The sequence below is a fragment of the Eutrigla gurnardus genome (assembly GCF_963514095.1).
Source record: "Eutrigla gurnardus genome assembly, chromosome: 21".
In the NCBI taxonomy this organism is placed as follows: domain Eukaryota; kingdom Metazoa; phylum Chordata; class Actinopteri; order Perciformes; family Triglidae; genus Eutrigla; species Eutrigla gurnardus.
The window spans coordinates 1,698,401-1,842,579 of NC_139932.1; the positions used below are offsets into that span (position 1 = coordinate 1,698,401).

The window sequence follows — 144,179 nt, forward strand, 5'->3', positions numbered from 1 at the left end:
AAGGCTTTTTATCATTTACCTTCCTGAGTGCCTCAGATATTTTTTTTCTTCAAAGTTTTACTTGGATCCCCAAACTGAAGCGCACCAGGGGGACACCTTTTTCCACACCCAAGTAGCACTCCATGCATTCTGTTTTTTTGATTGAGCATCTGATTTGGTTAAGTAAAATAATCAGTTTGTAGACAAACATAGCCAAACACTTTTGCTACACCTTAAATGTTCTTAAATTACTCCAATGTGTTTCAAGTAATGCACTGACAATTTAGATTAAGTGTAATGAACATCTTGAGTAACAATATCTAGGAGAAGCGGAGCTGAGACATTGTCAATCCAAGTCAAATCCACCTCTGAGGTGGGATCCAAATGATCCTGAAATTTTGGTATCAAGCTGATCCAGATCTCTGCCTTACGTTTTGAAATACCCAAATCCAGCCCTTTATCTGGATTCAAGGGAGGATTGGATTACCAAAGCTGAATCCTGATCTTCAGGATCGGGATTCTCTGGATCTGTGTTGAAATACCCAGTTTTCAGATCAGATCACGATTTAATCCAATCCGACCAGGATAATCCAGTTGGATCACTTTTGAAATACTGGGCCCAGATCATCAGCTGTCAATCATCAGCAGCATTATAATGACGTAGCTTAGTGAAAGTCCGGTCGGATTCTCTGAGCACCGCGGTCGACTTTTCCTAAATCCTTTTGAGTTCTCCTATCGCCTTTCCTTAACCCTGTGATGTTTTCTCCAAAGGTCGAGGAAAAGGAGTTAGGAATAGGAGTTAGGACCTCATTTTTCGACTATTCGACTGCACCCCCGGATTGAAACCAAAAGCGCCAAAAAGTGATTCAGAAACTCCCATGTCATGTGACTGTGGTTCAGTGATTGCAGGAACGCCTCAGTGTTCCCAAACAGCTGTAGTTGAGTTTCAACAGGTGCCATGTGTGCAGTGCATGCCTGGTAAATCGGTTTAAGAAACAAGCTCAAAATGCTTAAAAACCATGCAGACGCAGGTGGCAAGTGGTTAGAGCGCATGCCATGTACGCACGCAGCCGACCCTGGTTCGAATCCCGGCCGGAGGTCCTTTACTGCATGTCACACCCACCTCTCTCTCCTATGTTTCCTATCTGTCCACTGCTAATAAAGGCGTCTATGCCTGAAAAATTCTTTGAGGGTTTTCGTGGGAGGAGAGATAGTTTGAGAGATCGTACTGTTTTTATTTCAGTGTATTGGATGATGTAGCATAATGTGAAGAGTAATATGTAAGATATGTATATACTGTATAAGTAATTGCTGTTTTGCATTCAAAATAGACCCTCAAGCTTCATCCTCAGGCCTACAAGCATCACCTACACCATCGGCAGCAGCAGCATCAAGATCCCCATCAGCTGTTGTCCATAGTGTCCATAGTGCAACTTCAGATGCAACTGTGGAAGTGAAAATTATTTAAGAGATCCACTTATTCCAAGACGGGCAGATCCTTTGAAATACTGGCAAGAGCGACGTGCCGTCTTTTCATTTGTACCAATGTACTAAAACGTTTTTAAGTGTCCCAGCAACAAGTGTAGTGATTTTTCTAAAACAGGGCAAGTGTTATCAAAAATTAAAAAAAACAACTGAACTCAAAAAGAGCTGAACAAATATTATTGTTGAATAAAAATCTTTGATTATTGTATTGCATATGAAAATGTTTTTTGTTAACAATGTTTCTTTAATTCAACCTGTGTTCTCCTTAAATTAAGTAAAACCTAAGACCGGCTCATTTCATAGTGGCACATAATTAGGAGTTTTCTTTGGCCAGAGCATGTAGTTGACGAAAGCGGCCACTAGATGCCACCGTAGAGTCAAGTTTCGTATTACACTCAACAAAAATATAAACGCAACACTTTTGTTTTTGCTCCCATTTTTCATGAGATGGACTTAAAGATCTAAAATTAATTCCAGATACACAATATTACCATTTCTCTCAAACATTGTTCACAAATCAGTCTAAATGTGTGATAGTGAGCACTTCTGCTTTGCTGAGATAATCCATCCCACCTCACAGGTGCGCCACATCAAGATGCTGATCTGACATCATGATTAGTGCACAGGTGTGCCTTAGACTGTCCACAATAAAAGGCCACCCTGAAATGCGCATTTTTTTGCTTTATTGGGGGTCTGGGGACTCAGAACCAGTCAGTATCTGGTGTGACCACCATTTGCCTCATGCAGTGCAACTAGTGATGGGCAAGTGAAGCCTTATGAAGCACTGAGGCTTTCCTAGCAATTGTGTTGAAAAAGATTCAAAGCTTCAACGCTTCAGTGATGGTGACATCTGGTGGACAACTGAAGCCATAGCAACCTCTCAAGAGCGCGACTGAAGCTCTGACACCGTTTCAATCCCATGTCAACAATAAAAGTTTAGAAAAGACTGTGTGGTCATTAACGTGTTTTGTTCATTCATACTCGCCCATACTGTAACACATCACATGCCAACGGATTAATCCAAATGATATGAAGGGTTAATGGTTGGTTAAGGGTTTATTTATTTGATCATGGTATGTGAACTCAGACAGATCGTGTTAGTATAATAAGTGTTTTACACCAGAGTCTCCTCTCACTCTCACTCTCACAATCTCCAAATGTTCTCTCACTCTCACTCTCCAAATATCCAAATCTCCTCTCACTCTCCAAATCTCCAAATCTACAAATATCCAAATATCCAACTCTCCTCTCACTCTCCAAATCTCCTCACAACCACATTTTGAGGAGTAATGATGCATGTTTTATAGCTTGTGTGGCATCAAACCACTCAAATCTTTCAAACCTGTCAAGCTGTCATAGGCTCACAAAGCATGAACACTACGAGCCAATGAAACACACTGACACACACTATGAGCCAATGAAACGCTTCGAAACTTTTCGAAGCAACGAAGCACTTAGTGCTTCGGTCACGTGACGCTGGTGTTTTGATACAAGCTCCGACACAGTGGTTCGAACCGCTCCGCTTCAGGAAGAGCGACACAAGCTCCAAAGCCTCGGTATCATTTACCCATCACTAAGTGCAACACATCTTCTTCGCATAGAGTTTATCAGATTGTCAATTTTGGCCTGTGGAATGTTGGTCCACTCCTCTTCAATGGCTGTGCGAAGTTGCTGGATATTAGTGGGAACTGGTACACGCTGTCGTATACGCCGGTCAAGCACATCCCAAACATTCTCAATGGGTGACATGTCCGGTGAGTATGCTGGCCATGCAAGAACTGGGACATTTTCAGCTTCCAAGAATTGTGTACAGATCCTTGCAACATGGGGCCGTGCATTATCTTGCTGAAACATGAGGTGATGTTCATGGGTGTATGGCACAACAATGGGCCTCAGGATCTCATCACGGTATCTCTGTGCATTCAAAATGCCATCAATAAAATGCACCTGTGTTCTTCGTCCATAACAGATGCCTGCCCATACCATAACCCCACCACCACCATGGGCCACTTGATCCACAACATTGACATCAGCAAAGCGCTCACCCACACGACGCCACACACGCTGTCTGCCATCTGCCCTGAACAATGTAAACCGAGATTCATCCGTGAAGAGAACACCTCTCCAACGTGCCAGAGGCCATCGAATGTGTGCATTTGCCCACTCAAGTCTGTTACGGCGACGAGCTGGAGTCAGGTCAAGACCCCGATGAGGACGACGAGCATGCAGTTGAGCTTCCCTGAGACGGTTTCTGACAGTTTGTGCAGAAATTGTTTGGTTATGCAAACCAATTGTTTCAGCAGCTGTCTGAGTGGCTGGTCTCAGACGATCTTGGAGGTGAACCTGCTGGATGTGGAGGTCCTGGGCTGGTGTGGTTACACGTGGTCTGCGGTTGTGAGGCCGGTTGGATGTACTGCCATATTCTCTGAAACGCCTTTGGAGACGGCTTATGGTGGAGAAATGAACATTCAATGCACGAGCAACAGATCTGGTTGACATTCCTGCTGTCAGCATGCCAATTGCACGCTCCCTCAATGCTTGTGGCATCTGTGGCATTTTGCTGTGAGACAAAACTGCACATTTCAGAGTGGCCTTTTATTGTGGGCAGTATAAGGTACACCTGTGCACTAATCATGATGTCAGATCAGCATCTTGATGTGGCGCACCTGTAAGGTGGGATGGATTATCTCAGCAAAGCAGAAGTGCTCACTATCACACATTTAGACAGATTTGTGAACAATGTTTGAGAGAAATGGTAATATTGTGTATCTGGAATGAATTTTAGATCTTTAAGTCCATCTCATGAAAAATGGGAGCAAAAACAAAAGTGTTGCGTTCATATTTTTGTTGAGTGTAGTTTCAAAGCTTCAACACATACTGAAACATCGCTTTGAACTGTGTCGAAGCTGAGTTTGACGGTAAGTGGGCGGCATTTCGGTACCAGTCCCAAGTGCTAAGTGACAAAAGGAGGAGCGAGACCAGAGTGAACGTTGGTTCAGCGTTTAATCGTCGGAGTCAGCTGAAGGAGTTTCAAGGACTGAAAATTAAGCCACACCGAGGTGGCCACTTTCCTTCTTGAGCAGTAGATATGGTTAAAGCTAGCTAACGCGAACACTGGCAACACGTTGAGGGCGCATTCGCTTCGAGCAACAGCTGTGTTGTGACGTGAATGCAATGGAAGACAAACTGTCAAATAACAAGTTCTTTATTATGAACAACATTCATAATCAACATGAACATATTAAATCTCCAAAAAGATATAGTGATATAGATCCAACCCCTTCTCCATAAATCAAACAATCAATAACTTAATATATCATATAAACTCTTGTGACTAGAAGCCTGGATTACTTTTTTAATGTCAGTTCCAACCTTGAAAGTTAAGTCATACTAATGAGCTGACTGTCCATATTTCAGATGAGGGAATCCGTTTTTTGTCCCATTTACATGTTCCAGCACTAAATAGGAGAGTTAGTTCAATAACAAGAAGCATCAGTTAACCCCTATGCCCTGTTAAAAAAAAGTTATGTTGGTGCTGTCAACTACAGGATTTGTATTTTGAACTTTAAACTGCAATAGAATTATGAAAGATCAATCTTTTTCCAAATGTTTTTTTCATTGTTTTCATGAAGGGGTTCTTGTTTAATTTGTATCATGATTTAATTAATCACAATTAAAAATTAACCCTTTAGATGCCAGTTTTGATCATTGACCACTAACTGCTTTTTGAAAAATACACCATAATTCAATATTCTAAAAACAAATTTGACTTTGATTATTATTAATATTACCAATGAGTGTTCACTCAAAACGTGGGTATAATGGAAGTCTATGTAACAAATGTTTGCCTGAACAGTACCAAAGTAACCTTTTTGTTCAATCTGACATTATACAAAAAGTAACAATGCACCAAAGTCAATCTTTTCAGTTATTATTCAGATGGGTCAGCCGGTGATATTAATAATAAGAAAAAGTCAAATTTGTTTTTAGAATATTGAATTATAGTGTATTTTTCAAAAAGTGGTTAGTATATGATCAAAACTGGCGTCTATAGGGTTCATTCTTAATTGTGATCAATTAAATTAGATCTCTAATGACAAAGCAAAACCATTTTAGTTCATTTTAAAATGTTTTACTGGTTTGCAGCCAAGAATTACATAACGACACCAATGTGTTGTAAAGAGTCGACATAGAGGTCATGGGGGAGGGGCTAAAATGGGGAAATTTTGTGATTTACTTCATTTTTTACAAAACTTCGAGAAGTTTGCTGCAGAGAAATCAGTCAAATTCAGGCAAAAATAATAATATAATAATAATTTTTCACTTCCGTTTAAGGGGGTCAAAAAACTTTTTTATGGAAGCCTATGGTACACATTTTGGCCTTAACAGTACCAGTGTAACAAAAACATCTCACACAGTCAAAATTCAGTGGATATCAAAATGAAATCAAAAACACACGTCCGGATGTAATTTTTATAATTTTTAATAAATGCACCCCCAACAACACAAATTTCCCTTAACAATACCTGTGGGTTAAACAAGCAATACAGGCATTTAGTCAATCCCCCCGCGACTCTGAATACAGGATAAGCGGTAGACGATGGATGGATGGACAAAGTAAAACATAACTGAATAGTAGGGATGTGACGCTCGAAGCTGATGTTTCGAAACAGTGTCGAGCTTCCGGAACGCAAGTGTTTCGGACAGTGTTTCGAAATGTGGTTCAAAACGCCCCTGTCACGTGACCACAGGCTTCGTAGCGGTTCATTCAGGTTTCAATCGGTTTTCCAGAGGTGGCGCTTGCGGCGTGACGCAATTGCCTCATTAAACAGCTGGTTTACCTAAAACTCAAAGCCCCAGAATGCTTAAAAGCCACTCAAACACATCTCATCTTTGTGGGTTTTTGTGAGGAGAGAAATTTTGAGAGATATTGAGAGTTAGTAGAGCGATTTTGAGAGATATTGAGAGTTAGTAGAGCTATTTTGAGAGATATTGAGAGTTAGTAGAGCTATTTTGAGAGATATTGAGAGTTAGTAGAGCGATTTTGAGAGATATAGTGACATAGCGACAGCAATTTAGTGTATTCTTGCAATTGATAGTAAAGTTAGTGATATAGATTAATTGACAGGCTAGAGACAGACAGTGAGCGATAGTTTAGATAGATAAAGTGACGTTAATATTTAGGGAATAGCAGATTAGTGAAAGGTATAGGCTTAGTTGTAGTGTTTAGTCAGGCTAGTATAGATAAGCTAAAGATGGAACTTCCACATAAGAGAACACGTTCTATCGTGTGGGAGCATTTCCATTTAGAAAGCCCTAATAAGGTGAGGTGTATCATTTGCGATAGGTTCCTTTCCTATTGCAATAACACCTCTTCCATGATGCGCCACCTGAGGACCAGTCACCCTGTAGTGTTGGAAGGTGCTGCTGCTCCTGCTAGGCCTGCTGCTGCTGCTGCTGCTGCTGCTGCTGCTGGGTCAATGAACAGAGGTACGTTCGAAAATATACATGAAATCCCACGGTGTTGTGACTAGCAGGGAATGCCCAAAATGTGTTAAGTTAAAGTAAACATATAAAATGTAAGATATATTAGAACTACTAATGATTAGTATGATTCCCACGAGATTCGAACCCCGGTCGCCCGATTCTTAACTCTAAGCGTTACCATTGCGCCACCGTGCTTGTGATGGCAAACATGGGTAAACATATATTAAAGTCACAAAAGCAAAAACTTGTACATCTAAAATGTTGGATTAAATGTTTCATAAACCGTTGTAGGCTACTGCTGCTGTAAGTCCAATTTACTAACCTGATACAAGATTTGTTTAAAACAGTATTAACATAGGCTAAACTACGTGAAGATGTCCTGTATTTTCTCAAGGTAGGCCTAAGTGTAGACTATGTGTAAAAGTGAATGTTATGCTCTTTTATAGGCAGGCAGAGGGAGTTGGACGAGGCTTTGGTTGATATGGTGGTGAAAGATCTGCAACCATTCACCATTGTGGAGGACAAAGGCTTCAGGGCCTTTGTGACTAAGCTGGATCCCAGCTACATACTCCCATCCAGGAAGGCGCTGACTAAGATGGTGGACGACAAGTACAACCGCACCAAGGAGCAAGTCATGGATGATCTACAGAAGGCTGATTTTGTAAGCCTTACAGCTGACATGTGGTCATCCATGAATATGGATGGCTTCTTTGGTGTGACATGCCATTATGTCACATCTGAGGCAAAAATGAAAACGGTGCTACTTGGTGTCACCCGATTTGTAGGAACTCACACAGCCCAGCACATTATGGAGGCCAACACTGTGCTCATGGCTGAGTGGGGGATTACATCAAAGGTACAGTGCATGGTGACCGACAATGCGGCAAACATGGTCTCGAGTGTCACGCTGCAAAACCTCCGCCATCTGCCATGCTTTGCCCACTCACTGAACCTGATTGTCAAAAAGGCCCTGGAACAAACACCTGAACTACTGGACATCCGCAACAGAGCCAGAAAAGTAGTGGGACTATTCAGATCCAGCTGCAAAGCAAAGGACAAGCTTGTTCAGATTCAGACCATGATGGGCAGGCCTAACCTCAAACTGATTCAGGAGGTAGAGACCAGGTGGAACAGCACATTTGACATGCTGGAGAGACTATATGATCAGCGTGAAGCCGTAGCTGCCGCCCTTGCCAACCTGAGTAGTGATGTTAGTCCTTTGCAAAGCTTTGAATATGACCTCATAAAGGAATCCATGTCTCTTCTCCAGCCCTTTAAACAGGCAACTGTGGAGATGTCAGAGGAACAAAGAGTATCTGCATCAAAACTGATACCACTATACAGGATGCTACAGTTCAAAATGAGTGACAAATTGTCAACTGCCACACAGGAGCCAATTGTGCAGTTAGGTAAGTTGCAATAACAGTAGCCTACTATAATTGACCATACATGTCATAGCATGTTGATTGATAATTCATGTTTTGTCTTGGTTTCTGTTTTGTACATTAGGCACATGCCTTCAGAAGGAGCTACGCTCCAGATGTGGGACTTATGAGGGGTTTAGAGTGTTAGCCCTGGCAACATTGCTTGACCCACGATTCAAACACCTGGCATTTGGAAATCCTACAAAGGCCACGGCCGCTGAGCAGAAGCTGACTTCAGAGTGTGCTTCACTGATGCGCTCAGCTACAACAACACCTGATGGTGAGCAGTGTCCGTTCATTTTAGCCTAACATGGCGTAATATATGTATGCATATGCTGTATGCAACTAACTGCTCTTTTTATCAAAGTAGAGCCACAAGCAACAACGTCCTCAGAGCCATCAGCATCATCATCATCATCATCACCAACATCCACATCAGACAATTTGTGGGAGTTGTTTGATCATCGTGTTGGTGAAACGCAAAACATTCAGAGTGCCACTGCAGATGCCACAGTGGAAGTGCAGAAATATCTGACTGATGCCTTCATCCCAAGAACCGCTGACCCGTTGAAGTACTGGCAAGAGAGGAGAGTTGTTTATCCACATTTAAGTGTAATGGCAAACTAATATTTATGTATTCCAGCAACAAGTGTGCCTTGTGAAAGGATTTTTTCCAAGGCTGGGGAGGTTTTGTCCAAAACCAGAAACCGACTAAATGCCAAGACTGCAGAACAACTACTATTCTTAAATAAAAATGTATCTTGACATACAAAAAATGTGTTTTGATTTGTCCATGTTGAACCTGATTAGCATAGCCTAACTTTCCCAATTCGTTTATCCTTTCCCTACACCATGTTCTCAAGAAAAAGCCTGGGCCATCAGCCTACATTTTAAAACAGAATCATGTAGGCTACTATGAACCTGAAATAACAAAACATCTGGCAAATTTCGATGTAAAAAAATTCTATTTAAAAACACTGTTGGTGGCACTTCTTGGGAATTGAACACCGGACTTTCGGGTGTACGACGCCATTGTTCACCATTAGGCCACGTTACTTCTCGCGGTTGGGCTGACTACCTGACAGCTATTTATATTCTCTGTCTGAACCAGTTGAGTTTCACAGTCAAATTGTCATGTTAGCAAAACTGGCCACTAGATGTCACCATGGAGAACCAGGTTTCGGATTGTTTCGAAACCTCGACACAATTCCGGCACAATTGCTTCGAACGCTTCGCTGTTTCACAAAGCCTCGTTCTGCCCATCCCTACTGAATAGTTACATTCACATTATTACACAGTGTTGGTTGGTTTACAGGGCAGAGTTGATTTTAACAGTAACCGGAAGGAGGAGCTCCTGGACCTGAAACAGCTGCTGGACCTGAAACAGCTGCTGGACCCGAACCAGCTGCTGGACCCGAACCGGCTGCTGGACGCTGTTTATAGAACCAACAACATGGAGAGAAGTGGGCGATGCGCTTTTTGTAGTCCATCATTGTAGTTTCTCCACCGCAGACCCACGTCAATCATCAGCGGTCGCATTATAATGACGTATGGAGTATCCTGCTGTATCTACGGTCACGCTCACATTCCCTCCCTCGTGTCGGTTAGTTCATCGGTCTACCGACTCGGTGCGTGTAGGAAAAATATCACTCACTGCGCCCCTGCAGTCTCCGTCGAGCTGCATTGATTCCTGCAGCTGATGTTTCTGTCGGTCAGGAGAAGCAACATCCTCTTGCGCATGCGTCCGTAGGCGGGTTCTCCGTGCTGATGTCGCGTTCTTGTACACCAGTGAAGCTCGTATTCGGTAGGCTATTCCTGGCTGCGACAAGCATTCGTCCCTCCCTTCATTTAATTATTCCCAGATAAACTCCAAGGGCTTAGTAAATAAATCGACTTTCCCCAGTTATATTTTATACCAGTGTATTAAGTTTGTGCCAATCATAAGTAGGCGTTTCAGAAGCGTAATCTGTCAAGTGTCTTCATACAAACAGCATAGAATAATCAGAGCTATCCAGGCTTACTTTCTTTCTACAGAAGAATATTTTTTGTAGCAATTTGTTCCTCCTATATGAGAAGTAATTTATTTGACAATAAAGTTGTTTTCATGTCAATGTCAGTGCCATTACAAAATACTTTACTTCCCATATATCTGTGAGGATCCCCAGTCATCCAGGTCATGGTAATCTTTGAAAGTCTTAAGGAAGGCAAATGTACTTGCTTTAGTTTTTGACGACCTTTGCATCTCATCCAAGAGGCTTCTTCAGAAAGAAAAACCTATGTGGGCTCACTAATTAATTAATTAATTTTGTATTTGTTTATTGTACTTTGCACTGCTCTGTTATTTGCACTATCCTCTTTGCTGCTGTAACCCTGCAATTTTCCCCACTGTGGGACTAATAAAGAAGTATCTTATGCACATATAATTTTGTATTTAAAGACTCAAAAAGAATAGGCTAAATTATAAATAATAATAATAATTTTAAATAATAGATAATAGAATAGATACGTCAATAGATAAACAACTGATGTTGAAATACAATAAATACAGTAAACAATACGAATATCCAATTTTATTTGCATAGAAAGGAAAAATACGACAGTAGAGCAAAAGACACTTTTTTCTCTCGAAGCCGTGAGTCCGACGTTTACCGACTTCACTTGAAGGTAGCACAACACAGCGACACAGCAACACAGTCTCCGTACTCCGAAGCTCAAACGACCACTACCTGCCCGGCGGAATGGACGTATTCTCCGGCGCTCCCAGTTTCCGCCTCAGCGCAGCGGAGCCGCGGGAGAAGCCAGGCCCGAAATGACAGCGACGGGACGGGAGAAGAAAGCCCGCCCGCAGCCGCGGTTTTCCGTCCGGCCCGAGGCGGTGTGGGCTGTGGGTCACTACGCGGTGCTTGCCGCCCTGTGCGCCCTTTGCTACAGCAACTCTCTCCACGGGGAGCTGGTGCACGACGATGTGTGGGCTATCATCAACAACCCGGACGTCCGACCGGGCTCCAGCCTCAGAAACCTTTTCAGCAACGACTTCTGGGGCAAGAGGATGGCGGACAATACGAGCCACAAGTCCTACAGACCGTTATGCATCCTCACCTTCAAGTAAGTTCTCGACGGTTCCCATCTCGTTTTTGTTGACCTCGAGCTCTTAAAACGAACACTTCTTTTGCTGGTCCAACCGCTGTGTTGTTGATATTAATCTGAGGGGAGAATCCCGTTTCTAGCGCGTGAAGGCAAAACACGATATTAAAGCTGACGTCATACAACTGTCCCCTTCTGGAAAGAAGCTGCTGCAGCCTCACAGTTCACTTTACAATAATACAAGCGAAGTAGTGCACCTTTAAACCGCATTGTCGTGGCATGTAATGACAAAGTGTTCTATGGTCGATATCAATTCAGTACAGGCGATTACATCCCCGATACGTGTATGGTAGGAACAGAGTTTCACTGAGACATCTTCAATGTTTTCATTGAAAGAGTTGGAGCAGAGAGGAGCTGCACATTGACCCACAACACTGGTGTGATGGGACTGTAAGGTTGAAGGATCAAAGGAACTCAGGTGACACGAGTCAGACATATACACACAGTGTGTGTGGAACTTGTTGCACAGTGTAGTAGGACGTTCATGCTCGTGGATTTGAGGAGTGCATTGTGGGTAAGGATGTAAGGAGGAGGCGAGGTCAGTGTTGTGGAAGCAGTGGTTGAGGATGGGAAACACGTTTTTTGGGGGGGGTTTTTATGTGCAGTGGTGCAGGCAAGCATCCCTAACACGGTGGGATTATTTTCTAAATCAGCGGTTCTCAAACTTTTGGGGCCAGGGACACCTTACAGGGGAGAACATTTCCAAGGGGGTCTGTGACCCCCCTGGCTATGGGTCACGGACCCCCAGAGGTCCCTGCACCCCACTTTGAGAACCTCTGTTCTAAATGATCCTACGCTGCTGTTTGTGTGAGAAGCTCTCACAGTGTTCCTGGATGAGGAAACATGAGCCAAGCTGAACCTTACCGACACAGAAGAAGGTTGAACCGGACAAAAAACCAGCTGCTTCAAGATTGTGAGTTTCTTTCAGTTGTGTCATTTAATTGAGGGAGCAGTTTTAGAGTGAGATGCTGCATACGATAGGCCAGAGATGCGTAGCAATTCTGTTCACTCTCCTCATGATATCATTACAAGACATATTCTGCTAAACATCAACATGCTACATTATCATTATTAGCATGCAGATAGTGTGCATCTAGTTTAAAGCATTTCTGCCTCACACAATTTCAAGCTGTATCCTTTTAGTCTTATTGAATGAAACCTATTTGGCCTGGCTTCGGCCTCTTGTAGGATGAAATGTAAATGGCAAAGCATCAAATTAGCGAGGCTGCATTGTAACACAGTATTTATGTCTGTGGTTGATTGCAGTTCATTTACAGAAGCGTATTCTCTTGCTGGTCCACCTTTCCTTATTCTCTGCATTTTCACCAGCATTCACCAGTGCCTTTAACTGGCTCCAGCAAAATAGTTATACGCTTGAAGAAATAACAATTACAAGGATAGTTAGTGGTGTCCATATTGTTTTCACCTTTTTTTTTTTTTCTTTTTCCTTCTTTGATGTGAGAGGTCAGGGACACTGGATGTGTATGTGTATTATGTCCCATCCATTATCAACATAAGCAGGCCAGCTGACATTGGGTGAAGGCAGGGTTAGAGCTGGGTATCATCACTGATTTCCTGAATCGATTTGATTCTGATTCACATGGTCCGGATTCGATTTAATCTCTGATTCGATGTCAATTCGGGATGTTTCACTTACAATACCAATTTTGCTTGGATTTGAAATAGATTCTCATAAGACTAATGCTGTAAATTGTACAAGGAACCCCCTAACCTGGTGCATTATTAAACATATTAATGTTTACATTAAGAATTTACCCCAAAGCAGTAACATGAATGAACTTTTCAACTACCTTCAATAGGTCAACAAATCCCATATGTGTGGCCATGTTTTGGTTCACTACTACTAGTAGGTAGGACCCTATGAAATCCATTTATACTTTTTTTCCAGATTCCATTTTATTTTTTCCCAAATTCTGTTTTTTCTGTTTTCATTTTTCTAAATTCTGTTTTCCGTTTTAAATTTTTACAATTTGAGAGCATATTTTCCCATCAGATTGTGTCTAATCAGTAGTTGATGAATCGGAATTAAGAAATTTACTGAATAAACTCCAGTAGTTCTAATTCTAATTCCTTGTCATTCATAGACCATACACATGTGCATAAATATGTAAGTGTATGTGCAATAATTTATGGAGGAGTCACAACATACCCCCCCGACTTTCACCGTGTCTGAAGTTAGCACACCTGTGGATCCATTCGCCGCTATTTAAGTTTGACTTTCAGTTGTGAATAGGGATGGGAATTGATAAGATTTTTACGATTCCGATTCCATTATCGATATTGCTTATCAATTCGATTCTTTATCGATTCTCTTATTGATTCTAATTTGGGGAAAAAGAACAAACATTTTGATTGGCATCAAGTTTGTAAGTTTGTAAGTTTGGTAAGTTTCACCTACCGAAATTCAGGAACATCTACTGTAGCAAATGGATGCAAGCCCTTCACAACAAACTTTGTGACTGCTCGGTGACATTCATCTACCCTGGCCTGGGGCATTTTACTTTTGCCTGCCTCGATGAAAGGAGAAGCTAGAGCAGGTAGTGAGCAGCTGGAGCGAGCGCTGTCAGCCTCCGAGCTAGCCAGGCTCTCTCTCTCCTCACGGTCATCTTCTATATGTAATGCACACGGCATTCGTTTAATAGCATAACGTTAGCGTTGCATGCTTTAAAAAGAAGCAAATAGGCAGTGGGAGCTACTTACCGGAGTTTCCTTCCGTATTAATCGCAGTGGCGCACAGCTTGGCTACTGCAGCCGCTGCTGCCGGGTTGAGATGCGTCAGTCCGAAGCGTGTCAAAAACATGACACTCGTTCAAAAATATTGCATGCTTTGTGCGCAAATGTTTGTGCATATTGGTCGTATTCCCTCCCGACGCCGTTATCTCCACCTTGCAATGACTGCAAGTCGCTTTGTTGTCATTTTTTCTTGTGAAATGAAGCCACGCTTTAGAGCGTTTGAACCTAGTTGGTGCCATTGTTGTTTACGACTGCAACGCACGTGCGAAACCAGCGTAACTGAACCGCGCAGTCGTACTTGCTGAATCGAGCGTGCGTAACATGCGTAAGTTACGTGATGTCATTCGTGCTGGTTGGATTCGATTAGAGAATCGTTAGATAAACTGCCAAACGATTCCATGGAATTGAAACACACGGAACCGGTTCTCTATAGGAACCGGTTCTCGATTCCCATCCCTAGTTGTGAATCAGTTCATTTCTAAACTTTTCTGATGTGAGATTCTGTCAGCCCTGTCCCCCGGTGAAACAGACAGAGGAGAGACGCTGCTTGTGTGCCCGTTAATTACACTGTATTAAAAGATATATCCTGGGATTTTATTAATCGACATTGGAACATTCAAATGAAGATCGATTTGAATTAGAAAATCCATGATTTGAACCCAGCCCTAGGCAGGCTACACCCTGGGTCACACTATCACACAGTGGTGTTAAATACTTGACAGTTTGAAGCAGTTTTCAATAAATTAGTGAATTTAAAAGTACATGGGTCCTGTTGTTCTTTTTTTTAAATTGTGGTATCGAATTAGTATCGAGAATCGTGGAAATTCACAGGTATTTGTATCGACTACTGAAATTCTGGTATCGTGACAACCCTAATAGATACAAAATAATTATTAACTTCATTTGCAAGATCAGTATTATTTGTTTTAACTGTGTCTGGGAGCACAGTGTCTTTATGGCCCCTATTCATGACACTGTTCAACACTTTCCATGATTTCTTACAGTCTCCCTGTGAAGCCTTTATGAGTTCAGAATAATGACTACTTTTACTTTTTCTGATTGTGTGTGTAAGTTTATTCTTGTAAGTGTTGTATTTGGTTTTATTCTCTATATTTGGCTTTTAACATATATTTGGTATAGTTTATTTTTCTGTTTAATGGAGTTAGAGATTCCCCTTGTTAGCCAGGGTTTGTGTTCTTCCCTACTGCGTGTGACAATCTTACTAGGAATGGAACAGCGAATAGAATCTGTTATTTCATTTACCAGGCAATCATATGCAGTGTCTGGATCGCAGCAGAGGTAGACAGTGTTCCATACTTTAGCTTGTAGGCTTACATTCAGTTGGTACAGTGTTCTCTCATTTACTACTTTGGTTTTTACCGGGTGACATGAAGGTAAACATTTGTAGTCAAGCTTAAGATACAAAATAATTGGATAATGATCAGATATATCGGAGAGTAAAGCTCCTGATTCAAGCTTGACGTTTCGTATATTTGTGATGATGTTGTCTATGATAGTTCTAGAAGTATTCGTGACTCTAGTAAAGATGTTTATGGTTGGAAAGAAAGAGGAGGAGTGTAGTGTGTTAATGAAGTCGTTCTTGGCTGCATCTTCCTTGGAGACGTCTATATTGAAGTCTGAGGAGGACGCAGTCTTTGTTTGTTCTATCTAGTTCTGAGTCTGGGGGGCGGTAAATTACACCTACAATAATGTTTTTTCCTTTGTCATTTTTTATCTCAATAAAAAGAGTGTGAAGTCATTGACAGCGAGATCGCAGACATTGGCATGCATATTAGAACGTACATAGAGGCATACGCCACCACCAGGTCTGCTGAGTCTATTCTTATGATGTAGTTTGTAGCCGTCGAGTTTTAAGGCATCTATGTACAATTTTTCATTTAGCCATGTCTCACTACAACCAATTATGTTGAAGCAGCATTCAGTATTTGAAAGTAGAGAGGCAAGTTCATCATGATGTTTATTCAAGCTTCTAATATTAAGGTGTAGAAGTGAAAAGTTATTTACTGTATTCAGATATTTTACATGTTCAGGATCATAGTATTTACAGGTTATGTTATTGGCAACATCATGTCATCTCCATCATATGTCAAGTCATTAAATCCCATGTGAGATTAAAGAAATGCATTTTACTGGGATCTCCCAAAGACAGACGAGCACGCACACGCACACACACACACACACACACACACACACACACACACACACACACACACACATACACACATAGGCCACACATAAAAGAGGCATACATGACAAACAGTAGGGCAAGGCCTCTTTACGCGAGGCCTTATATTAACAAAACAAGACAAAAATAAAGAAGTGCGCTCCAAAAGCGCCCACTCGTCATTAAATCGTTAAAATAATGAATTGGCTTGGTGAAATAAAGCGCAATCTCCAGTGCAGAGAGGATCCAATACAAACAAAATATAGTCGGAGGCATACCAGTCTAATCTTCCACATATAGGCTACTTTGATTAACGAAAAATAGGAATAGTTTAAAGAGTTCAGATTCATTAGGCACTAGGGCTGCACAAAAAATCGTTAAAAAATCGCGATCTCGATTCACACATACACTCATCTCATTTCTACACACAGCGATTCTGAAGCATTTTAGATCTCGAGCTGCATCACAAAGCGCCACATTTTTTAAGCGCCCCCAAACGCAGCACTGCCGCTGCCTCCTCCCTCAACCTATGGTAAAGCGTCTTTACAACACGTGATTTAGTGGAGGAAGCCGCCTGCAGTTGAGTGTTTGGAAAGAGAGAAGGTACGTGTCCACAGGCAGCGGTGTTTCTCCGCGTCCCATTCATTGCGCCGAGCTCAACTCGCCGCCTCGGGAACGCTCGCGAAAATCTTCTAAACTGAATGTTGTCGATCTAAAATAAAGACAGATTCAGCAACTGCATCGCTTATTTCTCGCTTAAAATGTTTTCAGAAACACCTTTCGGTGAACTATTTTCGTAAAATAAGAGAAAGTTTCCAAACGAGCCGCCATGTTGGTCTGCGTGAACTCCGGAGCAGACAGGACAGCTGTGAAAGCGATCGTCCAATCAGGTGCAGCCATGAAGTGTGCGCGTGATTGTATGAAGGAGAGCGCCTGTCAATCATCCTCTAGTGGCAGCCCACCAAGCGTGCAATACTGGGAAGCGGCGCGTCCACTCGCGTTTAAAATCGCCTCTGTGGACACGTATTAGGTACGGGTCCACAGAGAATTTTTTTTTTTTTACTTTTGTAAAAATTACTTATCTTCCAATGATAGAACTACTACTATGCCTCTGCCAAAGCAACAAACGCTTATTTGTTTTGTTAAAGTTCATCAGTGCAATAAACATTTTGTGGAAAAAAATCGTGCAAGAGAATCGTGATCTCAATTCTAAGCAAAAAAATCGTGATTCACATTTTTTCAAGAATCGTGCAGCCCTATTAGGCACCCTTTGCGGGAGAGATCGAGGCAGTGTTATTATTCCATGATGTTGGATAGAATAGTCTCTTCCCATTTCAAAGTTCGCTCACAAAAGTTAAACAATCCAGACAGAGGGGCCTACCTTTCCAGCAAAGCCGGTGGGTCAGTTCTTTTGAGGTAGTCGTTCCCTTCAGTTCAGCTGGTGGAATTAATAAGGGATAATCCAAGGCATGTAAATCGGCTCCATCGTGAGAAAAAAAAAAGACACTTAATTGAAGCTTCCAGACAAGTGATAGAAGAGAGTGATGTTTAGGCAAATAAACTAGCCCTCGAGTATGACCAGGTATTCTCGTGCATCAGCTGGGCTTCTAAATGAGTGGCGATCTTCCTGCTTGGGTCTGACCCGGTGACCCGATCAATCTTCACCCTGCCCTTGTTAGTCTGGAGGCCCACTTGTTTCGGGAGCATAGATTCAAGGAATATTTTCGGATCAGTCCCTTCAATTCCTTCTTTCAGGTTCAGGATTTTGAGATTGTCCCGACGGCTCCGACTTTCCAGGTTGATCACTTTATCATTTGCTGTTTTCAGCTGTGTTTCCATTTCAGCTACTTTAGTTTGGAGTATTTTAACGGAGTCTTCCACGGTCGATACCCGATCTTCTGCCGATTTAAGTCTCTGTTTGTTTTGTTCCACCATAGTTGTGAGTTTATCGGTGATTTTCTTTAGTTTATCGTCCATTAGTTTGGAAATAACTTCAGTTAATACGGCAATCAGAGCAGCGTTGCCAGCCTTCGGCGTCCCCATACCTGCATGTTCTTGGAGACTTTACCTTTTAACTTTTTCTTCTCTCCTCTAGTGATATTAGGAGCGTCCATAAATTGCATGGGATCACTTTATATTTTGACTAGCCCATGCAAAATGCCAGCAAAATAAAATTTAAAGCGCAGTTTTGTTCAACAGACGAGCAGGTGCTTCAGACGTGTTCACCTAGTCCGCCATCATAGTTGTCCAACTGGAGCAGGCAGCATTTGTACAAGAAGAAAGTATCCAAAGAAAAACTTACCCATGAAGATCTATGGACTGAGCTACTATGGTGAGCATAAATACACTGTGGAAATACATGGGTCACGGCACTCAAACTTTTATTGTTCACTCAGAACACACATTCTCCCCATTTATCCCTCAGTAGCTTGAACAATTTTTGACCAGTGTCACATTTTAACCTTTTCTTTCTCACACTTTAGGTTTTATTAAAGGTGATATTAAATTTTCTCAGTTGCCAAAACAAAGATATACTGTATATATATATATACAGAAATTAAAAGTGCAGATTCTGTTGAGGTCATCATTTTAACAGCTTTGTAAAGGCTCACCAGTGAGCATAACATGAAGTTGTCATTCCTATAACAGCTGAATGCAGTGATTTCCATGTTACCCAGCAAACCGCTTCACAAATGTATCTAGATCTAATGCTTTTGTGCGTTTTGATTCAATGCCGAGTACAGCCAAACTCGATAGTCTATTTTCTGTCATAGTAGACCGCAAATAAGTGTTTATGAGCTTGAGAGATGAAAAACTTTGTTCACAGGAAACAACCGCTATTTTACACAACTTGAACAACTCACATCCTGGTATGGATTCAAAAACTGAGTGAACTCCATTAGAGTGGTAGGACTCTCCTTTTCCCCCTTTTTTCTGTCTAGTACTCTCCTCATCTGATGTAACTCGTGTTTGAGATCCTCAATATTTGAATCATAAGCTTCAGCCAATAACGGAACAGCCTCCTCTCTCAAAAAAGTTGGACTTGACTGATTTAGTGCCTGGACTAGGGCTGAACGATATATCGTTATCGTATCGTAGTCGAGATATGAACATTCAAGATATTAATATCGAAAAAGCAACGATATAAACGATATAGATTTCCCCCGTGCTCGCCCTGCATGTAAAGCTCTGGCGGTCACAATAAACTTCATTTTTACGATTGCCCTTGAATGCACCGCTATGGCCAGCCAACCACAAACCTTACTTCATGCTTGCTGTGGATCGACAGCTGAAGCCAACCAATGACGAACATACGAGGGCGGGACTCCCGCCGCGGGAGTGAGGGAGACGGAGACTGAGGCTGCGTTTCAATAACGGTTTGAGTCGCCCTCGCTCACTTGCCCTAAGCACTTGCCCTCGGGGGAATCCCCGCCGCCATCTTAAGGGCTGTTCCATTTCCCTGAACAGCTGAAGTGAACTCCGTGAGATCGACCCTTGAGGGCTGAGTGATCGAGTGAACAACGATGGCCACTTCAGAGCTGTATATCACCCACAATGCATTGCAGTGGTGCACGAAAAATATGTCCATGCGGTGGCGATAATGAACCTCAAACACCAGTGTCTGCTGTCTATTCACCACCAAGGAAGAAGAAGAAAGAAGAAAGTAGAAAATGAATTCAATTTAATTCATTTTCTTAAATTGTGCAATAAGACTGTCTGTTGCAGAGTTATGGCAGAGCCCACCGTTTACAAGTGTAAGTATATAAGCCGACGTATTGCCATCAAGCGCAGAATACGTCTTCGTCTCAATGAATTGAGTCTCCGCATATTTTGTGTAATTTGGAATAGGCAGTATAGCGCTACTCCAACAACGTGTGGTTGATCCACGATTGTCTGGGCTGTTAGTGAACGAGGGCAGGTGTGTTCCATTTACCTCTTTCACTCCCCCTCCGCCCTCTTTCCCTCCGCCCTCCAAGTGGCCTCCGTGTGACGTCATAGCAAGGGCTGAGGGCAAGTGAGCGAGGGCGACTCAAACTGTTATTGAAACGCAGCCTGAGACGCAGATACAACATACGCAGCGGGGAAATCCAAAAGAAAGAAAGAGAAAGAAAAGTGAGACGAGTGCGGAAGATAATGCGGCCGGTGGCGGTGCCGAATCTGATTTGGTGCCAAAACATAAATCATCCTCCATTATTTGGAGGTATTTTGGATTCAATAACGATGATGTCAACCAGAGCGAGGTGTTGTGCAGGTCGTGTTCGGCGTGTATTGCAATGCGTTCAGTAGCGTTACACCGTATGAGTCGGCGTCCACCAGACATAAAGACATTACAGACGCTATAACATACCACATTGCAAAAGTCATGGTACCCGTGTAGACAGTCTAAAATGTTTGATTTTTTATTTATTGATTGGTGACTTTATGTTAATGTTGATGACTGGCAGTGAGGTATCATCAATAAAACTGCAGTTTCCACATTCTTTTGTATTATGATGTTTTTATTTTTCTGAAAAATATTTGGTTTTCACCGAACCCGTAGTCATATCGTATCGATATCGAGATATCTGGCATGAATATCGAGATATGAAATTTTGTCCATATCGTTCAGCCCTAGCCTGGACACCCTGCATAATGTTACAATTTGTGTTAGAAAATCTTCTTCCTATTTCTCCAATCATGTTATCCAGAACTAGATAGTACACAGAGACACACAAAGTGTGTTTGCTATCTGGAACTACATGCTTGTGTTGCTTTCGTTAACGAAAATGATGACGAAATATCGTCGTCAACGAACCTTGAGGAAAACGAGACGAGACGCAACGAAAATGCTGGTCATGTGACGATAACGATAATTCAATATATAATGCAATATTGTAGACGAATAAAAACAAGACTAAATGTGGTTTACAAAATAAAAACTATGCTAAAATGTGTCTTCATTTTCGTTGACCAAAACGAGGCCAGACGAAATGTTGTAATTTTGTTTCGTCTCCATATTAGTCGGCTCATTCGAGATGAACTGCGCCTCGCCTGGAAAGCAGACGAGATCAGAGGAGCAGCAGGAGGCGGAGCCTAAACGCTGCGCTCCAGTCGGACAGTTTCCATCGGCCTTCGAAGATTTGACAGGAAGTCATAGAAAAAGTTGCATCCTGTTCGACGCGATCTGTAGGCTATTTGTAGTTTGCGACCTCATTCACATTTATTTATACTTCAGAATCAGAATACTTTAGTAATCCCTCGGGAAGTTATACAGCTGCAGTTATAAGAGAAAGAGAAGAAAGAGAGTCAAATAAGTATAAAAATATAAAATAATGCCAATAAATATTAGTAATATCTAATAGCGTCTTCTGTGTCTGGAATGGATGTATTCTTGAGTCTATAAGGTAACAATATAATATAATAATAAGATAACCTTGTTTGAATTGTGAAAGGGGTTTGGCTAAATACAATCTTTGACTAAAACTAGACTAGAATATCATCAGTTTTCGTCAACTAAAACTAGACTAAAGTGTCGTGGACAATTCTGACTAAAATAAGACTAAAATGCTCAGAATTTTAGTCGACTGAAACTTGACTAGACTAAAAATAGGATGAACATGACTAAAACTGATAAAAACTAAAATGATAGCTTGAGACAAAGACTAGACTAAAACTAAAAGTAAAACAGGCCGCCAAAAACAACACTACTACATGCTGTCCCAAGGTGGAGTGGATGACAGTATCCTGAAGCACCATGGTTGTCTGTCTTGGCCTCTTTGGTTTTCGCTGAGTTGTATCCATGTTACTTTGTTGACATAAATCAAGTGTGTCACTCCAAATTTTCTCGTAACAGGCTTGACTATGGTACTGTCTCTTTAAGCGCTTCAATAAATTCAACAGCCTTAGCATAGTGCACTGTTTTGGACTGGAGCATGTCTGATACAAATCAGGACCTTTCTGAACCGGTTATTCTGAACCTTTTGCTGAGTTCCAGCAAAATTCAGATCAATTTGAGCCAATGTCCCATTGCTTCAACAGCTCTTTGTGGATGGTTCTCAGATGCGATCTCTTCAAGCACAGTACTATTGCAGTCAACCTGTCCATAACATTGCGACATGCTATGTGCCTACAGGCCCAATGTGATGTCACTGAGCTGTTGGAGTTCCCTTGGTGCACCATCAAACATCTCCCGCTGCACTTCCAGCCATTTGTATAAGATCCATACATGAATACAGTCGTTTCAATAATGAGAAGAAGTTTATTGCATCTGCCACACTTTTTACAGCGTCTACTATAACTAAGTTCAAGCAGTGTGCACTACAGTGAACATAGAAAGCATGTTTGGCTACTTCTTTTTTTTCCCCCCCTGAACACCTGCATGTGCATCACTGCTGCCTACGGTTGGGTATCATTTGAATTTGAATGATTCTGATTCCGATTCCTTGTTTCGATTCCGGTTCCAAACGATTCTCGATTCCGATTCTTTTAAGAGTTTCGGATCTTTTAAATGAGCTAGCTAACCAACAGTCTTTCTGAATGAAATAGTCTGACCTTCTCCTTTTTACTTTTTATGAACTTTACTGTGAATTTCTCACAAGGCTGTTTTAAACTACAATATAAATATCAAATCTATGAACTTGAATATAAATATTATGAATTATGAATACATTTTCACAGGGGTACACTTTCCTCAAGAGAGCTTTATTTTTGAAAACCTCATGAAAACACATTTACACATGAGTGATGCTGCAGGTACTTTAACAGGTACTTTACAGTGCTCTCACTGATGGGCTAACCTGGTGCAAAATAGCAAATAAACAATAAGAAACAACTTGTGAAACCGTCCTTTTGTTGCACCGACATCTTCCCCTTTGCCGCTAAGGTGAACGGAGTAGGCTCAGCACATCGCAGAGTCGTGGAGTCACCAGCCTGTCTAACGTTGGCAATCTCAGGTCGTAAATTGTCTATGAAAAAATATGTGGGCTAATTTGTTAGCTGCCTCAATGTTGGCGCAAGACATATTATTTATTGTTTAACTTTCCGGATTCGGACTGCAGTGCAGTCACTGCGGTGCCACGCTGGGGATCGGAGCCGGACCCGGAGCCAGAGCCAGAGGAAGAGGAAGAGGACGGTCGATGCAGCGCGTCAAAGACGGGGCACACATTTATTTCTACTCCATGAACTCGGAGGAGGTGCTTTTTCATGTCCGTCGTGCACCCTCCTATGCACAAAATAATCTGTGTTGCATTTTACCGAGATTTTGTTGTTTTTAGAAAAGTGAAGCCACACTTTGGACCGCCGACGCACGCTATCCATGCTCGACTCGCTCGGTTATGCAAATACTTCGGTGGACGCTTCTTCGTTGGTGTTCAGCGGCTTCTTCTTCTCCATTCGGCGGACTGGCAACAAACCTCATTTAACAAACTAGTGCGGGCATTTAGGAACCGAAAAAAATAATAGAAATTCAAACATCTTCGTAACGGTTCCGGAACCGGATGTTAGGAACCGGTTCCTATTTGGAACCGGATCTCGGTGCCCAACCCTATCATCCACACAACAATGGTTCAGACCTTGGCCACCCACTGACTCACTGAATTTAGGGAGTATAGACTTTGTGCTGCTAGATTAAGTGTGTGAGCAAAACAGCACAGTTTCATAAAAATGGCAGGCGCTTAAAGGTTGTATCAGCGATTCTGGGCCGAAAGATAAATGATCACATTCATCTGTTTTTACCTCACGATCCGCTAGCTGCCCGCCCCATAAGCAGGCCATCAAAAAAACACATCTCTCTAGGCAGCCTAGGCTCCGAGATCGCACACAAAAACGAATGGTACTACCAACACCTCAAAAGCAAAATAAACTGTGTTCCAACCAATCACAGACAAGGGGTGGGTGGCACGTTCATGAAAATGCGCGTCCATGATCATTTTCAAAACACGGGAGAGAAGGGCTAGCTGGCTCTGTTTGTTTTGGATCTCGCAACGGAAGTGAGGGCAACCAGAATCGCTGATACAATCTTTAATAGCCACATCCATGTTGGTAGCTTTATCTACAGTGATTGCTACAATTTTATCAGATATGCCAATCTCTGACAGAACATCACTGGTTTCCTCTGCAACAACACAACCGGTCTGTGCTTTGTAGGGATTCTGGAAAAAATGTGAATCACAATTTTTTTGCTTAGAATTGAGATCACGAGTCTCTTGCCCGATTTTTTTCCACAAAATGTTTATTGCACTGACGAACTTTAACAAAACAAAAAAACATTGCTTTGGCAGAGGCATAGTAGTAGTTCTATCATTGGAAGAGAACTTATTTTTACAAAAGTAAAAAAAAAATTGAGACATGCGGCTGATAACAACTTCCCCTTATCATTTGCTCATCAAACAGTCCGATTTCCTTTGTAGAGCGTATGGCCCTGAACATAGCACATCAGAATTTGCTTAAAGATTCTTGGCCAGAAACACAAGTCTGTCAACATGTTGAGGCTTCAGTGACGAACGGTGACATGTCACAATGTTCCCTCCTGTACTGAACAGCCGTTCAGAAGGTGAGTAGCTTGTAGCGGGAATACACAGGTACTTCCTCGCTAGCACAGACAGTCGTGGATATTGACTCTTATTTTGCCCCCACCAGGTTAAGGGGTCATCTTCACTATCGATGTTGCTTGTCAGAAGATATGATGCGAGCTCTGAGGACACTGCTTGTTTTAGGTTGGCAGAGTCAGACTCCTCACTGGCTTTGGCTGCTTTAAAGAAACTTCCAAGAGTCGTTCGGCCCTTCTTCATGGGGGGTGCAGGGGAGGCAGGCAAAGGGGAGCTCTGCTGTAAAAAGAATTAAAAACATTAATATTAACCCATGTAATATCACAACAGTTACAGTAGACAATTGCAGTTGTACATGATGACTTACCATAGCTGGAGATATGCCAGTCATCTCCTCTGTCAGTCTCACTTTAACTGTGCCTTTATTCTCCTCACTGATGTAATTCATTTTGAATCTCGGATCGAGAGTGGTGGCTATGTCGAGTAGATCCTGAGTTTTCGGGTCTCTGTACTTCTCCTGCAGGTATCCCAGGATTTTTGTCTTGAGTGATTTTGTGAAAACTGTGTCATCTTCTTGCACAGCCAAACCAGAGGTTTCAAAAAGGTGGAGAACCGGCTTCACAGAGGATATGCTCACGTATTGTTCTCCGGAGAGGGCATCAGTGAAGTCGGCCAGTGGGCTGAGGGCATTGTTGATTGCTTCAAGGACACACCAAGGAATGGGAATCATGTGTCTTATCTTCCGATCAGGGGACAGTACATGTGAAATGGCTGGAAGCTGTTGAAGTACCCTCTGCACCAATGGTTGCCTTGACCCCCATCTTGTTGGGCACTCAGTTTTCAGTTTCTGTTCAGGTAGTTTGAGTTCCTTCTGGGCCTCAGCAAGGTCTCTCCTCCATTTCCAGCTGTGACTGAAGGAGCCCACAATCTTTTTGCAGAGACCTACAGCACGCTCAACTCTTGAATCTTTCATTGCATTCTCTACAGGGAAAATGTTTTTTTTAAATGGACTTAGTACATCATCAACTATTAGTAGCCTTTTAAAAATAATAATAATCAGAATAATAACAATAATAATAATAATAATTATTATTAGTAGTAGTATTATTAGTATTAATATTATTACTATTATTATTATTATTATTACCATAATTTTTGTTGTGGTGATACAAATACAACAGTTAATTATTGTTTTATAAAGGAGTTGACACGACACAGATAACCGGCGTTATGCAAAATCTCCACTTTGGCCGGAGTTTTTTTTTGAAATAATACGTTTTCTGTGATAAAAACTGTGTTTTCGTGTAAATGAGAGGCCAAACCGCGTGGAAATATCTGCGTTTTCCCTTCGTGTAAACGTGGCCTCAGTGCACAACCTAATCACCGGAGGTTCTGAGGTTCGACAAAATGGCTGCAGAAGGCGGAGTAAATGGCATCCTCATGTCTCTGTGCTCTGCCCCTAAACTCTCCCTCTCCCCCCCCTGAGAAGGTGTGCTTCACAGTATGGAAACCTCTTATGTTAAACATACATAAAATGCAAAACAGCGGTGCACTCCTGTGCTGAACCCATGGCGAATATGCAGCCAGCCCAGGATTGGCCTTTCTGTGCCAGTGAACACTGCAGGGCTTTTGGGATGCTATCAAGGTGAAGGATGCACACAATGTGTGTAAATACACACAACACATCCTCAAGGCACTTCCTGGAGCTGAGACCTGATGTGCACCACCAACTGAGGAAAAAATAAAAGAGATAGGGAGAGAAATAAAGAAACGGGGAAGGAGAGATTGCAATCTGATAAATGAGGAGGAAGAGGAGGAGGAAGGCACAGCAGGTGATCGAAAGAGACAGGAGCAGGAGATGTAGAGTGAAAAATAAGACATGACACAGCAAAAGGTTAAGAAAGTGATGACTGATGCTCTTAGAGCCAGAGATAAACTAATTCAGATGATGTGAAAGCTTCATTTCCCAAATGCTGTTCATCTGTTTCAGAATTAATCAATTATAACTTGAAGTATCTTAGTCATACGGGTCATGTCCCAGTCCCTGATTTATAGGAAATGATCAGAGGAAAGTACAGGAAGTTCTCATGCTGGTGCTCCATGTTCATCCCCCCCCCCCCCAACAACTGTTTCAACTGGTGGATCTAAAATCCATTTAATGAAGCACGGGTCAAATTTCCAAGGAACAGCCTCAATGTACAAACATTTGTAGCACCTAAACAAAAGTATAACATTAAAAAATAGAGTGTAGACAGATGTTTGGAAAATGGAATGTCATGAGTGAATAAACACACAACATTGATATATTTACACCATGCATTTTTATTTTGGGAACCTTAAAGTAGGGAAAATAAAATAACAAAAAAGTTGTCTTCAATATCCATGGGAGGGTTCAAAGGGAGCTTGTGTCCTTTTCAGGGGAGCCGAGCCCCTCTTTGCTCCCCCGTTATTTGAACCATTAAATGTTAGAAAATCAACACTACAATGCTACAATTGAGTCCAATGTAGTAACACTAATGAGTGTTATACCTCTGAGGGAATGCTGTGACTAACCAATGCCCCTCCAGCTACTGTACCCCTGATAACATACACCTCCGTACCTACTATTTCAAAACAAACAAGACAATAACTTGCAAAAATATATTTTTTTATATTAAATTTCATTGCAAGGTACATTAAGACAAAATTGCAGTATGGGACAATTATAATCAGTATCATAGGAAAATTGCCTATCATGAGGTCTGTAGTGCACCAGGTCATCTACACAAATCACTTGTTTTCGCCTCAATACTGAATTCAAGTGATCATCAAAATACATTGTAAAGCCTTCACATGCTAAAAGATAAGCATTGTCATCTCTAACAATTATACAGTCAATCCTCTTGAACAAAGGTATCTCATTTACAATACCTGAACATTCATACATCCCAAGCTGATATTCAGTACCATAGCTTTTGACCCAGGAAGTTGTGCACTGCAAACATTACATGACTTGTCAAAAAGTGCTCTCAGTGCCTCACGGCACTCTAAACTACTGACCGGGACTTCATTAATGGGACCAAACTGTAATCGTTTAAAATAAGAATTCTCAAAATGAAAAGCCAACGGATTTTGATGTTTCTTTACCAGTGTTTTTGTTGTTTTTTTTAATTTTTGACAGACTTTTTAAAAAAAGTTATGTTTTCCTTCAAACCTCATGCACCACATACTGTGTATGAGTGGACCAATTTTTCTGATACACCTTGGGTAATCAAATTTCGCTCTGGAAAGAGAGATTTAAAAAGCCGGTGATCGGAAATCAGATATTTCAAATAGCAGGTCATACCATGGGTTGGAATAGGTGAAAACACAATATTTACAATTTGAATTAAGAGCAGCAACAAGTTCCAATGGCCATCATCCCTACCATTAAATCTCCAAATATTAACGGGGAATTGCATATGACACCATGCCTGAATAGCATTGAGGCCGAGACTATTACTGTTATTTGCACAAAATGACAATTATTTGCACAAAATGATTCAACAAAACCAAAAAGGCCATGTAAAGCTAAATTGTCACCAAAATATAAAACAGGATCAAATCCATACTCCAAGTCCTCTGGTCAAAAGCAGGTCAAACAGAAATGACACAGTGTTAAACAATTGCAAGCAAATCTGGCAATGCCGCCATACTCAATGGGCTTATCTAAGCTAGGCTCTAAATTACAACAATAACTGCGCATCGATACGGTTTACCACATCTACCAGTGGTGACCGTAATGATGCAGATGCTGGTTGCTACACACACAGTAGTCAAATATAATGCCCAACCTTCGAAAATACAAACTCGGGTGTGAATTCAGGTGTGATGCACATTGCACACAGAGGTAAGGAGGGGAGGTTGGAACCTGGAGAATGAGAGGAGAGAAGGAAACACACAAACACCCAAACAGTACTGCTGTAACAAGTGGCTATACAGGCTTGTCTGTAGATCTGTTTCCCCAGGCAGACAGAAGTGTGTGTACATCAGCAGCCCCACTTCCTGACAAAATGTCTTTGAAGAAGACACTAAACCCTGACCTGCTTCCTCATTGTAAGTCTCTCTGGATAAGCACATTCCCCAAATGAGAACTTTCATTTCCTGTGAAACATTCACATCACGGATGGGTCTCAAAGGGCCCTCTGGGAAATTCATCTTGCCCTTGCTCCACACTCATCTCAGCACCAGCTAAGTGCAGGGTGAGGTAATGGTAGGGGTAAATGCAGGTTTTATCAGCTGTCCTAATTGAATTATGAATAAACGAGGGCTAGTGGAGGCCCCCATTAGAACTAATTACAATCAGAGATAAGGGGTTCAGATGTGAAGCTGTACCCCAGTGTTCAGCTCCCACTATTGTTTTTGTTCCATTCTAGAACCCCTTGCCATGCCACCATTTTCTCTTGTTTGAGTGTCTGGGGCTGCTTTACTGCTTCAGGACCTGGACCAAACATGGTGGTTTTAGTGTGAGTGTCTGGGGCTGCTTTGCTGCTTCAGGACCTGGACCAAACATGGTGGTTTTAGTGTGAGTGTCTGGGGCTGCTTTGCTGCTTCAGGTCCTGGACAACTTGTGATTATTGATGCAACCATGAATTCATGCTCTTCATACCAGAAAACTCTGAGGGAATATTTCCACCCATCAGTTTGTGACATGAAGCTCAACCTCTGAATGGTTAAAAAAAACAAATGAATGTTTTGGAGTGGCCTAGTCAAAGTCCTGGCTTAAATCCCACTGAGATACTGTGGCGTGAACTTAAACGGGCAGTACTGTCCAATGTGGCTGAATTAAAGCAGATTTACAAAGAGGAACGGGCCAAAACTCATCCACAGCGATGTAAAAGACTCATTCCCAGTTATCCCACTCTTATTTGGTTGCAGTTGTGTCTGCCGAAGGTGGGGCAACCAGCTTTTAGGTTATAACAATTCAACCTTCTATATTTAGTTGAGTCGTTAATATGAAAGCTATATTCTATTGAACAGGTGGTATCCTCAAAATTGTAAGTAAACAAATAAAATACTGTTTCAATACTGAAGAAATAATATTAGTTCTTCTGTAGTAGATGAAGTCTGCCTTTCTAATAATGAAACTCAGGAGATCAACTCCAAGGCTCCACCTCGTTAAGCGTGGCTATAATAAAGAAACATCGCCACATCACGTTCGTTACGCGCGCTCGGCGCATGCATTATAAACTCACCAAAACAAAGATATTTCACACACATGATCCCCATTTCCCCAGCACTTGTGCAGTCCACAAAGCTAACTAAAAGCAGTCCAAGTTAAGGCATCCAAACACAGTCACAAATCCAGGAACTCTCAAGAAGGCCGCTGCCTTGGAATAATCCAACGTCCAAGAAAACAACGAAAAAATATAATCCACAATATAGGCAAAAAAGATTGCATGCACAAGGCCGGGTATACCCAACACAAAAAAAAAAAAAAAAAAAGTTTGATCCTACCCGAGCCGAAGATGCAATCCTTGAATCACAGTACGATGCGCCCACTTCCTGGTATCGCACCGAATTATTCCGTAACGTCGGATTTCAGTCCATCATTCCCAAGACGCGTTTTGTCGTCTTTGAAGGAATGTTTTTTAATTTATCAGTAGCTGCAGATTTAAAACGCTGGCGCCACTCACTCATACCCCTCTCACACTCTTGCTACTCCTTTGATTCCGTTTTTTTCCGCTACCGGCGCACCCCTCCATAATAAAAGGTTTTGGTGCGCCTTCATAGATGCATGGGAAAACAGGAATAAAATAACCACCATCATACCATACTTTTCACAGAGGAAAATTAACATACATAACGGGAAATATATACATACTTTTGTAAACATAATTCACGTACGCATTGCATGTATGTTTCACAACTTTCATGACTATTTCCCACTATGCTTTTCCCTATGGTATTCATTTAATGTGACGTGTCACAAGGTTAAGGGGGGAAATTTATTTTTCACATAAGAAAGGCTGATAAGATGTTTGGAATAATTCTTTACCGTCAATAAATGGAATAATAGTATAAAAACTCTATTTTGTGTTCACTATCGTCTATGTCTAATATTAGAATTTGTTTGCTGATCTGAAACATTTTAGTGTGAGAAATATGCATCAAACAAATAAATCCGTAAGGGGCAATAACTTTTTTTTTTTTTACTTTTAAGCAGTTATGTTTTTGCAAGAATAAAACCATATCAGCGTAGTAGTTGTATACAGAGACCTTCTCCGGTTTGTAAAGCAGAGCGTCACCTGCTCTGTCCAAACACATCCAGCGTATTTTCAAGGTGCTGATTATGCGCTCTGGAGCGAGTACGCCAGTCTGACGGGGGTCATGTGTATACATATATATTTTGCGCTACTTTGTGGACTATGGGAGTTCAACCCCTGTTGCCTGCACTGTAGTCATCATTGCAAACCTTTACACTACAGAGTCGCTCTACATAGCTGAACATAAAGACTTATCACCTTTAGATCAATCGACTGTTTCATTCAGTTATACACATTAGATCAGGCAGTAATTGTCCGCCACGCCAACTATCTCTACTTTGCTGCAGTTACGTTGGTCCGCTTTCTCAGGATGAGCTTGTTTTCTACGTAAACACTCAGTAACATCTAATAACTCTCCCGGTTGCCATGGTGAATCGTAGTATCGGAGCTCCATTGATGATGGCTTTATAGAGTCGGCAGGCACGTGCGTAACTCAGAGTTTACATACTCAGAGTTTACATACTCAGAGTTGATTGAACTAATTCAGAACTGCTGTCTGGAACCGAAAACTCAGAGTTGCCCATCTCAGAGTTGGTCAACTCAGAGTTCAGGGTTAGGTTCAGAGTTTGTTGAACCTGCTTTCTGAAACGGGCCCCTGTTCCTTTATGAAACTAACAGATATATATATATTTTATATATTTTTAATTTAATTTGATCTGTTGTTTTTATTTTGCTTGTTTAACTGTTTTCCTGTTTTAATTGCTTGTTTAAATGTTTTCCTGTTTTAATTGCTTGTTTAAATGTTTTCCTGTTTTAATTGCTTGTTTAACTGCAAGGTGTCATTGAGTGTTAAGAAAAGTACAAATATAAATATAAATCAAAAGTATTGTTATTATTATTATTATTATTATTATTATTATTATTATTATTATTATTATTATTATTATGTATGAGTCTTTAGTTTAATCATATCTAATGTTTTACAAATGCAATTATTTCACACAGTCAGGTATAAGTCAAAGTCCATCATCCCCCAGTGCTGAAAATGTGTGTGTGTCTCTCTCTCTCTCTCTCTCTCTCTCTCTCTCTCTCTCTCTCTCTCTGTCTGTCAGGTTGAACATCCTGCTGTGCGGCATGACACCTCTCTATTTCCACATCATCAATGTGTGTTTGCACTGCACTGTGACCTGCCTGCTCATGCACACGTGTAAACGATTTGTGTTTGAGGAGTCACGCCTGGCCTTTTTCACAGCACTCCTCTTCGCTGTGCACCCCGTCCACACCGAGGCTGTGAGTACATCACACATAAACTGTTGGAGTAGTTGATACTGAACGCTCAGCGTTTCACCTTGACATCTGGAACACAAAACAGAAAAAAATATTAAAATGTTGCAGGAACATTTTTGCTTTTTCCTGGGGCACCAGTTGACACGCTGTGCCCATTGGACACTGTGCACATGAGTTAAATTCGAGATGGACGGCGAAGGGTATACAAGTTGGACCAGCAGGTCCAGGGGCATGATGCAAGTTGCAGGTTGAGTGCAGCACAGATAGTAGTCTGAGAAAGTATGTGTCGATAATTTAAAAATTCATGTCACCTAATGGCGCACCAAAAGTTTCACTGGTGCATGGGTAGTGATCCAGATATCAATTATTATTGGTAACAATTTCATTCAGATGAACTGCAGCCTTGATATGCAACACACTGAAATCTTTCATCTTTCATTCATTAAATAGTTAGAGAAACATATGACGATCTTATAGAATATATCTTGCTGTGCTACGCGTTGAATTACTCCCATCTAGTGGTTAAATTGTATTTTTACCTATTTATGAATAAATATATTGATTTGAGCTAATACATTATTTAAAATGTTACACACTGTCCCTTTAAGCATTCATTAAAGTGTATTTTTTAACACCCAGTTTCAGATTATTAAAGTAATGTAATCTTATCACCTTCTGTTACATTTGGATTTCATCAATACCAAATATGCAAATAAATAAAGATGCTGAAATCTGGCCATGATTTAGTATGTTAAGCAGGAAAGGGAACAACATCACAGTACAGTGCAAGTTCTGCCTTCCAGGTGTGAGAATGCTGTCATCATTGAAGGACACATCGGGTTTGTGTTCTTGTGGTTGCATGTCATTTATGCTGCTGTTGTTAGACTGATGCTGGACCACAATGTTCATACAGACCTTCGAGATTACTTGACCGCTGTGGAAATGTTTTCAAAGGCTAAAGAGCAACAAATATAGACTGAAGCAGAATATTTTGTTAGCTTAAAAACACGTTGTGCATTTGTTGTGATAAAGAAACAAGTAGACTTTTGAAATGATAGAGACTGATATGATTACAGAGCCATCACTCGAGGTGTGTGTTAGAGAGGAGGGAAGAGGAGGTCGGAGTTGGATTTTGCACATAATGGTATAATATAAAATAAACAGATCACTATCTGAGGAAACACTTCAACGTCTATTCTACTCCTATTCTATTTCTATGGGGGTTTCTCTCTGTCCGGGGCAGATGTTATAGGAACTGTTGGGGAAACATGCTTGATTACAGTCATTTATGATCTTTGCCAGTTTTTATTGTTATGCATTCTAAACTTGAAAGACAATCTTCAACTCAAACAGTGGACTAAATCTGTGTGTATGTGTGTTGTAGGTGTCTGGGATTGTGGGCAGGGCTGACGTCTTGGCCTGTCTGCTGTTCTTGATGACGTTCCTCTCCTACATTAGGTAAGATGACTTAGATGACAACGGCCACACGCAATAAAGACAAGGTTAGGTTACATGCTGCAACAGCAACATTTGTCAGAACTAATTGTTCTTATTTAAATGTTTACATGTTTTACATGTATCACGGTGTCTGGAAGTTGTATACCCAGTATTCCTGTAAAAATAACAAATGTATGACATCCTCTGTCCCAGGAGCCTTGCATCGGAAAAGGAAAAACTCCCTAAAAAATCCTTTAGTAGTCTGTTTAATGTCCACTGAAAGTGGTTTAGATAATCTGAATCATCTTTTGGCTTGTTTTCAACCCATCTGATCATCTGTTTGTATTGTTTGTATTTTGATTGTAAATATATATCTTACATGTTTGACCTCCAGCAGACTACTGGTGTTCATGTTTCTGACCAAACTGTTTCTGACTAAACTGTCAGCAGACTGCATGAGGGTCCTCTAGTGGGACCTGGTCTCACAGACCAGCACCGTTCAGCTCCATCAGCATTCGCCAGATAACACCAGAATTGTCAGCTCTGTCATCAGCGCTGAACTGAACACATGTGACAGGCTGAAAAAGTCTGGAGATGCTGTGGTGAATGTTCTGCTGCTGGAACATCATCCAGCAGGACTGGTCTGGTGGGGGGTCAGTGATGGTCTGGGGAGGTACGTCCTTGGAGGGCCGCACAGACCTCCATGTAATAGCCAACAGTACCCTGACTGCTGATAGACCTTACTCTATTGGATACTAACTTGCAAAAGTATGGATTTTGACGTCAACAAGGAAGTCTTTGCCTCCAACCGACGCAAAGCTTCCCCCAGCAGTGCTGCAAACAGGCAGCCACACAGCTCCGTCCAACACTAGCAGCTGAACACATAATTCTAGTTCACGTTCACAACACTGAGCTGACTGAACACAGCTAGTCCTGCTGCTGGAGGGCCTTCGACACCAGTTTTAGTAGAAAATGAACAAAGCAAAAGTGCCATTTGGAAGTATTTTGCATACGAGGCTAACCACCAGGGAAAGGCTAGGGATGTAAACAAGCACATATGCTAACTATTTTAATGTGGTAGGGACGAAGTCCAATAGCAGAATAAACTTGGCAAAGCATCTTAAAGACCGACACCCCGGCCTAAATGCAAGCATTGAAGTATTGAATTGCCAGCGGAGCAAGGGTTTAGTGGTGGATTCAGTGTTTAAGGTGGGGGAGCCTGGTGCCTGGTCACTAATAATAATTGGATGTATGGTGGTTTCAGATACCTTGGGGAGAAGTGTATTCCTAATCAATTCATTCATTTTCACTATCTTATGATATGACAATTAAACAAACTTGTTCAGCTGTCATTATAATTCACTGTGTGCTACCTGCTTTGTCTGCCCGTCTCTCAGGAGTGTGGGTGTGTCTGTCTCTGAGGACTCTGTACCCTCCACGGTGTCCGTGTGCTTTCTGCTGGTCAGTTTGCTGCTGGGCACCTGCGCCATGCTGGTCAAGGAGACGGGCATCACCATCTTCGGGGTGTGCGTGCTCTACGATGCCCTGGTGCTGTGCCGCAAGCCTCTCATCCAGTAAGCACACAGCTTTCTTTATGTTTTACTTGGTTTTATCTTATCTTGCTTAATATGACAATGGTCCACTCAGCATTCACAATTTTTCAGAAATGCGTGGCTTTTATATTTCTGTAATGTGTTTTTTTTGTGAAACTGTGTGCACAAATACCTGGGATAAGGATAACTTGCATTTGTTTTGTTTATGTTGGTGTTTGTGTACTCGTATCCACGTGGAAACAATTTTTACACTTTTGATACTCACAACAGTGTTCAGCCTATGTGGAGTCTTGAGTTAAGGTTTAATTCAGTCATATTGAGATGATATCAAGGAGTTTACTCAAAACATTTATACAAAACATGATTCTGATTTATTGGACCGATTTTCAAAACTGGTAATGTATTGTTTGTTTTTTCTTTCCTTTTATCTAAAAGACCTACAATTTACTCAAGAAGACTTGTTCTTGTTCAAGTTGATTGACAAATGTGCAGATACCGTGAAAGATACATGCATACAGTGAAACGCTTGTTCCTTGACATTCTCATTACATTTACCTTTACATTTAGGGTATATAGCAGACGCTTTTGTCCAAAGCGACTTACAGTAAGTACATCTGTCAGAAGAAAGTGCAAAAGTATATCTCTATATCAGTAAAAAAATGTCATGATTATCCTTCCAAAATAATGATGTGATTCATGATATTATACCCTTCATCAAAATATACAACTCTGAAATAGCCCTAACTTGTATGACTTAACATTTTGTTTGCAAACAAATATAAACAAGATAAGAATGGTAAATGGACCTGCATTTATATAGTGCTTTTCTAGTTAACTAGCTACTCAAGACGCTTCACACTACATTCAGTGACTTTTACCCTTTCACACACACACATTCATCCGCTGATGGTAGAGTAGCCGCACATCAGGATCTAACTCATTCATACACATTCACACGCCAATGGCGCAGCATTGGGGGCAATTTGTGGGTTCAGTATCTGAAGGAGCCAGGATTCAAACCGCCAGTCTTCTGATTGGAGGACGACTCGCTCTACCTCTGAGCCACAGCCGCTCCCAAACACACAAATATTTTTTTTGTGAACATTCTTTGTAGTGAATAACCGTTAAATAATTTTAAATAAGATAATCATAAATCATATCTTGTATTTTATGCTGTATTTTTAAATTGGTCTATTTTTCACTTCGCTACCATGATAGTGAGCTAGACAACTTTTTTACGTCACTCATGACGATATTTACAACTATTTCGTTAATGAAAATTCACAACAATCATTACATTTCATTTCATTTAGCTGACACTTTTATCCAAAGCTACTTCCAATAAGTGCTTCAACTATTAGGGTACAAACCCAGAAGAGCTAGAATTAAGTGTCCTGACTTCAGGTAAGCCAAACTTCAGAGTGCTACATATGCATTTACATCTTGTGATGCATATCAACAGTGAAGTTTCCATGGGTAATCGGGTGGTCAAACACCTTTCAGATCTCTTAGGACAAACATGGAAAAATCTTACTTTTGGGTCAAAGGTCCTAGTGAAAAGAGAGAAGGAAACAAGCAAAGGAAAGACAGAATTAAGGGTTCAGGCAAACTAAAAGACATAAGGGACAGAAGACATGAGATAACTTAGATGCTGGCCGTAGCACTGTACCACGTAGACAAACTGAACATCTGCCTCACGACTTCCCGACGTCTAGCATATTTGATTTTTCTTTTTTGTTCCATCACGGCTCCCACTTTGATCAACAGGAGCACATAGAGATCTGTAAGTATACAATGACAAAGTGAAAGAGAAAGGTTGTTGTGAAATGGAGGAAACAATGCTGTTACTATGGCAACAACAACTCTGCCTGACGCCAGAGTGATAAAAGCTGGAGAGAAAATAGCAGAGTTGCTTCAGCAACCTGGTGAGTAGGGATGACATCACACACACGGTGACAAGCAGACTTGATTGGTCAGGACATGTATGTGGGCCGAGTCATGACAAGACTTTAAACGTAGTGACCATCGTACTGACACAAATATCCTGTAGTCTGATCCAGGAGAAGACCTCATTATATTCACCATGAGGGCCAGAATGAGCACCAGGGGAAAGGGAGGAGTGAATGTCTTCCCCTCTTCCTGCAGCTGTTTGAAGCAACATGATCTCACAAAATGTGTGAAGTGACCATGACTCTTAACAGTATTACATGACTGTGGCATGTCATGGCTTAAGCACTAAACAAAAACTACGTCACTAGCTCTGGACGTTGTATAGTTATGTGGATGAGTTTAATTTGTGTCCACCAGGAAATGGGATCCGATTGACCTTCCATTTAACACATCAATAGTACAAAAGTAATCAAGGCTTAGGAGCTGTGTACCAATTCAGCGTCCATCCAATATTTCGTACTTTCACTTACTGTGAAAATCTGTAAATCAAAAAGTTCTTTGAAAACTACACAAACAAGTTGGACATGCCTCAGTAGACATACTGCATAAACTAGTAGTTAGTAATAATGATGATGAATGCATCACAATTGTCAAGGATATTGCAAAAACCTGTAAGAAATACAGCAAACCAAAGCAAAAGCCAGTGATGGGTTTGCCAATGGCCTACAATGACACTCTAGCTGTGGACTTGCATGAGCTGTAGCTGAGACAGTGATAACTGCACGCCATTGACTACTGCACGCCATTGACTACTTCACATGCCCCAGGGCAAGGAGCATTGTCACCACAAAGAAACCAATAGAGACTGTGAAGCACTTCATTCAAGTGTTCGTGGTCCTCCACACAGGCTGTTCAGTGACAATGGGGGATAATTCAACAAGAAATGAGGGACATGGCTAAAAAACCTTGAAGACAATACAGCTGCAGCTAACAGCACATGGAGTAATGGCCTTTTGGAAAGGCATAATCAAACCCCTCACTGAAATCCTGTTAAACATATAGAGAGACAACAGATGTGTTGAGACCTAGACTAGGCCCTGATTGTAAATAATTATTTGCACAATTACCTACATTCACTTACATCACCCCAGGGTTCAAAAGCTAGATGGAGGACCAACAATCTGACACTTCCCAGACACACTCAGACACAGCTTGTGCAAGCCTTAGGCTGTAAAATGGACAATAGTTGCATACACATAGTGAATGTGTATCCAAGCACACACTGGAAAAATCCTCAGCCAAGCCACTGGAACACACAAAAACGGGTACAATTTGAGGTACATTGAGCCTGAGGAAATCACTGTCACATTAAAGTCGGTCAAAGTACCTAAAGTTAGATTATTTACAAGAGGCTTTGCAGAAATGAACAATATGGAGCTCCCTAAAGACTCACCTACAGGTGCCTCAGTTTCTCTAAAATGATCATGGCTGCTATATGTCAAAAGAAATGGCAGCGTAACTCCATGGACATTAAAGCAGCCTTTTTACATCATGCTATTACATCCAGCCTCCTCAGGAGGCTCAGAGAAAAGGAAATCTTTGGAAGTTGAAGAAGTGTGTTTATGGTTTTGCAGATGCTTTTATAATAATAATAATAATAATACATTTTATTTCGAAGGCGCCTTTCTTGGCACTCAAGGACACCGCACAGAGGTACATATACAAAGAAATAACAATAAAATAAAATACAAAATAAAATAGGAATGATTAAGACAGAGAGAGCAATTGGCTTCAAATGGAATATGCAGTTTTAAACAGATGTGTTTTGAGTTGTGATTTGAAATGAGGGAATGAGTCCATGTTTCTGAGTTGGGGTGGTAATGAATTCCAGAGACGGGGAGCAGAGCAGCTGAATGCTCTGAGATGGGCGGAGGGGACAGACAGATGTATGGAGGGGGAGGATCGGAGGGAGCGGGAGGGAGTGAGAACATGGAGGAGGTCGGACAGATATGGGGGGGCGAGGTTGTGGATGGTCTTGAATGTTACCAGAAGGACTTTGTATTGGATACAGAACTGAACCGGGAGCCAGTGGAGCTGTTGGAGGACAGGAGTCATGTGGTGGATGGAGGGGGTTCGTGTGATGATGCGGGCAGCTGAATTCTGGACCAGTTGAAGTTTGTGGAGGGATTTGTGAGGGAGGCCAAAGAGGAGAGAGTTGCAGTAGTCCAGACGGGAAGTGACGAGGCTGTGGACAAGGATGGCGGCAGCGTGGGGGGTAAGGGAGGGGCGGAGGCGATTGATGTTTCGTAGATGTAAGTAGGCAGAATGGGTAATGTTATTGATGTGGGATTGAAAGGAAAGTGTGCTATCAAGGATGACACCCAGACTCTTAATCTGGGGGGAGGGTGAAACGGAGGAGTTGTCAATAGTGAGGGAAAAGCTGTTGGTTTTGGGTAAGGTGGATTTGGTGCCAATGAGGAGAACCTCGGTTTTGTTACTGTTTAAGGAAGTTAAGGGTGAACCAGGTTTTAATTTCAGAGATGCAATCGGTGAGGGAGGTGGGCGGGTGGGAGGACGAGGGTTCAGTGGTGAGGTAGAGCTGGTTGTCATCAGCATAGCAGTGGAAGTGAATGTTAAATTTACGGAGGATGTTGGGCGGGTGGGAGGACGAGGGTTCAGTGGTGAGGTAGAGCTGGTTGTCATCAGCATAGCAGTGGAAGTGAATGTTAAATTTACGGAGGATGTTGCCGAGGGGAAGGAGGTAGATGATAAAGAGGAGGGGCCCCAGGACAGAGTCCTGGGGCACACCTGAAGTGACGGTTGAACGAATTGGGTGCGGCCTGAGAAATAAGATGTGAACCAGTCTAATGGAGTGTGGGTGATGCCAATGGAAGATAGCCTGTTGAGGAGGGTGGTGTGACAGATCGAATGCTGCACTCAGATCGAGGAGGATGAGGATGGTGAGGAGTCCAGAGTCAGATGCCATAAGACGCCGTTGGTGATTCTGATGAGTGCTGTTTCAGTGCTATGGAGTGGGCGGAAACCGGACTGGAACTGTTCATACAGGTTATTGTGGGATAGGTGAGAATGGAGTTGGGAGGCGACTGTTTTTTCAAGGATTTTGGAGATAAAGGGTAAATTGGAGATAGGACGGAACTTGTTGAAGTTGGAGGGGTCAGCGCCGTCTTTTTTCAGAACTTGGGTAATGGCAGCAGTTTTAAAGGATGTAGGGACAGTTCCAGTGGTGAGAGAGGAGTGGATGATGGCAGAGATGAGGGGGGCCAGGGAAGGGAGGCAGGTTTTAACGTGTGGTGTGGGGAGGGGGTCCACTTGACAAGTGGATGGCTTGGATTTCCGGATGAGTTCTGTGATTTCTGAGAGAGTGGGGAGCTGGAAGGAGGAGAATGGGAAGTTGGCTGAGATGCTGGGGTGAGGGACTGATCCAAGGTTCTGGTGAATGTTTTTGATTTTTGCAGTGAAAAAGGACATAATGGAGTTGCAGAAGGAGGTTGTGTGTAAGTGAGGGGGGAGAGAATCCTGGGGTTTGGTGATATTGTTAAGTAGGGAGAATAGTGACTTGGAGTTTCCTTCATTGGCATTGATTATACTGGAGAAGTAGTGAGTTTTGGTGCTGGCAATGGAGTCCTTATAGCGTAGGATGTGGTTATTACAGTACATTTCTTTGTGGATAGTGAGACTGGTTTTACGATGGAGTCTTTCAAGTTGGCTTTCAAACTACCTTTGTCTTTCAGGAGACGGAGATTGGGGGTGAACCAAGGGGCGGAGACGGTGAAAGAAACAGATCTGTTTTTTAACGTTGCAAGAGAATTAAGAATATTATGGAGTCCAGTGTTGTAATGAGAGACCAGGTCATCAGGGGTGGATAGGTGGTTGATGTCAGGGAGGCGGAGTGGATACTTGAAGTGAGGGTTGCGGGGTTAATGTTCTTCATGTTCTGGAATGAAATGAGGCGTGGTGTTTTAAAGATGGAGAGAGTGAGTTTCACTGTAAATGAGAGGAGAAAGTGGTCAGTTATGGGCAGTTCATCAGCTGTAATGTTGAGAGGGGTGACACCAGAGCAGCAGATTAAGTCCAGAATGTGGCCTTTGGAGTGTGTGGGAATACTGGTGTGTTGCTGACATCCAAAACTCTCCAAGCAGGATGTCTTTGGTGAGAGGCAGATTGGTATTTCATCATTTTCTGTATTGGTACAAAAGAGTGAAAGATTTTGGGAGCCACTGTGCCCAGCAGTGTTCGACTGGCTGGATGACACCTGCAATGAGGTTGGAGTCATGTGGATGACTTCATATGGGGTGGTTCAGAAACATTCTCCACAGCAGTCAGGTTCACTCTTTCGAGGATGAGAGGTTCACTCTTTCGAGGATGAGATACAGGTACAGCAATGTATGTACACAAGAATCTGCAACCTATTCCAATGGACCCCAGCGGAGCCACACAGCAAGAGACACCTCTAACAGACATTGAAGCTGACATGCTAAAGTCAAACAACAACAAAACAAACTTGTCACAAAACTGAAATCTAAAGAGGTGACCTTGAGGTTTCAGCTCTTGGGAAAAGACAGCTTCCTTAAATAGGGGGTGTTCAGTGATTCCTCAATGTAAAACCTTCTAGACAGAGGCAATCCAGGTAGACACCTCATCATGCTGATCGGAGAGAAAGGAAGATTTTCACCAATATGCTAGCAGGATAGTTTTCTGAAGCACTATAGCAGCAGAGACTTTGGCACTTGCACTTAGAGCTTACCATACGTGATTGCACACATAACAATTTGCCCATTGTGTGTGACAATCACTCTCTTCTTGATGCTGTCAAGTCCACCAAACCAGTCACAGAGATAAGATTCTGCCTCGAAATCAGCAGGGTCAAGGAGCTCATCCACTCTGGAACCAGATCATGTGGTCGGCTACCAAGGAACAGCTGCTGCTGAGGGCTCTCAGTGAAGGTGTATGGTGACAGGCTAAATGGACTAGAGAACAAATACCTTTCTACTATAAAACTCTAGTCATTAATGTTGCAGCTTTAGACTTATAGATCTGTTAAGTGTTTCTAAAAAGACAAACAGTTATGTTTTTTCTTTAAATACTTCAAAAGACCTTCAAACACTGGTCAAACCACGCGCCCCGACGCAAGCACTTCGCTCCTCTACTTCAGCTGGCCGGCTGGTACCATCATCGCTGAACTCAAACAAATGTTGCTCAGCAAAGTCCAGACTCTTTTCTGTTCTGGTCCTCAGTGGTGGAACGAACTCCCGACCAATGTCAGGACAGCAGAGTAGACTCAACTGTTCAGACTTCACCTCGACTCTGCATAGCATGAACCACTAACCCCCCCAAATAGCACTTCTATGTTCTTACATATAGTACTTTGACATAGCACTGTTGTTCTTTAGGTATGTTTGCTGAACAGCTAATACTTTACTCAGACGAGGACCGAACACTTGTTTCTATTTTTTCGCTCTTACTTTATCGGCAATATGTTGTGGTTTCTTTCTTTTGCCAAATGTACTTATTGTAAGTCCCTTTGGACAAAAGCGGCTGCTAAATGCCCGAAATGTAAATGTAAAGAGAAAGGGGGTTTGTTACTTACTGCCCATGTGTGTGGGCGCAGGTTCTGTGTGATCTCTGGCTCTATTTTAATCAGAAAACGTTAGTTACCCCTTCTTTGCTCTTTGTTGTCAACTGCAGCTGGTTACTAGGCGATGGCAGCGGCAAATGTGACGCAAACAGGAAACCGCTCGGTTCGGACTTTGCGGTCTTTAAAGGACCAGGCTGACGTAGACCATGAAGGACCCATTGTCAGAAGTATACGTCCGCTAAATTGGGTCTCTTGGGCCTTGAGCTATGGGCTACGGCACATGTACAGTGTAACTGAAGCTGCAAGGAAGGGTTACATTGGATGGATAAAATGCAAAGATTAAAGATCTTTTCAGTAATTGAATTATTGTAATTCTCACCCATATTGCAAGTTACTATGACACCCTCCCTGTGGAGGCCTCAGTAAAACAGATGGATGATTCCTATTTTCTATGATCGTGTCACAGCTTGTGAGCCTTTTCATCAAGTGCAGATGGAATGTTAATATGCGTGAAGAAAAGCCCATAAATGTTATTGATGATTGCGTTGGCACAGACGCGGAGTTACTGGAGATGGATTACACAGTAAGATGTTTGTCCATTCAGATGGGCATGGGGGTAAACATGAAAGCACACCTTTCATAACTAAACTACTCAAACAATTGTAATTATTCCCATAATGTCTCATAACATATTCCAAAGGCCAACATATGAAGACGTATCTGACTCATAGCACTCAGAATAAAGACATGCTGCATAGATGATAGAAGAAAGCTCAACACTGAGTGTTGTAGTATCCTGCTGTTTGTCAGTCTCTCGTTAATGACTTATAGGAGGAAGCCTGTAAGGTGTTGATAGGGAGGTTCAGCAGGATCTAACTCAATTCAAACAAGATGATCAACAACCACAAAATCTGCCCTCCTTCCTCAGGCTTTAACACAGACTAAGCATGGACACCTGCCAGAACAAATACTATGTAAATGGATATGACAGCAAAGATGATTTTGTCAGTGTGAGTCAGGTTAGTAGGAGGATGTTTAACTAACACTGACAAATTCATCTTTGCTGGATTTGCTACAAGGAGTTATTATATGATTTATAGGATAGTAGGTTGGGATTATGAATGAAACATCTTGACTGTTAGATGGATTTCCAGCAGGTGAAAAAAATATCCAGAGGATATGTGCTTTTGACGTTGAGATTTTGTTTGTCTAGCTTGGAATATGTCAACATCTTTAGATTGATTACCATAATTTAGAGGTCCCTGGAGGATGAAACCCCTTCATTTTTTTTGTCAAAAATTCACTTAGTGCAATGCTTTTATTTAGAAGCAAATACCTGCAAAACTAAGAAATCCTACCATTTTCTCAAATGTAATAATTTGCATGGACTCTCACATGTGACACAGAACAACCTTGCTGTTTGTACCAAAGGCAGTCTATGGTTTGTACACAGTTTCGTTTGGTCTCTGTACAAATGTACGGTACTGTTGAAGAGCTCTGGGAGACCACAGGCCACTACAATATATTTTCTCTCCATTTCTGATTCAGTGACGACAGAAGGAGAATCTCAACGCTGGTAGGCTTCTGCGTCACAGTGTCACTTTGTATGCAATAGCACCCTGTTCAAAATTCCCTTCACGTTTGGTTGAAAACCCCCTTGGATACAGGATGTACAGAGGGTGTACAGGAATGCTTCACTGTCTCCATGCCCCTCTACCGTCCTTTTGGGTCCTCAGGAGGACAGCTCTTTCCAAGTGAGTCGTTGTGGACTGAATGGGAGAAAACCTCAGCTGTAATTATGCACAGCTCATATTTGGCTTTTGATGAGATTTCCGAGTTAATCCATCATCCTTTTTATGTATGTAGCTGTATAGCTACGCCTTGTTCACACAAAGTCTTTAATTGAAATCCAAATGACAGAGCTACGGGTGTTGTCATATCAATCTGAATTAACGTATGACACACCGCTTGCATACAGAAAATGACTCAAATGGCAATTTATAAAATGATAAGCAGCAAAGTACTGAGTGCAAGGTATTTGTAATTCTTTATTGGCTATTAGGCTTGGGTGGTATTATGGGATACCAGGGTGTTAAGAAATCCAGGCAGTATGATTTTCAACCATCATAAATACAGATGCTGCTCTTTCTATGATGTTTAATGGATGTGATGTGTTGTAGTACACGGCATGTGCCACCAGAGGTCATCTCTATAGTGTAAAAGGAAGTTGAGCTCAGAAAGTTGGCATTTAGTCTATAGTTGACTTAAAAAGCTTATAGTATATAGTAGGGGTGTCAGTTTGAGTTAATTTTGCTTTAGAAAATAATGCAAATTGATGAAACACACAGTCACGTTCCCTTCACTCCAGTGCTCCATTGTCTCCACCTAGTTTTAATCTTTTGTGTTGTAAATGTATCTTCTTTTATATTCGGTTGGCTTTCATGGACTTTATTGCTGCATTATGATCAGGTTACATGTGCAGCCGCCAATTAGTTGATCAGGGCTTAATATCAGCTGATATACATAGTTTGATCGGCTATATATGATTGCAATAGCAGTTTACAACCAGTGGATAGCAGTCACTGTATATTTATTATTTAACACAATAAATTAAATTGTAAAAATTAGATAACATTTAAACGTCAAAATTCATCACTTCATATCTGTCTCCCCCACCCACTGTGGCTCAGAGTCAGAGAGAGCTGTACTCCAATCAGAAGATCGGTGGTTCGATTCCCAGCTCCTCTAGTCTGTATGCTGAAGTGTCCTTGGCCAAGCTACTCAACCCCAAATTTCCACTCAAATGCTGTGAAATCGGCATGTGAAAGTGTGTGAAAGAGCCAGATTTAATTAGATCCTGTGGGGCGTATGAATGTTTAGCGTATGAATATGTGTGGATGGGTAAACTTAGACTGGATGTAGTGTAAAGGGCCTTGAGTTCCCGGAAAGACTAGAAAAGCATGATAGAAATGCAGCTCCACCTGGAACCTTGGCTGGCTACTATTTTCATCCAGCTGCACATTGCATGCACTTGTGAAAAACCCTGCTTACGGTAGTTCCTCCGTTGCCATAGAAGCAGAGAAAACAAGACAAACATTCACCAAGCAACATGTTGAAATGTTTCAACATGTGATCCAAAGTATGGACAGTGTTTCCTCTATATTCATGCACCGCTTATACAATCACACGCACACACACACACACACACACACACACAGACACACACGACAGGCGAACCCGTTTCAATCTGAGCTACACCAGAGAAGGTTTGGAGGAAGTGATGTAATGTAGCTGTGGTGAATTTAATGTGGAGTGAGCACTGCACCAGACTCCAATTTAAATAAAAAAATTAAAAAAAATCCCTTTATATGCTAGTTATATACTTGTCAGCAAACGGTCATCAACCAGCTTTCAATTTGAAATATTTTCTTTTTAAATAAGTATAAATAATAATAATAATAATAATAATACATTTTAATTATGAGCGCCTTTCAGGACACTCAATGACACCTTACATGTACAGATAATAACAATAAACACAGGTACAAAACAGTAAAAACAGACTTAACTTAAATACAAAGCACTAAACAACAAAAGACTAATAGAATAACAAGTAAATACTAAAAATTACAAAGAGTAAGTCACTAAAGAGGTTGGTTTTTAGACGGGACTTGAAAGTGGGAAGAAAGTAAGTGTCACGAATGGCTTGTGGGAGATAATTCCAGAGATGGGGGGGCTGTACGGCTGAACGCTCTTGAACTCATGGAGGATAGCCGGGCAGGCTTAATGAGTTGTGGGTGATAACTCAGTGGTAGAGTTGGCGCCTAATGTACTGAAGCTAAAGTCCTCACTGCAGCGGCCCGGGTTCGGAAAACCCAGAGTTAACCCTGATGTTACCTTGCTAAGCCCAAAACCTAAACCTAAACCTAACCAAGTAGTTTTGTTACCTAACCCTAGCTATTTAGTTTTGTAGTGTGTTTAGCTTTGCTTGGTTTTGTTCGTGAGCCAAGTGCTATTTAAGACTGTGACCCTGCAGTCCGTTGTATGTGAGTCTAGTTACTCTGTCTCTGCTTTCTCTGCTCATTAGTATGCTTCTCCAACTACATTCATCCATCTTTTGATCTTTTTCAAGCATTCCCTAATTAAAATCTTTTTCCTCTTACATTTTCTTTGCACCCTTACCCAGCAAAATACTACCCAGAATGCTTGTCTTTCTGTCGCACGTAGTCTGTCCCTTAGACATCCAGAGACATTCCTATACTCAGCAGCAGTAATGGGGATGGGTATTAAGCCTCAAGTAACTATTTACTACTATACAACACTCCTATCAGTACTAACATGTAATTACCCATGGCCATTGAGCAATGTAGAACTAACCACTGTCAATTTTTACTGTGAAACCTAGTAACCGTTTAATCCCTACGACACACACACACACACACACACACACACACACACACAAAGGTAACATGCAGACTGGTTACTTAAAGGGACAGTGTGTAGGAATTACTCCCATCTAGTGGTGAAATTGTATTTTGCATTCAAAGAATAGTGCTCTGTGGCGCATCGCTTTGTTGCAACTACGGTAGCCGTTATGTACCAAGAAGCTATGACAACATGTCGTCCAACACCACTTCACCAGTATTCTTTCAGGTGATGAGGTTGATATTTCAAACAGTAATTACTCCTCCAGCAAGATAGTGATTTATGTTGCCATGTTTTTATTGGTTTATTTTTAGTAGCCTTCCATTACTACGTTGTAGCCTATAGCATCAGCTAACAACTAGACACACAACAAACACAAACGAATGTGACTAAAGTGCATGGGATCCGCGGGATTAATGCATCACTGGTGGATAAAAAGTCGCTGTCCGCTGGGTTGAGAGCCGGTCCTGCCCATGTGGAAGCGCCTCTCGCTGATGTGATCTCCTTTCATTCACGCTGGCTCTGAAACAACATCACGTTTAGGCGTCATGTCCCTCTCCGGAGGTTATAGTCTTCAAAATGGTGGAACAACATGGAAGCCTCCTGAGGATTTCCCCGTCAAATATAAATACAGACAAGAAATTCTTTGTTTACGAGTATAAATCAGATTATTGAGGTAATTATACACTTATGAGGACCTCTTTATGAATGAAGATATTGATTTTAGCTAATTCATAATAATTACTTAAAATGTTACCCACTGTCCTTTTAAAGAAAATGTATAAAATGGTACTGAGGTAAGATGGAAGGACAGGACAGGTTGAGAGAAGGCCAATAGGGGCAGAACTGCCATCTGATCACATAAGAGCACATCTGTTTGTTCACGTTCACGAAGCTCTAATGCTGCGTTCACAGCAAAAGCTAAGCAACATTTTCACGTAGCTCAATCTCTTGAACTTGATGTTAGCGGCAAACACCACCAGGACCACTTACGTAAACTGGAAGCAGCCGTACATACAAGTGCATCCAGAACCTGCTTCTAGATTACACATTGTACAACATGAGTGGTGATGAATGACTGTTAAAACACTGAGGCTGAACCTTATTCAATTTTACACTGCAAACACTGATGCACACAAACTGTATTGAGGACGGGGAAATCTCTGTTCATGGCGAGAAGTCACAATTATTATTATATAGTGTGTGTATATGCACCAGAATCTGAAGCCTCTACAAATAGTACTTGCAGATACCAAGAACTGATATGAGTACTTCATAATACCATTACAGATCTAACAATAACTTTGAAAATATTTTGTGTTTTCCTGATACAAACAGAGCAGTATTTGCAATATGGATATTTATAATAAACTGTTTAACCTACTGTCAGTTGTACAGTTTAAGATAACAAAGCTAAGAGACTCAGAGGAGAAGCTTGTCACTTAAAGGAGAATAGTTCTGGTCCACCTTAAAGGTCAGCCCACCTTAAGTGTTCCTGAGCTGGAGCAGCCAGCACCAGTTCACCAACAGTTATAACAGTGACTTATCTTATATCAGTCGCCAAGGCTAATGAGCACTTTTTCATCCACTCCAACTTTTTCGAAAGAACCTTTCATCATCTTTGGAAACAATGAAATCACACTTTACTTGAAATTGGGCATCCTTGCTACTTCTGCGAGCCGGTTGAACGTGTGCATGATGAGCACGATTTCCAGAGTATAATTTTAACTTTCAATACCTTCAGTTTTTTAATGTTGTAACAAACTTTTCTGATTTGTATGCGATAATATACACTCAACAAAAATATAAACGCAACACTTTTGTTTTTGCTCCCATTTTTCATGAGATGGACTTAAAGATCTAAAATTCATTCCAGATACACAATATTACCATTTCTCTCAAACATTGTTCACAAATCTGTCTAAATGTGTGATAGTGAGCACTTCTGCTTTGCTGAGATAATCCATCCCACCTCACAGGTGTGCCACATCAAGATGCTGATCTGACATCATGATTAGTGCACAGGTGTACCTTATACTGCCCACAATAAAAGGCCACTCTGAAATGTGCAGTTTTGTCTCACAGCAAAATGCCACAGATGCCACAAGCATTGAGGGAGCGTGCAATTGGCATGCTGACAGCAGGAATGTCAACCAGATCTGTTGCTCGTGCATTGAATGTTCATTTCTCCACCATAAGCCGTCTCCAAAGGCGTTTCAGAGAATATGGCAGTACATCCAACCGGCCTCACAACCGCAGACCACGTGTAACCACACCAGCCCAGGACCTCCACATCCAGCAGGTTCACCTCCAAGATCGTCTGAGACCAGCCACTCAGACAGCTGCTGAAACAATTGGTTTGCATAACCAAACAATTTCTGCACAAACTGTCAGAAACCGTCTCAGGGAAGCTCAACTGCATGCTCGTCGTCCTCATCGGGGTCTTGACCTGACTCCAGCTCGTCGCCGTAACAGACTTGAGTGGGCAAATGCTCACATTCGATGGCGTCTGGCACGTTGGAGAGGTGTTCTCTTCACGGATGAATCTCGGTTTACATTGTTCAGGGCAGATGGCAGACAGCGTGTGTGGCGTCGTGTGGGTGAGCGCTTTGCTGATGTCAATGTTGTGGATCGAGTGGCCCATGGTGGTGGTGGGGTTATGGTATGGGCAGGCATCTGTTATGGACGAAGAACACAGGTGCATTTTATTGATGGCATTTTGAATGCACAGAGATACCGTGATGAGATCCTGAGGCCCATTGTTGTGCCATAGATCCATGAACATCACCTCATGTTTCAGCAAGATAATGCACGGCCCCATGTTGCAAGGATCTGTATACAATTCTTGGAAGCTGAAAATGTCCCAGTTCTTGCATGGCCAGCATACTCACCGGACATGTCACCCATTGAGCATGTTTGGGATGTGCTTGACCGGCGTATACGACAGCATGTACCAGTTCCCACTAATATCCAGCAACTTTGCACAGCCATTGAAGAGGAGTGGACCAACATTCCACAGGCCACAATTGACAATCTGATAAACTCTATGCGAAGAAGATGTGTTGCACTGCATGAGGCAAATGGTGGTCACACCAGATACTGACTGGTTCTGAGTCCCCAGACCCCCAATAAAGCAAAAAAAATGCACATTTCAGGGTGGCCTTTTATTGTGGACAGTCTAAGGCACACCTGTGCACTAATCATGATGTCAGATCAGCATCTTGATGTGGCACACCTGTGAGGTGGGATGGATTATCTCAGCAAAGCAGAAGTGCTCACTATCACACATTTAGACTGATTTGTGAACAATGTTTGAGAGAAATGGTAATATTGTGTATCTGGAATGAATTTTAGATCTTTAAGTCCATCTCATGAAAAATGGGAGCAAAAACAAAAGTGTTGCGTTTATATTTTTGTTGAGTGTAATTCCTTCAATAATGCAATCTTAACATTAAATATGGATAATACTGATGGTTAACACTAAGCATAGTCCAGATTTCTCCTAGCTGAAAGTACAGAACTATACACCCTCAGTGCTGACTTAAGGCCACAGTTAAGTCTGACTGACCTTCTGTATTACCTTCTGTATGTCTCCATGTCTCACAGGCACCTGTCTGGCAAAAGATTCAGGGACCTCAACCACATCTGCAGCCCCTTCATCAAACGGGCCTGCCTTATCTCTGGCTATGTGAGTACTTCTTTTTCCCCCTTTCATTTAAAAGCACCATACTGGTGGCTCTGTGTGTTTTGATGCTGATTGTAAAAAAAAAGTAACCATTGCTGCCATTTTCCAACATAAAATACCGATTTTTTTATGATTGATGATGATAGTGTGTGTTTTTCTACCTTCCAGGGGGCCTTTGGTCAATGTTGGTTGGATTTTTTTTTAATTTTTTATTATTGTAGCATGATAATACAGCTGAAAATATCCTGCTGTCCGGCCCTGTTTGTCTCATGTACAGTAATACTTACTTCAATCCTGGCTTCCATTTTGTGATTGTACACTGTAGATGGTCTGTCAGAGACCAGTCAGCTTTCATAAACGCAAGGTTTAAACTTCTCCAGCACTTAACTCTGGCGCCAGGCCATTTGAGATTCAAAATGAGATATTTCTTAGTCTTTCTTACTGTTATGTAGCAAGGATATGTTGTTAACAGCTATAAGAAAGACTGTATTTTTATTCATAAATTAGACCTACTTTATTAATAAAGTTTGGCTCAGCCAAGCGTCAGCTCAGTCATACATGTAAACGTGCTTTAAAAAAGCGCTGCAGTGATTACTCTAAAATCGATGCCTGTGTCCATGGGAGTAAATCAATCCATTGTTGAATGAAACGCCATCTGGCTGTGAATGTAACAACAATATTTAAACATCACTGATGCAACACATATTGAACATGTCTTATTTTAAGTGCAGGTTTTGTGATTTGCTGTATCAACATTTAATATGTGAAAAGCGGTTGCCATAGTTTGCCAGTTTAACAAAATGGTTGCCAAGGGCTATCTATTGTTTGTTATTTGTGTCAGCTCAGTTAACCTTCAATTAATTGATTTCTTCATGTTGTGGACAGGCTCCACCTCCACTCTTTCTACTTACCCCTGAACACATCTCAGGCACAGAACCGTCCCGTGCTTTAAGCCAGTGAACAGGAAACGGTGGGTGGATTGTAAGTGTACTCACATGTGTTTTCTCCTCCTCCTCCAGGTGGTGATCATCATGTCGGTCAGGCTGTGGCTGATGGGAGGATCCATGCCTCTCTTTTCTGAACAGGACAACCCCGCCTCCTTCTCACCACACCTGCTTACCAGGCAAGTGACACACACACACACACTCACACACACACACACACACACACACACACACACACACACTCACACTCACACACACACACACACTCACACTCACACTCACACTCACACACACACACGCACACACATAAGATTTCACGTATACGTTACATTTGCCTTGTCAGTGTTGGTCATCATCAACGAGACAGTAAACATACAGTCAGTCATTAACACAGCATTTGAATATAGCCTGCTTAAACCACCTGGGAAATTTATAGCAGATTATCATATGCCTCGCTCTGTCCTTCCTGCTCACCTTAATTTTCCTCTCTCATTATTTCTGCTCCCTGATGTCTGGCTGAGCCTCCAGTATTCCATTTGCATTCACCACTGTGTCTGTCTGTCAGTATATCCATCTATCGGGCTCTATGCAGTTCCTTGGCCTCAGCAAAGGCTGATCTCTTCTTGGCCACAGCAGCAGTGTAGTCAGGGAATAGCAGAACATTTTGGCCCTTGTAGATGAGGGGACTCGCCTGTGTCACGTGTTGCATAATGCCTTCCTTGACCCTGAAATAGTGCATCTGTACAATGAAGTCTTGCTCCAGGTTGGGGGGGCGCATCAGAGGGGAATGATGTGCTCTATCAAGCAGCAGCCATTTTCCAGCTGTAAGGCAGGTGCGCCATAACATTGATTGGGTGACGCCTGTGATCCTCATGTTATTTCTGCATGACCTCTCCTCCAGATCATCACACTTCTCAGTTAGGGAGGCTACCTGCTTTGTGGTTTTGTAGTTTGGTCTCCAGGAATGTTGTCTCATCTGCCCAGTGATTTGCTCCCGTTTCCAACTCCGTTATCCAAGGTCCCAGCTTCAGCCCTTCCTGCTGCTAAGTCACCATGAATCTCAGTCCGTACCGATGCAATTTCAGGTCTCAAACATGTTACTAAAGTCACAATTATAGTACCCACAGGAGCACAGATGTCTTTTTTCAGAGTCGCCAGCGCAGATGTTATGTCAGCACGAAGCAATAGCACAATTAGCACTTTGCAATTTGTAACAAATTAAAAGTGTATATGTAAATAGTAGCATTATTATCATTATAGCACTGAAAGCAGCATTGTCCGAGGTGGTGGGGTTAACTTGGTCGGTGCTAGCTCCCCTAGCACTAGAGCTGTTAGGCATCTTCATACTCAAAACAAGACTTAAGAATATTAAAGAATATCATCAGAACAACTGCGGCAGGAAAAACCTAAGCACCGTTATTATTGTAATTATTGAACAGTTGGCAGGGAGCCACATCATATTATTAATTATTAGTATTATTGGGCCAGGTTTTAAGTTTCTTCATTGATCCATTATTAAAATGGAAAGAAACTAAAGGTATTTCTGTCCATTAAGTTTGCTTTTAAATTAGAACCTGTGATCGTGCTTTGGCATCTGTACCTTTCTTCCTTGTATTGTTTGACTCTTCCTCATCTTTACCTCAGAGACATAGACTGCAGCATTTCCTATAATTAATCACATAAGCTCTGGTGTTGGCTGGCTCACTGCTCCTGTTGTGCATCGTGCATCACAAGATTGAAGAAATGTATTGCCAACTATTTGTATTGCTTATTTCAATGTGTAATTTCCAATGCTATGCACTCCACACAAGAAATAACATCTAATTCATGTACATGGCGTCCAATTAGCACAGACATGCACAGCTGCATCAACCAGTATCCTACCAGTACGTCTGCGTACTGGTGCATATACGTGAGAGGGTCCAACCATCTCTGCCTGCAGCTTTTATTATTATTATTTGTTGGTTGGCCCATCTGCTCAGAGGATTGAATTTATGGCCCAGACTCATCAGATGACAGCAGCTAGAGAACCTTCTGCTGCATGCTAAATAACTTCCAGCACAACCTTGTAGTTGTGTGTGTGTGTGTGTCTGTGAGTATGTCTGTGTGTGCCAAAGAGGTTTTTAACTACTTCAGTGGCCTGTGCCAGTGATATGGACGGGTCTTCCAGTGAGTTTTCAAACTCTGCCTCCTCCTTGGAGGATGTGTTGCTCTTCCAGAGTTTCTCAAAGTGCTCTTTCCACTGCTCAACAATATCCCCAGTATCCTGCCCCAGTTCTCCTCTCCTGCTGAACACAGCCTGAGACAAGCCCTGCTTTTCCTTTCTGAGTCGTTTGCCAGAACTTACTTGAGGAAAACCGAAAGTCCCTCTCCATAGTCTTCCTGAACTCCATAGTTTTTGTTTTGGAAACCATGGCTGCTGCAGTGCTTCTGACCAACCAGGACCTGTTTCCGGAGACCTCAAGATCAGACAGACCCAAAAAGCTGCTAGCTGAATATCACAAGAAAATGTTTCTTTTGTGAGTGTGTTTATGTGAGTTTTTCCTCCATTGCCATACTGACGTACCCAACTTTGCCCATGTTCTATCTCTTTGCCCTTTACTCCAACTCCTTCCTCACAACAAACGCCACCCTGTCTGAGCCTGCCTGGCTTTTTCAACCAAAGAAGATAGCTGCCACAATCAGTACTCCAGACACCCATGCAGGTCTTGAACCTAGTGAGAGAAATGTAGAAAAATGAAAAGTATGAGCAAATGTAGCTGCAACACGACTCAGCAGCATTTTATCATCCAATGCATTCTGTAACTTGGCCCAGTGGACCCTAAGGCTACGTTCACAACGCAGTTACAAGTGACCTGAAACTGATTTTTTCGCTCATATGTGACCCATATCTGATTTGCTTTTGACAATGTGAACAGCACAAGTCGCATTGAATCTGACATTTTCTAATCAGATTCAGGCCACATTTAAATGTGGTACTGAATCGGATACGTATCGGATTTTTTTGAATGCGACCGCAGTCTGAACAGCCAGGTCGCATTTAATGCGACTTTGACGTCATTCTGACCCGCGCTGCACTGTTTTGTAAATGAATGACAAATAAAGTTGATTGAAAAGCGGGCGGGAGCCAAATTCCTCTTCCTCCTTCGTGCAATCACCCGCTCACAAATTTGCCGGCTGCCGCCACACACTGTTTTTAGCATGAAGCCAATGCCATACAGTCCCACGTTACCGGTTGCCGTTGCCATGTTCGCTTCCGTAAACATCGCTGTGGCGTGATGTCATCAATGATCAACTGCGCATGCGGGTCACTTCAGGAGCGTGAGCTGTTCACACAGCAATCCGTAGACAGGCCGCATTTAAAGAGGTAATGTGAACAGCCAAACAAAAAATCGGATTTGAGCCATAAATCGGAATTGTGCATTAAGACCTGCGGTGTGAACGTAGCCTCTATGTCATGTTTGAAAATGACTCCGAGGCAATATTTAACCTTGGACATCGTCCTGTTTGTTTTATACTCTGGGAAACACTCTAAACTTTTGTTAGGTTTGAACATTGATAGAATCAATTTGTGATTAATTTGTTTCTCTTTCTTTTCTTCCCTCCCTCTATCTGCCCCACATCTGTCTTCTTTCTTTTTCTATATCCCCCATCTCTCTCTATCCCCTCACCATAGGATTTTCACCTATTCTTACCTGCTGTCTTTCAATGCCTGGCTGCTGCTGGCCCCCAGCGTGCTGTGTTATGATTGGCAGGTGGGCAGCATTCCCCTGGTGGAGTCTCTGGGTGACATACGCCACGTGGCTACCATGCTGCTGGCTGTGGTGATGGTGTCTCTCTGCCTGCACTGCCTCTCCTCACTGCAGGTAAGATCAGAAAAATTAGTAGCTGGAAAGTGTTGAAGGCTCCCATCACAAAAACGCCCCTTGATACCCTCAACCACGTAATCAAATGTTGATTCAAGCATACATGGAGCTCTTGATGTTGTGCTGCTGTTGGATGAGGAAGGAGGAAAAATCTATAAAAAATCTATATAGTTCATCCTAACACTAATATCGACCTTTCATTGTCCATTCTTACCACATCTACCACCATCAAAACAGGAAGGAAGTGGTTAAGTAGTAAAGCCCGCCTCTTGCTCCATTTGATTGGCTGCCACTGAAAGTTTGAGAATGTTTTAATGTAATTATTGTTTATTTTATGCACATCTAAAAAACACTCCAAAAAAGTGACGCACTGCACAAGAGAGGAGTATGCCAGGCACCGCCCACAGTCTGACATGCAACCATTTCCCATGTTGCCTCCTGATAGGATGATTTCCTTTAGTGGATTCTCTAGAATTTACATCTGGAGGAAGATGTTGTGGGACCTGATCGTATCAAGGTTCTCTGCGTTTTAACCAATCGCTGTTCTTCCCTTTCAAAGGTTGATGGGCCTTTTAGGTCCGAGGTATATGCTTTAGTTATAAAGGTGAAAAAAATAACAAATAAAAAAAAAAAGATAGCAAAACCAGCTTGGATTTCTGTATGAATTCACTGGTCAATCTAAAGCAAAATATTGAGCTGGTAACACACTTCAAACACATACAATGTTTTCCTCCAAGATTTTGTTTGATGAGAATCAAAGGTGCACATTATACACACATTCCCATCCTCCATATTACTTAACATTTTAAAGCCAGGATAATTTCATACACCTGCTCTTACCGTGGAGAAAAATGCGTTTTTGTATATAGCCTACTGTTTAGTGTACAGTGTGTATTTTCCAAGGGTGTGTTGATTCTAAATGATTATCACTGCTTTGTCATTGTCCTGCGCTCCCTTAGCACTCTTTTTCTGCGTATCTCCGCCTTACATCTCAGATGATATTTGGTTCAATGAGTCTTTATTCAACTATGCTGCAATTATTTTTTCTTTGCAGAAATATAATTTTGTAATGCTAAATTGTGGAGTTCTGTGTTCATATTTGGTCAATTTCTCTGCACTAGAAAGAACACCACTCATACTTGTCAGCCTTGTCAAAATATAGTTTCTCTTCATGCATCAGAGCTTCAGTTGAGCCGGAGAAGCCTGTGCTTCTGAATGTACAAGTACAACCACTTCATTTGAACAGAACATTTTGTATGTAGAATTTGTTCCTTGAATTGAACTTATCTCTGGAGTAAATAGGGAGCTCCTTTCTGCGCTGCCTGAACTGCAACGCTGGAATACATAACAGAATTTGACACCTGGAAGTTCACTCTTTGTCTCTGTATTTTTCAAAATCGGCGAATTGTCATCAACATCATCACACATAATCCTCTCTTTGATGATAATATGAGTAGCTGATAAAAATAAAGAGTTGGTGATATATAAAGTCAGTCTCACTCACACACTCTCTTTACTCCCTCAAACTGCTGCTTGAGGGAGTTTCCGTTTGTTTCTCAACCCTTGGGGCCTTTTCTCACGGCGGTCCAGTTCCGCAGCAAACACTGGTCAACCCACTTCTGTGTGCACTTTCATGCCCTGTGTTACAGGGGAGATGAGGTTGCTTCCTATTGGTCCAACGAAAGTGATATAGAATGTGCAATGGAGGAAAGAAGTCCACACACACACACACACACACACACACACACACACATAGATTATTGTTTGGAAACTTTGTAGAAGTGCATTGGATATATTTGGCAGTAACTTCTCTATAGTTGACAAGACTTACATGGTCTAGGTTCGTGTTTGTGTGCGTCCCTTTTATGCTGGGTTCACACCAGAAACAGAGATGATCTCTGTCTATCTCTCTGCTTATGTGTGTCTTCTTGTTGTGCTCACTCTCTGTTTAGACATACACCATATTGCCAAAAGTATTCGCTCACCTGCCTCGACTCACGTATGAACTTAAGTAACATCCCATTCTTAATCCATAGGGTTTAATATGACGTCGGTCCGCCCTTTGCAGTTATAAAAAGCTTCATCTCTTCTGGAAGGCTTTCCACAAGGTTTAGGAGTGTGTTTATGGGACTTTTTGACCATTCTTCCAGAAGTGTATTTGTGAGGTCAAACACTGATGTTGGAGGGAAGGCCTGGCTCTCAGTCTCCACTCTAATTTATCCCAAAGGTATTCTATCAGGTTGAGGTCAGGACTCTGTGCAGGCCAGTCAAGTTCATCCACACCAAACTCTCTCCTCCATGTCTTTATGGTCATGTTGGAACAGGAAGGGGCCATCCCCAAACTGTTCCACAAAGTTGGGAGCATGGAATTGTCCAACATCTCTTGGTATGCTGAAGCATTCAGAGTTCCTTTCACTGGAACTAAGGGGCCACGCCCAGCTCCTGAATAACACCCCCACACCATAATCCCCCTCCACCAAACTTTACACGTGGCACAATGTAGTCAGACAAGTACCGTTGTCCTGGCAACCGCCAAACCCAGACTCGTCCATCAGATTGCCAGATGGAGAAGCGTGGTTGGTCACTCCAGAGAACGCGTCTCCACTGATCTAGAGTCCAGTGGCGGCATGCTTTACACCACTGCATCCGACGCTTTGCATTGCACTTGCTGATGTACGGCTTGGATGCAGCTGATCGCCATGGAAACCCATTCCATGAAGCTCTCTACGCTGTTCTTGAGCTAATCTGAAGGCCACATGAAGTTTGGAGGTCTGTAGTGATTGACTCTGCAGATAGTTGGTGACATCTGTGCACCTGACCCCGCTCCGTCATTTTCCTTGGTCTACCACTTCTTGGCTGAGTTGCTGTCATTCCCAATCACTTCCACTTTGTTATAATCCCACTGACAGTTGACTGTGGAATATTTAGGAGGGAGGAAATTCCACGACTGGACTTGTTGCACAGGTGGCATCCTATTACAGTACCACATTGGAATTCACTGAGCTCCTGAGAGCGAACCCATTCTTTCACACGTTTGTAGAAACAGTGATGTTGGGACTTTGAAATTGTATTGACTCTGGAAATCTTGAGCGTATTCTAGTCCTGCTCAATGTGTTAAGTGTCCGGAGATGCCTTCTGTTGTGATATGACACTATAAATAAAATTGAATTGAATTGAAAAACAGTCTGCATAGGAGTGACACAAGGACAAAGTGGATTGATTTTAATTTGTGAATCCTGGGAATCTAAACTCCACTGGGGGATAGTTAAAAGTGTGCATATATTATCATTTATGAGCATTAAATCCTTTATATCATATGTTTTATCTTTTATAGTGGATTATCAGTGTGTTTTCTTGCTAGATTTGCTTGTTGCATGTGGACAGAATAAATCAGATGCCGCACCTATTGCTGAAGTTCGTGAGGTGACTGCGTACCTCCTTGTGTGTGAATAGTCCAATTGGTTAACATGGGCACTGAAGGGCAGTGCTTCTCCAAAAATCATGGCACTTCCATTTCTGGGCGTCTGTGTGGGCAACGGGTAATCGGTTTCAGTCTTGTTTTCTTGGACGGCCCTGTTGGGTCCGCTCGATTTCGGATTGCCTCACAAAGCCATCCTTTCATGTATTCCTCGGATAGAGCTTTACAGGCAATTACCGATGCCCACAAAAAGCTGTTAAGTGTGACTGATGGGGGGCTGTGAGTTCAACATAACATGCCAAAGGACACACTGGCTAAGGCAGGTGTAACTTTCCTCCCTTTCTCCTGCATGGGGTGAAAGACAAAATGCATCCAACTTTATAACCCTGGACCTGAACGAATTCCTTAAGTTATTAGGAATAAAGGAGGTCTAAAATTAGCTGCGCTTCTGTAAGCACAAAGCAGCAAGCAACTGGGAAGCACCAACAGGCCGGTTAGTTCACATTATGCTCCAAGCTGAAGTCAGAGGAAGCAGCAAAGCTGTCTTAAACAGCGGCTTCCGAGAGAAGCGCTCCAAAATATAATATGTGGCCTCCATTTAATTAATTAATTCCCACATTTTGATTTGTGCACAACAAAAAAAACATTCTACAACGTGATTAGTTGTAAGATCAACCCGGGCTGTGAGGAACATAGCCCATTCTCTGGTCTTAGCGATGATGACGAGATCTTTGACCTAACAGCCTGTGTACGGTCAGTTCTCTCCTTTTTGTCTTGTTCATTTGTCTCTCATTCGTTAATATTGGTCCACCAAGAACAAAGTGACATGATTGTTTAAATGAAAGTCTATCTGCAGGTGAGTTACAGCTAGCCAAGAGCCCAGAAGAAATTGTTAATTGGACCACAAATTACCGGATGACACAGTGCAGTACACAAAGGAGAAAGCAAATTAAAGCTGCAAGCAGTCTGTCTGGGGAGTGGTCAGGGGTTGCTACTATTCTCAGCTGAACTGCCATGATGTCACCTTCAGGTGGAAAATAGCAATTTGCTACAACCTGGCATAATGCATTTTTTCTTGTTGTACAAGATTAATGTCTAATTGCCATTGTCCCTGTCTTGAAGTCTTCAATACAACCCTTGTTGAATCCTTTTATTCAACTTTGTTAATTGTTGTGCATACTCTACAATGTAGTTGGAACAATCCAAACGGTCCATCTCGGCATGGCAGCAGTGTTTCATGAAACTCAAATACTTTACAATTTAGCATTGTGATGGATTTAAGATTGCACTTACCAATTTTAAAGTAATTTTGGTTAAATCTCTAGGAAAAGGTATTTAAAGAAAGAAAATTATTTCACAGTAAATTCATGGATTGCTTCCTGTAGGGTTTAGGGAACTCAATTGCATACATCTATGTGAAATTTACAGGTGGGGACCTGATTTTGAAAGCTGTCAGGGGCACTATTGGAACTATTTGGCACGCCCAAGTTATTGGAGGGTGGAAACCAGAATGGTAGTCAACATCTATACATCCATAGTCAATAAGGCTTCGTAAAACACACTACATTCAAACTCAAAAATAACCCCCTGGAGCTGCCCTAGCTGTCACTCCGCTGCCAGATGTGGCTCCGGTGGTTGCTTTGCTACCTGTAGGAACTGCGGCTGCCCATGTGGTTGCTGGGGCTCTGGTGGTCTTGGCCGACCCAGTGAATAGTGACTCCCTCTCATGCTCTGATGTTGAAGTACAAGAAAAGAGTAGAGTAAAGGACAGAAAAAGAAAGGGAGAACTACCTCTGACAAGCGGACAATAGTGCTTCAATTCATGAAAACCAAAACAAAGTGATGCTTTTAGAGACTGTGGTAGTGATGATTTAATGTATTTAGGGGGTGATTTTAACTGCGCCGTTGATCCAAACCTAGACAGGAACCATCCTGAACCACATGCTGCTTTATCTTACAGGATCAGACAGCTGATAGAAACTCTAGCTGTCTGACCTGTGGAGGGTTTTTAACAGGGACCACAGACGGTACACCTGGAGTCACACAATGGGGAACCTTTTATCTCTGGCCAGACTGGACCGCCTCTATTGTTTTAAACAGCGTTTAAATGTTTTAAAGGATGTTTTATTCGCTCTGTTTTTACCAAAAAGGTTTGTTTAAAAAGCACCTATTGGCATTTTAACCTGCCCTTTTAAAAGACCAGACTTTCAAAACTGTTTTTAGGTTGTTTTGGTTTTCCCACAGGGAGAGCAAACCTGCTTTCCCCAGCATTCAACAGTGGTGGGACTATGGGAAGACACAAATCAAGTAAATTTGCCAATAGTTCACTTGCAATGTCACTCGAGACTTAACCCAGATGGTTTGGACCTCTCCAGTTCATTGGCTGTAGAAACTTATTTCCATAGACCAGGAAAATGCTTTTGACCAGGTTTAACACCAGTATTTATGGCAGACTCTGGCTGCCTTTGTGTTCAACCCAGGCTTGATAGCCATGATCCAGGTTCTCTATAGTGACATTGGGAGTGTCCTGGAGATAAATGGTGCACTGAGTATTCTCTCACTGAGTATTCTCTGGCCATCAAGCTTCCGGCCCATCTGGCCAGCAGGGGCGCTGCATTCCGCCTGCCATTCCTCCAGAGGATGTTGACTGGGCCAAAGGACACTCTGCAGAGACCCCTATCCCGGTGCATCCTTAAACAATTTTAAAAGACACGCCAAAACAAACAGAAGAGACAGCTTTAAAACTGTGTTTAAGGGCAGGCCAAGATGGCAGTGTACGTGAGCAGGAAGAGGTAGGTGAACATGGAGGGTTAGGGGAACCTCTCCCTGTCTGTACCAGCCTAATCAAATCCAGACTCTTGATTGATATTAGCTTCTACAAAATAGCAGGTGACTTGGACTCTTTTAAATATCTCTGGTGTTTACAGAATGCTCTGTCAAAGCAGAATCACTGATTTATGCCAATTACCTGATGTGAATGTATTTTTTTCATTTTTTTTTTCATATTTTTATTGGGTTTTTTCTTTTTATAAACACAACAAAAACACCCACAAGGAACAATTGTCTCGTCATGAGTATACATTGCAAATTTTAACAATGAAAATAAGCATAGATTATACAAATATCAAAATATCAAACTTATAACACAAAATAAATAGTTCAAAGAAAGTAATGAGAGAGAGAGAGAGAAAAAAAAAATAATAATAAAAAATATATATATATATTAAAAAAAAAAAAGGGGGGGGTCAGGGGGATTAGTCCTGGGGCAGGGCTGATAATGAGTTAAAGTAAGATATAAAAGAATTCCATTTTTTTGTAAATTTAGTGGAGCAGCCTTTTACCGACAGGGTTATTTTTTCTAATCTAATAAAGAACATAACGTCCTTGAGCCAGACCGATATGGATGGGGGATTGGGAGACTTCCACATTAGCAAGATTCGGCGTCGTGCCAGAAGGGAAGTGAAGGCTAGCACCTCCGATTGCAAAGAGCCAACACGGAGCCGTTCTGTTGGGGTCCCAAATATAGCAATCAAGGGGTCTGTCCTTATTTGAACCCCAAGAACCCCCGACAAAATCACAAAAAAGTCAGTCCAAAATTTAAGTAATCTGGGACAGTAAAAAAACATATGACTAAAGTTACATGAGGAGGCATGGCATCGGTCACATTGGTCCAAAACATTTGGATACATTTTAGACAGTCTAGCTTTGGTGAAATGGACTCTATGTAACACTTTAAACTGAATAAACTGCAGCCTGGCACAAGGAGAAGATGAGCGTATACTATGCACAGCTTTATCCCACCATTGATCTGTCAGATTTATCCCAAGTTCACTCTCCCAAGCACTTTTGCTTTTGACAGCTGAATCATTTTCCAGAGCCATGAGTTTGTCATAAATCTTAGATATTAGTGATTTCTGTTGGGGTTTTAAGGTCAAAAGGTCTTCCCATGGCTGGTTAATAGAGAGCAAAGGATAACATGAAAAAAGAGAAGAGGCACAATGCCTAATTTGAAAGTACATAAATAAATGGGATGTAGGTAAATTAAAATCTTTAGACAAGTCTGAAAAAGTAGCAAAAGTGCCGTCTTTATAAAGGTCTCTAAAAACTTTAATGCCTCGGTTTTGCCATAAGATGTAGGAGATATTCCCAACAGATGGGGGAAATAGATGATTGTTCACTATGGGCATCAGAGTGGATGCAGAAGAAAACTTAAAATGGCGCCTAAATTGGAACCAAATCCTCAGTGTATATAGCACAATAGGATTCTTAGTGAAACTAGAAGGGTTAATGGGCAATGCAGATGTGAGTAAAGCCGGTAGTGTAGAGGAGAAACACGACTGGGTCTCAAGCTTACACCATAATAGATCAGGAGATTGAAGCCAATAAGTTAATTTATGTATTTGCGCTGACCAATAATATAGAAGAACATTTGGTAAGGCAAGACCACCGTCAGATGTGAATTTTTGCAGTAGAGACTTTTTTACCCTGGGAGTCTTACCTCCCCACAAGAAGGAAGTAATAGTCTCATCCAATGACTTAAAAAACTTTTTAGGCAAAAATAAAGGAGTGCACTGAAAAAGAAAAAGAAATCTTGGCAAGACATTCATTTTTACCACATTAATCCTACCTATCAATGACAGAGGAAGAGAATTCCACCGCTTGAAATCTAGTCCAAGCTGGGTAACCAAAGGGACATAATTGGCAGAATAGAGAGAAGGCAAGGTGCGGGTCACATTAATCCCTAAATATTTAAACCCTGAGGGGCTGAGCTTAAAAGGAATATCGGACTGTTGGAGTTGTAAAGCTAGGGTGTTTATAGGATAGCATTCACTTTTAAGTAGATTAACTTTATAACCTGAGAAAGAGCCAAATCTCTCCAGTAATGATAAAATTGGCGGAATAGTAGTCAGGGGGTCCGATATATACAAAAGAAGGTCGTCAGCATAGAGAGACAATTTTAAGTCAATGCCAGAACGAGGAATGCCGTGAAAGTGGGGGAGAGATCTTAAAGCAATGGAGAGGGGCTCTATGGCCAAAGCGAAAAGTAAGGGGGAGAGGGGACAGCCCTGTCTAGTACCACATGATAATGTGAAATATTTAGAACGGGAATTATTTGTGTGGACACTTGCTTGAGGGTTGGTATACAGAAGTCGAATCCAATAAATAAACCTGTTCCCCAGGCCAAACTGTTGTAGAACTTCAAAAAGATATCGCCATTCTACCCGAGTGAATGTATTTTTTTAAATTAACTTTTTCAGCAGTTGACCTATAAACAGTTGAAATAATGCCTAATAAATTGTATTTCAAAATATATATCTTTTTCTCTCCATCTCTATCTTTATCTCTCTCTTCCTATTACTCACTCACTCTCTCTCTCTCTCTCTCTCTCTCTCTCTCTCTCTCTCTCTCTCTCTCTCTCTCTCTCTCTCTGCAGAGACAGGAGAGCAGGGAGGTGTTGGTAGGAATGTTGTTTCTGGTGTTTCCCTTCATTCCTGCCAGTAACCTTTTCTTCAGGGTTGGATTCGTTGTGGCTGAGAGGGTTCTCTACATGCCGAGGTGAGTCAGTGTGTTTGTATGGGCAGGTGATTATGCACATGTACAGCTACTTGATATGCTTATTGTTTATAATTTCTACTCCCACACAAATATAATTTATTCAAAAATAGTCTTGGTCTTTTAATCAAAGTTTTATTTTTGTTCTTTGAATTCATGTATCCATCCTTCTGCAGGCACTGGTCATGCTGGAGACCCAGTGCGTAACATAAAATATATCTGTCTGAAGTCACTTCATCTTACTCATTTAGGGATGGACAACTAGTTTTCAAGCTTTCAAGTCTTGTTTTCATAGTTTTTTCCCACCCTTTTTGAGTCACCTATCAAAGCTCTGTTTTTCTTTTTGATGCCATTTCTGTCTTCCACAGATGGTGTTTCCTATGATGGTGTTATATTGCATTATTTGTGTAAATGTTCAACCCAGTCTCATGGCAGTCCATTGTGCAGCTCTATTCTGAGCAAGCTGGAGTTTTGCAAGTACTTTTTTTGAGGTGCCAGACCATATTGCAGGGCAGTAGTCAAGGTGGGACAAGACTAATGATTGAATAACAAGCTTGATTGTTATCAGTTAAAAAACATGCACATTTTCTAATGTTTGAAATACTTTTACTCATTTTACTGACTATATTCTTTATATGTATAGACCAAGATAATGTTTCATCTATAGTAATGCCCAGCAATTTGGCTTCTCTAACTTGCTCAATAGCTGCACCATGTAATGAGAGGACCAACTTCTGATCAGGCCGAAGTGAGTAGTTAGACCCAAGTACCATACATTTTGTTTTAGAAATATTCAACTTTAACTTGTTTGCTGTAACCCAATCAGATATCAGTGTTAGCTCATATTGAAGTGTCTTATTAACTTGTTCAGCACTGCTATCAGATGTAAAGATGGTTGTATCATCCGCGTACATTACTATACCCACATTTCTCAATACATATGGCATATCATTTACAAAAATAGAATAGAGGAGAGGTCCGAGGCAGCTCCACTGGGGAATACCACACTGAAGCGTCTCTATATCTGTAAAAGCACCATTAAACTTAACACACTGTCTCCTGTCAGTCATATAACTTCTCATAAAATTTATCACAGAGTTTTTAAAACCATAGGCTGAAAGCTTCAAGCGTAACAGTTCATGGTCAATCAGATCAAAGGCTGCACTAAAGTCTAGACATACAACACCTACAACTGACTTCCTGTCTATCTGTGTAAGCAGGTCATCAGTGAGACATGTAAGAGCAGTGCTAGTGGAGTAGCCTTTCCTATATGCATGTTGGAAATCAGAGTTCATATTATTTACTTCAAAGTAATACTGAATTTGCTTAAACATGATTCCCTCTAACAGTTTGCTTAGTACAGGTAACACACTTATTGGCCTGCTGTTATGCCCTGTAAATGGCTCTCTGCAGTTTTTTGGCAGAGGAGTGACTTTTGCAATATTCCATAGGTTTGGATAAATAGATTCTTTAAAACATAAATTGAAAATATGACATAGAGGTTTTGCTATTACTTTTGCTGCAAGCTTTAGAAGTTTGCCATCTAAATTATCCAACCCGCAAGGTTTGTCACACTTAATTGTAAGAAGAAGTTTTTCCACATCTACCTCTCTAAGAGTTTTAAATTCAAAGCAACAATCTTTATTACCCATAATATGATTTCTTATATTAGCTAAAGATGGCCTATAACATCCCGGCAACAGCTGATCCCTAATTGAATTAACTTTTTGTAAGAAATATTTGTTAAAATAGTTAGCTATATCATAGTAGTATCCCATTATGTTCTATAAAAGAAGGCGTTTTACCATTTTTACTTCTGCCCATAACTTCATTAAGTGTTCTCCATAGTTTTTTACTGTCACCATTGCACTCCTCAAATTTGGATTTATAATATTGTTTTTTCTTTGATATCCACAGGTTAGCACACTAGCTCAGTGGTGTTAGTCTGAGCCAGGGCCTGAGCCTGGCCTGGGCCTGGTGAATAGGCTGCAGATGAGGCTCAGGTTGTAGGCCACAGCAGGAGAATCAGGCTAATAACTTCACAATTCTACTTCACAGTCACACTTTCACTGTTTTTGTGTTGCAAAAACACTAAACAACTACTGGTGAAACTTTGGTAGAGTAGATAATGAGGATTGCGTAGATTTCTGTCAGATTATTTCCTAAGGTTCAGCAGCACACAGCAGCAGCAGCTTTCAGGTAATGGACTACAAAAAGCACATCGTCCACTTCTCCCCATGTTGTTGGATCTATAAACAGCTTCAGGTCCAGCAGCTGGTTTGGGTCCAGCAGCTCCTCCTTCCTGCTGTTACAATCAACTCTGCTCTGTAAACCAACTGACCAACACTGTTCATCCACACATGGAATATAAAATATCTCACTCCTTTTTGGAGACATCATATTTATTCCCAATTGTGCAACGGACACAAAAGAGGCGAATTTTGTATTGGTTGATTTGAAATATTTATTGCTGAGACTACGTTATTTTCAGTTTTTACTAAGCAGCTACAATGTTAGCATAGCCTAGCTCTGAATGATCAGACCGCCGTTGCCAAAACAAGTATTTTAAAGTTTTTTTAAGTCTTGTGTTGTGGACAGAGTTAACAACCCATGACTTTGCACTTTTTAGCTATAGTTGTTACTTTGGAAACATCTAGTAACAGTCTGCTACTCAAAAATAGATGAACTAATTCATCACATTAGCTCAGCCTTTTTCCGGCTTCCCATCTCTTCTCTTTTTCTTCCTTGGGTACCAGAGGGCTTTGGTCCTCTTGACAGGATTTTGAGGCTAAGACCGCTGATGTATATCTATCATGTTTCACACAGCTCGGTCAGCATCATGACTCATTAGTTCAGATACCCGCCCGACGGGATCAACCCACAATCAGTAAAGTGAAGCGACAGGATGATGTTTTTATGTTTGCCGATTCTAGTTATGTAATGGTGTGGTGTAGGGAGGCACAACGGTCTAGTGGTTAGCACTGTCGCCTGACAGCAAGAGGGGACTGGGTTTGAATCCAGGTTCTGGCCTGCTTTCTGTGTGGAGTTTGCATGTTCTCCCCCTGTAAGTGTGGGTTCTCTCTGGGTTCTCCGACCTCCTCCAAAAGTCCAAATACATGCAGGTTAATTGACACCTAAATGCCCATAGGTGTGAATTGTTGTATATACTTTATATCAAGAAGACCTTGTGAATAATACCTTTGCCTTGTTTTAGTTTCTCACCCCAGCGTCTGTCCTCCAGGTCCCCTAACAACCTGCTCTCCTCTTCTAGTATGGGGTACTGTATCCTGGTGGCTCATGGTCTGGGTCGCTTGTATTCATTGGCAGGCCGTTGGGGCACCACGGTCCTCAGTGTCTCCATGCTTCTGCTGCTCCTGCTCTTCTCCTGGAAGACCGTCCAGCAGAACCACGTCTGGCTCTCCAGGGAGGCCCTCTTCCGGTAAGGAGAGATAGTGAGTGCGCGCGTGGGTGTGTGTGTGTGTGTGTCATCACCTTGCTGTATTCCCCGGGGGAACTGATTTCAGAGAAAGATGTCACCTACCACACTTGTGGGTGTGTTCAAGGTACACACAATTAAAAAACACTTCAAAAAGACTGATTTGGATAGGATCAATATCAATGACTTTGTCAATCAAAAAAAGAAAAAAGTGGAAGAACAAGCAGCTGTCAAACTCACTTTCCTCTCTAAAATACAAGGAGTTGGTAGGAAAAAAGGAGGTCATTGTGGCTGTGATTCTTTCTTTCTACAGACTGACTGCATGCCACCTCCTCCTTCTCCCTCCTCTTCCTCCTTGTTTCAGCTCTGGTATCCAGACTCTGCCACACAATGCCAAAGTCCACTACAACTACGCCAACTTCCTGAAAGACAGCGGCCGGCACCAGGAGGCTATTCACCACTACAGCACTGCTCTCAGGTCAGATTCTCAACTAGAGCCCTCTGATTCTACGAATCCAACACAGTCGCTTCCTGTTAATAGAACTGTTTCATTCATTGACCCTTTTCTAAGACCCACCCTTTGAACTCTGACCAGGGTCTGACAACTCTCCCATAGATCCATAGACTTCAATGCAATCATTTCACATTTTCTTAATTTTCAGCTGCTTTTCCTGATTTTGAGTCAGACATGGTTTAACTTGGTTCCTGTGACAAATGTCCTTGTCCCCCCGAGAGGTTGGAAGGACATTTATAATCATAGCTGATATTTCCAACACCCAGATTCCCCCCATCCCCATCTCGACTTGCACCAGTCTCTCTTTCCCTCACTAATAAAACAGTCGCACCACATACTAGAAATTGGAGATTTAATATGTTATAATTTAAAGGTCCAGATTTAGTTAAATCCTTCAAAAAAGCATGAACAATATTTTTAGATATTGATGACCTGCCAGGAAGCTCAATGTGTGTTCTTTGTTAGGCAAAATAATTGATCAAAATATCATCATCATACAAGAAGAAGTAAATCAGATTTAGAACACAAAATCTAAATTCTTGCACTGGTTCACTAGAGGCACACTTACTGAAGAGTAATTAAAGAAATTAAAACTTGAAAAAAAAAAAAAAGAAATCCTTGACAAAAAGACTCCGTTCCATCTGCAGAGATTACAATTGGACAGCTTTGAATATGGCAACAAACCTATGAGATTTCTGGCTAATCAGCTAAAACGTAATAAAGAGAGAATAACTATTTCCTCCATTAAGTACTCAGCTGTGAAAATAACTAATGTCCCTGAAGAAATAAATACAAACTTTAGAGACTTTAATAAAAAACCCTCAGATAATTCAAGGTGACCAAACAGTATTTATTAAAGGAAGGCAGTATGCTACCACTCATAATCTGGAAATCGTACACACGTACATTCACATCACACATAAACATGCAATACATATGTACTCACTATCTAATGTTGATGGATTGATGTCCATTGATTTATTATTTATATTATCAATATTTAATATGTACTGTATATATAATAGGGCTGTCAAATGATGAATTTGTATCTGATTAATCGCAGGGTAGGTCACAATTAATTACAATTCATAAATATACCCCGACATTTTTTTTTTCTCTGTATGTTGTTGTGTGAACAGAAAGATAAATGACAGAAGGCGTATATGCACCAGAATGTGAAGCCTCTACAAATACAGATGCACTGATAGCACTTTTTTCCGACCGAGTACAAATCCGATATGAGTTCTTAATAATACCATTACAGTTCTAACAATAACTTTGAAATTGTCTGTCTCCCTCTGCTCTCTTGTCTCCTTATTTCTCTCCTCCTCTCACTCCCTCCCTCTGCTGACTCTGTCTCCTCCCCTCCTCCCAGGTTGTACCCCCGCCATGCCAGCGCCATGAACAACCTCGGCACTCTGACTCGCAGCCCAGAGGAGGCTGAGCAGTACTACAGGAAGGCTCTGGACACCAACCCTCAGCACAACCGCGCCCTGTTTAACCTGGGAAACCTGCTCAAGTAAAAACACACGACACCAGAATATTCCAGAACAGACCCACATGTGATCACATCACACCAAAGCTTGTCCATCACTTTGTGAAATAGGAAAAAAACTAAAGATTGTGTTGCTGTATGGGGGAAGTATATCACTGGGGATGTAAACAGTAACTTTGCTAAAGTCTTTTCAAATGACAGTAAAATTGACCAATCGTATCTCCCCGATAAATGGGCGGGCTTTGTTATCATTAACTTTATGTTCCTCGGCCCACTGTGGGGAACACGGATCACAACTTAAGCTAGCGGGAAATGGCTATCATGAATGCTTCTCCTTCCTTACCTTACTCCCCTTCTTGTCCTCAAAAACATCACCAGGAAGAAAATAACCGGGTCAGATAACTCCTTTATTTTGGGACAGTGGGATTTTGGGTATTGGAGTTCTTGTGACCTGTGAGAACCCAGCTGTGTGTGTGTGTGTGTGTGTGTGTGTGTGTGTGTGTGTGTGTGTGTGTGTGTGTGTGTGTGTGTGTGTGTGTGTGTGTGTGTGTGTGTGTGTGTGTGTGTGTGTGTGTGTGTGTGTGTGTGTGTGTGTGTGTGTGCGCGTGTGCGCGTGTGCGTGTGTGTGTGTAACTAAAACCCAAGAGGAGAGGGAATCTCATCAGCTTTATTTTCAATCAATGAAATGTACAGAAAGAAATACAGAGGACATGAACTCTTATGGTGATGGTGGGGGTGATGATGATGATGATGATGTGTTCCAGGTCCCAGGGGAAGGAAAAAGAGGCAGAGATTCTGCTGAAGGACTCCATACACTTCGGTCCACATTTTGCTGATGCTTACTCCAGTCTGGCATCACTTCATGCTGAGCAGGTGAAACATCCAGAACACCCTAAGAGGACACTGGCTCTCTCTCACACTTGTTCACATACAGTACCATACTTGACTGCGGTGCCTGAAGGCATGTTGTAACTCATTACTGCTTACAGTCTGGAATCCAATTAGATGTAGCTGTAGATGATGATTGTCCCTGCAGGAACCTTGGTGGAGTTCATGCCTGCATTGGTCCTGTGTTCTCTCACAGAAACGCTTTGCTGAAGCCAATGAAGTGTATCTGAAAGGCATAGAGAACTGTCCCGACAGCTCCGATCTGCATAATAACTACGGAGTGTTTCTCGTGGATACGGGTGAGTTGGACGAGTAGCTCTCTGGCCCGAGGCTGATGGTACCAAGTATGAATGGTTATGTTATCATGAGTAGTATTCTTATCATAAACATAAAATACTTTGAATGTTGTACAACTATATATTCCGTTTTTCAAAAGTGGGGTCACATTTAATAGATATTTCTTCCTTGTTTCCTTCCAACTGTTTCCTGCCTCACTTCTTTCATCCTTTGTTTACACAATTCTATCCTTCTCTTCTTTCATCCTTGCATGTTTCCTATTTCCTTCCTCCATCACCCGCTTCTTTTCCTTTCTCTTTGCTCTCGTTTTCCCCAGGAGAGGGAGAGCTGGCAGCCGCTCACTACCAGCAAGCTGTTAGACTCAAACCAGCTCACTACGTTGCCATGGTGAACCTGGGCCGCTTGCTCCGATCATCCAATGAGAACACAGAAGCTGAGTCTTGGTACAAGAGGTGAGTAGAGTACCATCTATTTCTACTCAGGGAGATAAACTATTTTTTCAGCCGTAAGGCTACTGCTGTGTGGTTAACGGTGCCTTTGACCTTGCAGAACAACAGGTATTACCGTTCTCATCATTCAAACAAATAATTTATTCCAAACCAAATTTTAAAACCAGGTAGTTGCAGACATTCAAAGTCGATGGCAAAAAGAAGAAGGAAAAAGTTTCCACAATATTATCACGCAATGAATTGTGAATCTGAATGCAAAATCTAAGAATTCACCCTTTTAAAGGTCTGGGGTGGTCCACTATGAGAAGGGGTGACCTGCAGTGGACCACTATAAATATTCATCTCTAATGAATAAATCTGCATATTTGCCATTGTCTGTTCTGAGCAAGACCACGTGTGCTACCTTTGTACTTGTTTCACTGTGAACCCACCGGCCAGTTCTTACAGCAAGCTGTCACTTCTTCTGTAGTGTAGTGAAGTAGGAGGTCGTGAGTGGACACTGATCATGTTGCACACATTGTGATGGTTTTGTGATCACTGTACATGTCACCTAAGACACTTTCTGTAAAGAGAACCAAAATTACAAAAAAAGCCATCCTGTGTGACCTCTGATCCTGCAGGGCACTGAAGGTGACGAGGAAGGTTGACATCCTGACTCCACTTGGAGCTCTGTACTACAACACAGGCCGCTATGAGGAGGCCCTGCAAGTGTACAAAGAGGCTGCAACCCTGCAGCCAGACAGCACCGACATCTGGCTGGCTCTGGTGAACAAACACACAGACAGACAGACACACATTATGGCGCGCGTACACGGTTGGTGGAGCTCCGTGCTTGCTGCGCTTGTTGTGCTTTTTATCGGATTAACTCATTTCTCCACGCATTTCAAACATCGATTTATCAAGCTCTCCAAAACGAAGGATTGTTGCAATATGCTAGAAAACAAAGCATTTGTGCGCATATTGAAAACAGAAACAACTCCCAACGTCAGAGGCAGCACGCAAACAAACAATTGCACCGAGGCGGTATTACTCGCTTCTATATTTGGATCATCAACATCCAGACCCCCACCAAAGTCAGTAAGAAATGTTCAAACACTGGACTCTGGCCCGACAAACTCCACCTGAACAATTTCGGATATGGGCAACTCACCATTTACCGCTAATTTTTAATCCGGTAGTATTGACAGTAGTAGTAGTATTAACAGTAGTAGTAGTATTGACAGTAGTAGTAGTATTGACAGTAGTAGTAGTAGTAGTAGTATTGACAGTAGTAGTAGTATTGATAGTAGTAGTAGAATTAACATTAGTAGTAGTATTAACAGTAGCAGTATTAACAGTAGTAGTAGTATTAACAGTAGTAGTAGTATTGACAGTAGTAGTAGTACTGACAGTAGTAGTAGTATTGACAGTAGTAGTAGTCCATGGTAACAGTGTGAGAAGGATCCATCTCTATCAGGTCCCCGTAGAGCAGAAAGCAGTCATTGATGAGCAGCATCACAGTAGCAGGTGGAGCTACAATACGATGTTTCATCATCAGACCGGTTAGCAGTCGCATCGGTCAAAACCTCAGCAGACCAGAAAAAGCAGCCAGACTGCTGGGAGTAATCCTGGGAGGAGTCCAGTTAGTAACAGTAGAGGTGCTGATGGACACAGACAGTGTCAGGGGGAGAGAGAGGCTCAGTGTGTCACTATAAATCTCCCAGCAGTCTAGGGTTATAGCAGCTTAACTAAGAGCTGGTTCAAAGCTAACCTGAGCCAGCCCTAACTATAAGCGTTGTCAAAGAGAAAGTTTCAAGCCTACTCTTAAATATGGGAACAGTGTCTGCCTCCCGAGCCAGAACAAGAAGACGGTTCCAGAGAAGAGGAGCTTGATTGCTGAAAGCTCTGGCCCTTGTTCTAATTTTGGAGACTTTAGGAACTACAAGTAAGCCTTTATTCTGAGAGCGTAGTGCTCTAGCAGGACAGTAGGGTTTAATGAGCTCTTTAAGATATGATGCTCTGACCATTCAGAGCCTTGTAAGTGAGGAGAAGGATTTTAAATTGTATTCTGGATTTTACTGGGAGCCAGTGCAGAGAAGTAAATACAGGAGAAATGTGATCCCTTCTTCTAGTTTTAGTCAGAACACATGCTGCAGCATTCTGGACCAGCTGGAGAGATTTAAGAGATTTATTTCAACAGCCTGATAATGAGTACAATAGTCCAGCCTTGAGGTAACAAATGCATGGACAGGTTTTTCTGCATCTTTTTGAGACAGCATTGGCCTAATTGTAGTAATGTTACGCAGGTGAAAGTAGGCTGTCCTTGTAGTTTGTTTAATATGCGAGTCAAAGGACAGGTCCTGATCAAAGATAACTCCAAGGTTTCTTACAGTAGTATTTAAAGGGATAGTTCGGAATTTTGGACATAAGACCTATTTTCCAACTCAGCCGGTGTGTTTGAGACGTCTGGAGACGTTTTCAAGACATTTCATTCAGTTCTTCTAGTTGCCGAGTTCGCTTGTGCTATGGCTAGTGCAAGTAAATCGTTCTAGTTAGCATGGCATTATAAACACTCATACCGACTCCACAGTGCACAGTCTCCGTTTGTTCGGCCCCGGTTCTCAGCTCCAGCTGGGACTATCTCGGTCTCCACAGACGCTCGTTCACGTTCTGCCCTTTGAGCATCCCTCTCGCGCAATTCTTCCTCTGTATATTCAGGCTCGTACAGGTACGGTTGGGTTTGGGTGGAAAAAAACTCCTCATCATTGTCTTCAAAAGTTTCAGTATATTCTCCAAAAGTGGCCATTTCTGTGAGATTGAAGAAACTAGCACTGCAGGCTACTCTGCGTCTGTAGCAATGACAGCAGGTAAACAAACAATTATAGAACCGGTAACTTATAAGTGCCAGGTGATATCAGTCCGCTGCTGCCATAGCCTACTAGGAAGTATGACACGCTGCTGCTGCTGAGACATAAATCCTTAAAGATGCAAGTTTGGTTTTATTTCAAACATTCTATCAACACATATGTACATCGATAGTCTGCCGTTACAATGGATTTGCCTCGGGTGCACTGTGGAGTGGGCGAGACTGTTTTTAATGCCTGGCTAACTAGAACCATTGACTTGCGCTAGCCATAGCACAAGCCAACTCGGCAACTAGAAGAACTGAATGAAATGTCTTGAAAACGTCTCCAGCGGTCTCCAACACACCGGCTGATGTGAAAAATAGGTCTTATGTCCAAAATTCCGAACTATCCCTTTAAGGCGATGGCAATCCCATCAATAGTCGCTATATCTTTAGACAGCGAGCTTCGGAGGAGTTTAGGCCCAAGTACAATAACTTCCGTTTTATCTGAGTTTAACATCAGGAAATTGCAGGTCATCCAGGATTTTATGTCATCAACACATGCCTGTAGTTTAACTAGCTGATTGGTTTCTTCAGGCTTGATCGATAGATATAATTGAGTATCATCTGTATAACAATGGAAGTTTATAGTGTCTTCCAATAATATTGCCTAAAGGAAGCATTTATAAGCTGAAAATAATTGGTCCAAGCACAGAACCTTGAGGAACACCGTATTTAACTTCAGTGTGGCTGGAGCATTTGTCATTAACATGCACAAACTGAGATCGATTGGATGAATAGGACTTAAACAATTTCCAGTCTAGATATAAGAATATCATTTTTAAGTTGTCGAATGCAATACTACCATCTAGCAGGATAGTACAGAAACCAGTCCTGTACATGTCTTGCTTGATCTTATAACTAAACTACACTGTCAACTTCATTTCAGGGGAAACATTTTTACAGGACTTAACAGTCGCAGATTTAAACATTTTGAAACACATATTTAATGAACAAAACAAAACAAAATATTCTACAAAAAAAGACAACAAAACTACGTGGTTAGGTTTAGTAAAAATGCCATGGTTTCGCTTGAAATGACAATGAAATTGAAACAAAACAAAAATGCAAACTACTTCTACTTCTTCTAATACTAACACCAGTCTGTTGTTTTTTGTTTCCACCCAATCTTTTGAAATGAATCTGTAATACAATCAAGAGCAAACGTAATCCCTAACAAAATATGCTTCCCTTAGTATAAGTCATATCATTCACAATGCAATTTAGTTGCGTGGGAATGTCATTTCAGGGACAGGATTGTTGTCATACACACACACATATTAACACACACTATTTGTTTCTAGGCTCAGGTTTTAGCCATGGCCGGTCGCAGCAACGAGGCAGAGAAGATGACCCTGGACATCATATCCAGAGAAGGCAGCTGCATCGAGTGTTACCGCCTCCTGTCTGCCATCTACAGCAAGCGTGGCAACTACACAGAGGTATGTGTAAGTGTGTGTCTCACAGTTCTCTGTGTCTGTTGCTCAGAGGTAATAACACACTTTTACCAATAATAAACTCATCACCTCTGCTGTACATCAGACCAGTAGCCATTTGCTGGTGAACCACTGCCACTGTCCCTCCCGTTCTGTTCTATCACCACCATCAGCACTTGTCTGTGTTTCACTTTCCCTGTGACCCAGTTTCACTCTAAATATGAATTCTGTGTTTGAAGTATGCAGTGTTCACACTAGTCTACAAGTCTACAGTACGATAAACTGTGCACTGTGGTACTCCGGTTCTGAAGTACCTTAAACTTGCATTCTCTCTACTGGTGCTGGTAAATAAGTATCATTGCATGGAAGTCTATGGGAAAATGAGCCCACTTCTCACTTGATATATTGTGTCAGTAAACGTTGTAAATGTAACCCACCCCTGGTATTCTGGTATGTGTTGGTGGTCAGGAGGATGTCTGCAAAGGCTGATCGACTGAGAGACGCAGTTATTTGACTTGAATGTAATATTATAATTGTACTATGCTTGAAAGACTCTCACACATTCGTATTGTTTTATACGAAACATCAGTCATTACAGGCTCTTTTGTTGAGTTATGAGGAAATTATTCGACACACAAAATGCAGGACAATCAAGGTAGCCCAAACAAGTTTGGTGAATAATAATATAAAGCATTATTTAATCCGTGTGATACTGAAAGATTAATAAATGAATCTATGTTACCTCTGGCCACTGGATGGCAGTATTGCTCCATGAAACAAGATGATTCATCAACTTTCTATTTTCCTTATCTTTTAACCTACAAATACAGAACTAGTTACCTGTTACTGAAGTCTTTTACTCTCCTTCAGTCCATTAAACACCGTCCTGAGGTTTTTGAGGACAATGGAGGTTGTTCCCCCTACAAGTCGAGTATTAAAATAAAGATTACTTACAGAAGTAAATAATCAACTTAAAAATAAATAATGTTTTTAAAAACACACCCTCTAACTAAATAGGCTGTTTATTATCAATTTTTTATGATAATGTTGGATGCCATTAATATATCTCACCTTACATGGCATGGCAAAACAATGTTTGACAAATGGGTTGTGGTTGAAAAGCTGCTGTTACAATCAACGCTGCTGCCAGTAAACAGCACACTGACACTGTTCATTCCCAAATGGAATATCAATTCAACTGTTCAAAAGTTATATTTTGCAATGTTTACTTGTTAAAGGCAGAGTAGGGTATTTGGGTAAAACCACAGAGACCGTTGCTGCGGTGGAATAGTCTTCTTCTCTTAGGAAGGTTCCTAACTGAAGAAGTGACCCGGGAGTAAACAAGTGGACGCCATGATAAGAGCCCTTCAGATTCTCTAATGCAAAGCCGAATATATAACTTTTTGTGAGTAGTGTATGTCTGCCTGAAAGTCATTATGCAAGATCTGCATGTCGTCTGCGTTCATGAACGGCCGAGTTGTGTGTCATTAAAAACGTAAATGTCCTGTGGGGCGGCTTTATCTCCTTTCCTTTCGTGTTTCCTCTGCATTGAAGTACCTTTCCTAAGCATTTCAGAGTTGGACCAGCTCTTATAATGGCTGAGACTTTCATACTTACAAGTAATTTATTCCAATTAGGAACCTTCCGAAGCAAAGAAGACTTTTCAATGTCAGCCACGGCGTCCTACATGGTGGGAATTTCAAAACCATGGTGTCCTATGGACAGACAAACAGCTTAATTCTCAGAGGAATAGACAGCGCAGCAAAGACACCAAGTGATGTATTAAGACTATAGCCTTACATCTTGATGGCATCCCAGCCATCAGAACAAACTGCCGTAAATGCAACTAAGACCACCCATTAAATATGGAGCACAAAAGAAAATTGTGCACATGTAGCTACTTCTTAAGTCCATACTCTATCTTTCACTTTATGACTTCATGTGACTCATAGTATAGTCTTTTGGGGGGATGCCGAATCCTTTGTGCTTTCTACTAAGAGTACCTGGACCCCTGAGGTGTGTTGTCACCACTGACCAGGACTATCCCCTGAACTGAAGACTTGAGGCTGCTTTTTCATGCTGTCTGTGACCATCCAAGACATCTAGTCTGCCCGAGCATCGGCCTGTGTCATGTAGAGTTCACTGTGATGCCAGTACACTTACACAGCTCCCTCACAACAGCACTTTTAAAATTGCACTCTTGGTCTGAATGCAATTTTGAAGGGAAGCCAAACCGACTTTGCAAATTTCTTGCACGCTTTTTGGTCTTTAGTGGGGTAGGCCTGTGGATGTTGCTGTGGATGCTGAGGAACCTTCTTGAGGCAGCACCACTCACAGTGCTCACACCAAGCTAAATCTCCTGTTTTGCTCATTTGCTTTCTGGTTCTGGTGAGGCCTGGGCCTCTAGCCCCTTTTAAACAGACGATTCCGCCGTAATGGAGGAAAGGCCAGTCAAAATATGCTGCAAATGGGCCATTTAGATAGAACTTTGTGTGTCTGTGTTTAGATAGAACTTTGAGTGTGTGTGAGTTTAGATAGAACTTTGTGTGTCTGTGTTTAGATAGAACTTTGTGTGTTTGTGTTTACATAGAACTGTGTGTGTGTGTGTGTGTGTGTGTGTGTGTGTGTGTGTTTAGATAGCACTTTGTGTATGTGTGTGTTAAGATAGAACTGTGTGTGTGAGTTTAGATAGAACTTTGTGTGTGTGTGTGTTTAGATATAACTTTGTGTGTGTGTGTTTAGATAGAACGCCGTATCGCCTTGTCTCGCCTCTGATGCGGCTCTGTGACGACCTCCGTTGGCGTCTCAGAGGTGTAATATTCTGTTACACCTTTTCGCCTCGGTGAGCGTTTAGACTGACGACGGGGCAGAATAACGGCGGAATTCTCCCGCAACGAAAAGCTTCCCCCTTCCTGTGCTAATTGGCAAGTTTGTAGGAAGTAGGTGACTTCCTGTTTGGATAAAGAAGAGAGAGAGATCACCCGCGTTTACTCTAACCACTTCTGCAGTGGATGTCAAAGTTGAAAGCAGATACACCCACCCCTGGCCCGAGCATCCAGCTTCACTGACACTTCACATACTTAAGGTGGTTGTTGTCTGTCTAAACAGAGAATTGGGGCCTGTAAAATTGGTCGTAGAACATATCTGTCACTGCCCACTTCAGAGAGAGAAACTCCAGTTTGTGGGCAAGATACCTTGTCTCTGCTCTACGTAGATGGATTGGTAAACTGAGAGCTTCGCTCATGAATAAGACCCTGAGATACTTGTACTCCCCCACTTGGGGAAGTGTCTTGAAATCCTGTCCAGGGCTTGCAAGTAGAATTTCCCAAATTGAAATTTGTTCAACAAGTTAATTGGTGATCTTTAGAGGCTTTGGTTAGGGTTAGCTTTAGAAGGAGCCAAGCTGCTTCCAGTCTTAATGTGAAGCTCAAATAAGTTTGGCCTGACTCCAGCTCTACAATAAACACAAAGATATGAAACAGATGATCATGTCACTTATGGCAATATAATTGTACTAACCCTTCCAAATCGGTTCCTTTAACTTACTCGCTCCACTTAATCAGCTCCTTTGCAATAGTTGTAGATTAACTAAAGGCACTGAACATAGAAATAGAATATGAGTAGAAAAGACATGGAACTGTTTTCAGTGGTCATGTACAAAAGAAAATGGTTGATTGTTATTAGCTGTTACAACACATGTCGGTGGGGCTGTAAGCGTGCAGCTCTGGTGACAGATGTCTGGGTAGTCAGCTAGTTAGCTTCTCCAGAGTGGCATGAGTGAGGGAGAGCGGCCATTAGACCCGACCATGCCACTGTTTACCACATGCTGCTTGGCTCATTTTATATAACCAGTGTACCGTTAAAGAATGACAATTCAATTCAATTTCAATTCAATTTTATTGAAGTGTCATATCACAACAGAAGTCATCTCAGGACACATTTAGCAGGACTAAAATACGCTCAAGATTTTCCAGAATCAATACAATTTCAAAGTCCCAACATCACTCAGGGGCAAGCGTTACAGCGACAGTGGCGAGAAAAAACTGCCTTAATATGACAGAATTACTAAGCGAGCTAACTAGCCAACTGTGTGCTGTTGAAGTCACTCTTATTGGCTGTTGTTACATGAAACATCAGTATTTGGAAGGGAAGGAGGCAAATGACAAACGCAAACCTCCCTGCTGAACACGAACAGGAGAAAACTGAATACGTCCGACCACCCCAGTACCAAAACTATAACAGATTAACAAACTAATGTGGCTGTTTGGGAGAAGGTGATGATGTCAAATGCCCATCTCTGCTGGTGCCGCCGCCATCTGGGAAGCTTTTGAGGCTGGGGACTTGGTGAGCCAGACTGAGAACCAGACCACCAATCTGTCAGCAGCAGGCCACCAGACCGGCCACCAATCGTCCTTCTGCACTCACACACATCCACGTGCATATTTAAACAAACAAAGAAACTTAATTACGGTCCAGCCCTAACAAGATGAAGCAGGGATCCTCTGCTCCTGCCTCTGCAGCCCCCAACAACATGGATCAGAAGTCAAATTAAAAAGCACATATCAAATTAATTCATTCTCTCTTCAGTCAGTGTCAGATAAAGTTGCACATGCTCTTCATCTTTGTACGCCTCAGCTTTCTGTCCAGCTCTGCTTGAAATCATTTTTGACTTCCTTTTCTCTGCATGTTCTGCTGCGTTGTCCCCGTCTCCTTTACAGGCCTTCAAGGTTCACAGTAGCAACTTGGAAAGAGGGCTGCTGGGATTTCTGCTGTAAACCAGTAGTGAGTCTTGGACAGCAAGACGCTCAAGTGTGCGTGGGAGTTTTGTGTTGTTAGACGTTCATTTATGTTTGTGTGTGTGTACGTGGCAGGCACTGGATGCTTTGGACAGGGCCCTGCAGCAGAGTCCCAGTGATCTGACCGTGAGAGCAGAGCTGTACTTCTCCAAAGGAAACCAGCTCAGAGAGATGAACCAGCTGGACCGAGCCTTTGAGGTACTGCTCTCTTCTTTCCTCATCTCTCTGTTTCTCTACAGGTTTCCATCCAAATGTTGCACACATTTGAACTGCATGTCAAGAAAATCAACAAAGGAATCTGCTAAGCAATTAATCTGCTAAGTTTAGTTTAGTTTATTTGTTTTATAATTCTGTGGACAGTTGCCTTTAATGTACTGTACTGTCGGCACCCTGAAATACAATCGTTAAAAATATAAAGTACAGTACAGTTATCATTACAGCAAAAGTGTAAAAAGACATACAAACTTATCGCAGTAGGTGCAAGCACAAGCAAGCAATCACAGATGAATACATATTTTATGTTGTACCCACATTTAAAGAGAATCTGATGATGATGAAGGATGCTGCTCACAGCTCAACACATCACCACTGGTCACTGGAAATATTTAAATAACTGATCCAATCAGATGTCAACAAAAATGAGAATCTATCCAAACTGCTACTCGCACCTAACACTATACCATCTAAAAAGAATCTATTATCTTTGTGTCACTGAATGTGGAAGATGCTCCGTGCTACGTAGCAGCATGTTGCAGCAGCTGCTGATTTGCGTTTTGATTTTTCATCACCTTTGAAGTTGTGGTGACAAGGAGAACCCTGAACAGACTGTTGTTTTTATAAATAATAATCCTGAGCAGTCTCTCCTCCACCTACTAGACAGACAGCATACTGATCCAGCTTCTCTATTTCAGCTCCTTCTATAACCCGCCCAATTATGTTGTCACACGGCCTCACTTAAAAACAGCAGCATATGAAATATATATAGTACTTCATCCTATGTTTATATTTTCTATTGTGTATTAATGTATACCTCGTGGTGATTTGTACATTCACATTATGTATATGCGCTGCATATACTGTTGTTGGGGCACTTGCAGGAGCAGATTCGGTTTATTAATAGATACTTCAATAATAATATCAATAAAATGATTGATAAAATACAGATAAAAAGGTCAACAACCTTCACCAAGAGCGCCAATGTCTTCACAGTGTAGAAGAGAACTTGAAAGAGCTACGGTTGGGTTAATGCCAGCAAAATACTATTCTTTGAGACTGACAACCTGCACATATATCCATCCATATATATCCATATATATATCCATATCCATATATAAGATTTCTTATAACTGCAGAACAGGTAGGCACACCAACACTAACAAACATTTGCACACTCATGCCATCATTATAAGCCACATTTAGTCTCTGCATGTTGCTTTTCTTAGCATTATATTTGATATCCAAATCCATACCATATTGAGAACAAACCCTCAGAAGTTGTTGTAAACCAGCTCTATATTGGCAAAATATTACCAAATCATCTGCATACAGAAGGTGATTAATGAGTGTTACCTATCAGTTGGTAGCTTCTCAACATTCAGACACAGATAAAACGCTATATGATCGGCAATGGCAAAATCATAATGAATTTCCATGGTATCCAATGAGGCATGTGCATCAGTTGTACATATACACAGTGATCTAACAATGAGGTAGTATGCCATGCCTCACTGATGGAAGTATAACTATTGTTAGGCAAAAAGCACCTTGCTTCAAGGTATAAACCAGCCTCAGAGCAAAAGTGTAATCATGTCTCCAACAACTAAAATATAGGTTGAGACATTTTCTTGAATAAAATAGCCAACAAATTTTTATATTTAGGTATTCAGCTTCATTCTGACAATACTCACATATGACGTGTTGTCACTAAGGAGTGTCTATGTTTAAGATAATAAACTAAAGGTATCATGACAATTAACTTCTACTCCAAAAGCCCAATCCACACCCAATTTTATATCCTTGATCCACTCAGACGGGAAATTAGTAGAGGCCAGCATTACAATTAAGTCATGACAAAATGTCCTCATTTTAGTGATGAGAAAGTTTAGGAATTCGTCTTCCACTTAGTTTGTTATCAACATTTTTAAAAACCTCAGGGTTTGTACGTCTTGAATAGTAGCTTTTGTTATGCTAACGGTGGCCACTTTTTTCCAGCGAGCAGGATGAAGAAACAGGAGCCCATTGAGGCTTTTTTTGTCCAATAGTTATCTTTTAGCTACTCTGCTATATTGCATTTATCACATTGAGAGGAAACGACCGGAAGCATCTGAAGCTATTTTTCAATAGTGAGTCTATGGAAACTGTCCCAAACTGATTGAGACAGTACTGAGTGTTGATAGAGCAGGCATTAATCTCATTAAGCCTCTCTTCCCAGGATCTGCATTCCCAGTTTGTTTATCAATGGAGTTTTGATAACTATCATTGAGGGGGGATTGATAGATTGTAGTGAGTTGTAGAAGTGCAACACCTTTTTTATTATGGCCCACATTTTGGTGAAGGCACCTATCTAGAACTGAGGGTAAAAGAAGGCAAGCACATAGTTTCTGATTTGCAGAAACCTGATGAATGGTATGCGCTCCCAGGGAGTGAGTAAACATGACAAAGGTTCTACTCCGTTAAAGGTCACCAATAGTGTGAATAGCCCACTCCCTCCACTGTAGGAATTTATCAAACTGGGATGGTAGGAATGAAGGATTCCAACCTATGGGGTGCAGAAAAGACAGAAAACTAGTCCCAAAATGTGTCTTAATTTACTTCCAAATTCTAACCATACTATGTACAATGATGCTTCCATTATAAAAAAATATTTGTCTAAAGCCACTGGAGACATAATCACAGCACCCAAACTAAATAGGTAGCATTGCTCCTGCTCCAGCTTCAGACATTGACAGGGTCGACTGAGTTATCTAATCACATAGAAATTATTTTGATTTTGGTAGCCCAAAATAAGGATAAACGTCTGGGAGAGCAAGCCTGACTTTTATAATCCAAATAAAGGGGAGGATAACCAAGTGGAGGATTTGGACAAAAACACAGGGAGGCATTGGAGAAGGTACGACAGATGGGGCAGGAATATCATTTAAACGTGTTGGTCCTACCAAACAGTGAAATAGGAAGCAATCTCCAAAATATAATGTTAGATCACAATCTGTCCACAAGAGTGGGATAACTAGCTTTCAAAAGTGAGGAAAAATCTTTAGTGACCTGAATCCCTTGATAGTCTGAGGAGAGATTTTAAATGGTAAATATTGTATCAGGGATAGGTCCTTTAAACTAACTGGCATAAGCTCACTTAAGAGCCAGCAGGAACAGGAGTGGCAAGAGGGGACAACCCTGTCTTGTGCCCCTAAACAGGCTGAAGTGGGAGGATAACATTCCATTAGTTAGTACTTGGGGCCCGAGGATTTGCAAAGACTTAAGCCAATGTGTTCTGGTCCAAATTAAGGAGAGAGATAGGCTTATATCCACCAACCTCCTCTGGGTCCTTGCACTTTTTCAAAATACATGTTATGATGGCTTCGTTAATGTTTGTGGCAGAAAAAAAATTTGGAGGGATTGAGGGACCATACAAAGCATGTAAGGTGCAAGTTTGTTAATAAAAGTTTTGTACAGTTCGCAAGGGAACCCATCAGGACCTGGGGTTTTCCCTGCTTTTGAAATTTGAATTGTTTCTTTAAGCTCCTTAAGGGAGATGCCTTTGCTTAGGAAGGTGCAATCTTTGTGTCTAAGGCAGAGGTCTTCAACATTTTCAGGCCAAGAACCCCCAAGGCTTATAGTGACACAGTGGATTACATATCCTACAAAATTGTGTCATTATTAAACCAGGCCAATGATAATGTGTAGTGCAGCCTATGGTCTGGCCTATGATGTACGTATACAATGCTAGGCCATTAAATAACAACTGGTGACAGATTTATATATTTATACAACATATTTTAATTATATGTTCGCATTTCTACATCACAATTTCACAACATCACATTTAACAAATAGGAAGATTTATATTTGCATATTATTAAAAAGTTTGGGATCAAATCATTTCTGGGACCCACTGCAGTAACTCTGCGGACCACCTAGGGGTCATGGACCCCCTGTTGAAGATCTCTGGTCTAAGGGAAGGAAGATTTTTATTATGTAAAAAGCTTTCCATATCATGGGGCCCTGCATTTGTTTGAAAGGAAGAAAGAGATTCGTAGAATTCTTAAAAACTCTTATTAATATCTTTTACTAAGACAAGCTCCCTGTTTGAAAATTTGCTTTAAGAAAATTAAAGCACTTTGAAATCTTAGCCGAAACAATTTAATTATATTGGAAACTCAGTTGCAAAATAAGCTGATACAATGTATAATGTGCTATACAAATAATGTTGCCTTGCCTTGCCTTATACAGGTGCATCACAATACATTTGAATATCATGGGGAAAAGTTCATTTATTTCAGATTTCCATTTAAAAAGTGAAACTCGTGTATATATTGTGGATTAATTACACACAAAGCCTCTATTGATGATTATGGCTTACAGCTCATGAAAACCCAAAATTCAGTATCTCAGAAAATTACATAAGGCAACCACAATGCTGTTCCTTTAGTGTCTCATAAAACATGACACTAACCAGTCTGTTTTTATTCTCCCCCTCTAGAGCTACAAGCTGGCTGTTGAAATGAAGCCTGACCAGTCCCAGGCCTGGATGAATATGGGAGGGATTCAGCACATCAAGGTAGCAAACATCAATTGATTTCAAAAAGTCAAAACACAACAACACTGTCATTCTGTGATTGGTTATACAAACATTGTTTGATTTTCTTAAAGCCAATCCAACATGCTTCCCTTCCCAGTACTCTTGTTAAAACAGTTAAAGGGAAAAATATATTATAGACACAGATATATTCTGCACATCCACATTTAGAAGCCCGAACAATGGAACAAAGCAAAAACCTTGCTTTATCTTGCAGATCTTGAGATGTATGAGATCGAGACACACAAGGCCGTAGCTACCATTGAGGACACCGAGGTCATGTCCTCGGCATTTTTTTTTCACTGATTTCACTTTCCAATTTTTAAAAGTTGACTTTTTTTTCCTTCCATAACCAAGGGAAAATAAGTATAGCGGTACAGCTTTTACAGCTGTTATAGAGCGTGGTCGCAGGTATTATTACAATGTTTCCATTTCATTGTCTTCGCGACAAGTCTATTTTTTTCTCACGAGATATTGTTTTTAACATTCATTTTTTTATGCCGACCGGGGGCGAGCGCGCACGCACCAGATCAGGCACCGATAAAAAACTAAAAAGGAGCCGGTTAGAAATGAAGATAGGAAAAGCACAAAGAATGTCCAGGAGACCCGTCCTCACGAACGAGGGAGGATCAGATCAGATGGTGGCACAGGTTTAGCGATGAGGAAATCGTCACTGTCAGCTGCACATTCTGTCAGCAGGTCCGCTCCATGCAGACACTTTACAATTGATTGGTGCGACTGTTTGATGTGATTTAAAATAAAAGATTCTTCTGTGAATTTCGGGTTCGTTGTGGTGGTATGTCTTCTTGATGCTCAGCCTGGGAAACAGGACAATCAAACGGAGAAACGGAGACGTACTTTTCAGTGTTTACTTTTCTTAACTAGCCGGCTTCATCACCATGACAGCGACCAAACAATCACAACTACTAGGCTACTGAACCAATCACAGGCCAGGGGAACAGGGTCTATGACACACACGTAGGAACATGAATAGGCCGATACAAAATATCTAACAACTAATTTACATCTGTCAACAATTAATTAAATTTACTATACCCAAACATATCCCAACTTAACACTATTTCATTGGTTTGTGGTTGGGAATTATTGAAACAGGGTGATAAGCAACTGCAGAGCAGTGCAGGGATGTAAAACCAAGGGGGCCGTTCAGGCCAGGAGGACTTTTGTTTTGAGGGTTGAGTTGGGATTGACCTCGGTATTTGAAAAATCCTGGCTACGGCCTTGGAGACACATGTTCAACTGCTAGTGGAAGATATGCTTGCTAGGAATAAGGATTTACTGTAACTGACTTTCGGACAAACTGAGAAATTACATTAAAATGCCACAATAGAAACATGTTGTTGAGAAAGACTGAGGAGATTATAGCAGGTGAGCTGAGCCAAGTGCCTGAACAACAAGCTATGGTACTCCATTCGGCGGAAGAAGTCAAACAAGTAAAGAACCTTATCAAAGACAAAGATGAGACAATTAACAGTTAAGCGCAAATCATTGATGACCTTGAACAATACACAAGAATGGAGGATCTAATCATGAGCGGACCGGACAAACACCAAACATAAGCCAGAGACAAAGACGGGGAGGACTCCTTGACAGAGTGACATCACACGCTGGAACACCAAGTCATAAAGGTCAAAAACAACGTCTGCCGTGATATTAAGGCTTGTGAATCGAAAGCACAAGACTGAGATTCTGAAGCAGGCAAGGAAGCTGAAAGGGGGGCAGGGTGTACTTGGATCTTACAAAAAGGAAGCCGACATTGCCAGACATGCATGCATCCTCAGGAAACAAAACAACATACAAGCAACATTGACAAGAAACTGCAAAGTAATGACACAGGGAAATTTAATATAAGAGAAAGCCTAAGTAGTTGTGCTCAGAGAAGAGCTAGACCAATACAGACATGTAGTTACACTCTTGCCTGCTGCTGTTGAATGGAATGAAATGGAATATTTCCTTTTCGAGACTGATTGCTGTGGATTGTGTGGTCATTGGCTCGGTTTGTGTTGGGGAGTGTTTGCATGCACTGAATGAAAATTCAATCATTGTAAATATGGAGGATGATTTTCTTGAAAAGACAAAAATGAGAAGTAAGAACTATAAAACAAAATGACAGATCTTGCTGAGGAGTAATCCGTCCCTGTTCAGAGACATTGATCAGAAGGACTTTATAGACACTGGCAAGGATTGTCTGGGTGATACACAAACTACCTAGTAGGTACAACAATCTGAACTTCCAAACAACAAAAAATACACAGAATACAAATGGTATTAATTTGAAAATAATTCAATAACAAGATTTTACAATACCATTAACATCAACTGTGAGTACTACACAAATGAACAATTAACTGTAATGTGAAAATGGAAGGTACTTTATCAGTGAAACATATCAATAGAAGTCTCAATAGAAACTCATGTAAAAATGTTATCTGTCAATTCAAAACAGTTTAATGTTATTGCTCAATCTGATACTTTGACAATAAAGTTTACGATATTGAAAGGATGGTAGCCCGATTGATTTCATACAAATTAAATCATTTTCTTGTTAAATATTTTCAATAATCAATTCCTCCAAAAAGGCTCCAGCCCCCCCGTGACCCTAAATACAGGATAAGCGGTAGAAAATGGATGGATGGATGGAATTCCTCCAAAAAGCTGTATTCCAATATTGCTCCCTACTGAAGCACAACATAATTGGTGATGTCCTCATAAACTCATACCTGGTCAAAGAAGTCAACTTTTACAAATCGCAAAAAAAATATTAGTAATAACTTCTGTTATTATTGTCAATTGTTTTATTGTGTTCTCACCATATGTGAAACCATCTTTCACTCACATTACTTTTTGGGGTCATTTGTATTTATTTGTGTCACTTGCACTAGATATGTCACAGAGGAGGCGGAGCTTCCCTCCACATGTCTCCAACCAGGTTTCCTCCATCACGGCTGAAATAAACACTATTGCTGCTTTGTATGTGTTGAAGTCTCAGATCCACCAGGAAACCAAACACCGTCCTGTCTGGGTTCATGACATCATCATGACATCATCCAGAGGTGCTCGGCGGAGTTCACAAAGCTGGATTCACTTGATCTAGCAAGACCCACGTGGGCTGGTTTACCACAGCTGGAGGAACCCAGAATAAACTATTTAGCCGTTTCCTCCATTTCTGATTCAGTAACATCAGGACCACTGCATCTATTCCCATATCTGCATTGACTTTGTTTGCAATCGCACAGGATGGAAATTTGGTTTGGTGTGAACACAGCATTACTCCTGTTAATTCCTAATGTTGTGGAGTTCCTGCTAGTTCTGGATTGAGAACAATACATACATTGTTTGTAAGTGGTTTATTGTTCTGTGTGTGTGTGCAGGGGGATTATGCAGCAGCCAGGATGTACTACCGGCGAGCCCTGCTTCTGAGCCCTGGCTCCAAACTTCTGAAAGAAAACCTGGCCAAGCTGGACCGGCTGGAGAAGAGACTGACAGGGGGAGCATAGACTGCCACGGTTCCCCAGACACTGCACCATCCTGGGAACAGATCAGAGGAGCAGGGCACAGCCCAGCCCTCTGGGGCTCACACACCAGGCTGGACCTGACCTACGAGGGCCAGCCTCAGAGCAGAGGAGGAGGGTGAACTTGTCGGGCGGTGGACCAGGTGTGCTAGAGTCAAAGAGACTGGTCTAGCCACAGTCCAAAAGCCTTTTCCTTGGGGGAGCAAAATGGAAAACCACTGGGATCTCTGTGTGCTGCCCCGTCTGCATCAGCTTTACTTCAACATGCTCATCTGGTGTTGATTTATTATTTAGGTTCATGTGAAGGCATTTTTCCTTATGGCACTTAATCACAGATGGTATTCCAGTCCTTATTCTATGTATTTACATTAGTGCAGTGAAAGTGTGTGTGGAATGAGCATGGGAACAGTATGTGTAACAAAATAACCTAAGCTCAGAGTCTCAAAGTGGTCGGTCAGCATTGACCAGGAAAGAGTCAGAGTCGTCGACAAAGTAATTGTTTTGCAAGTCACAAGCAACGTTGGGAAGCTGCTTTTAAGGTGCAGCTCACGAAGATACAGGCTACTCTTAATTGTAAGTAATTAAAGTATGCTTGAAAATAGTAAATAAATAGGACAGGTCAACTTCTGTTCTCACTCTCTCCCTGCTTTGTGCTGTCAAAGCAGCCCAGTTGCTTGATTCTCTCCTAAATCAAGAAGAGTGGGAGACACTGAGTGCAGAATCTGCTCAGACTATGGAGTATCACCAAGAGGAAATAAGGATATTTGGTCGTGCTGCTTCGTGGAATAACAGCCTGCGACTGAGAACTTTGAAATGTCTTAGAAAATGGCAACGCAACCTGTACGCTCCCGTTAAAAAACTTCATTATAGGTAGTGCAACTGTTCAAGACGAGTCACAATTAAGCTGAGAGTTCTGAGCTTATATTAAACAGTCCCAAAATTGAAATCTCCTGAACATTTTAAATTTTTTCGTGTCGTTCTGCAGACAAACTAACGTATTAGAGTTGGAAGCATCGTTCGTGTCTTTTTCCCTGCGACCTGGATGACCTTAAAAAAACCATTGTTGGCTTAAGGTAACAAAACCTCTTGGTTAGTTTTAAGAAAACTGTCACAGACACATCACTCCACAACGCCTTGGGACAGGTGGTGTCCAAGACCAGTCAGGTGGTTAAGTTCTGTGTTGTTGTCATTCATGTGTCCACCATGAAAAATAACCTTTATTAACTTTACATTGACACTGTTTTAGTGCTGAGAGACATGTCCCTGTACATGAAACTGATTGATTGTATTTTGTGACTTTTTCATGACCTGCTGTGAGACTAGGCCGTTATATCCCATCGATCAAAGTTTTAACTGTAATATTAAGACAACCGAAATTGAGATAATTCAATTAGACCCCGTTGGCCTCCTTGAACTACAAACACCATCATCCACTGACAATAGTGCAGTGGCATTACAGAGTGGTGTTTCTTTTACCTAACATCTTTCACCAAGAATGAACACACCCACTTGCAGAGGGCACATTAACCAATGGTAAAGTTCAATGTATGCCTTCTGGCAAGGGTTTTTATTAAAACTAGGGTTGGTAATCTTGAAAAAAAAACTGCAAGAATTTGCTAGATTTTAAAAACCATTGAACCAAAACAACCAGCCCATTGTTTCCAATTCCTTTCCAATGAAAGTAGCAGCACAAGCTCTAAAGCCACTCCCCCAAAAATGATCACAATGAACAGAAACATATGACCAGAACAGGAAACATGGCTGTTGTAGTACTTATCGCTGTTAAGATAGCAGCTTGTGGAAAACTCTGGTGAAGCTCAATGGGCCTCATTCATGAAACGGAGCGGAACCATTAGGGGGGGAAACCTTTTGCAGAGGTAAATTTCCGTGTGTTTCAGATTTATCAAAACGTTAGTAGCTACAAACAAATTTCCTCCTGCCTCCAACTGCTCATAGAACTAGTGTAAAAAAGCAATGCACATAAATAGTGCTTGTCATTATCAGAAATTATAACAGTAATGCCTTCTGTGCTCTGTCATTTTCACATTATGCAGATGGCTTTAAAACACTAATTTTGAATATGACAAAAGATAAGAAATATAGAACACATTTAGCTACATGAGTGGTCAATTTGCATAATTAAGCATCCGGCACCTGAGAAGAGGGGAACGAGGAACCATCCAAGCTGTATACAGTAAGGATGGGACACTGTTGACCTCACCTGAGGAGGTAATCGGGCAGTGGAAGGAGCACTTTGAGGAACTCGTGAATCCGACTGATACTGTAGAGACAGAGTTGGAAGCTGATGGAGGATCATTGTCAATTTCCCTGGTGGAAGTCACTGAGGTAGTCAAACAACTCCTCAGTGGCAAAGCCCCGGGAGTGATGAGATCTGTCCAGAAATGTTGAAGGCTTTGGTGGTGGAGGTGCTGTCTTGGATGACACTTCAACATTGCGTGGAAGTCAGGGACAGTGCCTAAGGAGTGGCAGACCGGGGTGGTGGTCCCCCTGTTCAAAAAGGGGGACCAGAGAGTGTGTACTAATTACAGTGGTATCACACTACTCAGCCTCCCTGGTAAAGTCTACTCCAAGGTGCTGGAGAGGAGGGTTCAGCCGATATTCGAACCTCTGAATGAAGAGGAACAATGAAGGTTCCGTCCTGGGCGTGGAACAACAGACTAGCTCTTTACTCTCATGAGGATGCTGGAGGGAGCCTGGGTATATGCCCATCCAGTCTACATGTGTTTTGTGGACTTGGATAAGGCGTATGACCGGGTCCTCCGGGATATTTTGTGGGAGGTGCTGCAGGAATATGGGGTGAGGGGGTCACTTCTCAGGGCCATCCAATATCTGTACTCCCAAAGTGAGAGCTGTGTTTGGGTACTCTGCAGTAAGTCAAACTTGTTTCCAGTGGGGGTTGGCCTCCGCCAGGGCTGCGCTTTGTCACAAATCCTGTTTGTAATATTCATGGACAGGATATCGAGGCGTAGTCGGGGGGAGGAGGGTTTGCAGTTCAGTGTGCTGCTGATCGCATCGCTGCTTTTTGCAGATGATGCTGGCATCATCGGTCTGTGACCTCCAGCACTCACTGGATCGATTCACAGCTGAATGTGAAGCAGTCGGGATGAGGATCAGCACCTCTAAATCTGAGGCCATGGTGCTCAGCATGAAACTGGTGGATTGCCTGCTCCAGGTAGGGAATGAGTCCTTAAACCAAGTGAAGGAGTAAGAGTACCTCGGGGTCTTGTTCATGAGTGAGGGGACAATGGAAAGTGAGAATGGCCGGAGAATCGGAGCAGCGGGGCGGTATTGCATTCGCTGTACCGCTCCGTTGTGAAAAAAAGAATGCTGAGCCAGGAGGCAAAGCTCACCTATGGTCATGAGGGATGGGTCATGACCGAAAGAACTAGATTGCGGGTACAAGCGGCCAAAATGACTTTCCTCAGGAGGGTGGCTGGCGTCTCCCTTAGAGATAGGGAGAGAAGCTCAGTCATCCGTGAGGGACTTGGAGTAGAGCTGCTGCTTCTTTGCGTGGAAAGGAGACAGCTGAGGTGGTTCGGGCATCTGGTAAGGATGCCCCCTGGGCGCAAGTCCGGTCCACCCTGGCTTTCTGGCCACCAACACGGTCCAGTGCACAGATCTGTCTCAAATGCCCGAGATAGAAATTTCCCTGGACCCGAACTACATCCAGTTCATTTCCAGGAATCCACAACAAGCCAAGATCAAACAGGGATTTCACACTGGATTTCCAAATATAATAGGAGCAATAGACTACACCCACATAGCGATAAAAACACCGTCACACAACGAATGCAATTAGAGAATGGGATTTCATTCCATCAATGCTGTTAAGTCCCATGTGGTGGAACCAGGGGTAAATAAGGACAAAACACAACAACCGAAAGATATTGAATGAGTCAAAGTAGAAGGTGGCAAAATTAAAGAGTTTTATTTTCCAAATAAAATAAATGAACAGGGCCATCAAAACAAAGTGAGGGAAGAAGGGACAACAAGGGAGTTGCCAAACAAATGAAAAAAGTACAAAACGAAACCAGGCCTAACTACTCACTAAACTCTGTAACCAAAGCCAAACAACAAAAGGGCCTACTCTGCTTATCTGATTCAGGAAAAAAAGGGTGACAACAACCAACTGACCTAGTGCGTTAACCAACAAGTACCTACGTGAACGATGTGTAGGGTACCCAACTTACCTAGCCTCCTACTTTCCACTATGTACCTTGTACAAGTGTAACTTGGACAAAACACAAAAGAAAGGCTGTTGCAGCAACCAGCATGCCAGCAGAGCTCAGAGAGAGAGGGTGAATGGCACAGGTGTCTCCATTTATTGACGGGCCTGACATCTGATTGGCCACAGCAAGGGTTGAGGGAAAAACCACTCTTGCCCACCTGTGGAGAAGAGAAGGGGGAGGGGGAAAGCAGACAGGAGGAGAAAACAGGCACACAGATCCCAGGCCTGTAACAATGTACTAATAATACACCTGCACTAAGTGAACTGAACAACAGCACCTCAATGTCTGTTGGAGAAAAGTGGGTGGAAAAAGAATTTTCACATGGTTCTTAAACGGACGTCTTGTTACCATATATGGTTCATTGGGGGCCTTTCTGAATGCAAATGACCCCAAATGTGCACGAGCATGGTGATTTACAACATGTCGAATTTATCAACGCTGGTGTGAGTATGAGCGCCGTGTTTGATAAATACAGATTTTTTTTTGTACTTACACACATTCTAAATGAGATTCCTAAGACAGCATTTAGAACCTTTTCTACGCAATGTTGATAAATGAGGACCCTGGAACTTGAAGGAGTGCACAGCAGTCACAGTGCTGATGTGTATGGTGAAGGGGGCAGTGATGGGGGGCTCCTCCTGAAGTCCACCCCCATCTCCACAGTTGTTCCATCTCCCGTCTGTTTCCAGACTCATCTCCGTCTCGAATGAGGCCGATGGCGGTTGTGTCGTCTGCAACAGACGGGTCTCCTGAGGTGCAGTCATTTCTGTAAAGGGCAGTGGGGAGAGCACACATCCCTGAGGGGCATCAGTGCTGACTGTCTGAGTGCTGGATATGATTTTACCCAACACCACCTGCTGCCTCCTGTCAGAAATGTGAATGGGTTTATTAAATCAACTTAATCTCGCGTTGCCAAGGCTACATACATAATAATCATAAAAATAACAAATCACAAGATTTTAAAGCATTTTCTTTTAACTTCTTGGATGGATCATTGGACAGAGGACGCAGCCATGAAGGCTTTACCTGCCCCTGTCACACCACTACTAACAGAAGAAAATAACATCTCTTTCCTCAGCTCCACTTTATTATGTATTGATATAGGGCTGGGAGTGCTATTGTAAAGTGCAACTTCACCTTGTTGGTTCCTCCTCATCCACCTGTCAAACTTCAATCTCAGCATCGGAAAAGTTTGTCATTCTCTGCCTCTCTTTCTTTGCTTGCATCATGTCTGCAGGTCGACAGGCAATCATCACCTCCTTGTATGGTGCTTTATGGGCAGGATTTATGCTAATTGCTGACCAGCGGATTGATTGGTGTTCATCAACATACACACGTGCTACGATCAAGTCAGTTTTCCTCAGCACTCATGAATCTGGAGGTTTTTAGTATGGAGGTGATTTATGTGCAAATCGACTCACAGATTTACTCATATTTCATGAATGAGAGTGTATGGGCAGACACCATTTCATTCATTCATCAATCATTTGGTCCAAATGGAATCCACATAAGAAGGCTTATTACATTTCAGCACAGATAATGGATTTTTTTTCTTTTTTTTGTCATAGCCTTTCATTCATCGATTGTTATCACAATTTCTACGACTATAAGATTGAAAGCCCGATCTTTAATGCAAATCAGCAACACCTGGCAATATTTGTCATTTAAACCAGCAATAGTCGGTATCAACTAAAACAGAATTAACCCTAACCCAGAGGTATCATCTGTTGTCTGTCTGCGGACTGAACTCACTGCCACATAATGACAAATAAACCAGCATTTACTGAAGAGATACGGTTGAAAGCCCAAAAAAGTGATTAAGTAGACCCCGTTGAAGGAATTAAGAGAATGGTTTGATGCAAGATTGACTTTAATCCCACTCTGCGGGAGTGAATCAGTGAACACAGAATAACAAAATGGAAAATCTATAAATATATCAGATTTTAGGAGAAATGTAATAAGATTCATAACAGCTTCTTTCTCTTTAGACATAAAATATACTATGTTCATCTGACCTCCATTTCCAGAACTGACTGCAGTCATACAGCAATGCTGTGTCCACACCAAATGCAATGCACATTTCCCCCTTGAATTTGGCTACAGTTTAATTTATGTTTTTTGGAGTCTTTTGTATGGCGCTCACTAGATGCCATGCTGTCTGATTTCATGACATCCTCCAGAGGTGCTTGATGAATTTCACTAAGCTGGATGAACGCAAAATATACTTTTAGCTGTGATTTAATTCCAATGAACGGATAAAAATTATGCTGAAAAAAAGAGTCTGGTTGAAGGGTGCTAGGCTATGCTACCATTGTAGCTGCCCCATCAACAAAGGCTTTATTGACAGTGTTACAAAAATTTAGCTCAAGTTGAAATATTTAAACTTGTGGAAACATAAGAATACACAAATGAGGTCAAATTCACTAAGTTAGCGTGAATTTGCATCTATTCACGTCCATTAGCATCTTTGCATTGACTTTGTATGCAATTATGCAGCATGAAAAGTTCGCTTCACGTTTGGTGCGAACACAGCAGACCTGATATTGTGAACCTTAGTAGTACAAGTATAATACATTTTGTGAGGAGTTGAAACGTGTGGCTCCATGCGTACCATAGCCTCTGAAGATGTTTGGTTGCTTGTTGTGGTTTTCTTTACAGTGATATTAATTGTGAATTTTGTTGTGGAATGGTAATGGGATGAACGTGAAATGACTTGCGCAATGACTGACTTGCACCAGGAAAATAAAGTATATGTTTATTAAATGTTTCTGGAGTTAATTCTATTAATGTCTTAGCATGAAAAATTCCCTTCTAACCCTTTTAGATTCAATAATATCTGCTGAAAAAACTATTTTTCCAACTACTTTTTTTTATATTGAAACTAAATATTTTTTCATCCTGGAAAAAAATATGATGCATGCATCATCAGCTAGTACAGACCCCTTTCAACTAATAATATCATGACATCACACCATCAATCAGTCAGAGCTAGAGAAGGTCTGTTACGGCCCTGGCCGTATTGTAGTAGGTGTGTGTATTTTCTTGCTTGTTTTTCCTTCCTTTTCTGTGTGCCTGTGTTTTTGTTCGAGTGAGTGCTCTGCTGGTGTGAAGATCTATTCCATCAAATCCAGGTGCTAAATTGTCTGATGACCCACGAGTTTAAAACTGCACCAGTTCCACACCGTCTCGGCTGTGTGGTCTTCATCCTCCGTCTCCCAAACCTTTTTGCCATGTGCATTGTGTAGTAGTATTAGCTTTGAGCCTAAGTGCTTTGTTTGATTTATTTGTGTGAATATATTAAGTCACCATTTTGCATCATAATGTGTTTGGTAGGGCTGAGCTGCCATTTTTCCTTAGTTGAAGTTTTCTCCTGTTTTTGATTTATTGTAGGGAGTTAGTTTATTGATTGTCCTTTTGTTTGTTAGGTTTTATCCTGCCCGTGGTAGGCAGGGCTTTTTGTTTAAGAGTAACATTGTTTTGGCCTTAGTTCACCCTGAAGTCTTTAAGTTATTTTTATTTTGTGTGGTATGAATAAACCCGGCCCTGTGATAGACTGGCGTCCTGTCCAGGGTGTACCCTGCCTTCGCCCAATGATAGCTGGGAACGGCTCGAACGCCCCCGTGACCCTGAAATACAGGATAAGCGGTAGACAATGGATGGATGGATGGATGAATAAACCCTACATTATTTATACTCAGAGAAATTATTCTGTGATTTGGTTAGGGGGATCGGGCGTGAACACGTACACATATGTGTGTCTTTATTTCCCTTAGACAGTGGCATAGTAAGGTCGTGAACTAATCTTTTCCCTTTTCTTCTTTTATTATTAATTATAACACAACAAATCATACCAAGAGAGCAGAATTTACAGTCACATTTTTTGCACATGTTTCTTGTTGACCCAGTATATACACATACACAACACACAAAAACATCTAAACAATCAGAACAAAACAATCACGTAACAAAGACACACAAGGGGGAGAAATGTACAAACGTATTATAATTAGTTAGCTCAAGTGCAGCTTATTGTTGACCATTCACTTTCAAAATACAGACTGAAGTTTGGCCTTTTGACCCGATATGGAGCTTACTCCAAGAGTACAGAGTTTTGGATCCAATCTCTGTTTGACCAGAGGACCAAACATGATGTGATCCCAGAACATGACCACATTAAATAAGAATTAGTGCCTACTAGTTTATGGAATTTATTGACACGTTGCAGTGGATGAGTCATCATCTCTATCTTTATTTCTGGACTAATTTTTTTTAACTTGCGTGGCTCTGAGTCTTTTAGCAGAATCCTCCAGCTAAATTCCAGGCTTCAGTCAGTGTGCAGGTATCACACCATGATGTTTATCAACAATTTGAACTAGCTCTGGAACCACGTTTCACTGTTCCAAAGGGACGAGATTCACCCAACTTACCATGGTAGTCCGACATCTAGTGATGTCCAAATGAAGCTTTGTGAAGCATTTTCTTTATTTTCTGAGCCCAATAGATGGCGCTCTCTGTTCAACAAAGGGTTGAAGGCCGATATATTTCCATTGCTTTCAACCCTTTGTTGAACAGAGAGTGCCATCTATTGGGCTCAGAAAATAAAGAAAATGCTTCACGAAGCTTCATTTGGACATCACAACCGACATCCAACATGTGTTTCAATCATCCCCACATGCATGACTGTTTTCCCAGCACACGCCCATCACCCATCTCTTCCTCTAGCCCCCTCTACTGTCCTCTCAGCACATTTTACTCTGTCATGCTCCAACAGATCCGCTGCTCCATCTTCCATAAAAATCTTCATATCCCACCATGGTTCCTTCACATCACGCTCATCAACATCCCTCTGCTGCACATCTCACAAATCTCATCCAAATCCCTCTCTTTTAAACATTTTATTACCTTTAATATGTCAGACTTTTTTTTATTATCACTGAGACATGGCTCATGGCTCAGGAGGACTGCACCTCTCTGATAGAAGCACGTTGAAAAGGGCAGGCAGCGGACGCAACAAACACCAAAACAGAAAAGCGCTCCGAAGGGGAGGATACAAAATAAAAGGCTAATACTCGTCTACTCTAGTGAGGACTATCTATGAACTTTAATCAACAGAAAACGCTCCAAAAGGGAGGAATATAACAATAAACACTAACAGGGCTGAAGAACAGAAAACACTCCAAAAGGGAGGAATATAACAATAATTACTAACAGGGCTATAGAACAGAAAAGGCTCAGAGGGGAGGAAAACCTAACGACGAAATAATCTAACTCTGAACCTGGAACTTAAAACATTACAAACCAAAAATCAGTCGTCTTGAGGAAATAACCTGAAACTCTGGAATACAAACAATACTTGGTCGTGAACGATGGCTTTGGTCTTGGGCTGGATGTATACGTAGGACGAAATACTCTGGCAACGAGACAGGGGAAGACAGACTATATAGACAACAGGGAGGGGAGCACAGGTGACAACAATCAGGGATTCGGGATGACGTCAGACCGGAGACACATGAGGAAGGGCAAGTGACCTGAAACGAGAGGAGAGTTACTTTTCAAAATAAAACATGAAATTCACAAGACAGAAAACCCAAGACAGGACACCCATCACCGCTGTGTGACAGTGTTCTCTGAGTTTGTATCCCATTTTATGTCCAAATATGACAAGGTTCTTATTTTAGGTGATTTTAACATTCGTGTCTGTCTGCTGTCCTACTCAGACTTTTATCACTGATTTTATGGATGAATCTTTTAATCTTATCACTTCTATTGACCGGGTTGGGAATGGGTTGTGCATTTAAATGTTAAAAGGCCAGATCTGTTGAGAAGAGATTTTCAACCTCAATTCAGACATAGCAGAAGTGACGCCGATAATTGTTCATTGGTGGAAAAGTAACACCTGTAGGAGGCAGGCAGGAGGCATGTTGATGTAAAACATGGAAAGAAAGAAGAAGAAAAAAATAAAATTAAAACTGCAAGCATTGTCATGACGGGCCCTCCCTCATATGCAGTCGTGGAGTGCCTGTGGTCACATGGCAGTGTCGTGGACGCATACCTGTGCTGCGGCCGCCTCCTCGTGGCGCAAGTTTAGACACAAGCGATTGACATTCAAAGCCATCTATCTCCCAGACAGCTCTCTGAGGTGCATGCGAAGTTTGGAGCAGATAAGACAATGAATAAAATCATTAGCAGGGAAAGTTTCATGACTGTTGATCTGGTGTTATCCAAAGTGAAACTACATTTCAGTCACAGAGCTCACACACATGTCCATGACTTCTTGACATCTCTCCTCCTCCCTCTTGTGTGACCCCTGTGTCTTATCTGCAGGCTGAAATGAGAGGAATTAGTCAAAAAATAATCAGGTGTGGCTGTTACTTGGAAAAGGTCACAAAATCAGTGACATCTCCCGTCGCCAGTAGGTGGCGCTCTGACTGTGAGGACGTGTTAAAGGAAAACACCACCGCATTTCCATACTGAACTATGTTCTGCTCTGATCTTAGACGAGGTGATACATACCTCCCTCTCCTCTGTGCGTGCACTCAATGGCTCTTGCGCGCACTCCGCGCAGCGCTAATTTGCTAGCATGTAGCTTGTCCCAGTATATTCCTTAGGATCCAAAGGGGGGTGAAGTTAGAAGCGACCAAGCACTTCCACGTTGTCCCTATTTAAATACGGTTACGTGAGTAGTTACACGACCCAAGTTTGGTTACACAAAATGAAACATGCCAATTTTTCTAAGCGGATAACAAGGATAACTATATAGTATGGCGGAATAACAACTGGAAGCACTTCGACGTCGGCGCAGTAATATCATCACTCCGCTCCCCTCTTACTTCCGTCAATAGAACCTACGTGACCTGCACGCCGTCGCCTGCACTACCTGTAGTAGTTTGTGCACAGTTGAGGAAGCATCAGGTTGTAGTAAGATAGCTTGTGAACAATCAAACATCATGGTTATAACGTGCATCGCACAGGGTTGTGAAAACAAGCAGAAGGTATATAGTCCCGTCATGTTTTGAGTGATGATATTACTGCGCCGACGTCGAAGTGCTTCCAGTTGTTATTCCACCATACTATATAGTTATCCTTGTTATCCGCTTAGAAAAATTGGCATGTTGTTTACAGTGAGCCACATTTGGAGAACCAATGATCTAACTTTGGCAAAGCAGTCCTTGATATAGGCCTAATATCTATCACTGTCAAATGTATTCCAACACCTGACTTGTGTTTTACTTTAGGATAGTAAACAGTGTTTCCCCTACCATTGTACAGGCCTGGCGGCTCGCCAGGCCAAGGAGACCTGCCGCCAGGCCAAGGAGACCTGCCGCCAGGCCAAAAAAAAAATCAATATACCAAAAATAAGCCACCTATCAATTCATTCATAAATCAATAATCATTTACATTAGGAGCGCCTCCGCGCAGCACAGCAGACTTGCTCCGCAAGACGCGCGGCCGCAACAATCCTCGCCGCGCGCTCCCGCTACGTTCTTCTTCGTGTACTTTACACGCTTGATGTTGTTCTGATGCCGTTCCGCCTCGTTAAACCACCACAATGTCGCTTTCTACTTTGAAAACACGGGACGTTGACACTGTATTTTGATAAGCTGTTGCACTCTTCAGACTCGTGGTGTGAGCGGAACCGGTCCATAGGGTCCATAATATTTATTTTATTACATTACATTATTATTTATTTTTACATAATAAAAATGCCGCTGTGTTTCTCCGTCCAAAACCCGCTGCGCTCGCGCTGTCTGCTCGCACAGATCCACTCGTGCGCACATGCGCTGATGCAGGTCGAGTGTTGTCGAGAAATATATGCAGAGACGGTGCTCCTTAAAAACAACATCACGCCATGTGTGTGTAGTATTAGGACGTGATGACGTATGTACAACCGGCCAAAGCCCGTTTGCCCCCCCTCCCCGGGGGGGAGGATTGTTTTTGATAAGATGTGGAACTTTGAGTTAACTGCTGTTGAGTAAACCTATAACTTATATTTTACTTGATAAAATAAGACAATATATGCACTCATATGTCGTTGTAGTGTTTTACAGTATCTGTAGCTATTAATGTGATGCTCAACATTTTCCAGCCATATTTTTCTGGACCCTGATCATTTCCATCAACCAGCACCTTAATAAGTCACTCTCTCCTTGTGATCTTGAGTACACTCAGGTTGAACAAAAATGTTGAATGCAAATATAATAATTGGAGAATTGCAGACTGCTTGCTTTGCCACCTGACTTAATCCAACTGCACCAATACACCATCCCACACGTCTCGTCTGTTTAGGGTTTTTTCGGTGGGTACCACCGGGCCTGAAAAAAATTCTAGGGGAAACACTGGTAAAGCTAAATGTTTAATTTGAAGCATATACAGTATTACTGTCTGTATATTGAATGTGGTTTAAATGTTATTTAATCAAACTTTCTTCTGTGTGATAATTCACAGGAATGTGTTGCACAACTCAACATGAGGGAGCTTCTCTCAGTTGGAATGGATGGCCCTAATGTGAACTTCAAACTCCTGGATCTCCTTCAAAAGGAGCATGCTGAGCTGTACGGAGGTGCTCAAGTCCTGATGGTTGGGAGCTGTGGACTGCACACCCTCCACAATGCCATGAAGGCAGGCTTCACAGCCTGGCAAATTGACAAACTCCTGCGCGCGCTCCATTTTCTCTTCCACAACGTTCCTGCCCGAAGAGAGGACTACACCAACATAACCGGATCATCCTGCTTTCCCCTCTCTTTCTGCGGCCACAGATGGGTCGAAAATGTGCCGGTTGCAGAGAGATTCCTGGAAGTTTGGCCCATGATTCGGAAGTATGTTGATGCTGCTGAGGAGAAGAAGGTCCAAAAACCGAACACGGCCTCTTATGACGTCATCCTGGCAGCACTAGGACATGCACTCTTAATGGCAAAGCTTCAATTCTTCCTCGCCATTGCGAGAAGTTTTAACCCATTTCTTGTTAAATACCAAACAGATGAGCCAGTGTTGCCTTTTTTGGCAAAATATTTAACTGAGCTTCTGTTGGTAAGTAAGATTTTGATAAATTATTTTAAAAGTAAACCTGTATTAATTGATTGAATGGCTGGGTAACTATCTGCTTGTTATCATCATCAGAGTTTACTGAGGCGGTTCATTAAAAGGGAGCTCCTACAGGAGCAAAGCCCCCTGCAGCTCATTCATTTGGAAGAACTGGGTCTCCCTCAAAAGGGTAGACATAGGCTTGGGGGCTGAATCTGCCATCAAGGTATTTTCAGTGTTTATTTGTTTTGTGAGTTGAATTTGTGAATTATGATGCCTGCACAAATCAACTAGCAAATACAGTTTGTTCAGTATTAATATTATCATTAGTATTATGTGAACATTTCCTTTCAAAGAAAGCATTGACTATATGTTTCTTAATGTTTCTTGATAGGCACTCCTGGGCAAACCAGGAACCAAGATAGGGGAACTATCTGTTTGCAGTGTCTGATTAGGATCGTAAAGAAACTGCAGGAAAAGTCCCCGTTGAAATTCCCCATTGTTAGGCAGATTTCCTGCCTGGATCCCACAAAGATGGTCAAAGATCCAGAGTGGTGCATCGTACAGATGAAGGCATTAGTACAGACTTTCATCCAGGGGCAGCAGCTGGCAGGTGGCATTGCAGCTGGTAAGAAAATATTGTATAGGGACAGTAGAAGTGGATAGGTTATTCAAATTGATTGAGGTCTTGTGCTAGAAATCTCATTTGTGGTTTTCTGCCTTTTTAATCTAAGAGGTGTAAAAGGCAGAAAACCATTCAACAAGGTGTCATCATTCAACAATTCACATCCTTTCTCTCTGTCGTGGGCAGAGAAGATGAGTTTGTTTCCTTCCAACCCCCGAGGCAGCGTCTCGATGTCTTTCTCCACTCTAAACTCTGTACGTCCCACCCTGACCTGCTAAAGTTCTAACAAAGTGCTCTCCTCCTTTCCCATGGACAGGCCACAGTGGAGAGAGGCTTCTCGGTGAATAAAGAGGTAGAAACGTGCAACCTCCGTGATGAATCTCTCGAAGCCCTCAGGTTAATCTGTGATAAGGTAACTGTTTGTGGTGGCGTTCTTAAAGTTCCTCTGACCAAGGAGCTCCTGGCCTCTGCTGCTTCAGCGAGGTCACAATACAGGCTATACCTTGATAGTGAGCGGAAAAAAAAGGAGAGCGCCACACAAGAGCTTAAGAGGAAAGCAGCAGAGAAAGAGCTTGAGGACCTCCGGAACCAGCGGCAGGTACTCAATAGCGTGTGCCATTCACTTGAAAATGATGCCGACAAGTATGCAGAGATGGCTGAGGGAAAGGCAGGAACAAAGATGGCTGAGCTCATCACAAAATCCAACTCTCTTCGGAGAAGACACAGGGACAAAAAAGCAGACCTTCTCCAAGTGGAAAAAATGATAGAAGAAAAAGCTGAGGCACTTGTGACTGCAATTTTAATTAGCAACTCGTATGTTTGCCTGTTGTTAATATCATTGGTTATGTTCTCTCTCTCTTGGTCATTTTTTGTGTCCAGTGTTGAAGTTATTAAGTTATTAAGTTGTTTGTTAATAAAATACTATTACAGTGTAAAGTTGCACTTTATTGCCATTTTTTTGAGGCCCTAATTTAACCATTTTGTTTCAGATTCCAATTCACAGTGTAGCTGTTCATTCTAAAGGTCCAGTCTGTCTTCTAATTGTCATGGAATTGTTACTTTTTGACATTAAGTAAAAACCTATGGACCAAGGCCGGTTGGGACATCTTGATTAATCCAACTCCTATGTTAGAGTTCCCTCTTACTTCAATGTAGCTCTCTCGCTGGCCCTAACACAAACACTCACATACACCATGTATGTATGTGTGTGTATATATATATATATATATATATATACCGTATATATATATATATATATATATACATATATATTTACTTTAAGCTGCTACAGTTGAAGCTTGAAGTCGTGCTGGTAGTAAAAAAAATTGTGACGGTAGTAAAAAGGTAGTAAAAAGGTAGTAAATTCAACTTAAGAATCTCTGTATAAACCCTGAGCTAGGGAGCTACCTCTGCTAGCATGACTGTTTACTCCAGTGTTACTGTTGACTTCAGTGCTGACGTTTCCAGTAGAAGTGAATATCGCTGCTTCCTGCTCGCTCCCGTTCGCGTCGTCACTTCTTGTCCACGTATTTTTTGGGAAAAAAATACGGATATCCATACCGAACACCACAGCTAACTAGCGACCATGAACGTCAAGCACTAACAGCGTCCCTCTCATGAGTCTGACTCAATGACCCGCCTCCCCAGCCCCTGCAATTGGCCAGCACGTTTGTTCGTTGATTGGATTGGTTGAATTGTATCGACAAACCGAGATAGGAATAATAGAGAGATGGCCACTCCGACGTAAAAAAACAAGACCCAGATAAAACAAACAGTTTATATTGGGTCTCGATATGGGCAGGCACGGCCATATCGATGGACAAAAAAACTGACTCTGGACCAACTAATAATAATAGAAAAATAATCCTTTTTATAGTAAGGACTTTTCAGTGGATCTTACTTTGTCCCTTTTCCCTTCCCCCTCCCCCAGGTGCACCAAAGATCCAGCTGATTACTGGCAATTTGGAGGAGGATTCTTCTTGATCTGCTACATTGCACTATCACCTCTGGTACAGATTAATTGACCTTTTGTGTTATGTTTTGATTTTATTTGATAATACACTGTACATTTAAGGATAAATTAAGAGGGCTGAATAGGCTAAATTAAGACTGTAATGCATGTGCACAAATACTACAACTATTATTGGAACTACAGAGCCCCCAGGGACAGGAGAACATTGTGGAAAACAATATAAAACTGAATTGGAAAATACAAGCTAAAAAACAACTGACAACAACCCCCTCAGCCCAGCAGCTCTCCACCTGTTTCAAAAGTGAATTGCCATCACCTCGTCATGATAGTACAGCTAACAGACAAGATAGACACATGGAGAAATTAAATTTTTAGTTTTCCGATTCTTCCTTGGGGGTCTCTGAAGAACTGTTTGTGAATAATTGGTTGATATTGTAAATTTACAACTCAATACATTAAATAAAGGGGTTTTAGAATCAATATTGGTGTGTATTTTATCTATAATTAAGTTTTGCAACCTACTTTAATTGAAACAGTGAAAACCTTTAGATGTATCGATTTTGAATTTCCTAAGTATGTTTTGAGTGGAGGATATTTCACAATAATCTTTTACATGATATTTTCAGTCAGTACAGTAGTTAAAATATTCAATGTATTACATTAAACCTGTAATATTACAAAAACTGAATCATTAAATATTTAGCATGTAACACACTTATTGAAGGTGTTTGATTGTAAAAAATATATAGGAAAAATATGTAGAATAGTGGTATTTTTATGCAGAACCATGCAGAATGAAAATGTTACTTAATCTGAATTAGATGTATTATTATAGATATTTTACTTTAATTTTAGGGTTTTTGTTTGGCAGCCGTAGCTGCCAGTCATTTGACTGTTTTTAAGGTGTTTTAACTGTTATTAAAGGTGTTTGATTGTAATAATTTAGGAAAAATCTGTAGAATAATGGTATTTTTCTGCAGAACTTTTAGCATTGTCATTTTATTAAAGGTGTTTGATCATTAAAAAATAGGAAAAAATCTGTAAAATAACGGTATTACTGCAGAACATTTAATGAAATTTTCTGTAATAATAATGTTTTTGCACTTTATTTGAATTAGGGTATTTTACTTTAATTTTACGGTTTTTGGTTGGCAGCCGTAGCTGACAGTCATTGACCTTTTTTTACTTTTTTTTTCTTACAGTGTAGATAGACTAGTTCATGCAATTGTTTGTAAATGGGTGGCTCATCTTTTTGTTGCGAGCCTTTTCCGCACGCCGGCTGCAGCCTATAGGCATTATATGTCGGCCTTTTTTCCCCCTTTTTTTCAAAACAGTTATACAGTTTAATGCCCACTTTTAGCCTACTGCCTTTGTTTGATTATTGTTGTCCGATAAGTTGGCTACTTATTGTAATTGGAATAGGCTACAGATTTAGTCTTGTTGAATCGTTTCCAAACCTTTAAGAGCGCCTGTAGGCGCATTGTTCGGACTTTACGAGCGCAGCATAGGCCTATAACCTATAATGCCTGTATTTATTATTTTAAAACTGTTAAACAGTTGTAGGTCTTCAAGTTAACTGTATTGTATTAATGTTGGCCCATACATTATTGTTGGAATAAAGATTTCATTGATAAAAACATGCTGCATTTTGTATTTTCTACCAACGGGAATTTCAATATAGCCTATAGAAAAAAGTTAATGATTAATCGATAATTGATCGATAACTCTAGCGATGCTCGATCAAGGAAATTTCTTCAAATGCCCATCCCTATTCAAAACTGCTGCCATTACCCCAATTCTGAAAAAAACTGGTGTTGACCCTTCTAACTTTAACAACTTTCATCCTATCTCCAATCTACCTTTCATCTCTAAAATTCTGGAAAAAACGGTGGCCTCCTAACTCCATTCTCACCTTTCCCACAATAATCTGTATGAAAAGTTCCAGTCTAGTTTCCGCCCCCACTCCATAGCACTGAAACAGCACTCGTCAAAATTACCAACTAACCTCCTCATGGCAGCTGATTCTGGACTCCTCGCCATCCTCATCCTCCTTGACCTGAGTGACCCTCCTTAATAGGCTATCATCCACTGGCATCATCCACACCCCATTAGACTGGTTCACCTCTTACTTCTGTGGCCGCATTCAGTTCATTCAACTGAAGACCTGTAAATCCACCCCTTCCCCCGTCACTACAGGTGTGCCCCAGGGCTCGGTCTTGGGGCCCTTCCTCTTCATCTTCTACCTCCTTCCCCTTGGCAATATCTTCCGCAAATTCAATAGCTAATTCGTTTTCACTGTTATGCGGATGACACCCAGCTCTATCTCACCACTTAACCCTCCTCCACTCTCCCTCCCACCGCTCTCACTGATTGCATCTCTGAAATAAAAACCTGGTCACCTTAAACTTTCTTAAATTAAACAGTGACAAAACTGAGCTGCTACCAATACCATTTTAAAACAACAGCTTTTCTCTCACTATCGATAATTACCCCAGGCTAAGAGTCTGGGTGTCATCCTCGACAGCACACTATCTTTCCAGCCCCATATCAATAACATTACTCGGACTGCATACTACCACTTATGAAATAATTATCGTCTCCACCCTTCTCTCACCTTCCATACGGCTGCCATCCTTGTCCACAGTCTCGTCACTTGCCGCCTGGATTACTGTAATTCTCTCCTTATCGGCCTCCCTCATAAATCCCTCCATAAACTTAAACTTGTCCAGAATTCAGCTGCCCGAATCATCACCCAAACCCCCTCCATGAACCACATCACTCCTGCCCTTCAACAGCTTCACTGACTCCCAGTTCAGTTCCGCATCCAATATAAAATCCTCCTGTTAACATTTAAGGCCATCCACAACCTCGCTCCGTCCTACCTGTCTGACCTCCAAATTTCCATTCCTTCTCGCCCTCTCAGATACTCTCTCTATACACCTGTCTGTCCCCTCTGCCTGTCTCACCACAATGGGGCTCTGCTCCTCGTCTCTGGAACTCCTTACTACCCCAACCCTATTCCATCTGACGTCAATTGTGTCAGGCTTGGTCAAGGAGGAGGACTCAGATGCAGAGTTCAGAACGAAAAGAGTTATTTTATTTTCAGCACTTCCAGGCGACAGAGTGAAACACAAAACAGGCTATGGAAATGCTTAGACTATGAACTAAAGATCGCGGAAGTACGGGAAACTAAAAACACCCTAACGGGGAAAAGGTCAACAGAAAATCACTCTTAACGGAGGCTAAGAAGAGACTAAGGGCATAAACACTTAAACGGGAAAAGGCAGAATAATAATCGCTCCTTACGGAGGAAAAGGAAAGGACTAGGGACTACACCTAAACGGGAAACGAGAAAATAATAATCTCTCCTTATGGAGGAAAAGAAAAGGCTGTGAGCTACACTTCACTTAATGGGGACACTATAAATGTTATCAACAAAAAATCACTCCAAGGGAGGAATCAGGCGAGGCTATGAAAAACTACGGGAGCTAGACTAGAGAAAACAAAGAAACGGAACAAAGCAAAATCACTCCATGCGGAGGAAAAAAGGAACAAAACAAAGACACTCCAACGGAGGTCAGCACAAGGCTATAAACAAAAGAGAACGAGCTAAACTAGGACTAACCAGAAAGGTAGTGATGTTATGATTTGCGTCGAGGCTTCGAGGCATGTGTCGAGAATTTCGGCTCCTCCCCCAACGAAGCTCCGTGTCGAGATCTGATTCACCTCGGCAAAATGACGTAGCATATGACGAGCGAGGCTTCGTTTCGGGCTACTTTTTCGCGATACAGGTACCGCGGTGATACAGGTTTTCAATTGGCGGGACATTATGACTATAAAAATGCCTCATACACGAATACTAACGTGTGGGCTTATCAGTATTCTTATTAATTATTCTTATATATTCTTATACATCATTATTATGAAAATGGGCACATTATCAAAGCATTGTAGGTTCAAATCCAAGGTGGAATTGCAGTGTTGGCCTACCACTTTGACTAATATATCACTTTATCATTATTATTATTATTATTATTATTATTATTATACATCATTATTGTAATTATTACTACTGCTGGTCATCCTACAAAGAGGCAGTGGTGTAGCGGTTAAGAAGTTGGACTTGTTGTCAAAGTGTTGCAAGTTCGAATCTAGGATAGAGCTACAACGATCCACCCCCATGCATCCATTACTTATATTACAAATGATTATTATTATATATCATTATAAGTATTACTCCTATCTCATGTTTCGGGTGGTGTAGTGTCTAAGGACTGAGACACATTATCAAAGTGTTGTAGGTTCAAATCCAAGTCTGTGGTTTACCAAATGACTTAATTTCTATCTTGAGTTCAGAACTATTTATGAAAGGCACACTCACACACATGTATCACCAAGATGACTTTAATTCTCAAATGATTTGATGTTGGATCGGCACATATAGCAAACATCTTATGTTAGGTTGACTGGAAACTCTTTTACTTTCTTCATAATTTCATTCACCACTAGGTGTCCCTAGCGTACATATTTGAAGCTTTGGGGTCGAACCACTTTGGTGGTTCATCTGGCTGAGAGGCTTTGATGTTTCAAGAGGCTTCATCTCACCATCACTACAGAAAGGTACAACAAAAATCACTCGAGGCGAGGAAGGCGAGAAAACAAAGGAACTTTAACGTGGCGATACCATACGTGGTCTGTGGCTTTGGCGAGGAGTCGTGGGACATGGACATAACGCTATACTCTGACACCGGACAAGGGGAGACACAGACTATTTCACACATGAGGGTAATGGGGAACAGCTGACAACAATCAGGGATCGGGGAAGACGTCAGACAGGAAACACGTGAGGAAGGGCAAGTGACCTGAAACGAGAGGGGAGTTATTTTAAAAATAAAACAGGAAATGACAAGACAAAACCCAAGACAAGAATTCCATGCAGAAACGCAATGAGTTTGCATTCTTTTGTACTAATAAATTGAAGGCATCAGACGCGCCATCAATATCTCAAACAAAAAAGTTGGATCACCACCCTGTTCAGTAACACAGCAATGATGGCAAGCTTTAATGCCATAGACTCTAAAACTCTAGTTGAAACGATGACACATCTAAAATCATCCACCTGCTGCCTTGATGCTGTACCTACCAACTTTTTTAAGAATGTTTTTGACTGCCTATCAATAGACGTATTGCAAATAGTTTATAACTCCAATCAATCAGGCAATTTCCCAAAGCCCTTCAAAACTGCAGTCATTAAACCTCTTCTAAAAAAGCGGAGCCTAGATGCCTCTATTATCAACAACTGCAGACCAATTTCAAATCTACCCTTTTCAAAATAATTGAAAAAGTTGTCCTCCAACAACTAAATCACTTCCTGGCTTCAACTGGCTGCCACAACAACTTCCAGTCAGGATTTCAACCTTTTCATAGCACAGAGACGGCCCTTATCAAAGTTGTAAATGACATCCGTCTTAAGACAGACTGGCTGTAATGTCCCAGCTAGTTCAGGGAAAGGGGACGCACATAAAAAAAACCAGGTGGAATTGGTTAAGGTCAACTGTTGGTTTATTTGTACAGTTTGAATGAAAACGTGACACAAACGAAAAAACACGCCGGTTAGACAGTGGACCGGAGGGGGAACTATCGAACTTGAAACAAAAGAGCTAAACTTAAAATAGGCTCAACTAGACCCTCGTCAATAAATCAAACAGAACACAACCTGCACAGTAAACTGAAATACCGAGGCTCACACTGACTGGGAGTGCACTGGATCCCACGTAAACCTCAAAGTTCTGGAGAGCAAACAGCAGGGTAAGAGTTTCTTTCTCGATGGTCGAGTAGACGGCCTGGTGTTTATTGAATTTCTTAGAGAAGTAACATATGGGATGATCAACCCCACCAGCATCCTCCTGCAAGAGTACAGCTCCAGCACCTACAGCACTGGCATCTACTTCTAGTTTAAATCGCCGGGCCATGTCAGGGGCCGCGAGAATGGGAGTGTGGCAAAGTAGTGTTTTAACGCTGTCAACGCAATCCTCTACATGTGGGAGCGGGTACGAGTCTGCAACGGTGACGGAGTTTACCTTCCGATAGTCCGTTATGAACTTTGGCACGGAGAGCTCCACGGACTGGAACTGGGACGAGTGAAGCCATGACGTAAAAGGTAATCAGTTTCCATAATCGCACGTTTCACAGGGTTTACACGATAGGCATGCTATGCCTATCAAACCAAAGCATCTAAGTGTCAAATTCTTTTGCTGCGTGGCGTTCGGCAGACTTCCGTGATTCCGTGATTAGAAATTTGCCCTTTTTTAACACATTTCTATAAGCTTTCTATAACATTTTAAACTCAAGCCCTGCTTTTTATTACTACTTCATCCATTCGGGCTGTTGTTTTAAATCATCGGACGAGCCGACTACAAGTTTTTTTGTAGGATACCACTGCACGACTGTGCCGACATGACAGCACTACAACTACCGGATGCCTAGACCAGTGATTTTCAACCTTTTTTGAGCCGCGGCACTACATTTACAAAATCCTGGGGCACACCACCAACCAAAATGAGACAAAATGACACTCTAACACAGTACATATAATACATATAGTTAATAATATAGTTTTTAAATTTATTGTGGGCCTGGCGAGCAGTACGGGAAGGACGAGACGGGAGCCCAGATTACGCAGTGACGCAACTCTCGTGCCTCATACACCGCACGACAACGAGAGCTGCCATTATTTAACGCACATACCACATGACAGAAACACGGCACACCTGACCAACGGATACGTCACTCTCAGTGACGGTGTCAACAACAATGAAAATGAACATGTTAATAGAACACACACACAACCATATAACATCCCGAACCCATTAACCCCACTTAGCCCTAAGAACAGAATAACTTAACAAAACCCCTTTTGTCAACTGACAACCCCAATTCCCAGAATCCCCCCCGCGGCGTGGCGCCATGTTCCGGAGCCGCACTTCTGCCATACTTCTCACTTAGTGTGAAACCTGGGCCTGTTTCGATGAACACAAAATGGATATCCTGGCAGGAATGGTAGAAAGACACACACGAAGCTCTTCCTCAACAGCTCTCAATCTCTCTCTGTTTTTAGTTTTTATCGCAGTCAAGCTTGAGAAGCTCAGCTCACACAGATATGTGGTTGAAAACGGGAGCAATGTCAAAATAGCTTTGTTGGCCAGAAGGGGGAACTCCTTGGCAACAGACAACCAAAAACTGTCCAAAGGAAGATCAGCAAAGTTTAGCTTTAAACCACGATCTTGTTTCAGTTCAATGAGTTCCTCTTGCTCCTTTAAAGTCATGTCCTTTCCAGCAACGGATGCTGAGCTGTATGGGTCCCTAACCCAGTCAAGGCATTCTGTGAAGGCTGAAGAGAAATAAAATGACAACTTCTCCTCCAGAGTTTTCAAATGTTTGCCAATCACCTCGCACATTGCAGCAGTGTTGCCATCATGCAGTTTCTCGGTGAGTGGGAACATCTCAAGGTTGCCACGCTGCACATGTTGTTGCCAGAGCTGCACCTTTAAACGGAATCCGTTCATTTTATCAGTGCTTGTAAGCAGGTTTTCATTTCGGCCTTGCATCCGTGTGTTCAGTTCATTCAAATGATGAAATATATCAGCCAGGTATGCCAGCTTTGCACACCACTCATCACTTGAAAGCAGCTTTGAGAAATCGGACCTCTCGTCTGTCAGAAACACTTTCAGTTCCTCTCGCAGCTCATACACACGGGCCAGCACTTTGCCACGCGACAGCCACCGGACCTCCGTGTGGAGCAATAAGACTTTATGTTCCGCTCCCATTTCCTCACACAAAGACGCAAATAAGCGAGATTTCAAAGGTCGCGTCTTCACAAAGTTCACGATGCGCACAACATCATCCAACACAGGAGCTAGATCTGCTGGTAAGGTCTTTGCAACGAGGGCCTCACGGTGCAAAAAACAGTGCATAACAGTAACATCTGGGTTTCTTTCTTTAACCCTACTTACGAAGCCTTTGATGCGCCCGACCATGGCTGCGGCTCCATCAGTGCAGACACCTGTGCAGTTTTCCCACGTAAGCTCGCTTTTGTCAAGATAGTCCGACGTGACCCGAAATATTTCCTCTCCTGTTGATTTTTCTGGCAGTGCCTTGCAAAATAGGAAGTTTTCTTTAATGGCTTCTCCATCCACAAAACGCACGTTGGCCAAGAGCTGACAATGTCCACTAATATCCATCGACTCATCAAGTTGCAAGGCAAATTTCTTACTGATGCGCATCTTTTCCAAAACAACAGTTTCGATGTCCGCAGACATGTCATCAATACGTCTCGCAATTGTGTTATCTGAGAGAGGCACTTTAGCTATCTCTTTGGCCGCGTCAGGGCCGAGCATCTCATTCACAATGGCTTTACAAGCTGACAGTATTAATGTTTCTGCCACAGTGTGGGACTTTTTTGTTTTAGCTACAAGTTCAGCAACAAGGTAGCTAGCTTTGAGGGCTCTCTCGTTTACCTTTGTGGTTTTTCTCAAAAGAGTTGCCTGTTTCTCATTGTTTGTACGTAAGCGTACAAAATAGTCCATCGGCTTGTTTTGAACGGAAGGGTGTTTCGTTTGGAGATGGCGTTTAAGCTTGCTTGGCACCATGGCGCTATTGGATAGCTTCTCACCACACACCAAGCACAGCGGACTCTGTGCCGTTGCATCCCCGGTGAAAGTAAATCCAAATGAAAGATAGCTTTCGCTGTATTGCCTCGAGCTCACCGTCTTGTCTTTTTTCTTTTGTCGACCACTCATACTTGGGCCTTCATCTGGGTCAGAATTTTGTAGCAGGGCCCTGTTCGGCATTTGCATTTTCCCTTCTCAAAAACTTCTCCATCACTTTTTTTTTCTTCGTCACTGTCACTTGCTCGTCTTGCTTTGATGCCAAACTGTCACTGTCACGTGTCGCGCCGCACTAACTATTGTCTTTACAGGCATTTAAAGCCCTCTGCTGCCACCCACTGAACTTAGAAGAGTATTACATTATCTGCGACTCTCTATAACACCACAGACACCCGACAATGGTTAATTTTTCGCGCCGGATGCTGCGTCGCGCAACACGCCCCTCCTACCGGGAGCTGCGTAGCGCAACATTAGCACTTCTGCCGGCTGCTGCGTGGCGCAGCATTTTGGACAATTCTTACTATTTTCTCTGAAAACCCTCAGGCCATGAGGTTCTTTTTCCTAGAATAGCATAGGATTTTAGCAGGCGTTTTCAGCAGGCGCTTTAGGAGTAAATGGGTTAACCGTTAAGTGATATTAGAAAATTTCCCACGGCACACCTGACGATCTCCTGCGGCACACTCTATCTAAACGCAGCGGACTCCATTTGGAGTCCTCGTGTATACATTTTTTTTTTTCATTTGCATCGCTCCTGAAGCGCTACCAGTAAACAGATCTACACCTCTGTCAGACCAGTCGTTTGCTGCCGCAGTTGTTTTTGTTTCCCCAACTGCATCCATGGCTACATCCATATCACCCGCAGAAAACCCACTGCTCATCGAGGCCAAAAAAAGGATTGCTTACCTACTGGAAGAAAATCGCCGACTATCCACTGAGCTCAAATCCAGCGAGTCCTTGCTGTCTCAGTTTATTGATCTGACTCACAACCAGTCACGGAAGATCTCCACACTCTCCACAGCCCTCCATGACACAGTCCCCTGGGAACCATCTACACACCCACACCTATCCGGCTGCTCAACACCAAAAGGAGCTAAACCGAGGGTCCCAGTGGTCCTCTGCTCAACTCCAAACCAGCTAGCAGCCCAGTCACTCTGGACAGATGTGGTTCAGGGTGCTAAATGGTATCCATCTGCCCCCGGACTTTGTCTGGAGCTCTCAGATCGTTACGGGCTCCTATCCACTGAAGCCACTGAAGCCGCAGCAGCTTTGTCACCGCCAGCTGCTCACCCCGCCACTGCTGCTGCCGCTCCCGCCTCACCTCCACCTGACGCTGCTGCGGATCGGACGACTGCTCCTCCAGCCGCCGCCGCATCTCCTCCTCCTGCCACTGCTGTGGATCAGACGACTGCTCCTCTAGCCGCCGCCGCATCTCCTCCACCTGCCGCAGCTACGGATCGGGCGACAGCTCCTCCAGCCGCCGCCGTCGTCGCCGCCGCCTCCTCTCCTCCACAGGACTCGGGTTCGGATCCACCTGGCCAGTCCACTGAGCCCCAGCCAATACCGCATCTTCAGTTTCCTGGAAATGAGCGTTCTCCTCCCTTGCCATCCACTTGTCATGGATCTCAGCGACAAGCTCCTCATCCCCTCTTCTCGCCCACCACTCTCATCGTGGGAGACTCCATTATCAAACACGTCCGTTACTTCAACGCAATCACGCGGTGCTTTCCCGGTTCCACTGTACCTGTCATTTTAAAAAAACTCCCTGAGCTTCTGCACTCCCTTCCCTCCACGGTTTCCAAAATCATAGTGCACGTTGGAATAAATGACACTACTTTCAGGCCCTCTGAACTGATAAAAGCTGACTTTAAACTCCTCCTCAGTCTCCTGCACAGCGCTGGCAAATCGGTGTTCATATCTGGCCCCATTCCAACACTGTCATGTAGTTCGGAACGATTCAGCCGGGTCTTCTACCTCCACTCCTGGCTGCTCTCCACTTGCAAAGAACTCAAATTAGGTTTTATAGATAACTTCAATTTTGTTCTGGGGCCGCTCCAACTTCTTCTCATCTGATGGTATTCACCCAAACCGCCTTGGTACCTCTATGCTAAAAACTAACTTCAGTATCAGTGTCCAGTACTCGTCATGTGCCTGACTGTCATCATCACACACCCACGCTGCACTCTCTTCCTCGCCAGCGCCGCCTGCAGCTACAGCCCCGAGTACCGTGTCTACCTCTAGCTCCCCTGTGCGGTCTGGAGTGCAATCTACCTCTTTCCTTGTCAGTAACAGACCCTCTTCTGTTGTGCTCCTGTTTCAAACTATTAGCTCTGAAAGGATTTCTCACCAGTATGACAGTTCTAAAGCTGTGAATTATTACAATCTCATTCAAATTACTGCTTCACTTCAGCATAAAAATCTTATCACTAAGAAAATTCCCCCTGCTGTTGTTAATTCTCCTATCTCACCCACAGTCTCACAGATTACTACTGTGATCACTGCCAGGAAATGTAATCCATATTTGTCTCGCTCATCCACTGTTAATCCTTTTAACCTATTACCAGTGTCCACACAACCTACTATATCTCAGTCACCAAACATAGACCATACTCCAATCCTACTTAATAATCCACAATATTTCAAGCAAAGAAAAGGCCTAGGACTAATTCACCTGAATATAAGAAGCCTTCTACATCGTGATAAACTAGAACATGTTAAAATTCTCCTGTTACAGTCTGATCCTGAGATTTTAGTTGTGTCTGAATCTTGGCTGAAATAATCTGTCAGTGACTCCTCAGTAGCTCTGGATCACTTCAACATCTTCAGATGCGACAGGGTTGGCAAAGGAGGTGGTGTGGCAATATATGTCAAATCAAACCTTGAGGTTTCAGTCCTAAAATCTGTCTCCATCCCAAAATGTTTTGAGCTTCTCATTTTAGAAGTTGCTCTAGGGAAGAATAGTTATTTTTGTGTTGTTGGTGTATATAGGCCTCCTTCAGCTGACTCAAGCTCTATTGATTGTCTAGCCGAAATACTTTCCTTATACTTGGACTATGAAATGATTGTGATGGGTGACTTTAATCTTGATTGGTTGAGTGGTGCCTCAAACTACCTAAAAGAGGTTAGTGGGAATCTTGGCTTATGTCAGCTTGTTACTGAGCCTACCAGACCAAATCCTAACAATTATTCACGGTCTACCCTTATTGATTTGATTTTCTCGAACAATAGTAATAGAATCTCTGCTTGTGGTGTACTTCACTGCATGAAAAGTCGGATTTTCGTCCCTGTAAACGCCCGGAAATCTCCCTAATTTTCGGGAGTTAACGACATTTACAGGCTGCGAACGCCGCGTTCGTCTGTGCCGAAAATTGTCGAAAACGAACCACAGCGAAGGCTCTAATTAGCATATGAATAGCAGCGAAACCGCGCCTGGCCAGAGATGGCTTGAATATCCTCACTCAGGATTGGATGAAACCACTAGTTTTAAACAAGTATAATCGCTCGTGATTGGTTGGCAGATCTGGTCATTATAAATGTAAAGCCAACCCACGTTTGCAGATCTGTCACTATTGGTCAACCTGATGAGTCATTATAAAAGTAAACCCCACCCCCGTTGGCAGATGTGTTACTATTGGTCACACTAGGTCTTTTAAACAAGAATAATCACTAGTGATTGGTTAGCAGATCTATCACTATATAAATATACATATATATATATATATATATATATATATACATATATGTTTATATATATATATATATATATATATATATATATATATATATATATATATATATATATATATATATATATATATATATATATGTATATTTATACATATATATACACACATATATTTATTTTTATTTATTTATATATTTATAAATATAAATATGAATGAATTCATTGAGGAAAGGAAAAATTGCCAGGAGGAAGTATTCAAAGAAAGAGCTTTATTGACAACACAACACACAACTGTACAAATTTGCCCACACAACAAACAAATGAACTGGCGACATTCTGTCAGAATTTGGTCAATTTTACAGCCGCCTGCTGTGCGTGGCCCTGTACTTGGGAGTCTTCTCTAATCGCGACTGTAGAGTCGCACAGAGCTCGGTGAGCTCCTGGCTACGAGAGGATGGAGGTCACACAATCCATCCAGACACCCCGCCAACGACGCCGTCCTCCTCATCAGACATCATGTCTGTGGTGGCGCACTTCCAACGGTCCACCTCATCGCCAGCAAGCACACTCCGTCTCGCTTCCAGCAGCTGTAAAACAATCAATAAAGACAATCAGTACTGCGCGATGCACTGCTCATGGACACAACACATCTATTAATGCACCTGAAAAATAGGTTTAGGTAGGTTTGGTCACATTGACCAAAAACGGATATAATAAATCTAATAAGTCTTACCCTCTTTCTCCTGGAACGACTCCGAGCTGACCTCTTCACAGCTTCCGCCTGCGATGCGAGATCAGGCTGTGTGTGTCTGAAGGCAGCTGGAAAACAATTAAATGAGTGGTATGAATAAGAAAACTTAAGTCACAGTAAAATTAAAACAAGGAAGAAGAAAACAGTAAAAGTTACTTACACACAATGGCGTCACTATCAGCGTCATAGAAATCCGGACTTGCGGACAAAGCTCCGAGCAAGTAAGAGGTCACAGCTTCGTTATGAGGCGAGGTTCGTCTGTGAAAACAAAATGAACAGTTAAGATCGGTATCTACTGTTAACGCATCTATTTCCTTATACAGCAGAATGAAAGCATATTCTTTAAATCGTACCCTTGCTCCGGTTCGTAGCGCCTACAATTCGTCTCCGAGTTGTGAAGACGGCGTACTGCTTCCTGTAAAAGACCAACAACATACACTTAACAAAGCAACTTAACGTTACACTGGTTCCTCTCTCTTGTTCTTTTACAAGGCTACTAGGCTCCTTTTAGCTTGGACTATTAGCTTTTAAGCTACTTTTAGCTTGGGCTTGCTTTGCTAATTTTAGCTTAGCTAGCAGTCACCGAACATATTCTTACCGCAATCATCCTGAGAGTCTCCAGCAGTCCTGGGACATCCTCAGAGTCTCCAGCAGTCCTGGATATAAGAATTATAACATTTAAACCACATTTTCTTAAGTGAAGCCTCTCAGAGCAGCATCCCTCCTGCCGGTGAACGTGAACGTCTCCGCATCGTTCCCCCCACTGAATGAGGCGCCCGGTGTCTGCATCCGTCCCTTTAACGGACAACGGTGCACGGCGTTATTAATCACCGTTAGTAAATATATAACCACGGTTTAACATAAGCACTACATTATTAGTTAACGTCGGTAAAAACGGCACATTTTCCGCTTCGCTTGCGCTCGCTAACCTCTATAGTAAATTACCGTCAGTAGGCTAGCCGGCTAGCAGGACCTTCGATTCGTAACGTTAACGTACAATGCCAACAACAATAAAGTAACGTTCATTATCAATACGATTTAAAAGTCAGGTGGAAACATAAAAGTCATGTTACAGTATACTTACATGTGTACGCGGTTTGTGTCGGGCTCCTCGCCAGAATCACCGCAGTCGTCCGCCATTATCCAAAACTTGTGAAGTCAGACGAGCCGCAATGCATTTTGGGAAGTTGAGTAGATTTAGCAAGGTCCGCTGTATACTCTGAAATTCTTGCCAATGCAGTATACATCCGGGCATTTCTCGCGTACACAAATTCACATACTATTGTATGTGAACGCACTACGTACTCAAATTTACGTCACAATTAAGTACGAGTAGGACGTTAGTATGGCATTTCTAACACAGCCGAGATCTATGATCTATGAACCCATCCTTGACCCTCTAGCAGAACTACAACCAGCCATTATAAAGCAGTTTATAGTTGTTAATGTTGTGTCAAAAGGTACTGCATTTAAACATGTTATTGCGCAAGTTTCCTGGCTTCATCCCCATCCGGACAGACATTTTTATGGAAAGCCAATAGAAGTTTGGAGCTTGCAGGGAACAGACACGTCATACCCAGCATCATTTCTGCCTGTTGAGCGCATTGCTGGGAGATGTGTGGTTAACACATCCACTGTGCATTTAAGCACAGAAAGGGTCACTGTAGTCATGCCACTATGCACAGTGGTTGAGCTCTAGGAGACTGTGATGTTGTTTGCATGAATGTACATTTTACCTTTGTGGCAAAGCCTGATTAAAAGTAATTGTTGAAGCAAATTGTTTTGTGTATCTTTGAATGAAGATGAAATTAAGTTATATCTTTGAATGAAGATGAAATGAAGTTAACACCTTTCAGAAAAATGTCGCCTGGGGGAAAACTCCCCCTGCTACCCTGATTTGCATTTGTATAGCTCACAGCATTTTCATTTACATGTTAAAGCCTCCCCTAGGATTACGGGGAGGGGGGTCATGGGGGGACAACTGCCAAGCAGGGCCCACGTCAATTCCCGGCAATTTACGTCAGTTTTCGGTGTTTCCTGCAAATTGCCGTTTGCAGTCGTAAACCTGAACTTCTACGGGAATTTACAGGACCGCTGACGAAAATCCCACTTTTCATGCAGTGTTTGACCAAGGTATAAGTGATCATTGCCCCACAGCATGTGTCAGAAACATACAGTTGCCAAAAACAAAATCACACACTGTTAAAAGGAGGAATTTCAATAACTTTGACAGCCAAGCTTTCCTCAATGACCTTGCGTCGTGTAATATTGAATCAAAAATCCAAGCCACTGACCTCCAAACTGCTACAGACAGCTTTGTGATGACACTTAACTCGTTAGTAGACAAACATGCTCCCCTTAGGAAAATTAGAATTAATAACCGTGTAACACCCTGGTTCTCACAGGAACTGTCTAGCTTGTTCAAGGACAGAAATTTAGCTTGGTCTCGTGCTAGACATTCTGGTAACTCTCATGACTGGCTCACTTTTCGTCAGATTCGTAACAGCTGTACTACAGCTGTGAGGAAAGCTAAAACCGAGTATTTTGATTATCTGATCTCTAACTCTTCTTCCAACCCTGCTAAATTTTGGAGTGCAGTAAAACTACTTAAACCTTAAGTTTCCAGTGCTCTGCCAACACACTTGCGTGTAAATGATTGTGATGTCTCAGGCGAAACCAACATCTGTCAAGCATTTAATAGACATTTTGCTGATGCTGGCCTTCTGTTCGATCAGAATTTCAGGTCCACTGTTGCTCCACAAATTATCAGCTCTGATTGTTTGTTCAACCCTTGTTTCTCTCTTAACCCTGTCTCTCAGCAAGAAGTACAACACCAGCTACTATTGATTAATCCTAGAAGCTCTACTGGTGAGGATAATTTAGAACCATTTTTCATCAGACTGGCAGCCCCATATATTGCAGAGCATCTCCGCTGGCAAATTTCCCCCTGTTTGGAAATCCGCCCATGTCATTCCCCTGCACAAAGGAGGAGACGGGGATAACCCAGACAATTATCGTCCTATCTCTAAGTTACCTTGCCTTGCAAAAGTGCTTGAGACATTGATAAACAATCAACTGAAGGGCTTTCTTTCCACCTTCTCGATACTCAGTCCCCAACAATCAGGATTTAGAGCCAATCACAGTACAACTTCAGCCATCACTCTGGTTACCAATGACATAACCACAGCATTAGAAAAGAAAAAACACTGTGCTGCTTTATTTGTTGACTTGTCGAAAGCATTCGATACAGTCGATCATCAAATACTGTTGAATAGTCTACATAACATAGGTTTACATGCTAATGCCTGTGATTGGTTTGCTGACTATTTATCTTCTAGGCGCCAATGTGTAAAGTCTGGTCATTTTTGTTCTAAATTCCTGCCTGTAACCAAAGGTGTGCCACAAGGCTCTGTCCTGGGTCCTGTCCTTTTTACCATTTATATTAATGATATTCTCTCTTCGCTGAATGACTGTCATGCCCATTTGTATGCAGATGACACGATTCTATATTGCATTGCTGACTCTGTACAACTAGCCACTGAGAAATTGCAGCACTCATTTAAACTTCTGCAGGAGGCTCTTATTAATTTGAAATTGGTCTTAAATGCAAAAAAGACCAAGTTTATGCTTTTCACTCGTTCCCGAAACCTGGTTTCCAACTCACTTTTACTAACCATAGATGGCTCATCCATAGAACGAGTCACTGAATATAAATACCTTGGTTTCTGGCTTGATGAAAAGCTAACTTTTAAATTGCATATAAATGTCCTTGCCTCCACTCTGCGACAGAAGGTTGGCTTTCTGTACCGAAACAGAGCTTATTTCCCATCACTCAGCAGGAAAAGATTGGTAGAATCAGTCTTTTTATCAGTTTTGGACTACGGTGATATCATTTACAGACATGCAGCAGCTACAACCCTCAAACCTCTGGATTCCATTTATCACTCTGCTCTCAGATTTATAACCGGGGATAGATATGACACTCATCATTGCTTACTCTATGAAAAAGTTGGTTGGTCCTCCCTTTCTGACAGACGCATGAAGCACTGGTATATGTTTATCTTTAAGGCCCTTACTGGTAAACAGCCCCCATACATCTCATCTTTATTAGAATGGCGCTCTGGATCTTATTCTACTCGCTCTAGTGGTTTATTATTTCTTAAAGTCCCTTTTGTACACTCAGAGTTTGGTAAATCTGCCTTTTCCTTTGATGCTCCCAACTCATGGAATACTCTCCAACTTACTTTGGGGCTGGAGATTATTCCTACTCTTGCTGATTTTAAACATATGGTGTCTGAGCGTTGTATATCATCCTGCAACTGTTATTAAATGTAATTGTTATGTTCTGCTGCTGATTGTAAACTCGTCGTCCCTGTAAATGAGGGAAACCTCAGTGACCAACGAGTTAAAATAAAGGTTTGAATAAATGCTGCTTTATCGGTCTAGCACCTTTAACGTCAATGTCGTGTTGCAGAACCGCGGTTCGCGAGGGGACATCATTGAAAAGACCCGGAAACTGATGCACTAGATCCCCAATATCACTCTGCTGCTCTGACGGCAGGTGATACAGCAACGACGGCAATTCTTTTAACATCTGAGAATTCGGAAGACGAGCGCTCATGTGTGAGGAGGGCCGCAGCTCTGGCTCATCAACGAGCGCCCCGGATGACGCGGACAGCACGAGCGCCGTATTACAGCCAGTGGGAGCAATTGAACCCACTGGAGGACTACGAGAAACGTACTTCTTTAACATGTTCACATGACATACACAAGTTTTGCGACGCCTCTCTGGAGTGTCAATGACATAATCCCTGTCACTGAGGCGATCACGGACCAGGTGAGGACCTGAAAATCGCGCAGAGAGAGACGAACCAGGTATCGGTAACAGCGCCAGCACCTTATCCCCCACCTGAAAATTCACTCAGAGGCCGAGAAATCATAATGGCGCTTCATTTTGGACTGGGCCTCTGACAGGGACTGTTTAGCGAAGGTGTTGGCACGATGTAACCACTCACGAAAATTACCCACATGTTTCAAGACACTCGTCGGTGACGGAGAGTCTAACAAAAACTGTTCCTGCAGGACTTTTAACGGGCCGCGAGGCTCATGGCCAAAAATGAGCTGAGCTGGACTAAATCCAAGGGACTCTTGTACGGCTTTGCGGGCAGCAAACAGCACGAAAGGGACACCATCATCCCAGCTTTTCCCAGTTTGGAGACAATATTTGCGTAGCATAGACTTTAGTGTCTGATGCCATCGTTCTAACGCGGCCTGGCTCTGGGGGTGGTACGCACTGGACACACTATGCCAGATTTTCAGAGTGTCGAGGACTTGATTAAACAACTTGGACCGGGAAATTAGAACCCTGATCGGTTTGTAACACTCGCGGGAAGCAGAAGAGGGAAAACACTATAGAGCCAGCCGTAATCGTACACAACGGAATTGCTTCCGGGAACCGAGTGGCGACACACATAACGGGGAGTAAATACTGGTTTCCAGCTTTGGTTCGGGGCAAAGGACCCACACAGTCGACTATGACGTGTTCGAAGGGCTCACCCATAGCGGGAATTGGATGCAACGGGCTGGAGGAACGACTGATTGGGTTTTCCCACGAGCTGACACACATGACAGCTGCGGCAGTATCGCACCACATCCGACTGCAAACCAGACCAAAAGAAGTGATTCAAAATTAGTCAATGGGCCCTAGTTTCGTGGCGCAGCGCAGGGTGGCGGAGCCGGCATAATGCAAGTTTCGACCCGCGCAGCCTTGTGCACGGTCAGTTTGGCAGTTTGGTGGATCGCCTGCGCCAAGATGGGTGTGGCGGCGCAGCAGGGGGAGGCGTCACAGATTCAGCTTGGTGAAGGCAAAAAGCCTCGCCGAGACTTCGCAGAAAGCCCGCAGCTCCAACCTAGTCTACTCTTGGCGTAAGGCGCAAGGCGCAAATAAAGTCCATTCATTCAAGGCGAATTACAGCTGGCGGAGTGGCAGTTTGGCTGACCGACGCGCAGTGCGTACACATCGCCAAGACCTCACAGGCAGGTTTCCACAGTTCCAGGCACATTTAAATGCAATAAATAATCACAACAAACACTATTTAATGCAAATAATTGAATCAACACGTCAATTTATATCTATATAGATTGCCCCGTCACATCTGACGTCAGATCAAAGGCAGATTGCACGCGTAACGGAAACTCAGCCTCTCGGACCAAAACATCTCCCTCTCTCTCTCCTGTTTTTCATATCTATCCACTGCTTATAAAATGCTTATAAAAAATTCTTTCACCTGCCCATCAGGTTTAAACCGCTACAAGTAAGTTTTCCAAGTAAAATTTTTACCAAATAATCCTGCCAGTTTGAAAATGAGAATTTCAAATGTCAAGTTCTAATAACATTTTATTCAGTATACTCACAACATGACCAAAGACCAATTCATTCCTGAAAGGCACTTGCTGTGTAAGGTCTTTCTTTCAGACCCCAGGCCATTAACTTATCTAACAATACCATTAAATTCATGGCACATTGAACATCGCTAGATATGACTAGGTTTCAAGTTAAAAACATCAAATGATTGAACCGTTCCACTATGCATCCAGCACGTGGATTTTAGAACATTTAAAGGGGACATATTATGAAAAACAGGTTTTCTCTGGTCTTTACACCTATAAACTGGTCCTCCCTGAGCCTGTCAACTCCCAGGATGAGGAAAACAAAGCAATTCCTGCATGGTCTCTGCAGCCCACCCACTGGTAAAACGGTGGTCCTACAGGCTGTTCAGATTCAGCTCTTAACGTGACGTAACGATAACGGGTCTTTTGCATAAGCCGAACTCCTCTACACGATGATAGGAGATATCTGAGAGGGGGCGTTCTGCAACACAGCGCTGAGGCAGTCCAGCCGACAGCCGAGCGAGCGAGCTCAGGCGACCGACAGCGGAGAGCGAGCGCAGCCGACAGATAGCGGAGAGCGAGCGCAGCGGAGAGTGAGCGCAGGCGACCGACAGCAGGAGAGCGAGCCTGACCGGCAGCCGACAGCGCAGCCCATGACTGACGGCGCTCCGGAGAGCGCGGAGAGTGCAGCACGACTTACCGTTTGTGGCGCTGGGTGATGCGGCTGGTGCTCCGGCTGGTGCTCCGTGAATAAATCCCTGTGTGGGTGAAGCTGGAGACAATCCTCCCTGTCTCACACGCTCTGGTGCGTCTTCACTGCTGCCTCCGGTCGGACGGAACCCGGGGGCGTGTGTCCGACGGCGCCGTGGATGACGGTCCGGGTCTGGTCTCTTGCGTTTAATTTTTAACGACAATGTGCCGGCTATGGTCCATGTTAGCTACTATGTGTGTGCTAACCACTTCACATCGGACTGCTTCAGTAACGAGGGCCAGTACAAAGCTGGCTTTGCCTCGACACTGACCCTCGTGATCTGTCCCAACCATACAGGACCCAGCAACTTCACCTGAGCCACATAGGCGAGCCATAGTAATAAATCCACGTAAACATTGGCGCATGCTGCCGCGTAGCGGAGTAGCCCCTAACTGCAGACCCGCAGACCTCAATGTGGGTGAAGTTAAACGTTTAACCCCGCCCATTCCCCAACATTTGACACTGCCGTCAGAGGAGACATGCTGCGGGTTTGCAGTGAGGTCTGATGTATTCCTCCGGTCTCCTTCCACGCTTCTGACTGCCGCTTTGGTATGATATATAATGGAAGTAAGTGTGACTGTCAGGAACTCCTGAGACCTGACTATGCTTGTAAAGATGGCGCCTGCCCTGTCGGCGACTCGCTACCTGCAGTTCTGAAGTGGTTGTCCGTGTCCTTTTCTTTTTTCGTCGCGTCACCGCATTGTTACTGTTTTGAACGCAAGAATCACATGCAATATGTCGGAATCTAAAGTGCACGCGTTTGGGCTTTTGTGGTTAGTTCTGTGGAGTGGATTTATCCGTATGGAAGTACAAGGCTCGGGAGTGTCTGACCCAGCAGCAGTCGTCTCCTACAGCCTGGATGAACTATACAGCATTCGGGACACAATGGCGAACTGTGGCCACACACGCTTGGATTTACCCCCGGAGTTAAAACGAAGGAAAAGAGGCCGACGGAGCGGCATTAGGGTGAGGAACAGGCTTAGGAAGCATAAGCCTGTCCTACCATCTGTGATCATGGGCAACGTGCGCTCTGTAGTCAACAAAGTTGATGAACTTGCAGCGCTTGTGAAATATGATCGGCTGTACCGGCAGTGCAGCCTTCTCTGTTTTACGGAGTTGTGGCTTACGGGCAGCGTTACAACAGCATACATTGAAATGGATGGCTTCACTGTGATTCGACAGGATAGAGACACAGCGAATTCAGGCAAGAAATCGGGGGGAGGTGTTTGCCTGTACGTCAACAAACAATGGTGTCACCCTGGACACATCACTGTAAAGCAGAGTGTGTGATCAAAACATTGAACTACTGGCGGTGAGTTGTAGACCTTACTATCTCCCTCGTGAATTCTCTAATGTCATTGTCATACTGGTGTATATTCCACTATCCGCCAATGTTAAACTGGCGACTGACACGATAGCAGGAGTAGCTCACGAACTACAAAGCCACACTCCGGACACTCTCGTGATGATTAATGGCGATTTTAACCATTGTACTCTCTCCGCCTCACTTCCATCTTTCAGGCAGTTTGTAAGCTGCCCCACGAGATGTGACAAGACTATTGACTTATTTTATGCCAATATTAAAGATAGTTACACGTCCACTGCCCTCCCTCCACTCGGCAGGTCGGACCATAACCTGGTGCTCCTTTCATCCAAATACACCACTTTGGCTCGTAAACAGCCAATATCAACAAAATCTGTGCGTGTATGGACTAAGGAGGCATGCGAGGACTAACAAGAGTGTTTTGAATGTACAGACTGGTCTGTGTTTTATGAGGAAGACCCCAATAGGGCTGATGTTGTTGTTGACTGTTTTACTGATTATGTTAATTTCTGTACTGACCTGATCATTCCATGTAAAACTATCAAATTATTCTCAAACAATAAGCCGTGGGTTTCGAAAGAAATTAAGAATGCAATAAATGAAAAGAAAACTGCCTTCATGAGTAAAGATAAGGACAGGGTTAGGGCTGCCATAAGGCTAGGGAAAAGTATCTACAGAAATAGGGTTGAGAACAAACTCCAGGAGTGTGACACTAAAGGGCTATGGAAGGGCTTGAAGTCAATAACAGGATATGGCCAGGTTACTAGCAGCCCGAGAGATGGTTCATTTACACCTGATGAGGCTAATCAATTCTATGCCAGATTTGACTCTGCCGTCAATTCAGCTGCTCACTTACCTACGTAGTCCATAATTTCCTTAGAGGAAGATGGGAGGGGTCCTTCCCTCTGCCCTCCAATAACTATCACGGTTGAGGAGGTATGCTCCCAGCTTAGGAGGCTTAACGTAAATAAGGCCCCTGGCCCAGATGGGATCATGCCGCGTGTTCTAAGAGTATGTGCTGATCAGTTGTGTGGGGTGCTTCATTATTTGTACACCTTGTCTCTGTCTGTGTCCAAGATTCCATCAATCTGGAAAACATCTTGTATTGTGCCAGTGCCTAAAAAGTCTAATGCTAAGGCACTTAAAGACCTCAGACCTATTGCTTTAACCTCACATGTAATGAAATGTTTTGAGAGGACTGTGCTGGGGCACCTAAGGGCACAGGTCAGTGCCTTTCAGGACCCACTTCAGTTTGCATATAGGGGGGGTATAGGTACAGATGATGCACTACTTTACTTGTTGCATAGGGTGCACAGTCTTCTAGAGCTGACTGCTGCATCTGTGAGAATAATGTTTTTTGATTTTTCAAGTGCTTTTAATACTCTGCAGCCACACATTTTAGCTAAAAAGCTTTTAGGTTTTAATCTTCATAAAGCTACTGTTGCATGGATCACAGACTACCTCACAAGCAGGCCTCAATATGTGAGGGTTCATGACACCAAGTCTGAGATCATCACCACTAACATTGGGGCACCACAGGGTACAGTTTTATCTCCTTTTTTATTTACACTATAGACTTCTGATTGCAGACATAGTAGTGCCTCATGTCACTTACAGAAGTTTTCAGATGACTCTGCATTAGTGGGCTATATTACCAACAACGACCATGCAGCGTATCAGAATGAGGTGGATAATTTTGTCATTTGGTGTGATGATGCCCATCTCATTCTGAACATAGATAAAACTAGGGAGCTAATATTTGATTTTAGAAAGAAAAAAATTGAGGTAGCCCCTGTTCTGATTAGAAGGTAGTCCCAGTAGAGGTAGTCCCCTCATATAAATACCTTGGTGTCCACTTAGACGGTAAACTAGACTGGAAGGAGAACAGCAGAGTTACTCTCAAGAAGGCCCAGTCTAGACTGTTTTTCCTTAGGAAACTGAGGGCTTTTAATATGGGAAGGCTATTGTTAAAATAATTACCCGATGGTTTTGAACTGGAGGAAGGAGATCAGAGTCAGCTCAAGGTCCAAACAGGGATTTAATCTTGATCAAGAGGAGAATTCACAGAGCAACATGCTGGTCTGTTAGAACGTGAAGACTCATCGTGCTGTGAGAATAACATGGTATTTATCCATCTTCTGTGGGTGTGTTTTCACTCAGTTCACAGGGATGGAAGTCGTAAACTCAAATGTTTAACTAAACCTTGCATGGGTCACAAACCCCACCTGGGTCATAAACCACAACTATGTCGCAAGGCACACATGGGTTGCAAAACACACACAAATGGCCACAGGTCACAGGTCACAGGACACATTTACATTCACACCAAACCTTCTCATGTGTAAGTCTTCAGTTCAGATATCTCTCATCAAGAAGTACAAAATTTCCATATCACCTATTTTAAACATATTTTATCATGGGATACTGGAAAGTGTCGTTTTTATGCTGTGGTGTGTTGGGGCGGTAGCCTAACAGTTGAGGACAGGAACAGATTCAATAAATTGATAAGGAAAGCGGGCTCCATCATTGGTTCTTGCCCAAGTTCTGTGGAGGAAATACTGGATAAGAGGGTGATGAGGAAGATGAGGAGTGTGTTGTCAAGGGAGGACCACCCCTTGCACAACATCTTCAATAGGAGTGGCAGAAGCAAAAGACTCCTCCTACCCAGATGCTCCAGTGAGAGATTTAGAAGGTCCTTTGTTCCCACAGCAATCAGACTCTTTAACAAGAACTGTTGACATGTAGTGTTTTATGATGATGTTGCTGTTACTTATGCCCTTGTTGTGATTTATTGTGCTCGTTTTTCTGTGATTTATGCTGGTGGTATTGCTGTGATTTTTGTGTCCTGTCAGTGTCCTGTCTGTGACTATTGTGTACTGTCAGTGCCATGTCTGGTGCAATTTATTTATTGGTTGTTGAAGTGTGTATTGTCTTCAGTATCAACTGTCCTGTCGATGTATGTTGTTGTGAGTGGTGGCTTGGTAGCAAATGAATTTCCCCTTGGGGATTATTAAAGTACAATCAATCAATCAAACTCAAAAGGCGACACAATACAGAGTCAGAGGGTTTAGGCTGAATCAGGGTTGTTTTATTCCAAAAAAGGGTCGAAACCAGGTGGTCGATCAAACAGGCAACAGTACAGATCCGGCAGGCAGGCTTGAAGGTAAAAAAAACACAGAACAGGTCACACGGTGAAAACTCAGGGAGAATAATGCTGGAACGCTCCCAACGACACGACGAGACGATCTGGCACAGGAGGAATGGGAAGCACGGCTTAAGAGCCCCACGCTAACGAGACACAGGTGAAACACATAGGGGACCATTACACAAGCAGGAAACTTGACAGGAAGACAGGGGTGGGACGCTGGCTTCAAAATAAAACGGGAAATGAGACCAAGACCGAAAAAACTCAACTAAAAACCTAACAGAAGACAGTCTTATGTCTGGACCACATTATGTGGTCCTGACAGTGACTGTTATATTGTTCGTGTAATTTTAGGTGTATCGTTAGGTTATGTGAATTAGCTGCACATGAGCTAATGATATATTTAAACTAACGCCATACTAATATCAGAGTGCATTTGGTGGTATACACTTTGTTCATGTTAATTTAGGTGTATTGTTAGGTTATGTGAATTAGTTGCACATGAGCTATGGTGGTATACAGTATGCACTGTAAGTTAATGAGACTAATCAGACCACAAGAAAAAAATGTTGGTGTTTTGTGACTTTGTAATCATGTAATATTTTTTTTTAATGTATAGAGACACATTACAGTGATACGTGGGGATGCCCTCCCGAAGTCCACAAAAAGCAGTGACCTGTCATGCCCGTTTTGCAAGTAAAGTGCATCCTCTAAATATCAAGTGGACAACCACATTAAGGGCCATGCCTCAGTGAGGCACAAAGGTAGTACTAGAAGTTTATTGCACACAAACATGTTACACCATTAAAACCTACACAATCACTCATGCTTTTGTGTATCCATTAAGGACTGTGACGTTACCTTGGACCAAGGTATTGGAAGACTGGATGGCGTTGCTTCCAAAGAACCTTTCGGTCAGTAAAGAAGTGCAAATGATAATGAAAAAATTACTTATTCTGAACACTGAACTTCACCTATTCGTTGTAATTGTAAAAAAAATGCAAATTTTTATTTTTTTAATGTTAGTCAAAAAATTACAAATATGAAGTGGCTGTGGTTTAACTGCAGTTATGACTGCATGTTGGATTTATTTCTGATTTCAACGTGGGTCTTGTAACCAGGTTTAGCACGCAATCCTCAACGACATTCACAGAGCAATGAGCTGGATCAGCATTTACTCCGTGGGCAGGTGATGGACCCTGAGGTTCTCCAAATGGACCCTGCCAATCAGATAAAGGCTCTTGAGGATGTCCTAAAAGGACAATCGGATAACGCAAAGGAGGATTTTGTCATCACCTTTCAGCACGAGGAGGATATGGAGATGTTCCTCAAACTTTGTGAGGATGAGGAAAATTTGAAAATCAATGCCATGTTCGAAGCAGATATTATACGATCCGTACCTCAGATCCAGACATGTACACCCCAACCCCTAACCTATCCACCACAAAATTATTATTATTCATCCATCAATTGTCGACCGCTTATCCTGTATTCAGGGTCGCAGGGGTGCTGGAACCGATCCCAGCTGTCATTGGGCGAAGGCAGGCTACACCCTGAACAGGACGCCAGTCCATCAATTATTATTATGCTGATTGTTATAGATCTTAGTATTATTTTTATTATTGTTGTTGCTGTTGTTTTGTTATTGTTATTATTATTGTTATCATAATTATTGGTGTTATTAGTATTATTATCATATTATTATCATCATTATTGTCATCATTATTATTTTCATTATCAGCATCATCATTCTTGTCATTATTATTATAATTAACATTATTATCATCTTTGTCATTATGATCATCATTAATCACTTTAGTATTTCATCAACATTTTTACTGTTTGCCTGCTTGTTTTATGTTAATGTTTGTTTGTTGTTATAATCATTTGTTGTTCAATACATTTTTTTTTTAAATTAGTGATCCCTTTAATTTATTAAGAAAGTATCTCAGGTTACATTTGATTATAATAAACACACACATTACAATATATTACTTTTTTCATCACTTAATGAATGATTAAGGTACATTCATTATGGTTTCTTTTTTAGGCATAAGCACCTTTATTTAGACAGTGGATAGATGTTTTGAAATGGGGGAGTGAGGGGATGTGACATGCAGACAGAGCCGCTGGCCGGGAATGGAACCAGGTTCCGCTGCGTACATGGTATGTGCTCAACCCACTCAACAATCTGCGCACCTGATTATGACTTCTTGTCCCTCTTCAGACACTGTATTAAATAAGTTGGGCCGTGGGTGGGGTTAAACATTTAACTCCGCCCACATTAAGGTCTGCGGGTCTGCAGTCAGGGATACATGGCATAAGCGTCGTCTCTGTAGCTCTCCGAGTAGGCGATGACAGACGGAGCTCATTAGGCAAGGCAACTTTATTTGTATAGCACATTTCATACACAAGGCAGACTCAAAGTGCTTCACATCATGACATGTCATACAACAAAGTGAAAAAAATAGAAGAATTAAAAGAAAATAAAGGCAAAATTAAAATGCATTACAGAAAGACAAGGAGAATAAAAACATATTTGCAATAATTAAAAACAGTGCAGACTTGGGCGGTATCCAAATTTTGATACCGTCAAACCTCCTCCCTATTTTACCCCGGTATACGGGATTACCGTGACTAATTAAAAATTATGAGGTAAGGCTCAGACGACGTCACCAAACTCATTAGAGTTTAGCGTCTCTGCCCGAGCCCGACCCGAACCCAGCCCCCGGGCCTTTAAACAAGCGTTTGTGTTCGTTCGTTCTTTTTTTTTTCTATCATTGCATTTATGCCTAGCCTTCTCCCCTAATCTGAGGAGAAGGCTAGGCATAAACATTAAATATTATTGGTTATATGTTTAGCAGAGTAGGTCTACGTAAGAAATGTGTACAAAGTAACACATAGTAAAAAAAAAAAACTTTAAAAAAAAGACGCTACACATAGTGCGCACCCATCATTCATAACGGTTCCTCTCTGTGCAGCTAAATCAAAGAATAAAGGAGTTACGCTAAAGTGCAACATGGAACTTGGAGACATAAAGGATAAATTAAAAACAGGACAATTAACGTTGAGCAAGTCATCAGGAAAGTCTGAGATACGGGATCATTTCAAGTGACTAGGAGGCGATAACATACGTGTCGGCTTTGTCCAGTCATATCCTAATCGCGGCACTAGTAGCCTATAAAATTATTTGTATATTTTTGTGACTAAGTAGTGGTGCAGCCGCACCCCCACTCCCCACAGATATGCACATACAACAGCCTCATGCATGAAAAATAATTGTCGGGTTGAAATCGGGCTCTTAATTACAGTTAATGTGTCGGGTCGGTCCGGGTTCGGACAGAACGCGCACGGGCTCGGGTAGGGTCGGCCTAATTTTCTGGGCCCGAACGAAGCTCTACTTCTCATTAGGTCGGAACCCGGAATACTGCCAAACTGCAGAAGTCGTGTTCTTCTTTGAGACCAGGTCACTTGGTGCGCGACTCGCCATCTTTCCTCTCTCTCTCTCTCTCTCTCTCTCTCTCTCTCTCTCTCTCTCTCTCTCTCTCCCTCTCCCTCTCCTATATAAGTGCATTGCATTTTTTAATGACGGTATTGAAACTGATACCGTTGCTATTTTTAAGACCCGTGGTATACCGTATTACCGCCCAAGCCTAGTGCAGACATTAAAAGATTTAGCAGAAAGCTATGGTAACATAAAAGTTTTCAGTCTAGTTTTAAAACTGGTCAGAGTTGGGGCAAGTCTTACATCTTCAGGAAGTTTATTCCAGCTATTTGTTGCATAGTGACTAAATGATGCTCTCCCGTGATTGTTGTTTACTCTGGGAATCACTAACAGATTGGTCTCAGAAGATCTTAGTGGTCTAGAAGGCTTATGTAGTGGGAGCATATCAGTGATATACTTCGGCCCTAGACCATGTAGTGATTTATTTGTGAGCAGGAGGATTTTGAAATCAATCCTCTGACATACAGGGAGCCAATGTAAGGATTTAAGAATTGGTGTAATGTGCTCACATTTTTTGGTCTTTGTAAGAACTCTAGCAGCAGCGTTCTGAACAAGCTGTAGCTGCCTGACAGTTTTTTTTTTTTAAGACCTGCAAGGAGACCATTACAGTAGTCTAGCCTACTAGTAATAAAGGCATGTACAAGTTTTTCTAAGTCTTGAGCTGACATTGCTACATTTTTGAGGTGATAGTAGGCTGATTTTGTTACTGATTTAATGTGACTGTCGAAATGTAAATCAGAATCCATAATAACCCCAAGGTTTCTGGCTTTGTTTGAGGTTTTCAGGGACAGAGAGTGAAGGTGTTGAATTACTTTAAACCTTTCTTTTTTAGCACCAAAAACAATTATCTCAGTTTTGTCCTCATTTAGTTGTAGAAAGTTTTGGCACATCCAGTCTTTGACTTGCTCAATGCACTGGCACAGAAGATCTATGGGGCGATAGTCGTTTGGTGATAGTGCTACATAGATTTGGGTGTCATCGGCATAGCAATGGTGGTCAATGTTATTATTTTGCATGATTTGTCCTAGTGGGAGCATGTAGATTGTATGACAGATTGACTATATAGGATCTTAGGTGGCAGCAACCACTTCAGGGTGTCGGGTCAGGACACAGGTAAGTGCAGAATGAAGGACAGAGCAATAAAGTTCAACCTTTTATCAATCCGAGTGGGTGTGTGTGTGGTTTCTGCAATGTTAAACACAACAATACAAATTGATTAGAAATAAGGTACAACTAACATAAAAATATACTGAGTTAGATATACACTATCTCTCTAATCAGATAACTACAGCTCCAAATGATTCATGAACTTAAATCATTATTAAACAATAAACAGAGATGAGCATTGATATGCAATAAACAGTATAAACATCAAAGATTAGCAATACAGTAGCCTAGCATAAGGCACTCAGGCTATTGCTAGTTAGCGGCTAATTGTTTGACACTCATTAGCAGCTAAGTGTTTATCACATAATGAAATCTGAAGGCAAAAACTACTACAGTCATCAGTTGACTCATGAATAAAACAGAAATATCAACATAGTGTAACATATGAATACAACAACATAACTCACGGCTCAATGGACGAACACACTGCAGACACACGGAGGGACAGTTCAGCCGATACCTGCTCTGAGCTGAGCGGTACGTATGTGGTGCGTTCAAGGACCTCAGCAGTGTAGGAATTCACATGCACAACAATTATCAACAAACTTAAAGTGATGATGCTCAGAGGGACGACCTTTTGTACATAGATGTTGAATAAAGTCGGCCCCAAGATTGAACCTTGGGGGACTCCACACGTTACATTGGTAGGTTCTGATACAAAGTCGCCAATGGAAACAAAATAGTTCCTATCTTGTAGATATGCCTTGAACCGGCTTAAGACTGTGCCTGAGAGCCCCACCCAGTTTTCCAACCTGTCCAAAAGTATTGAGTGGTCGACAGTGTCAAATGCAGCACTGAGGTCTAATAGCATTAATATTGAAGTTTTGCCAGAGTCTGTGTTAAGACGGATGTCATTTACAACTTTAATAAGGGCCGTCTTGGTGCTATGAAAAGGTCAAAATCCTTACTGGAAGTTGTTGTGGCAGCCAGTTGAAGCCAGGAAGTGATTTAGTTGTTGGAGGACAACTTTCTCAATTATTTTTACTTATGAAAGGTAGATTTGAAATTGGTCTGTAGTTGTTGATAATAGAGGCATCTAGGCACCACTTTTTTAGAAGAGGTTTAATGACTGCAGCTTTGAAGGCCTTTGGGAAATTGCCTGATTGAATGGAGTTATTAACTATTTGCAATACGTCTATTGATAGGCAGTCAAAAACATTCTTAAAAAAGTTGGTAGGTAAAGCATCAAGGCAGCAGGTGGATGATTTTAGATTTGTCACCGTTTCCACTAGAGTTTTAGAGTCTATGGCATTAAAGCTTGCCATCATTGCTGTGTTAGTTTTGCCTGAACAGGGTGGTGATCCAACTTTTTTGTTTGAGATATTGATGGCGCGTCTGATGCCTTCAATTTTATTAGTATAAAAGGATGCAAACTCATTGCATTTCTGCGTGGAATGGAGTTTAGCTGGTATTTGTGTTGGGGGGGTTGGTCAGTCTGTCAACAGTTGCAAATAGGGTTTACGCCTTATTAGTGTTGTTGTTTATGATATTGGAGAAGAATGTTTCTCTCGCACTTTTTAAGACTAAATTGTAGGCCTGGAGGCTCTCTTTATAGATGTCATGGTGAATATGAAGTTTAGTACTCCGCCAGATTCGTTCAGCCTTCCTGCACTCTCTTCTCTGGGCCGTCACAACAGCAGCTTTTCTCCAGGGTGCCTTTTGCTTACCAGAAATTGTTTTAACCGTAGCAGGTGCAATGACATCTATAATATTCAGAATTTTGGAATTAAAGATGTTTACAAGATCATCAGCATGACATGGGTTTAGAGGTGGTAACGAGGAGATGGCATTTTTAAAGAGTACATTGGCATGTTCATTGATTTACCGTTTTTTTTTTTACCTTATTTGATTCTGTTTGTGTGTCAGGAATGAGAGAAATATTAAAGAAAACACAGAAGTGATCAGACAATGAAGGATCAGTCACAAAAACATCAGAAACATTGAGACCTTTTGTGATAATCAGGTCCAGGGTGTGTCCCTTACAATGAGTAGCCTCTTTCACATGTTGAGAAAGGTCAAATGTGTCTAGAATATTAAAAAGTTCTTTTGCACCCTTGTCATTCAAATCATCAATATGAAAATTAAAGTCACCAGTTAAAACTAGAGAGTCAAAATCAGTGGAGATGCTAGACAATAATTCAGTAAAATCATCGAAAAAATTTGATGAATATTTAGGTGGCCTGTAAATAATTAACAGGAGAACTCTGGGAGAGCATTTCAACACAGCACAAAAGTATTCGAATGATGGAAAAACACCAAGTGACATCTGTTTCCCCTGGAATGTATTTTTAAATATGGCAGCAACCCCTCCACCTCTTTTCCCAGATCTACAAACATCAATAAAATTATAGTTGGGGGGTGCTGTCTCGATCAGAATGCTTGCACTGTTATTTTGTTCTAGCCATGTTTCAGTTAAAAACATAAAATCAAGTTTAGAAGTTGTAATAAAATCATTAACTAAAAATGATTTATTATTAAGAGACCTTACATTTAGCAGACCCATCCTGATGGTGTTATTGACAGGCTTTGAGGTTGACTTTGATTTTGAGAGAACAGGAATGAGATTGTTTAGGTTAGCTGTGTGTTCAAGTTTCCCAATGTTTACTCTCTTAGTAGTCACAACAGGAATGCAGAAGGTGCCATGTTTTGATGTAGGTGACCTTGGGTCCAGCTGATAATGCGGTCTACTGCTGAACCCTTTTCTGTCTCAGTAATGTTCAGGGCTGCTGTCAGGGTGGGGAGGGGGTGGCCATAAGGGGGGGGAGTGAGCAGCGTCACAGCTGGGATGAACTGCTTGGAGGTGGATGTTGACGCTGAGGGGGAGATCGCCTGGGTTTTGGTGACTTAGTTGCAGTCTTGGAAGAGGGGGTCCTGGGTTTTGGTGACTTAGTTGCAGCCTTGGGAGAGGGGGTCTGGTTAGGGCGGGGGTAGGTGGGGGTAGCTCCTGGAACTCCAAGGGGGAGGAGGGGAGAGAAAGGTTTATTGGAGGGAGGGAGAATGACGAAGACCTGGATGGGGATTTGGGGGGGGGGGGGTCCACATTCAGTCCTCCTTCGACGTTTCTGATAATCTGTGTTTTGTCTTCCCTCTTTGTTGGATCCTGTCGTCTCGTGTCCTTGGCGACAGATGGATGACGCAGGCAGTAAGACATGTTGGTGATGAATAGCTTTGCTCCTAGCTTATTTAGGCAAAGTCCTTTTGTCTTAAAAAGATGCCTGCGGTCCCAGAAAAGGCGGAAATTGTCAATAAAATGCATTGGGCGAGCAAGAGATGCAGTTGAGAGCCATTTGTTGAGCCAAAACTGAATGTCTCAGCTCCTCTCCCGGTCGGGGGCAGAGGGCCACTGATGAAAACCTCAGCATTCACAGAGCTGACTGTTTCAAAGAGTTTGTTGAAATGTTCTCTCAACTCTCTTGATTGTTGTTTTTCAATGTCATTAAATCCAATGTGCAGAATGATATTTTTCACAGTTGGGTGTGCAGCCACAATTTCCAGGATTCTTTTTTCCAAGTCAGACACCGTATCCTTCGGAAAGCAGAGTACTTTGATGTTATTACTGCTTTTCATATCTTTTACAGAAAAGTCACCCACAATCAGATTTTCAGGCCCTGTCGTTAGCTTTCTGTGTGGCTTTAAGTTGGCAGGTCTTACCCTGCTGCGTGGTGGTGGGGGGTTATCCAGGCAATCAGAAGGGGATCCATGGTCCTGCAGCAGTGGAGAAAACCTGTTCTTTATGTGCTATCCTGCCGACAACGCCAATAATGTGGCCCGTCGCTGCCGTGGCGTGCACTTGGCCCTGTCTACCCGTGAGCAGCAGATCTAGAGAATCTATATAACACCGACAACGCCACCTTAGGACTTTCACCTAAAGAGTATACTCCTTTAACTTTAATATCTCAGAGAGGGTTTCCCGAAAACATCCCATACACAGGTCCGCACACAAATGAATACAGGCACGTATGATGTATAAGTTAACAATCTTTATTTCTCGCAATAAACAATTTTTATTAAGTTATCTCTAAAACATTTAGTTCTTTTCTTTAATGTCAGACAAAATATGGTGTTCCACTTACACCCATCCGTAGCGGTCCAGCTAAGAGGAAGGGGGCCGATAAACAGCTAGCTCCAGCAGAGGTCACTGCTCTTAAATAAACTAAAAAGAAAACAAAGAAACAAATCAACTGGAAACTCAAACGAGAAAACCAAGATAAACCATGCAACATATATAAATTTAGCAGGTCCTTCACTGTCACTGCTGCAATATTTTCCCTCTACCTCCCACTGACAACTCACGGTCTGATCTAAGCGGACAAGATTGAACTCCAGTAGCTTCAAATAGCGTCTATGCGACAAGAGCAGCGCGACTGGTTACGCTAAGTACGCAGAGCAACGCGACTGGTTATACTTACGCAAGTTACGCGACTAGTTACGACTAAACAGAGCAACGCTAATTAAACAAAGCGAGGCTAATAAAACAAGAGGCTAACTACACAGAGCAAGGCTAATAAAACAGAGGCTAAATACACAGAGCAAGGCTCGTCACCCGTTCCTGTTCCGACGGGGGGCCGTCCCACGCCTGCTCCACGCAGCCTTCGGGAGGTCCGCTCGTCACCTGTTCCTGTTCCGACGGGGGGCCGTCCTACCCCTGCTCCACGTCGCCTTCCTGAGCGGCCCCGTCGGCTAGGTCGCCCTCATGCCCGGCCTCCTGAACGGTCCCGCCCGCTAGCTCGGCCTCATGCCCGGCCTCCTGAGCGGTCCCGCCCGCTAGGTCGCCCTCATGCCCGGCCTCCTGAGCGGTCCCGCCCGCTAGGTCGCCCTCATGCCCGGCCTCCTGAGCGGTCCCGCCCGCTAGGTCGCCCTCATGCCCGGCCTCCTGAGCGGTCCCGCCCGCTAGGTCGCCCTCATGCCCGGCCTCCTGAGCCCTGCCCCCAGACCCCCTCCACCCACCCTACGTATCCTGAACCCCTCCTCCTGGCCCCCTCCACCCGCCCTACGTATCATGAACCTTGGGGACGTCTGGGATCCGTCCCTTGAGGGGGGGGGTACTGTCATGATCTGTTTGTTTTGATCTGTGTTTTCTTGATTTTGATTTCCTGTTTTATTTTGTAATTTTGCCCTTGTGATTCCCTGTCTCGTACTTCCTGGTCCTTGTTCATTTGGCGGTATGGTACTGTTCTGGGACTCCCTGCTCTTCCACGCGCTTGCGTGGAAAGCCTGAGGCAGGAAGAGCACACCTTCCTGCCCTTCATGAGCCATCATTGGAAGTGATATCCCGCTTCTGTCTCTGTCAGTTTTAGAATGTTTCAGGAAAACACAAAAGTAATGACTGTGGACTGTTACATCGCTTATGGTGAGGTCTTGAGAGGGATCGAAAGACCGTGAGCGTGTGGTGAATTCTCCGCACCTTAAAAACCTGTTAAAGGCTGTAAAGAAGACTGTTTCTAACAGTGAGTCTATATAAGAACCAAAGCACCCGTTCCTTAATTGAGTAATTCATTTGTGCAAAAGTGGAGGAGTGAAAGGGAGACGAATGTCGTTGCCTTGAGGTTTCTCTCTTTTGAAGCCGTTTAGCAGGAGCTTAATGGATGGATTCTCTAGCAAGCTGTTGGCGGATGGATCCAAGCAGCGCAGGTGGAACTGAACACCTGCGAGGAGGCCTTTGATGGAGGACGGCTGCATTTTGCGGGACTCAAAACAGTGAACCAGAAAAGCACATACAGTGGGAATACTTATGGGAAGAATTGTGACGGAGAAGGTGGAACAAAATGCGGTGAAATAGGACCATGCAGAGTCATACAATTTTAATGTAGATTTAGCTAAACCGGAACGCATGTAGTTAGCAGCTGACAGCATGTATGACTGCAAGGTGGTGTCTAATCTAGCACCGTATGGCGGAAAGGAGGGCAAGCCAGGCTGGATGGCGCTGCTTCTGGACACAGTCTGTGGAATTTCTGAAATTCAAATCGAGACAGAGGGTCATCAATCTTATTGTCCGATCCTGGAATGTGAGCTGCTTGAATGATGTAGTTACCCAGCACGGATGCCCAGGTAAGGCGTCTTATAAATCTGTTAATTAATGGTATGAAGGAACGCCCTTTGTTGATAATGTTAACGGCTGCTTCATTGTCGCAAAATAATATAATTTTCTTCCTGGACCAGTGTTTCCCCCAGAGAAGACAGGCTATAATGATGGGGTATATTTCCGTTAGGGCCGAAGAAGGAGCACTGGCTGGTAGAGATGATAATTCTTTTGGCCACGTATCAGCAAACCACTGGTTATTAAAGAACCCCCCAAAACCCACGGAAGGAGCTGCGTCGGTGAATAATCGAATGGCCAGAGAGGATTCTGTACAATCATGGTAGAAAAAGGAGATGCCGTTCCATTTTTCGAGCAGCAAAGACCAGAACCGGAGCTCTGATCTGCACCCTTCGTCAAAGGTTACTGTGTCGTGTAGTTTTTCTGCTGTATGAATGAGCGGCCCTGAGGAATCACACGCATGGCGAAATTGAGATGACCTAGCAGGGAGAGGAGATCTCTTTTTGAGATGGTTTTTGCAACCTGTTCCTTCATTATCTCCCTGATGCGATTTAATTTCGCGAGAGGCAGGGAAGCTTGCATGAGAATGCTGTCTAGTTTAATACCCAGAAATTCAATGACTTGTAGCGGACCTGAAGTTTTTTCCTCGGATAAGGGGACTCCTAGATTTTTAAAAGTGTCTTTAAGTGTGGTGATAACATGATCTGGCTTGGCATGAGGGTAGTCTACAAGCAGAAAGTCGTCTAACAGGTGGAGCATGAATGGCAGCTTGCAATTATTTAACAGGATCCAGCAAAGAGCTTCTGACAATGTGTCAAAGATTTTTGGACTGCTGCGACACCCGAAGGTGGGCCTAACTGCAAAATACATTTTCTCTCTCCATTTAACACCGAACAGATGCCACTGAGAGGGGTGTAGAGGCATGACTTTAAACGCGTCTGTGATGTCAGCCTTTGATAACCACGCACCTCTACCTGCTTGTTTGATGAGCTTGATGGCGTCGTCGATTGAGGCATAATGCAAAGAGAACGGCTGACGCGGGATGAGGCTGTTAACACTTTGGACTCCACTCTGATGAGGGGCGGATAAATCGATGATGAGACGCTTTTTGCCGGAATATTTCCGGGTAGCAACGCCTATGGGGTTGATGCGCGATACGGGAAAAGGTGATTTATCCAGAGGTCTGATCATCAGAGAATGATTTGTGGTATTCGTAGAACAGAGTTCCCCCGTATGACATGGCAAGATCGGCAATTATGGAGAGATAGGTATCCAGTTCGGCTCGACGGGATGGATAGACTTCACAGATTACATCTCTGTATACGCCGTAAGCGACGGTGAATTCTGCTAATGTCAGGGTCTTTCCAAGTCTGGGATCATTATCTTTCAGCATCACGGACACATCACCACAATCTACCAGGCGCTTGTCATTGAAATCAGAGCACAGCAGGATTTTGACTAGATTGATGTCATAACCTGCGAGGATCTGGCTTCTCAGATTGCAGGAGATGGCAGCAGCAGGAGGGTAGAATGGGACACCGGTGGAGATTGGGACTGCACTTCCCAGGGTTCTGCGCGGGATAGAGACGCCGTCGGGGGGTGTCGGAGTGACGTCATCGGCCCGCGTCGAGGAGGAAGTGGCAGGTTCCCGGGATGTAAACACGGCGGCCTGGAGAGAAGAGCTGGAAGACGAAGCGGTAGTGGCCTGTAAACTCTGGATCCTGGAATTCATGCCGAAGATGGATGACTGGATAGAAGACAGCGCTGCCATGATGGCGTCGTTTGCCGGAGCTGCAGGGGCGACTGCTGACGTCGGAGCTCTAGCTCTTTTGGCCGGCGGGGCAGCAGCTGGAGTCGGAGCGAATGCTGAGTTCTTGGAGCTGTGTTTGCGCTTCGCTGAAGCTTTCCGAGGAGCGGAGACAGGCTGCTGATCGGCGGGTGGAGGTTGAAACCGGAGCGGTAACATGGTTGGCGAACAGGAAGTCCAGCAGCTTCGGAATCGGCCAGTCGTCCAGCAATGGGGGATCTGTGGCATTACCTTTGCCTGCTAGGCGAGAGCTTCGGCGGAGAGGTGTAGCCCTCTCTTCGACGTGGAAGGCTTCCTCAGTTTCGGGGTTTTGCTGAGGCTCCATACCGTCGTATTGCCACGGGTCATCGTCATGGACGGAGGGCGACGACATCAGGAGCAGCAGGGTGAGTACAAACGCGGATAACAAATTTTTCTTCATACGGGAGCTTGTCTTGCGAAAAAGCCAACAGAGGAAGCAGCGAGGGAGGTCAGGCTAGAGCAGTTTAAATAACGCGCTCTGAATGCAATTTCCCAATAGGAAGCGGGCACGGGGAGTCAGCTGAGCCATCAGCTGATCTCCTCGGTTTGACAGCTACGCTGTAGATGCCGATTTAGAGCTTGACGTCGTGGCCTGCCAGAACTAACGCTACGCTTGATAATTGGCAATTTGTATTTTTCATGTATATTTGAAACTGTAATTTATGTATTTATGTGTCTTATGAATGATTGATGTATATATGTATGTATGAATGATATGCTGCTACTTGCCTCCTCCTGCCCTATAGGGACCACAATGGAAATAAGCCTTAGGGCTTTATTGTGTCATCCCTGACTATTTTTTTTATTTATATAATGTATGGCACAGGTTGCTGTTTCATATTTTTATATCAAGAATGGTCGAAAGAATCAACCAAAATCAATCAATCAATCACTTTCAAATGCTGATCAAGACTCTCAATGGGGAATACAGCTAAATGTCCAACCTCAAGAGTTGGCTTGAATACTGATTGCATATCAAAAGGTTTGCTAGAGTTAACTGATGGTGGCTTGCCAAAGTCAACAGAGTGTTCTTACAATTGTGTGCATCTCGTACAGTTTTTTTTTAAAGAAGCTATGTTTGGCTTCCAAACGAATTGTCCAAAAGTCAATCAGCAGGGCTGCCAACTCTCACGCATTGGCCGTGAGACACACGTATTTGATTGATTTCACACTCTCTCACGCCACAACCCTGGTTTCTCACGCTGAAGTTTCCATCCAGCAACAAAACAAATCTATTGTGTTATCTGTTTTCTCGGAGCATCAGCGTCTTCTCTACATGATAAGTGTTTGTCACCGCACCTCAGCCGAAAGAGAAGAAAAAACACGTCGTCAGAAATGAACTGATTCACAACTGAAAGTGAAACTTAAATAGCGGTGAGTGGATCTACACATGCGCAGACTTAAGACATGGTGAAAGTCCTTGTGGGGATTTGAAAAAGTGGGTGGTATGTTGTGACTCCTCCATAAAAGATTGAACATTCACTTACATATTTTATGCACATTTGTCTGTGAATCACAAGGGATAAGGACTACTAGAATTTCTTCAAAACATTTCTCATATTTTCTTATTGATTTATTGCATTTTTAGTCATCAACCACATGATTACACACCATTTGATGGAAAGAATGCTCATTTTAAGACAGAATTAAGAAAAAATAAAACAGAAAACACGAAACTTGGGAA

At 42.3% G+C, this 144,179-nt stretch overlaps 2 protein-coding genes across 3 annotated transcripts; both read left to right on the plus strand.

The window, feature by feature from the left end:
• Positions 1–6,068: 6,068 nt before the first annotated feature.
• LOC311032157 (E3 SUMO-protein ligase ZBED1-like) lies at positions 6,069–10,371 on the plus strand (the record flags this gene model as incomplete). The annotated part of the gene is made up of 6 exons (XM_084038808.1): positions 6,069–6,954; positions 7,398–8,360; positions 8,461–8,655; positions 8,746–8,966; positions 9,691–9,838; positions 10,367–10,371. The coding sequence occupies exons 1-6, from the start codon at positions 6,720–6,722 to the stop codon at positions 10,369–10,371; spliced, it is 1,767 nt and encodes a 588-aa protein (XP_083894934.1). The 5' UTR covers positions 6,069–6,719.
• Positions 10,372–11,085: 714 nt separating this feature from the next.
• tmtc1 (transmembrane O-mannosyltransferase targeting cadherins 1) lies at positions 11,086–96,394 on the plus strand. Of its 2 annotated transcripts, XR_014599120.1 has the most exons (20): positions 11,086–11,480; positions 32,320–32,497; positions 33,879–33,952; positions 35,329–35,505; positions 51,002–51,083; positions 52,100–52,203; positions 55,701–55,890; positions 64,743–64,864; positions 68,133–68,300; positions 68,662–68,775; positions 70,187–70,330; positions 71,071–71,179; positions 71,391–71,493; positions 71,808–71,943; positions 72,561–72,705; positions 76,129–76,266; positions 81,132–81,254; positions 85,753–85,830; positions 89,241–90,231; positions 90,386–96,394. XR_014599120.1 is itself a non-coding variant. In XM_084038497.1 (19 exons), exons 1-19 carry the CDS (start codon positions 11,185–11,187, stop codon positions 89,364–89,366), a joined length of 2,607 nt encoding a protein of 868 aa, XP_083894623.1. In that variant the 5' UTR covers positions 11,086–11,184; the 3' UTR covers positions 89,367–96,394. The 2 variants fall into 2 exon arrangements, 1 of the variants encoding a protein (XP_083894623.1); XM_084038497.1 differs by having other exon boundaries at positions 89,241–96,394.
• The last annotated feature ends 47,785 nt before the right edge of the window (positions 96,395–144,179 follow it).

Excerpts from the sequence above, each read along its gene's own strand:
- tmtc1 (XM_084038497.1), top strand. The coding sequence starts at position 11,185 with ATGACAGCGACGGGACGGGAGAAGAAAGCCCGCCCGCAGCCGCGGTTT. Across the intron at positions 51,084-52,099 it reads CCTGCCTTATCTCTGGCTAT|GTGGTGATCATCATGTCGGT; the intron begins GTGAGTACTTCT and ends CTCCTCCTCCAG. Across the intron at positions 68,301-68,661 it reads TCCAGGGAGGCCCTCTTCCG|CTCTGGTATCCAGACTCTGC; the intron begins GTAAGGAGAGAT and ends TCCTTGTTTCAG.